At 41.7% G+C, this 142379-nt stretch overlaps 7 protein-coding genes across 9 annotated transcripts in view; 4 read left to right on the forward strand and 3 right to left on the reverse strand.

Annotated features, from left to right (window-relative positions):
• Positions 1 to 459: 459 nt before the first annotated feature.
• GLE1 (GLE1 RNA export mediator) lies at positions 460 to 10430 on the forward strand (the record flags this gene model as incomplete). The annotated part of the gene is made up of 16 exons (XM_082008839.1): positions 460 to 555; positions 1103 to 1327; positions 2396 to 2521; positions 2707 to 2855; positions 3183 to 3243; positions 3526 to 3780; positions 4550 to 4778; positions 5378 to 5493; positions 5682 to 5751; positions 6109 to 6251; positions 7130 to 7320; positions 7797 to 7926; positions 8267 to 8371; positions 9346 to 9428; positions 9601 to 9664; positions 10362 to 10430. The coding sequence occupies 16 exons, from the start codon at positions 460 to 462 to the stop codon at positions 10428 to 10430; spliced, it is 2112 nt and encodes a 703-aa protein (XP_081864965.1).
• Positions 10431 to 16898: 6468 nt separating this feature from the next.
• On the forward strand, positions 16899 to 66222 carry SPTAN1 (spectrin alpha, non-erythrocytic 1; the record flags this gene model as incomplete). Its single annotated transcript, XM_082008797.1, is given in 59 exon segments — positions 16899 to 16931; positions 22340 to 22579; positions 23207 to 23332; positions 25820 to 25960; positions 27097 to 27243; positions 27871 to 28004; positions 28703 to 28847; positions 28942 to 29096; positions 30328 to 30463; positions 31020 to 31121; positions 31880 to 32017; positions 32466 to 32576; positions 32986 to 33063; positions 33236 to 33391; positions 33741 to 33945; positions 34074 to 34255; positions 35054 to 35297; positions 35612 to 35734; positions 36530 to 36747; positions 37438 to 37530; positions 37904 to 38038; positions 38552 to 38700; positions 39991 to 40050; positions 42314 to 42512; positions 43741 to 43845; positions 44632 to 44655; positions 45002 to 45037; positions 46868 to 46915; positions 47568 to 47659; positions 48044 to 48188; positions 48304 to 48485; positions 48667 to 48766; positions 48904 to 49101; positions 49254 to 49400; positions 49929 to 50032; positions 50170 to 50276; positions 50279 to 50331; positions 50813 to 50827; positions 52598 to 52729; positions 53073 to 53210; positions 53550 to 53654; positions 53874 to 54082; positions 54891 to 55011; positions 55170 to 55291; positions 55850 to 55982; positions 56445 to 56543; positions 56822 to 56981; positions 57210 to 57286; positions 57446 to 57655; positions 57939 to 58235; positions 58717 to 58829; positions 59696 to 59713; positions 61559 to 61621; positions 62907 to 62961; positions 63462 to 63658; positions 64044 to 64097; positions 64565 to 64711; positions 65055 to 65202; positions 65909 to 66222. Coding segments are annotated over 59 exon segments (7530 nt in total). The 3' UTR covers positions 66035 to 66222.
• Positions 66223 to 66393: 171 nt separating this feature from the next.
• DYNC2I2 (dynein 2 intermediate chain 2) lies at positions 66394 to 74255 on the reverse strand (the record flags this gene model as incomplete). The annotated part of the gene is made up of 9 exons (XM_082008992.1): positions 66394 to 66649; positions 67219 to 67380; positions 68200 to 68441; positions 68892 to 69059; positions 69810 to 69919; positions 70356 to 70513; positions 72296 to 72405; positions 73174 to 73428; positions 74178 to 74255. 9 exons carry the CDS (start codon positions 74253 to 74255, stop codon positions 66394 to 66396), a joined length of 1539 nt encoding a protein of 512 aa, XP_081865118.1.
• Positions 74256 to 90570: 16315 nt separating this feature from the next.
• SET (SET nuclear proto-oncogene) lies at positions 90571 to 98684 on the forward strand (the record flags this gene model as incomplete). Its single annotated transcript, XM_082008922.1, has 8 exons — positions 90571 to 90643; positions 92085 to 92142; positions 93173 to 93315; positions 94018 to 94121; positions 94299 to 94412; positions 95969 to 96139; positions 96240 to 96386; positions 97362 to 98684. The coding sequence occupies 8 exons, from the start codon at positions 90571 to 90573 to the stop codon at positions 97383 to 97385; spliced, it is 834 nt and encodes a 277-aa protein (XP_081865048.1). The 3' UTR covers positions 97386 to 98684.
• Positions 98685 to 103810: 5126 nt separating this feature from the next.
• On the forward strand, positions 103811 to 124362 carry PKN3 (protein kinase N3). The gene is made up of 22 exons (XM_082009102.1): positions 103811 to 103846; positions 107259 to 107541; positions 108095 to 108243; positions 109769 to 109898; positions 110012 to 110163; positions 110544 to 110739; positions 111039 to 111230; positions 111491 to 111600; positions 112091 to 112234; positions 113188 to 113263; positions 114223 to 114409; positions 115487 to 115598; positions 116917 to 116990; positions 118446 to 118512; positions 119109 to 119200; positions 119565 to 119741; positions 119830 to 119892; positions 120441 to 120517; positions 121101 to 121243; positions 121487 to 121594; positions 122114 to 122194; positions 123089 to 124362. The coding sequence occupies exons 1-22, from the start codon at positions 103826 to 103828 to the stop codon at positions 123299 to 123301; spliced, it is 2847 nt and encodes a 948-aa protein (XP_081865228.1). The 5' UTR covers positions 103811 to 103825; the 3' UTR covers positions 123302 to 124362.
• Positions 124363 to 126707: 2345 nt separating this feature from the next.
• Positions 126708 to 130830, reverse strand: ZDHHC12 (zDHHC palmitoyltransferase 12; the record flags this gene model as incomplete). Its single annotated transcript, XM_082009187.1, has 5 exons — positions 126708 to 127017; positions 127651 to 127817; positions 129127 to 129213; positions 130221 to 130357; positions 130749 to 130830. 5 exons carry the CDS (start codon positions 130828 to 130830, stop codon positions 126708 to 126710), a joined length of 783 nt encoding a protein of 260 aa, XP_081865313.1.
• A 7453-nt stretch (positions 130831 to 138283) lies between these two features.
• ZER1 (zyg-11 related cell cycle regulator) overlaps positions 138284 to 142379 on the reverse strand; it is a gene marked incomplete at both ends in the record, with an annotated part of 11760 nt that continues 7664 nt past the window's right edge. For 2 of the 3 annotated variants that reach the window (XM_082008977.1, XM_082008976.1), the window contains 7 exons: positions 138284 to 138341; positions 139447 to 139549; positions 139934 to 140031; positions 140987 to 141175; positions 141307 to 141422; positions 141872 to 141991; positions 142340 to 142379. The exon at positions 142340 to 142379 is cut by the window's right edge and continues 2 nt beyond it. In XM_082008977.1, the coding sequence (XP_081865103.1) occupies positions 138284 to 138341; positions 139447 to 139549; positions 139934 to 140031; positions 140987 to 141175; positions 141307 to 141422; positions 141872 to 141991; positions 142340 to 142379 (724 nt within the window). The remainder of the gene's footprint in view (positions 138342 to 139446; positions 139550 to 139933; positions 140032 to 140986; positions 141176 to 141306; positions 141423 to 141871; positions 141992 to 142339) is intronic. The other variant, XM_082008978.1, reaches the window with a different exon arrangement.

The following is a 142379-nucleotide window of genomic DNA, read 5'->3' on the forward strand; positions in this document are numbered from 1 at the left end:
TTTCCTCTTCCGTGTGCTGTCTCTAGGCTCTTCTGTCCCTTATTTTGGAAAAACAAACCCCTCCCAGGGCTGTTTGTGCAGGCAGCCTATGCTCTAGCCCCTTCCCATGTTCTAAGGCGAGGGCCTCTCCCTGCCCTGCAGACCGGGATAAGTGCTGCAGTGCAGGCTGGCCTTCAGTGCATCCTCCCGGAGCTCCGCCGCCAGAATACATAGAATAGGGAAAATGGGCGAAGCTGCCGCTGTTGCACGGCCCTGCCCCTTTCCGCGCCGCGGCACCTCCCGCGGGACTCGAAGCCGCGGCCCTAGGTCTCGGCGCGGAGAGGCAGGGCCCCGCCTGCCCGCTAGGGGGCAGCATCCGCCCTTAGCGCCCGCTCCACACCGCGCAGGAAGAGGCCGGCGGCGCCCCGGAAGCGGAAAGGCGGGGTCAGCCCGTTGCCGGGCGCCCAGGAGCGGGTCGCCATGCAGCCGCGGCAGCTCCGCTGGGAGACTCTGGCGGCTCTGCGCACCTCCAGCAAGGGCCAGCTGAGCTACTGCCGCCACTGGCTCCAGGATGAGGTGAGAGCTCGCTTCCGGCGGGCGGCTGAGAGCCCCCGGGCCGCCGCGGCTCCTGCTTTGCTCACAAGGGTCTGTATGTGCTATGGGCGGCTGAGGGGGAGATCCGTGACTCGTCCCTCCGAGCGCTGCCCCGGCGGTGGTGCATTGACTCCTTGTCTCGTTGACAGTCCCTGGGGGCTTGAAATGTATAAATCGCTCTTGTGGTACCTCTGCTGCCCGCTCCTCCTCGCCAGTCAGCGGCTGGGCCCCTCTGCACCCCTGCCAGCGGGTCGGGGCCTGGCGCCTTCGTACTGGCTAAATCGTGCAGGGTTTGAGGAGGAGGAGGAGGTGTTACAGAAGAAGATTCAAGTGTGGCAGTCCTGCTGTCCTGTAAAAGTAAGAGAACCTGGAAAAAGTGTTGAAAATAAAAGCAGAAGAAATGAGTAAATGGGGTACTGAGCCACGACTATAAAGCACCTGCTGACCTGTGCAAATATTTTCAACGTGCGTTAATGTTTCATTGTTTTCTTGATAGGTTTTGCATTCACAGAAAATGTTTTCTCTCTAGGATGTCTTGGAAGGATGCATGTCTCCTCTTGTGCTGTCTCCTTATTCTGGCTGGGTCCTAGACAGAGTGATTGGGCAATCAGCCCAAGAAATCACACCCTCCAGAAGTTCAACGCCTAAAGAATCCACTCCCCTCACAAACCGGTCATCTTCTCTGGAGAAGGTCACGTCTGCTAGCCGCCCAGGCTCTTCACCACTTTCATCTATAGAGCCAAGTGAAACAAAGGTAGGTCTCTGATGATAATCAATATGTGAGCAGCTGTGAGAAAAAAATGTGCTAACTTGCTGCCATAAATTGTCTGATGAAGGTTGGTTTGTGCTCTCTTAATTTATGGGGAAAAGTGTGCTTAGTTTCAACTTTTTGTAGGATAAACAGGTCATGGTAAAATTGATATTAACAAGATTTTAATAGAATAAAACGTTTTATAGTAGGCCAAAAGCAAACTCCATTTTTCACCATAACTAAGGAAAATTTAGTTGGAGCTGTGTGGTTTTGTGGATTAATAGTATGGGATTCATCCATATGGAGGGAAGGTCACAGAAAAGGATCAGGCCTGTTGTAAGAGTCTGTGAGTACCCCCTTGGGTTCCTTGGAGCCTTTGAATGACTGAGATGTGTTGTGGCTCCTTTTTGCAAGGCGAAAGGGTAGGAAGCTGAGCAGTGAGCAGCTGACTTGTGGAGGTAATGAACTTGATGAGGCACCTGGAAAAAAAAACAAATGTCTGTTGCTATGCATTAAATGATGACTTCACCACATAACGATGATACTGAGCAGCAAAGTTTTGCATCATCTTGTCCCCATGGAGGCTTAAGAAATATACTGTGAGGAAGACATCTTGGTGAAGCAGCAAGATCTGATAAAAGTTACAAGAGGGAGTCTGAAGACTCCTCCTGAAGAATGATTCAAAGTATAAACATGTCTTGACTTCTTCCGGTGTAACACCTTCACTGAATGTTAAGAGAACATGGGGAGTCTGTTTAGCCTTTCTAGGTGACAGTTAGCCTTCGTGAATGTCCTATAGGCTCTTGATATCTCTGCTCCCAATTTTAGTGATTGGCAAAAGTAATTATCCCAACCTCATATGCTGAGGTTGCTGGATATCGTTGATGGTGCTAGAGGATACTCAAAATGGTAAGGCTACGCTACTCAGGTATATGGCTACTCTAAAAAGTTGTGCGTTGTTTGACTCCCTTGTCTGTTTCTCTACAAATAATGTGCAGTTTAAGACGCTTCCTCCGTGAGTTACTGATACTGTATTCAGTCACTGATTTTGCTTATATGCTGACCACGCAGGGAAATTATGACCTCAATCTGCTGGAAATGGATCAAGGAGTCTTTCCAGCAGCTCTGCCATCTAAAGTTACAGAAGTTGAAGGCTGCATTCGGATGTATGAAGAGATGCACAGGTTGAAAGGAAAGGTAAAAAAAAAAAAAAGTTGAGGGTGTATGTGAATCACAGGAGAACTACATAACCAGATATAACAATGTTCTGGTAAAAGTAGCAGGACAGTAAATTATCCTAAATGTTGGTCCACTTCGGGCAATTTAATTTATATTTTCTTTTGTCCAAATTCTGGTGCTTCTGACACCTCTGCAATCTGCAGGAGGGGCTAAGGCAACGGCAGGAGCAGCAAGAGCAGATGGTGAGGGCAGTTTATGACCTGGCAAGTGAACAACTGAAGCGCTTTGATGAACTGAAGGAGCTAAAGCAGCATCAGGAATTCCAAGATTTGCAAGAAGTAATGGAGAAGAGGTGAGATTAGCTCTGATATCCTTAAAATGTTATAGCTTTTAATCAAAGTGAGGATTAATTCTTGTGTCTATGATAATTCTACGCTAGTCATTTGTGCTTGAAAACCTTACCTGCTACTTTTCTTACATTAACTATCCTGTTATTGTTTGTCTTTCAGAGTAGATCTCTGCTACTGTTGAGGTTTCAATGATTAGAAAAAGACTATATTTGTGACAGTTTAAGTTCCTTTAGCTTGGCTTATTTTAAAAGCAACCTGCTGTGTGTTTGTTTGTATTTTGACTTGTGCACGTCTTGAATACAGTTTTTCTGTCTTTATGTGTATTGTAGCTCAAAGGAGGCTCAGGGACAGCAAGAGAAGTTGAAGGAAGAACACCGACACAGAGCAAAGGTCTGAGACTTGTAAGAGTTGTCTTTCATAACAGACTGTGACTACTCAATGGGAACTGGAAAGACCAATTGATTTATTTGTATTTACATGGCACCTGTGGAGTGAGAATATATTTTCTGGTGCTGTCCTAGACACCTGCTGCACTGCTGTGGAAAGGCAGTAGAGGCACACGTGTTGTAGGAGCAGGAAGGACCTGTAAAGCTAGAGTCATCGGACTAGGAAGGACCTGTAAAACTGGAGTTACTTAAGTATTTTGTGTCTTTTGTGTCTTTTTATCCCCAGGTGTTAAACCTAAAACTGCGTGAGGCAGAGCAGCAGAGGCAGCGTCAGGAAGAGCTGGAGCGTTTGCGTAAGGAAGAGGGCCAAGAAAGATTGCGTCGCCTTTATTCCATCCAGGAGGAAGTGCTGCAGCTTAACCAGCAGATTGATCCCAATTACAGACACAAAGACTTGCCAAGAATCGATCTTTCTGCATACAGTAATCGTGGCAACCAGATCTGTGGGCTGGTGTCAGGACTCATCCGCACCACAAGTGAGGTAGAGGCTCTAGAGTTGTTCTTAACTTTGGTTCTCATTCCTTCATAAGGCTTCCTGTAGCTGCCTATAAAGGCAGCTTGTTACGAGGCTGTTGATTAAGATGTCGCAGAAATGTTTTTAGATAGTTGTCTTATAAAGCATCTAATTTAAAAGCAGAATTCTTTTCTGTGTCACTTTAGCTGTTCTCTTGAAAATGGCTTATAAAAATTCATAAGGATTTCTACCAGAGAAAGATTCAATATTAAAGTACTTTAAACTCTTGATGCTGTAAAGTTCCTTTTTAAGACAACCATGAAAGTGGAATGGTTTGTAAATTGTTAAATACTGAGCACGTTACGATTCTCCTATACTCATAAGCCTTTTTGCAGGTTTCCTTGAAAAATTTTTTTCTTTAAGTAAAGGTGGGATACAAACCTTGAAAAATAAAACACTATAATAAGGCTAATTCTCTGTTCCAGCTTGTCACAGCTGGCTTTCTGCAGAGGAAGCTGTCAAGGCTTTGCATTGGTGTTCCCTTATACCTGTAAAAGTGTGTTATTGATTTTTGTTGTCCAAGTTCGTCATGGACTAACATGATTTACAAATGTCATGACCAATATTATGTACAAATAAAGGAGAAGAAGATACTTTCACCAAAGAGGATAAAATGTGTAGTTGGCTCCCAGATTATCTGAAGGCTAATGCTTCAAAGGCTCTTTGCTCTTGCCATTGGTCTACAGATAGTAGAACAAAAGATTGATGTTATTTTACCTCCTTTGTTTCTTGACAGAGAGGTTTCCCTACTCAAGTAGATGTGGCCAATACTGAACGAGCGCTGCAGGAGATGCGAGGGTTGATATCCAGCATGCAGCAAGAAATTGCTGCGGCTGTGGAAGAAAAAAGGAGGAGAGATGAAGAGGAAGAGAGACAAAAGCAGAAAGAGTTACTGAAAAAAGAGCAGATGAAGGCTCAGACTCCTGCCCCTGCACAGCAGTCAGGGGGAAAGCAGCAGAAGGAAGGTTGGTTAGGCTTTTTTTTTTTCTTTCTTTTCATATCTTCCCTGCCCCGCCCCGCCTTTACACACTCTTTTACTGTTAGGCTAAATACTACTTTGGAATCTTATTGCTGTGATGACATACCTTCTCGTAAGCTTTACTTGTAGCACAACTAGCAAAATGGGTATAGGACTGCTGGCAGCAAACTTTCAAAATGAAACTGATGCAGCATGAATTGACTGTATTAACTGGAGCAAAAGCTGCTCTTTCTAGACAGTATGTCATATATTGGAAAATTAGAGAGTAACATTGTGCCTTCCTGTGAGTGTAGATGGGTAATGCATGATAGGACAAAACATGCAAGGACAGACCACTGAAATGGCGTTCTTGAGCGTAAGTTAAGTGCAGATATCCTGCATATATCCTACTGAGCTGAAGAAGGAGGGCTCCAGTATAGCTTGCAAAGTCATTGTTCATTTATGAACGCAACTTTCTAAACTAAATTCTGGGAAAAAAGCACTCATGCAGCTGTTAGTTCCTTGCAATTTTTTAAAAAGTTTTCTTAAGGTTTTCTAGAGTTTTGGGTCTTTCTTAGTCTTATGCTGTTTGTTTTGAAATACCAGGTCTTCACGTTAAGGCAGAAGAAAGTACCATGCAGTGGTACCAGCAGCTTCAAGATGCTGCTGAGCAGTGCATTGCTTCTTTCAGTGGAATCAGCAACTGCAAAGACAACAATGAGGTATGAAGAAATGATTGATACTGCTGAAGCGTGATGACCTTAATTTCTAGGGAAAGTAGGACAGCTTTCATTAAAAAAAAAAAAAATTCAAGTTAGCAGCCTCTGTTAACAATCTGCTCATCGGAACTATCATAGTAGTTTACTTGTCTGTAAAGGTTTTTGAAGTTGTTGGTCTGTTTGTTCTGCAGGTTAAGAAGATAAAAACAGACTTGCAGAAAGCAGCTACGATCCCTGTGAGCCAGATCTCCAGAATAGCAGGTCAGGAAAATGCCAAGAACCCAGTCCAACCGAAATGCCTTTTGCTGTAAAGATTTTAGTAGGGCACAACATATCCAATGTTGCTATAATTATCCCTCCAGCAGAAAGCTGGTATGCATACAGTCCAAGTCGTTGCAGCACAGTGTTTGCTTATGTTTTGAAGGTCTGTCGCTTCCCTCGGAGGCATCTTGCTTCATCACGATTAAGTTTCTTTAATCAGATGTAGCAAACAAGCAGTTTGAGATGCCTTGCCCTTCAGGATGTAGGTCTAGTTTTTGTGAAGTTAATGTGGTCTGGTTAAGGCTTGTCTACTGTTTCCTAATCTTCTGTTTCCATACATTCCTTACACATTTGCAGGCTCTCAACTGAGAGAGATATTTGACAAGATCAATAACCTGCTCTCTGGAAAGCCTGTTCAGAGTGGAGGGCGAACTGTATCAGTGACTCAGCATCCACAGGGTCTGGATTTTGTTTATTACAAACTTGCGGAGAAATTTGTGGTGAGGAAATGTTCTCTTTATTGGGATGGCAAAGGTAGATAGTGCTTTAAGAAGTTCTTTTGGACACTGTCCTCTATATTGAACTGCTAAGAACAAAATTACTAGGTGTTTAGCTTGCATGTATTAATGTTCATATTAATTAGAGAAAGTGCTTTTTGGATTACAAAAAAAAAAGTGAAAGAACGTAGTTTTTCTTTCCTTCCCATCCCCTATTTTATCTCTTCCAGGAGGAAGGACTACTTTAAATTTCAGGCTTACATGTTACATATTCTCAACTAGTTAGGTACAGTGTTAGTAGAGAATAAGTTGATAGTTAATTTATGGTCTATCACAAAACTTTATCTATATGCTCAAAACCTTACATCTTGGCAGAACTGGGGAGGGGGAAGCTAAGGCCCAAGAGGCAAACTTCTGTCCCTGCTGTGTGGTTAGCACCTCCCAAGAAATGAAGTGTCATTGTTTAGGTTGCTTTTTGAAGTTGGCAGTATTTTTCTCTATTTGCTAAATTTTGGGGGTTTGAAACTTTTTTCTGTCCCTGCAGTGACAAATATATGCAAAAACTAGCCTATGGAGTAAACCTGTGACTGATTTGTAAACATTTGAAAATGATTGTTTGGAGTGAAAATGTCTGTGCAGCCTTGCACTTTGTGCCTGTATTTTCTAACCCCTTTTTTATGTCCTGAGCCAACATTTATTGTCATCCTCTGTGGGAGCTGAGGGTATAGGGCTTCGTCAGCTTTTCTGTGGTTGGCTACATAGCCATGGAGACATTAGAATCCTTTAGTAGAGGTTAATTACAGAAAAAAGAGGATTTTTTTTTTTCTGTCTGAGAAATGGCTTGAAGGGGTGGGGACTGACTTCCATTCCCCTCCATCCAGAATCAAGGAGAAGAAGAAGTGGCTTCTCACCGTGATGCAGCTTTCCCAATTGCTGTGGTGGCTTCAGGAATCTGGGAAATACACCCTCGAGTTGGTGACCTCTTTCTAGCTCATCTGCACAAAAAGTGCCCCTATTCTGTGCCATTTTACCCTGCATTGAAAGAGGGGACTTCTATGGAAGATTATCAGAGGTAAATTTATTACTGGACTTCTTCAGCATGAACCGTGCAAGGGTGAAGACTGTATTCTTCTGAGTGAACTCCACTTTTCCCCATCTCTGATTACATAGGCACTGTGACAGGCTGGTGTAGCCTCTGGAGGTTCACTCACAAGTGTGCAGCTCCCCTGACCCTGTTTCCCTGGAGGATGCTGTGTTCTTCAGCTTTGGAAGTGTTCTTTTGCTTTTTTTTTTCCTTGTCCTTTGCAAAGAACAGTTGATAGCCGTGGCTTGATTCAGGTTGAAATATCCAGTACAGATCCTAAATATTCTCCATGTTATAAAATAGGGGAACATACGATCCAGAGGGTAATGATTAGGCTTTGCAATAATTCTTGTATGGTTTTAGTGTATCCCTGTTCTCAGTACAGTTGACTTAAAGTAAGCTGAGAACTGCAGGGACTCAATGTGTTTTGCTGTACTAATACTGGAATGTCTTCTGATACTTAGGATGCTTGGTTATCAAGTTAAGGATTCTAAGATCGAAGAGCAAGACCATTTTCTCAAACGAATGTCAGGAATGATTCGTCTTTATGCTGCTATCATTCAACTCCGGTGGCCTTATGGAAACAAACAAGGGGTATGTGTGTATGGCATTGTAATTAGAACCTTGGTACTATCCCAAGAGTCTACTAAATGTATTGTAAACTTGATTTGTAGTTAAGGTGTGCTGAATTTAAACCAGCTCACAATATATTTGAAGGGACATGGGCATAACCATAAACAACAAAGCAACGCAAAGTAATTTGTAGTGTAGACCCTTCCTTCCTTTATATTTTCATAATGATCAAGTTTTATGTTAAGCTATTGTAAAATAACTTTTATAAAGCAGAAAGTAAATCAGAAAACTGCCTGTTTTAATAATAGCATTTTGCAAGTTGTAAAACAAGTGGTGGGTAGCTTTTTTTGTTGCTTTGTAGACACATCCTCATGGGCTGAATTATGGATGGCGCTGGCTTGCTCAGATGTTGAATATGGAGCCTCTGGCAGATGTGACAGCTACACTTCTTTTTGATTTTCTGGAGGTAAATAATGTAGATTACTGTTAGTTAAAGGGATCTAAACTGGTAACAGTTTCTGAAGGGATTGCTGAGGTGATGTTCGTTGTGATTTTAACAGCAGGTTTTTTTAACTTGTCCTTATTCCTTCAGAAAGGCATGTGAATATTTCCATGTTCTTGCAAACATAGCTTTGGAGCTGAATGATTTAAAAACTGCAGTTTTTACACATGCAACTTCTGTTGTTGTATTTGGTTCCATTTAAGGTTCCTGGTATTTTAAAAATAGTTGCATGGTCCTCTAAGAATAAAGTCTGCTAAGCACTTGGCATCAGTTTGTACAATGCAATGAGGTCCTGTGACATTTCCAGCTGAATTAACTCATAAAACAGGACAGGCCTTTCAGGTTGAAAAGGACAGAGCCTGATCCTATATCCTAGGGTATTGGGCTATGCTAAGTAAGAGCCAAAGTTAAAGGCTGAGGTCAGGGGAGATAAATACTGTTGAACACAAGTGGCTTCTGCACATATCAAATGCCTTCTAAAGAACTTTAAAAGTAGAAATGAGAAAGTAAAGTGCAAAGTGAAATACACCATGGTGATTCTGTTAGCAGGGGTGAAGTCTGAGGAACATTCATATTGCAAACTGACTGTATGAAGAAAGCTGAGGAATCCACACTGCAGTAACTGAGATGGGGAAATGACCACAATATGCCCTAGCAAATAGTATTAGGGAAGGCTTTTATTTTTGGAGGGAGACTGGAGCGAGAGGAAGGATAACAAAAGATTGGTATCAGAGGCCACCACACAGTCAACAAGAAAAAAAGGTGATTGTGTTAGCAGTAATGGCATTTAAAGGATTTGCTTGTTCTGTTGTAGGTATGTTTCTTTAAACGTCTGGATAAAATATTAAGTGGCTGATATTGGACAGGTTCACTGAAGTTGTCATGTTAGTCTGAAACCCTGTTGTGGAACATGGTCTTTGTGGATTTCTGTACCATAGGTGTGTGGCAACGCTCTCATGAAACAGTATCAGGTTCAGTTCTGGAAAATGATGTTGCTTATCCGAGAAGATTATTTCCCAAGGTATGATATCTGTGGTTAGGAATGTGAAATAATCCTTGTTTTTTACTTTGTGAGCGTTTGCTCTTAAATGACTCGTCCCATCTTTTCCAATCTCTGCCATTCACCCCCCACCCACTTGTAAATCAAACCCAACATTCTAAGCAGATGTTGAAACATGCTGTTATTTTTGCAGAATTGAAGCAATTACCAGCTCTGGACAGATGGGCTCTTTAATGCGTTTCAAGCAATTCTTGGAGGTAAAGCAGGGGGGTTTCAGTTTTCAAGTGTTTTGGGTTTGTTTTTTTTTCCCTTCTTTTGATATATGCATCATTCTGATAATGAGGCTGGTGCTGCTTGCAGCACACCTGACAGTCCAGACCCGTCACTATGATGTAACCCGTCTTTTGTAACTTTTCAGTTACTGAATTACCTTAATGATAGTTATGATGTCAAGCATCTCGCTTCTTTCTTACCTCACATCTAATTTTTCTCAGTGAAAATATATTTTGATTATAAGTGAAGTTCAGTGAGACTAGCTGCAGTGAGAGAGGATGTGCAGGTTGAGGAGGATTCTGCTGAGTCATTTCTCTAACAGCTATTTTTTTTTTAATCAGTGGTTTGCTTGTTTTTATCTGTTGTCCTGATTAGATACATGAGGAAGTAGACACTTTGAACCGCTCTCTGTAGTGTTTGTTTAGCCTTGTATTCTGCTTTTTTTTGGGGAAAGCTTGCAAAACTGTAAAATACCTGATCATTTAAATTGTTTTGTGAATGCTGACTTAGATTATGATCTTAAAATATGATAGCTTCAGAGTTTGTAGTTTCATTTCAAAATTAATTTAGGTACATTTTATTAGCAATGCTTTGAATGTGTGCAGTAAGAGCCATCAAAATTTGGCAAATTAAGATAAACATTTCTTTTTCTCTTGTCCTTTGTCTTTCTCTCCCCACTAGGAATGCCTACAGCAGAAGGAAATTCCATTACCAAAGGGCGCTCTGCAGTCTTCCTTTTGGAGATCATAAATCAGTTTACATTTCTTTCCCCCTGGGTGTCAGTGCTTTAAGACCTGGCTTACTGTTTACATGTAAAGGCAAAATAAATACATTTTGTATAAAGGGGAATGAGGAGAAAATATTCCATCAGTCTGTTAATGTTTAATTCCTCAAGATTTCTGTTGGGCAGAACAAACTTGTGATTAATTTGTTGGAGATAATTGGAAATCATTTTTTGCTTTGGATTTTTATAAGTTCTTGTATAGTAAATTATGGAAAATTGAAGACTTTTCCTTCATATGTTTGAACATACGGAAGATGTTTTAAATGTAGTATCCTGATGACCTTCAGAGATTCTCTTGGATTGAAAATTTGCACAGTGCTGTTCTGTTCACAGAAGTGAAAATACCTCACAGCTTTATGAAGTCTTAACAAAGTAATCGATCTCAAAAACTTAGCACTAGAACTTTATTTTTGTATTTATTACATCTTTTAATTATACTGATGTACTTGCATCCTATTTGTCTCAACATTTTAAAACTACAGTGAGATTAGTAAAGGCATTTGGCCTAGCGGTGTTGACACTTACCTCTGTCGAATGCAACTTTGCTCCAAGAGGCAGTACTCTTGATTTAAGGGAGGTAGACTCACTGTTTTAAAAGGTTTGCATGGATAATAGTAACTTCATGGGGGAAGAGCAGAGTTCCTGAAACTACGGAATTTCTGTGTCCATTATCCATCTGATGGATGGAAGCTAATAATCAATTTTCTTATTAAAAAAAAAAAAGGGGCAAAATGATGCATTAATTTGAGCACTTTTGCTGATGCTCTGCCATCATTTGAGGGGGAAATGCTATGCTTGGGTTACCTAAGGTACATTTTATAAAGGCCCTTTTTATGTAAATGGATTTCTTCCTTATCAGTGTCACAGTATTTTATGTATCAAGTACTGTAATACTTTTGTACCAATGGTGGGTTATTCTGAGAGTAGTTAATTCTAGAAATCTGTTTAAATTAATATTAAAGTTTGATTTTTTGCTTTTTAATCTGAAGCTGATGCGGTTTGTTTTTTCTATATATTCTGTAGAGGAATGGTCAAGAAGATCTACAGCTCCTTGATGAATACAGGAGAGAGATCGTATGGGAGATCAGAGTGTTGGGACATTTGTCTGATTTATGGTGCACTGTCCTTGAACTATTTCGGTGGCCTCTAAGATGAGAAAATTTGCTGCTGAGTTTTAGAAGGTAGTGCGTTATTTTTGCAATATACTGTTGCAAGTTAAAATTACTATTATTTTTACCGGACCGGTTTTTGTTATTCCTAGAGGCATCATAATTTGAAGCGGTAGAAAGCAGAGTTGAGGACATATGAGAATTTGAATTTGATTTTTATACGGTTCTCTTGAGATTTTTTAGAAAAGGTTGTAACATGTACTTTAGAATTCAGGCCTTTAAAACCTTTAACCTTGACTTTTTAAAATTGACTGGTAAATAAATTAAATTTGTATTTGATGTATATATTTTGTAAACCAACTCTGGAATTCTTTAGACTGGTGTTACTGGTGATTGTTCTGGGATGCTGGAAATCTCCTTCCAGTATCCTTTTACCTTAACACTGAAGCAATATACAGCTTTCATTAGTATACTTGAAAATGTTTGGGGTTTTTTATACTGAGTGGAAATGTTTTAATTACATCTTGCATATCTACCATTATACTGGAAACTCACTTTGCCAGGACAGTAATTGGTACTGTCTGTTAGAAACGATTGTCTGCCAGTGCCAAAACACAAGGAGGGATTTGATGGTATGTACAAGCTACAATAGTGTTGTTCTTTTTTGCTGACAGGTACTAGGTTTTTTCTAACATTTACGAGGGGGGGCAGGGAATGTAAGTATATTTTTATAAATAACAAACATGGTATCCTTTTCTGCCTCAGTAAGGACTTCTAGATATTTATATGCTATTTCAAAAACGTTATTAAACATTTCTAAGTAAGTAATGAGTGGACTTCAGAAGAATCATTAAAAATGAATATTTATTTTTAGGTGAAGCTTAAGATTGTATCTACTGATTGAACTGATTGTTGACTTGTACTATGCAATTCTGTTTTTTGTCATTTTAGCAGTTTTGAATGTTAGCCATTTGGTGTTATGAAGATGCAGTGCAAATAAGGTCCTTATGCATGTATTCATGGTATTTTCATACGCATATTCATATCAAATATGACAAAGGAGAGCATCTCAGATGTGAAAATGCTGGGCATTCAGGACGAGAGGCGTTAAAATTGCCGTGAGTCAGACTCTTCCTTGGAGACAGTAGTTCCAGGCAGTCCCACGGGTTGCGATGCAATGTCACTGCAAGTGTGCTTTTTACATTCAAGTACTTTTTTATAAAAGGGAATATTATTAACACAAAAATCACTCAAACCTACTCATTACTTTGATCCCATAAAGTTCTTGCTGCCTTACCAGGCCTCTTAATCTCTCTCTAATTTTTTTTTTTTTTTTAATTTCTTTGCCATGTCTATTTTAAACATCGAGAGTGTATTAAGGTCTCATTTTCTTTTGAATTTATGCATTGACTTTTCAAAAATAGATTTCTCTTGACAGGCGTATGCAGCCTTTTGATGCTCTGTCCTTGCCAAGCTGCTTTGTGATTGTGACACCGCACACTGCTTCAAAAAAACAGCTTTACCCACACTATTTTTAATCATGTAAAACTAATGAGGCTGCTGCTTTGAGTCTGGCCTGTTGATTTAAATGGTAAGGCCTATCACCCATCCTCAGCTCTAGCCTTCAGGAGCCCAAGCTGGCCCTGGCTGAGGAGAACGGGCAGAAAACCCAGCTGCCTCCATGCTGCACAGACATTTTAACAGATTCCTAAAGTAATCTTGTATTTTTTTCCGGGGCCGAGGCTGGCCGGTGAAGGGCGGTGAGGCAATGGCCAAAGGCCCAACGCCCGCCACTGCTGAGCGGGGACACACGCCCCGCGCCCCCCTCGGCGTCATCCTCGGGTGCCCTGCCCCGCCTCTCGGCTCTTTCCGGCACCCCTCGGCTCGCTCCGGTTCTGCCCGCATGCGCCGCTCCCGCAGTTCGCCTGCTGAGCTCGGGTGGGTGGGGCCCTTCCTTCCCACCCCTCCCGGCTCCCGATTCTTTCCGAAGCCCTTCGGCCCTTTCCGCCAGCCGGGAGACCGTTCTGCGGCGCTGACGTCATCTCCGGGCCGCCTTATAAAAAGGCGGGCGCAGGCAGCGCGCGGCGTCCGTGGCGGAGGGCGCGGAGCCGGCGGGGGAGATTTGCGCACCGACCCGGTGAGGCGGCGGGCGGGGTGGGCGCCGCGCTCTGCTGCGGGGGCCGCGCTCGCCTTCCTCCGGCCCCACTCGGGTAGATAGAGGCCCCCCCACCCTCCCCCCCCAACACACACACACCCGCTTCGCCTTCCGCCGCTGCGGAGACAGGTGTACGGGTGCGCGCTCCCCTCAGCCGCGGGGAAGGCTGAGGCCGCCGCCTCGCTGAGGCCGGCCCTGCCTCCGGGGGCTCCTCCCGGCGCCTCGGCTACCGCTCGCTCTCGCCCTCCCTGGCGGCCGCGGCTGCTGCCGTGGGGTTTTTAATTGCGGGCGGCCGCAGAGCCGGGCCGCGGCCGCAGAGCCGGGGTCTCTCCGCGGCCCTCGGGGGAGGGGAGGGAAGGGAAGGGCGGGGGCGCAGCGCGGATAAAGGGTAGGCGGGCGAGGAGCGGCGGGATCCGCCCTGGGCAGCTTCGACCCGCGGCAGGAATTTCATTCAGTGCCCTGGGGAGGGGATAAGCGGGCGAGTAAATAACAGTGACAGCGGATCTCCATCCCTGCGGGCAGAGCGAGAGGCCCCCGCCTTGCCCGCCCTTCCCTTCGCTCCGGTAAGGTTTGCGGTAAAACCCTGCCTCCCCGCACCGAGGAGAAATCCCGGGTGGGAGACGGAGAACCTGGCGCTCTGCGGTAAACGGGGCGGAGGGGATTCATGGCACAGCAATGGCTTCCCTCGGCTCTCGCCAGCCCAGCCCTGTCCAAGGTCAGGAGATGCAGAAGGGAGTGTGCGTGAGGGGAGAGAAGAAAAGAGCGATGGAGGGGCTGGGTGTTTCGGTGATGGCTGGAGAACCTTTTCGCCAGGAGACAGATAGCTGCGTGAAACGATGAACACCTAAATAGCTTGCACAACAGAGTTGCCCGGCCAAGCAGGAAGACATTTAAAAGAAAGCCTCCCAACCTGTGTGCCTTCCATATACGTTTCATTTCGGTATATAGGTCAAGCACTACGGTTTCCTTCTTAAAAGAATGGGGATTTGTACCTCCCCTGATTAACTCTCTTATTTTATTTTACTTAATTTAACATAAATCAAAGTAATGACAGAGAATTTTTTTCTCAATTTGTTGCCCACATACCCCTTATCTGATTACAGTGATGTAAATCTACATTGCTAGATCATAAATACACACCAATAGGGTAATCATTTGCCCCGATAGTTAAGTGAAAGCATAAGCGATTATAACTGTCTGTTTTTTCAGCAGATCTGTGTTGACTCTTCAGGATTTTTACTAGCTATTTTATCATAAAACAGCTATGTGCGCCAGTCTGAAATGTACGTGACTATTGAGCAGTCTTTCATACATATTTAAATAGGTTCTGAAGAGCAGTTGTCTGGAGATGGTGAATGAACACATTAGGGAGAAAAAAAAAAAGAAAAAATCACCAACTCAGCCTGAAATGGTTCTGTATATTTCTGTGAAAAAAAAAAAATCTGTTTTCTTTTGGCATTTTGTTTTTAGCAAAGTGCCAGAAGATTCCAATGACTGTGTTCACCAAAAGGCTGTGGTCAGGGATTCAGATTTGTTCGAATATTAAAACACACTGTGTCATTTTTATGCATTTGAATGCAACTAGCAATGAGTTCTTACATTAAATCTTCATTTATCATTATTTATAAATTGTGCAGAGAAAATAATAAACAAAAGATTGAGAACGGGATGCTTTCTGCTGCATTGTGTGCAAGATATGTGACTGTAGTAATGGAATTGTTAAGCTGTGGAAAATATTTGAACCAAGATAGCAGGTTACATTGTTCACAAGAAGCAATTGATTTCTATTCCTGTTGGAAAAATACCCAACACACCCATATTGGTCAGGTTGAAATAGAAATCTTATTTTAAAATCAGATTTAGATGTTGTGCTTTGAGATCCATAGTTGATGAAGTTAGCAAATGTATTTGTGGTTGGGATTTTTTTAATAACCAAAAAAAGGTAGCAACAATAACAAAAATGTTGAATGTCAAAGACTGAGTTTTAAGCATTTTTTACACATTCTTCTCCTGCATGGCAGAAACGTAGGAGAAGCCTTGAATCTCTTGAGACAGGGTGGTACCTCTTGGTGCGAAATTCCTATTTCTGAACTATTACATTTATAACTAACCTTAATAATTTAATGCAAATAACTTAGTATCTTTGCTGCGTTATTTTTGTCTACTTCATGTATTTATGGGTTTTTAATTGTTTCATTCATAAATATATTGCTTTTTGAGGGCAATTAATTCCCTCCCCTGTATTGGAGGAAATTATATGAATTCCTAATTTTTCTCCACTGCATGCTAGTATAACGTGGGAGTTTGTTTTTCCCATTTGTCCCTGGAGTGTAGGCAGCAGAAAAATGGGGTGGAGCAGATTGCAGGGCTGTTGATGGAGATTGCCAAGCGTAGTTCAGAATTGTGCTCCCATAACTGACCATGGATCAAATGGAGTGGCAAGCTGCCTTCTCGCTGCTGCAACTGATACGCACAAAACTATGCAAATGCGACGAGAGAGATGCGCTAGCTTCAGCAGGCACAAAGGCACATAACTGCAGTTGTCCGTGAACTGCTTCAGGGACTGCAGCGTACTCAGTGGGGAAAACGTAGGGTTAAGCGAGGCAAGGAAATTTTCAGTTAAAAATTCAGTGAGTTTATTTTGCACACTTAACAGCTGCATAATTCTGTCGCAACTGCTACTTGTCTGTTTTTTTACTGTGGTAATTGAAAGTAAAAATCTTTGTAGATATTTATATACAAAACCTTCTTACTGAGTTTGTGTCTTTAAATTAAGCCACGCCACCTGATTATGCTGTAGCAAGAAGTGTCATTTGCCAAGTCCAGATAACTTTCTTTACTCTCTGTTTTGACCTTCAGATTATGGTAGTGGTTTGTTTTTTTTTTTTTTAAACTAACTGGGAAGGTTAATACACACCAAATGAATTAAGTTTTCCTGTTGATATTTGTAACCTTTTTTGCATGGGGAAGTCTTTTGCTTGCAATAGCTTGTGTTAATGATAATGCCAAATTGTTGTATGTGGCAAGGAACCAAAAGGAATGTATGAAACGTGTACTGTGACAGAATATGCACTTAGAAGAAAAAAGAATTAAACCATGTCCTTATGCTAGTCATTAGTTGAATGTTATCTTGATTTCCCCCTCCCTTTTAGACTCTACATTCCTCCATCATGTTGTCATCGTTTCGTAAAGTCAAAGTCCAGGTATTTTTACGTAATGCATGAAAGTGTCATCGCCATACTTGCCTGCCTGTATTGCAATGACCTATTTGTAACAGAAAGCCATTTATTTCAGAGTTTGTTCTATATAGAAAGTGTTTTATTTGTACTTCAGTGTTGAGTCTGATCTGCCTTTCCTTTAATACTTTGAATTTCCTAATTTCTGTCTGTGATGCATGATGTGTGAACATTTTATAGTTGTTATAGCTCAGTATGATTGTGTTTTGAGGTGGATTAATTTTCTAAGAGATTTTTGTTTTAAAAAGTACTTGAGTAGTATCTTTTTACATAGAGCATCTGAAAATCAACCATGGTAAGACTTACATTGTAGAACATTATGCATTTGAAATGGGCTTTGGTTTGTGTTCCATCCACTTGCACAAATTCATAACCCTTGTATTGTTGTGCTGTAACTGTTCATACAGCTGTGGTGTTTTCCATTCAGTGATGGCAAAATAAGTAGGATGTATGGACCAAACTTCAGCTGGGTAACACAAGCAACTAGCTTTTATTTGGAAATGATAGTAATGTAAATGTTTGTACTGCAATTAAAATTACGATGAAAAGATAACAAATGGGAATGAAAAATGCTGGGGTTAATTACATAATATCATATTACCTGTAAACTCTGCATTTCTGCAATGCAGTCAAGGTAATTTGCTTTCTCAGGAGTCTCGGCAGAGTGCAGTCCTTGCCAGCACTGCATAGTTTTTATTAAAAGTCTGCAATGATATTAAAAACAAAACAGAGCCAAAAAAACCTTGTACATAAAGGCACCAAATTCAGATAGGCAATTCAGCTGCTCTTATTTGAATAGTGGAATTGAAATTTTAAGACTAAATGCATAAAAGTAAACAGGTCTTTAATTGTCTTCCATATTTTGAAAGTGCATAGTAAAGGCTGTGCACAAACCCTCTAATCAGCCTGAATCACTAGCTTTGCTGCCTGCCTTAGTTCAAACAATATACCTTTCTTTTTTCTCTAATGCTGCAGTTTTTTTGTCACCGTAATACCTACATAAATTTTGTTGCTTGTTTGAATTTTACCTGTGCTGCGGTTAGTCTGTATGAGACTACAGCATTAAGGAGCGACTTCAACACATCTTGTGTTTTTGTACTGCAGCGCTTGATTTATTTTTCTGGCTTGGAATTTGTAGAGGTTTGAGGCTGTAGGTGACCTTCCTTAACACTAACCAGGAGTATTTGGACACAGGGGTTCTGCTGCATGTAGTCCACCCTTAAAATGTCTTTATTTTGTAGATTTGAATTCATAACAAACCAAATAACTGGGCATTAATTTTGTGTCAGTAGTGTTTTACCTCTCTAGTACAGGGTATATGATATGACATCCTTCGGTTACCTCTTCGTAACACAATATGCTCACGCAGTTCCCTTCACAGGAGCAGGAGCCAGTGCTGCGCGTACTTTTCAGAAGGATTCTCTTTTATTTACCTGCTGTACTAGTACATACTGACTTAGCACTAAGCTGGGCAGTTACGGTGTTTTTGTGCTTGCGACATACGTAGTGGCTTACTCCTTCCCTAGCGTTTTGAGGAAGCTGTGAATGGACGAAATGAAAGTTGGAAAAAGTGTTTGTTATTTTTTTCCCCCTCTGTCCTTTCCTTTTGAAGGTTATTTTCACATCTGCTATTAGAATTAATTTTTTTTTTTGCTTAAAGAAAAAAAGAGCAGCAATCCATTCCCGTTCCCTAGGAGGGAGTAGCCAATATTGGTTAAATGCTCTTTTGACAAGACTTAAGATGCATAATATCGATGAACACCAAAAAATGCATCAAGCTGCTCATGTGTGCATACTTGAGAAGCAGGGAGTGTTTTAACAGGGAAAGTACTCATGTTACAGGCTATTACTAGGGGTACATATGCTGAATATATGTAACACACATCAGGACTTGTCTTAAGAGAAAGTCATTATTTTACTACATCTTAAGATAGTGATCTTTATATACTGATATCTGATTGCTTTTCAGGCAAAGGACTTTAATTCTTTAAGCTTCATGTAAATTGTTTTTACAAATATGCTAAAATCATCTGTATAGCGCTGAATGTGTTTTACATTCAAGTTTTTAAATCCCCGAAAACATGTTTTGGTAAAGGAAATGCTGACAGCTCTTGTGTGTGTCTGCCCTGGTGGCACCGCTGTAATTCCTGTTTAACCCACCTCGGTACCGCTGTTTCCCGAACTTGAATGATGTTGCTGACATCATCGTTGTTGCACTGCGCTCTCTATAGATATCTGCAGTTGGATATTCCTGTGCAAATTCTAGTGTACCCTTTGTATTATTTGTATCATCTGGGGAAGCCTAATCTTTTAGATTGAAGGATGAGAGTAGTAACTTTGTTTTGTTGGTGTGGTTTTTTTGTCTTAAATTTACTACTTCTTTTTGTTGGCTTTTTTTTTAATACCACCCCAATGGTACAGTGCAAAGAAGCATTTCTGATTATTTTTTTTTTAGTTAGACATAAGCTGATGAGTGGCTTCCTAAACTTAGTCTTACAGCATAAAAGTACAGTGGTAAGTGCCTTCAGGATAGTTAAGAGCCACTGGTTTGGGGATGTCTTTGCAATGACGTCTGCCTTGGCTGTCTGGAGGGCTGGGGCTCCGAGCAGGAGCCGACCGGTGCCGTTCCTCCTGCCCGCACCGTCTGGAAGGTTCTCTCTGCCTGACCTTATCAGCCGGCGCAGGCAGCGCTGGGAGGGGCCGCAGGCAGCCGTGATGTGGGGAGTGTTGTCTCTGCGCACGGCGCCGGGGACGAGGCCGGTTATCCGGGGTCGGGCTGGCCATTCGTCTACATCCCAATATAAGCTATGTTTTTCATGTTAAAAACGTAAAGCGCAGCTTCTTGTCGGAGGTTGTCTTGCTCGGGGTGCGGAGGTGTATCCTGGATGCCTTCAGGTGATGTAGTTGAACCAAGAAGGTTTAAAAGCGTCTTGGAGAACTGCTTTGTATTCGGGAGTACTGCGGTTTGAGCGTGACCACGCCGGAGGTAAGCTGCATCATTCTGCAGCATCGATGACTTTTGAGTTCAGAGCTCCCTAGTGACTGCTGATTGCGCCCTGGCAGAGCGCAGACTTGCTGACGTCAGCTGATCTGCTGCAGGAAAGAACAGTCTATTATTGCTAGACCAAAGCACTTCTTTTACAATTGACTGGCTCGACTTACTGTAGCTATAAAAGGAGCCTTTCTTTTAACAAATTCCAGCAAAAAGATGAGCCGGATTGCATGACTTGTGTGGTGAGAGGCAAACCAGCTACTAGGCTAAATTACAGGAGGTCTCCTAGTTGTTTTTTTTAAAATGTAAAATAATTTAAATAATAATTTAAATAATTTAATCATTTGGATAATTTAATACTTTAAATAATAGAGTTATTTAAAATCACGTGGCCTGTGGAGGTTATTTCTAATGCTGAAATAGAAGTTGACAGCAAAAGACTCTCCAGTGTTCCAAAGACTAGGATTTCATTTTCTCCTGGTAATGCTGAGCACCAGGACGAGCAGAGAGACAGAGTACAGTCATGCAGCACCTTTAGAGTAACCACCACTTTATTCCTTAACCCAGTTCAGCTTAAAAGAAGGTGGTGTCGGAATTCAAACACAGTGTGACAGCGCAGGAAAGGAAGTTTTTAGCAATAACTTGCTCTCCCGGAGGGAGAAGGCTGTTTGAAAGTGTGCTTGAAAAAACAGCTGCTTTGTCAGGGAAACAGATCTGTAGTTGAGCTCAAGTTATGTTTAGGGTTTTGATCTTCTAATACTCAGCTACACTAAACAAGTGGAGCCGTTGGTACCACTGCCAGATGAAACCTGGACCTAATTTATATACTACAGTCTGCACAGACTGCGTTGGGTTTTTTTCTTCCCTTGCCCTCTTTTGACAATAATGAAGAGAACGCATGGAAGAGAAAGCAAAGCTGAATTTTCTTTCCTTACTTAAAGTGCCGCAATGCAGTTGGGGCTCAGAGTTCAGAGAGTAACAACTGCTGAAATGGCTGTCCTCTTGCAGGGTGGGACTGTTGGAAGAGAGCTCAGGAATGTGTGAATTCGCCCCCATATGTTCCTTTCTATCAGATGTTCCCTTTACAAGCGCTTGGAAACCAAACAGAAAACATGGCCTTATAGATTGCTTTGCAACCTGTGGAGTTTTTCATACAATTATGCAAGATACGTGTCTAATTAAAGCATGCGGCTAACTAATGACTAAATAACAATTTAATATTTAACAGCATATTTTAAGAGATTGCTTGTGTCTTTTAGTATGCAGTTGTAGACTGGGTTTCTTCCCTGTCTTTGACAGGATTGATAAGAAGTACATTTAGCTTGATGCATGCAGAATTTATAATAAAGGCATTGTGAGCTGTAGATGTAAACGCTTGTACATCAAGACATTAATTGCATAATTGTTCAAGCACAAGGTGTTTGTTGCAACAGCTTCTGTAGATGCAGAGTGAGTTGTCAGATAAGTGGGTAAATATCCAAACTCCGATGACAATAATGATACTACTTTTTAAATTTATATTACAGCTCTGGTCTAACTCACAGCTCTCTTCTTGAAAATCAAATTGCTTTTTGACAGTTTAGGAACTGAAAATTAAAGTTTATCCCAATTTTAACAGAAAGGAGATAAAGCAGAGCAATAGTCAGTTCTTTGCTGTCTGGTAACGGTAACAGGTTTTAGTATGTAAAGCAATGTACGAGGATTTTCAGTCGAAGCGGTCAGAGCAAGATCTCTAGTTACATGAAATGCTCCTTGACTTATTTGTCTAAGGTCAGATCCGTGGAGCAGTGTAAGCCTCTGTATTGGCTTTTGAAAGGTTATGTAGGGAGCGTCAGAGCGGGTTTATAACTGTTTTTTAATTGAGAGAACAGGGAGGAGATGTGTCACAGGCAGAAGTATGTATATGTATAGATGTGCACGTATATATGTGTTTACATGGACCAGTTAGCTGCTGTTTAAAGAACAGTAATATTCTTGCTTTAGTTTATCTATATTGAGTATTTTAAATAAAATGTTTCCAGAATTTATATGTTGTACAAGAAACATTTTATGTCTATATGTCTGCTTATATATATGTGCACAGAAACACGTATTTAACATTTGTATTAGACACTTGCATGCTACAGTTTGAGATGACACGGCCTTTAGATGAATGCAGCCATATTTTTCCAAAACAAGTAGATATTTGTAAATATTCCTTTCCTGTTATTTTCTGCTAGAAGTGTGCTTTTTTTGTTTATAATATTTATATACATACCTGCACACGCAGACTGTAAGCAAGCCACACGTGAGTTTAAAAAAGCAGGCTTTTCTTTCATGGATCTCTTCCTGCCCTACCATTGTTTTGTAATACAAACAAAATGGGGTTTTTTTTGGCTTTCAGAAAATGGATCCGAGTGGTGTGAAAGTGTTGGAAACAGCAGAAGACATCCAAGAAAGGCGTCAGCAAGTTTTGGACCGTTACCACAGGTTCAAGGAACTATCTTCTCTAAGGCGCCAAAAACTTGAAGATTCGTATCGATTCCAGTTTTTCCAGCGTGATGCAGATGAGCTTGAAAAATGGATCCAAGAGAAACTGCAGATAGCATCTGATGAAAATTACAAAGACCCAAGCAATTTGCAGGCAAGTCCTACTGCCATTTTATGTTCCTGTGCTATTAATATTAGGGCATACCAGGTCAATTGGGATAGACAGCATAAACCCATAAATGTAACTTAATCTGAGAGTGGTGAAGAAAGATGGATGCAAATACCCATGGCCTTGCAAAGTGTTCTTCAAAAGCCTGGTTTCTTTGCTCATATAGTTGGAATATTTCTAATGATGGATTAGATGCTAAATCAGCATAGAAAAAGTTACTCTGTATAATGTAGTGTAAAACCAGCTTTGATTAATCCTAGAATTTTTTGGATGCTTGGGGTCTGCAAATAAATGTGTATTAACTCTTATTGTTTCCACAGAAAAAGATATTTGTAGAAAATAAACTTGTGTGGGTGGAACTAGCTGATGGGTTCTCAGATGTTTGAACACTCCAATGTACAAGAGCAAACACAATAACGAAATAACTAAAACTGGGATGTTTGAGTCCACCCGTGAAACATATGGTGCTGCTATGACTTCAACTGTGCTGTTTTAGTGTTTGTTTGTCGGTACTGAATATGCATAAAATACACTAAAAATCTTGGTGGTGGGAAATGTGGAGGAGGACTGTGCACCAAATCTCAGTCACATTCTTTGATGTTTTACTTGTAGGGGAAGCTGCAGAAGCACCAAGCCTTTGAAGCTGAGGTGCAGGCCAATTCAGGGGCTATCGTTAAACTGGATGAGACTGGAAATCAGATGATTAATGAAGGCCATTTTGCATCTGAAACCATAAGAGTGAGTTATAAAACTTTCCTCCCCCTCTCCACCCCCCTTACCAGCTTTTCCTTTAACCACTTTGTGGATATTGCACGGATAACTCTATATTCTAAAACACTTTTTAAAATTCTGCAGGTATTTGATTAGTGAAATCACAAGAGAATTTGTGTTTGTAAAGCTTACCGATAGTTTTCTCTTTCATGAGCACTCGGCTCATATCTTTTCTTGGATCCAGTTCTGAGGTGAACTGTCTGCCAGTGGAGTCCAGGAACTTGGACTGGAAAATCATCAGTAATTCAAAGATGTGTTGAAAGTCACAAGGCAAATGATTAAATATACTTGTGGTTCTTCCCAAAATGGCACAATATCAAGAAGCAGCAAATTGACAAGGCCTGGTGTCAGGGATGTTGTCCTCTCATTTTTTGCTTATATATAGCATTTTAATTTTCTGCAGTAATAATGACAAGTAACACAAGCAACCATACCAGTAAACTTCAGACATCTAATTTATATGTGCTCTGGCTCAGATCAGGTCTCTAGTGATCTTTACTTTTCTGGTTAAGTTGTACTGGCTTTACGTTTGAATCTCTCTGAATTTGCATTCCATGGCTTTTTCTGTGAGCTCCAAGGGCAATGCTCTGCTCTGTTTATCCGGCAGTGAACATCTCTGAGGACAGCTGCTTCCTCAATAACAAGCAGGAAGCTTTCTTCAGATCCTTTTCTGAGATCTACTGTTGTTTTTTTCTTTCTCTCTAAATCTCCCAACCTGTGTAATGCAATGACAAATGTGTTTTTAAAATCTTTGCTGCTGCACTAGATAGATTTACATTTTACAGTATTTGAATGATTATCGATGTTTTTGAAAGTCCGAGCGAACTAAATTTTACGTAGTTATTTGATAGTTATCTCTTTCTCCTATGTATTCTCATTTTTCTGTGGTGATGTTAGTGCTTTCTGTCTCATTCCCACACACATGTGCACACACACACATGTACATACCCCACCAGTAAACACTTGTTTTTGTTCTGCATACCAGCTTCTTCTCTAGGACTCATTTTGCTAAATCTGCTGTTTCTGGGCCTCACTTGTTTCAGCGTCAGTTATGGCTGCATTTTTCTTTAATGCAAATAAGTTCTTTAAAGCTTTTTCCTTTATAAGATCTGGATGTGAGCTGTTCTAACTTTTCAAAAGGATAACTCTTGTGATGTTTTTGTAGTGATTATCAAACTTAACTGATACCTTCATAATTTCATTGTGATTAAGAAAAGCAGAATGTTTTTAATACATTATATAATTAAAAAAATGCTAAGGTAATAGTTACTTTAGAAATCTCATTGTGATCATATAATCTTTACCACAAATAGAAAAAAAAAATGCTTTGCAGTTGGGTGATCTTAAATAACGCTGTCTCTTAGCTGCTCAGTATAAGTTGTTATTTGTGTTCCGTTTGGAGTGGTAATTTGCCTTTTAATGGTTCAGTCTTTCACGCCATACCGGACTGCACAGCGCCCGATAGTAACGGCTACCCAAGTTGGGTTCCACATACGAGTAGGTGAAACTTTTGGTTGTGCAGTGCGACTTCTTTTTGCAATGTCGTCTTTCTTCCTTGGTTGAGAATTTGCACTATCCTTTTGGGCAGTGCTAGGAAGTAGTGTGGGCTCCTTCCTCCCTTTAAACCTACCTAATTGAACTTGCTAAATGGATTAAATGGGTATCCACCCATGCTGGGTGTTCAAAAGCTTCTCTAGCATGACTTTCAAGTTTCAGATCTCGATGAGCAAAGCGTTATAGATGATGGGTGGAGCAGATACTTTCCTGTTTTGCAAGTTGTGTGCCTGTGTGGGAGTGTGGTTTTTCTTTTAATTGTCTATGAAATTTATGGTTGCTCCCGACAGTTTTGAAAGGCACAGTGCAGCCAGAGAGAGACTCAATATTGAAACTAGTAATTGCTCCTAGTATTTCAGTGTTACGTTACTTAACAACGTTGGATAAGTATATTAACTGATTAATGCTAAGAGAAGTTGTTAAAATACTGTAAAGTGGCACAAGTTTGACTTGAAATAAAATGGGTTGCCTTAAATAAAAATGAAGACAAGATTAACTTATTAGGAGTTGACTTGCATGTAAAAGACTGAATATTTGAAGGTACAGCAGAAAATTTTTGGTCTGGCTTCACATTAGCATAGAATTTAAATCAAATTTTATCTCAAAATGTTTACCTCATAGTTATGTAAACATAACTATTCGATAGCTTCATTAATAACAACAAGTGTATAAATATTCAGTTCAGTAATTTCTAATTTTGTGTTGTTACATCAGTTTACATTACTGGGAAACTAATGACTGGAGATGAAACTGTTATGAGGTTTGTCCACCCTTTGTCTGAAGTAAGCTTTAAGATGTACAACTTTGGGGGGAAAAAAAAAATCTTCTGTTAAGGTCAGGAAGGGAATAAATCTAATTTTCTCTGATACAGGATTTAATAACAACACCCTATTGTTCTAGACTCGGCTGCAGGAGCTGCACCGACTATGGGAATTACTGTTGGAAAAGATGAGAGAGAAGGGAGTCAAACTGTTGCAAGCACAGAAGCTGGTGCAGTACTTACGGGAATGTGAAGATGTCTTGGACTGGATCAATGACAAGGTATATTATTACCTGCCTTTACTGTGTTCTTGATGGGGAATTTGATGTGTTCGTGCAGAAATTCCCTATCAACATATAGTTGCTGGAGGTCAGGTAGTCACAGAGAGCTTTTAAAGGCATCTGTACATTTTATTTAGTTTATTCATATTGCATAAGCAGTAGGTGTGCAAACTACTATTCCTCCTCTTGCAGCCACAAAAAAAAGGTACTAGACAAAGAGGAAGCCTGCATGTTGGAGAGCGTAGTTAAACGTAACTGATTCTTTGCTTTGAGGAGACCTTTGTATTTCTCATAGTAATTGAATTCAAGTTTCCTGTAAGGGAAATGTACAACACGTAAAAGCAAGTATTTTTTATAAATGATCTGTTACAGAAAGTAGCCAGCGTAACCAGCAAGCAGTGTGTACTTAATTACTTTAAGATTGGAATATCTTAGATAGACATTGTAAGGACATTACCTGCAGGAGAACTGTTGGCTCTTGATTCTTTGAACTCTGAGGAAACAGACCACAAACCACATTATCAAGAAAAAAAAGCCACAAAATGATCATACAGGTTTACTTAATGATGGTTTGCTATTTTCCGTCACTGTGGGTTCAGACTGTAAACGCTGCATAACTGTTACTGAATATGACGGTACACTTTTCATAAAGAAACCTTGCATCAGAAGCCTACAGCAAACGGCCATAAACCATCTAAAAATGTAAACAAATTCTAGTCACTGTGTGTATTCTGAAATAGCATGGGCAATTATTTTGTAGTTTTAAAAGTATGTTTTTTCTGTGCATATTTTCTTTCAGTAATTTAGGTTGTTATAATAGTGATCATTGTGCACAGAACAGAAAACATGATAGTGAATTGGTTATATTCCATAACTTGAAAAATTAATAAGAGCAAGCAAGATGAAAAAATAATACCTGTAGTGATATTGCATGTTTTCTGCAATAATGGAAAGATTTGGGGGGAGGGAGTAGAGTTTAAAGAAGGAAATGTTGCAGTTTTAAATCAGACTTTAAAAACACAGTGACTGTAACTATCTTTGACCTATTCAAAATTAGGATAGTTTACTTCCTGATTTCTAGTAGTGATTTCCCATAGGTTATACTGAAATTGAGTTTTTTCCCCTCAATGTGCTAGGAAGCAATAGTGACCTCAGAAGAGCTTGGACAGGACTTAGAGCATGTTGAAGTTTTGCAAAAGAAGTTTGAAGAGTTCCAGACAGATCTTGCAGCTCATGAAGAAAGAGTAAATGAAGTGAACCAGTTTGCTGGCAAACTTATCCAGGTAAACATTCATGTGTGTCGAAAATCTCTCTTGGCAAGTCTGTTACAACACAGCAAGCTTTTGTCTGCAACTTCCTCTTTTTACCTCTGGTTTGGTAGCAGATCTTTAAGCTTTACTCTACATGGGCCTGGAGCCTTGGCTATCATAATCTTAAATGGTCATCATTTGATTCACTTCTTCTTTTGCTGAACAGCTTGAGTAACTGCCCCAGCTGAGAATGTTCCTGAAAATGTGGAGAGTAGCAATTAGCAGGAGAAACTCCCATACTTGGGGTTCAATATATTTCACTCGGACAACCAGGATTAATATATCTTCTCTGCTGGTATATCATCTGGGGCTTGATCAAGGATGGAGACAGGGCAGGGAGTATTGCATTCCAGGAAGAACAAGATTCTGTTTACAGCCCTCTTCCTGTTGACTAATTATTGCATAGGGAAACTTAAACTACTGCAAGAATATTGAATGTTTATACAGTGAGGGTTTCAGGAAAACGATCAAATTGAGTGATCATCTGGAAAGTACAGTTATTATAAATTGATTCCTTGAAAAACATTGGTGTTTCAAGGTTTTGTCAATGGATGTAAAACCACAGAACATATGAAAATAGCATTTTCCTTTGCTCACTAGGAACAACACCCTGAAGAGGAATTGATAAAGTCCAAACAGGATGAAGTAAATGCAAGCTGGCAGCGTCTTAAGGGGCTTGCCCTTCAGAGGCAAGGAAAACTCTTTGGGGCAGCTGAAGTTCAGCGCTTCAACAGGTATGATCTTGGCAGGATCTGCTGAAGTGATGTAATATTTGTGTGGACGTTTAATGATGCATTCAGCTGCATACAGTATTATGAGAAGAGCTACTGTTGTCTGTTATGTTTTTACTTTACTCTTCCTCATGACTTGTTGAAAGAGGACCTTGTAGAATTGCCTTAGAATAGTCATTCTGATTTAACTTTTCAACACTTGGCAGTTTTGCTTCCCTTTCCTCTGAGGGCTTTTTCCCGCAATTCTGTCCTACATGAGTCTTAAAAGGGGTGTTTGTTTATTGTCGGATGAATGTCAGTCCAATTGTTCGGGGTGTCTTTGAGCAGTGGACCTACTAGGTGATGGTGCTGGGTGGTGCTGCAATTCCGTATCCACATCTCATAAAACCATTTGAAGAATGGCCTGCCAGTATGCTTTGAGCCTTTTTAAAAAAAGGCTAATTTAAAAAATTTTTAAAAATTAAAAAAACCCAAACAAACAACCAAACTTTTTTTTTTCCAGGTTTGGGGTTTTTTGGGGAGTGGGGGTCTTTTGGGGGCTTTTTTCATTTGTTTTTTTTTAAAGGATGATTGTAGTTGGCTGCAGTGTTTATATATGGGTTTGTATGCCAGTACATCTGGCATACATAAAGGAAAATATCCTGTTTTCTTCCTTTTTCCATACAAGATAGATTTCTTTCAATTTGTACTTTGTTTTGAAGGGATGTGGATGAAACAATCAGCTGGATTAAGGAGAAAGGGCAGTTGATGGCCTCAGATGACTTTGGCAGAGACTTAGCCAGTGTGCAGGCTTTATTGCGTAAGCATGAAGGCCTGGAAAGAGATCTTGCAGCTCTGGAAGATAAGGTACCCATATGAGATGCATTTTACCTACAATTTCAATGACAAAACCTGCTTGTAAAAGGCTAGAAGCTTACTCACTGTTTGTGACTGGGTTTAGGTTAAGGCCCTTTGTGCAGAAGCTGACCGTTTGCAGCAGTCTCACCCAATAAATGCTTCTCAAATTCAAGTGAAACGGGAGGAGCTGATTGCCAACTGGGAACAGATCCGAACTCTGGCAGCAGAGAGGCATGCTCGCCTCAATGACTCCTACAGGTAGGGATAAGATCATGCTGAAATGACCTCTCTTCCTTATTCAAATTTGACAGAGGGCTCTTGGGAGGAGAAAAAAGGGATGCTGTTTCCAAAATTTTTGGATGATGCTGGTGTTTTCAGAAGCAGTCTTGTTCACCAAATTGTATTTTATAACAACTTCGTGTAGTAAAAGAAGTATTTATATGATAAATAAATACTTACAGCTTTTGGTCTTTCTCTGGATGTGGATCAATTATGAAAATAGACACCCTGATGTTTTAGGACGTTTGCTTTTTTCCCATCTCAGTTTATATCTACATTTTGAAATACGTTATCTGGCTATATTTAATTTTGGTGGTTCTGTTCACTGTGGAGTCCTTATGATTCTCTGTGAAGACTGAAGTATGGTATATTGTTTGATGTATTGTCCTAGCTAAATGAAGTACCTGTTCCTGTGATAGTTGCTTTGTTGCTGTGTGATTTTTCTTCATCTAATCTTGTCTCTATACTGGTTGTCTGTGAAACATAATCTGTTAGATCACTATTGAGAATCCATTCTAAGAAGAAACTTATCCTAATACGGTGTTTAGTGTACATCTTTTCTGGTTTTGTTTTTTCTGCTGTTTGTTCCCTCCCATCATGCAAGATTTATCGTGGTGGAGACCTACACAAGTAATCATTCTTCCTTTCCCTTCCTTGTCATAATCTTTTTAGATCAATTAACAGCAAATTTAAAAGGGAAACAGAAACCGATCACATTTGCTGCTAAGTGTTAAGCACATGCCAAAGGCAGTAACTGTAAAGGCACGCTGAAAGGAATCTGAGAATTTGTTTGCATATTTTAAGGCTGAGGCATGTGCAGTTGAAACTTTCTGTCAGTTCCACCCCACTCACACTGTGTTACGGTTGTGATGGAAGCAGTCCCGTGGGCTATCTTGAAACACTCTGCCTGAGAACGATCTTTTGATTTCTATTGTCTTCAACATACAGGATTGTAGTTAGGAATATTCCTTTTACTTTCAATATAAGTTATATGCAAAACATGTCTTTGAGAAATTGATTTTGCATTTTCCTCACTTTAAAAGGCTTCTTTTTCTGATTGAGAGCATATTTAGCTATTTAAGCTGATTGCCTTTTGTTTTTTTTCTATCTGAGGAGCAGCTTTTATGTTTGTAAACCTTTATTTGGGGTACGGGTGGTGAAACTATGCAGACAAATTATTTCCAACCATTTTTTCTTTTGCTTTCCTAAGGCTGCAGCGCTTTCTTGCGGACTTCCGAGACCTCACCAGCTGGGTGACTGAGATGAAGGCTCTGATAAATGCTGATGAACTTGCCAATGACGTGGCTGGAGCAGAAGCCCTTCTAGATAGACATCAGGAACATAAGGTATAATGGTTATACAGCCAAATCCAGTCAGCCATCCTGAACAACGGATTTGTATGTCTAACACAGTCTATGAGTCAGAACTGCTGATGTTGTATCACTAGAATCCTTTGATTGTGCAACTAACACAGTACTAAATTGCTGTCCTGATTTAATATTTTTACGTTGTTTCTTGATAGTATATATACACTAATAAAAAAGTATTTAACAATGCCTATGATAATATTTTATAAAAATAATTAGACCAGATAGCAGTCAGTTGGACTGTTTTGGTTCTTCATCATGATGAATTGCTATGAGGAAGCAGAAAGAGTGCAGCTTAAAATCAACCTTTAGTTTCATTTTAACATACGGATTTATACTTGCCTTATATGCATCGTAAGGTAATACATTTCATTCTAGTTTTCATGTTAAGTGTAATGTATTCAAAGATAGTTGAATTTTTATTATTCAGGTGTCCAGACTGTTGTCTGTATTATTTTCAGTAGCAGTTTTCATATTCTGGCACTCTAATATAAGGTAAATTTTGGTAACAGTTTATTCACGTTCCCTTTCATAGGGAGAAATTGATGCCCATGAAGATAGCTTCAAATCTGCTGATGAGTCTGGCCAGGCTTTGCTTGCTGCTGGGCACTATGCTTCTGATGAAGTTAAAGAAAAGGTAAGTTGACAGCAGGAGCTCCTAGAAGAATTTTGTCTCTTTCTTCTGTGTCCCTTAATTTAAGAGTTAATTTCTTGTTAAGATCGTAAGCTGCAAAGTATCATCCCTCTACATTACAGGGCTTTTTTCATGTGTTTAAGTAATGTGTGCTTTTCATTCTCGGATCGACAGCTTCTGTCTATCTATTAGTAGGAATTACTAGGACTACTAGTACTATCTAGTAGGAACTATTAGTATATCTTCCCCCCAAAAGAAAAATGGGTTATCTGTTTAAGTTTAGGTTTGCTATCAGAAGTGTCAGTAAATATTTAATATTTCTGAATGTTGGTTTTCAAACTAATGGAGCCTCTTGTGAAGTCTGCATATTGAAACATTGGTCAATCAGACAGTTCAAATGCAGTGAGAGTTGGCCCAAGAGGTTTCACAGGCAGAGAGAGCAGGATGGTTTGCTGAAGAGCTTCTCTTACAAATAGGTCTGCAGTCAAAAAGAGTGGTTGTCCATTAAACATCTCTGTGTAGGTTTAATCTGGAAAAGGAGAGGTTTCTGACTGAAGTCAGAAGGTTGTAGCCCCTACTCAAGCTTGATAAGCTGAGAAAACACTTGCCCTATGTGAGGATGATGATGTTAGTAACAGGAGAATGATTCTTTATACAGGAGGTCATTTTCAGCCCAGTGTTAACCCCTTTTTTAGAGTCACAACAGATGGAAATGAAAAGACAAATAAAGTTATTACATATTCCTCTTCCCAACCCATTAGCTGACCATCCTCTCAGATGAAAGATCTGCCTTGCTAGAACTGTGGGAGCTTCGCAGACAACAGTATGAACAGTGCATGGACCTGCAGCTTTTCTATAGAGATACGGAACAAGTTGACAACTGGATGAGCAAACAAGAAGTGAGTGCATATCTTTGAACTCTCCAGATGTGGTTGATTTTCATTTCTGGCTAGTCTTCTGTAGACTTAAACAATTGGTATTTACCAGTGGCAGTGACTGCCGCTAAACATGCACTAGTGAGCAGGGTGCTGTGCGCAGTTACTTACGTGATTGCCCAAGCTGCTACAATAACTGTTTCCATCTAATGCTGAAATTATTAGTTGTGACAAGTTGGCTTGAGATTGTTTTTGTATGTGTTAACTCTTGTAAAATGTTGTTTGAGTAAGAAGCTAAAAAGAACTATTCAGAACCTCTGGCTGTTAGAGGCGTACAGGGTACACCATCCCAGTATATCATCCTTTACTTTTCAGTAATATCCTGTGGTAGGAAACATCACTGGCCATGCTTGAGTTGACTTCGATTAGCTGAGCATGGAAACATAAAAATGCGTTTGTTTCCTTACTTAAGGCGTTTCTTCTAAATGAAGACCTTGGTGATTCTCTGGATAGTGTGGAAGCTCTTCTAAAGAAGCATGAAGACTTTGAGAAATCCCTAAGTGCCCAAGAGGAGAAAATCACAGTAAGACATTTACATTAGGTGATCACTAAATGGGAAGAAATAAACAAGTGAATTTGACTGAGGAGGGGACACTGCTGGGGTATGATAGAGAAGAATGGGGTTTGCTCTGCAGAATGATCCACTGTTATATGGGATGTATTATGTGTATCACCTCTAAAATGGAAAATACTGGAAAAGATAGGATAGGGCTCGATTGCTGCCTCAGAGACCTGTGTAACCCAGTGCTTGCATATTTGACAAAATCTGCACTCTTCTGCATGTAAGATGATGGTACAGATAAAAAAGGTAACAATAGCTATCTTAATTGCTTTGTTAGTTTTACTATGATAAACTTTTGAGAATTAGTTAAGTAAACTTGCAGAAATAATTTCTGTTACAGCACGTAAATGGAAACCTGTTTTCTCTTTAGGCATTAGATGAGTTTGCTACTAAATTGATTCAGAACAACCATTATGCCATGGATGATGTTGCTACACGCAGAGATGCTGTAAGTGTCTAAAATAGTTTTGGGCTGTAGACTTTAAATCATGTTCTGCTTTATAATTAAATGGCATGACTGCAATATAGAATAAGTCAGCAGAGCTCTCCCAAAAGTATGGATACAGTGGTGGTTCTTACAAGCTGGAAGAATTTTAAAGCCCTTACTATTTTTGTTTCAGCTGCTGAGCCGCCGAAATGCCCTTCATGAAAGAGCTATGTACCGCCGCGCTCAGCTGGCAGATTCTTTCCATCTGCAGCAGTTTTTCCGAGACTCTGATGAGCTAAAGAGTTGGGTTAATGAAAAAATGAAAACTGCAACAGATGAGGCATACAAGGTAAAACACAAAGACAAATGTTAGAATAATTTTAAGGCAATACCAGGCTTAATGTAATCAGTCTAGTGATATTGAAGCAGTGTCAGCCAAAATGTTGCTGAAAGTAGGTAGTATTAATGGCAGTGGAGGACTTGTAATTTCTCCCTGACCCCAAGGGGGATTTTCCCATCATACTGTAATCATGCTTATTCAATAGCTTAAGTGTTCTGGGTTAAGGCATATTTTTGGCACCAAATCCTTTGGTGACATCTTGGCATGTATATGAATGTAGGCTAATTTTTAAAATTCTTCAGAGACCTATAGATACTAATTTTGGATTGAAAGGTTCTTTTTCTTTCTTCATCTGTAGGATCCATCAAACTTGCAGGGTAAAGTTCAGAAACATCAGGCTTTTGAAGCAGAGCTTTCTGCTAATCAGAGTCGTATTGATGCACTGGAGAAAGCTGGCCAGAAGTTGATTGATGTCAATCACTATGCATCTGATGAAGTGGCAGCTCGCATGAATGAAGTTATCAGCTTGTGGAAAAAACTTCTGGAGGCCACTGAGCTCAAAGGTACAAGTTGCTCAGAAGAATATGGGCAATTCTTTTTTCTAGAGAGTTTAGCTGGGAGAAGACAGGAAGTGAGTTAAATGAAGTGGAAATCTTAAGTCCCGTTTTCTTCTTGCCACTGTCTTGGTCAGGTATAAAACTGCGTGAAGCCAATCAACAGCAGCAGTTTAATCGCAATGTGGAAGACATTGAGCTGTGGCTGTATGAAGTAGAGGGACATTTGGCTTCTGATGATTATGGAAAAGATCTTACTAATGTTCAGAATCTTCAGAAGAAACATGCCCTGCTAGAGGCGGATGTTGCTGCCCATCAGGTAAGGGACATAATTTTTCTTCCTGCCCTTTCAGATCTGCTTACTCAAAAGTATTCACTCCAGAGACCTTAGCAGGTCTGTATTTTCGTAATTTTTGTAGCTTTGGGTTTTATAGTTTATTTATCAGAAACAATTTTGAACTGATGCGGAATGTCCTTAAGAACAATATGTTCATGACTTTGACAAAAAATAAGCTTTTTGAAAGAGTAAAGTAATTCCATACTGTGACCTGCAGACAATACAGTGTTGTTTTGTGCCGTGAATGCCAACTTAAAAAGATGTGCTATGGTTTTTGTAGGAAATAATTCCCTCTTAGAACAGCCTATTCTTGTTCAGTTTGTTTTCAGGTAGCTCTAAGAAATGGGAGGGGAAGGAGAACAAAAAATTTTTTAAATATGGAACTTCACAGAAAGTGGTTCCTTCGTTCGCAAATGATCTTTAGGGGCATTAAATCCACAGCAAGAAAATCAACAACATCTGGGCTCCCACAACTGGAATTATTGTTAACAATTGAAAAATGGTTCGTCTAGAGTAGAATATCTGTAAAGTTAATGTAATTTTTTTAAATCTTCTGTTTATTTTCTGAAATTGACAGATTAAAACCAATTACATTTACATAATGTGTTGAATATTATCCAGGAAATCATTATTACCAAAATTACTGCATTGGCAGTGTGCAGCTGAGGTTTTCTTCTTCTGTCGCAATATAACCTATTAGCTAAAACCTGAAAATGTTTTCAGTCACTGCAGCCGTCTTGCAGAGATTCTGGCATAATGCTATCGCTGCATTAATTTTAGGATCGTATAGATGGCATTACCATCCAGGCACGCCAGTTCCAAGATGCTGGGCACTTTGATGCAGACAATATCAAGAAGAAACAAGAAGCTTTAGTAGCTCGTTATGAAGCTCTGAAGGATCCCATGGTAGCTCGCAAGCAGAAACTTGCAGATTCTCTTCGCCTGCAGCAGCTTTTCCGTGACATTGAGGATGAAGAGACCTGGATTAGGGAAAAAGAACCTATTGCAGCCTCAACAAACAGAGGTTTGTCCATCCCAATATCTCCAGGATTTAGATGTCAGAATTGCTTGTCTCTTTATGGAACATTCCCTGGAAATTTCTGAAATGTTTACTGTAATTAACATTTCCTGGAGTTACATAATTGCCATCACCCATGGTTCCGTAACTGTTACATTGCTTCTACAATTCCAATGGGTAACTTTGTTTTCATAGTGCTCTGTCTTGACTGTGATAGTACTTACTCTTCAAGTTTGTCTAGCACTGGTTTCAGCTTCCTTGAAATTTTTGTTTAGTCTAATGACTCTGAATTAACTGATTAACTATTTTATGTTTTTCAGGCAAGGACTTAATTGGTGTCCAGAATCTGCTAAAGAAGCACCAGGCTTTGCAGGCAGAAATTGCAGGCCATGAGCCCCGCATTAAAGCAGTCACACAAAAAGGAAATGCTATGGTGGAAGAGGGTATGTTTCAACGTTTTTTAACTCTTCCTCTTTCAGAAATCCAAAAGACTTTGTGCTGGAATTTGTTTTCTGCCCCTGTATGATTAAGAATTACTGCCTGTTTTTATCCAAGCAATAGATGAGTACCTCCTAGCAGGATGAACTTCTGGTCATTCTTTCACCTGCATATAAAAATAGATGCCTTGATGGGAACCTGTCATGATTTTTACAGATCTCCACCTGCTCTTGACAAACGCATGAGAGCCCTGTATTCAGCAGCTTTATGCCTATGGTATTTAGTCTTAATTTTTAAATCTATTGAAGGCTTGTATCGGAGGTACATAATCATGATGTGAAAGAGAATCCTCCCCAAGGACAGTAAGAGTCATTCCTGCTTTTAAATAACTATGTATTGTTATTTTTGACTGGGTGTTCTCAACACTAGAATACTAAAAAATATTCTCTGATTTAAGGATTCGGAATGCATGTCTGAAATAACATTTGTCTGTTGTCAAAAACTCTGCCACTGGAAAGAGATGGCCTTTCCTGTTTCATCATTGAGAAGAAATGTTATGATGTGGCTTGTTCTGTTCTTCATGATTCAAATATTCCTAGTACAGTTCGATTGACAGGTACAGAATTTTCCAGTCTGAGGCAAAAGGACAAGCTGAGTTGTGCTTTCATTATTCTAGTCAGAATAGGCTATACAGGTTTAAACAGATCTAATTTCTGTGACTTTCGAGAATTACAAGTAATCTTTTAGTGTATATTTATGTTTTCTTAAATCCTTCAGTTCCCTCTCTTTCTGTTACTTAGGACATTTCGCAGCTGAGGATGTGAAAATCAAATTGAATGAGCTAAACCAAAAATGGGACTCTCTGAAAGCTAAAGCATCTCAGCGTCGACAAGACCTAGAGGATTCCCTGCAAGCTCAGCAGTACTTTGCTGATGCTAATGAGGCAGAATCCTGGATGAGGGAAAAGGAGCCCATTGTAGGCAGCACAGACTATGGAAAAGATGAAGACTCTGCTGAGGTATTTGAGGTTGTTGTTAGAATTGATTTTGCATAAACACAGTGAGGATTTGTCCAGTGGTAAAAAAAAAAATAAGGAGCTCTGCTAATTTCAGAATTCTTTAGAAAAGAGGCAGAAGATTCTTGCATCAAGATGAATTTTGCCTCAGGCTCAACACATGACAGTTTTTTCTGTGTCTTAGTTATTGCACGTGAAATTTTGCTCTTCAGTATGTTAAACCCATTATGAGGAAACTTTTTACATCTGTAGTCACTTTTTGATAGGGTTTTTGTAAAGTATAATGAGACTAATATCAGCAAATTCCTCACTCAGTGTTGCATTTCAAGTGCGAGTCTGATTTTCAGCAGTTCATTGGTGTGGAAGTAGTGACACTGCTGACTGACATTTCATCAAAATGAAGTGCTGTTTAAAGGCATACTTTCAAACTTAATTCTATTTCCAGAGTGATACGTGGTATTTCTGGTTACAACAAAATAATGTTTCTGAGATAAGGTAGAGGAAAAGCACCAGAAGCATTTGCACTACTATCTAGCCTGTGAATAAATAGAAGCAGTTATTCTCATGAGAGTCACAAGACTGGCAGCTCTGAAAAACCCACATTCCCTGTGTGGAGGCAAAGTATGTATTTTAAGCAGAATAGTATTTGTAAAATGGCTAGGTGTACATGTTTTTTTTATCATTTGCTTTCAGGCTCTTCTGAAGAAACACGAAGCTTTGATGTCTGATCTTTCTGCTTACGGCAGTAGCATACAATCGTTAAGGGAACAGGCCCAGTCATGCCGGGTAAGGAAAGATGCTAATCACGTTGCTAAAATCCTTCGGTCAGCAGAAGGTAAAGACAAAGCTTAATAACAGTTGTTCTTTTTGAGAACTTATTGCAGACTGTACTTGATTTTTCTCAAAAAACTTAGTGGTTTGTTTTTATAATTATAACAGGCAGCTATGTTGCGTTGGAAGAACAGGATAACGTGGTGGTTTTCAAGGTTTAAGCCCAGACAGCACCTAAAATAAGTCTCTCTGCATTACGTTTATTTCAACAAGAATCATTTAAGGTGCTACAGCAGCCTTAACTAAGGCTGAAGTATTTTTTAGGACAACTACATTTATTGTAATAGACATGGAACAACTCATTTTTCTTGTGCTGCTTCTTTGTTAGCAACAAGTTGCTCCCACAGATGATGAAACTGGAAAAGAGCTTGTTCTGGCACTCTATGATTACCAAGAGAAGAGTCCCCGGGAGGTGACTATGAAAAAGGGAGATATCCTCACCTTACTCAACAGCACCAACAAGGTATGCTCTTGCCTTCCAGTTTGCTGAGCTGCTTGACTCACTTGGTGTTGTGTGGTCTGAGGAGTGTTTTTGGTTTTGTTTTTTTGAATAACAGCAGTCAAAAAAGTTAAAGGATTTGAACATCTAGTCCGTGTTCCCATCCAGCATTTTAACATACCTCTTCAGCTCATTCTCATAGCTCCTCTATAGCTGCTAGCTTTTCTAAGTTAGGTAAACAACATACACTATAGGGCATGTGTCTGTGAGAGAACTTCTTTCCCTACTATTAAGGAATTTTTGACCAAACACAAGAGGAGACATGGAAGTAAGACCTACACGTCTTCAAGAGATGGCTTGTTTGAAACTATCTCCATAAAACGAGCAAAGTGTTGTGAGCCGCAGTAGTTTTCTCGAGTTAATAAAAGCCTCCAATTTGTATCTTTCAGTTGTTCAGTGTACTGTATGTTTGGTGCTTGCCTCACAGTGGATGCCTTTTTTTTTTTTTTTTTTAACCCCCCTCCCCTCCCTTTCCAGGACTGGTGGAAAGTTGAAGTTAATGACCGTCAGGGCTTTGTACCAGCTGCCTATGTGAAAAAACTAGATCCTGCCCAGTCTGCATCTCGAGAGAATCTCCTGGAAGAGCAAGGCAGCATAGCATTGCGACAGGAGCAAATTGACAACCAGTAAGATCTAACTGATGAGATACGACACCCATCCAGTATTTGCTGGCTTGGCTTCTGCCTCGCATATGCCAGAAGTTTAGGTTGATGCATCTTATACTAGGAAGTAATTAATTGGAGCAAAACAAGGTGCTCCTTTACCAGGGACACCATATTGAGTTGTTTTATTCTTATTCTAGATTTTCTTGTTGCTTTTCCCATTTTTTAACTGTAAAACTCATGACACTAGAGCTCAACTTGCTGTCTGACTTCAGTACTTTATGTGTTCCTTTTGTTGTTGTACCTAACAACTTTAAACTTGTTTGTGAGTTACATCTGTCCTAAGCAGCTCTTGTATTTGTAGTTGTCACTTCTTAATGTGTGATCTGTTTTGAAAAGCTTTCTTAAATTTGGTTACATAAAGTACAGTAACCTCCCTATACAGGGCTGCCTCTGGAGGTGACCTCCTTAGGAGCTGTGACTACTTTGGTGCTAGCTCGTTACTTTTTTTCCTGAAATGTGGTGCCATTATTTGTTGCCATTACATGAGCTAAAACGTGCCCCTCCCTTCTCGCCCTGCCTTTTAAAAGAGGAATATGCCACTGCAAAGGTAGAAAACTGCATGACTGCTTGCTAATGGCCTCCTAAAGCACATGGTAGTTGTAGATTAGTTGAAGCGAGGGCTGTGTGTGATAGCTGTGAGCTACTGGCTCATCTTATCAAGCCACTTGGAAGCCAAAGCTGAAAGTTTTATGCATACTCCCATCTGTTTGCACAGCTATGCTGTCATTCTACGTGAGAATTTCTTCCCACTCAGTTGCTTGAGTCACCAGTTATTACAGTGACATACAATAATTATTAGCTTTAGCTCTAGAATTAAAAAAGCAAAGCAAAAAAAAAAAAAAAAAAAGCTTGTACCAGTGAGAAGAAAAGATGCTGGAAAATTGTGACGCATTGTTCAGGATTTTAATAATGTGTAACTTTATGGGTTTGCATGCTGCTCTTAAGAACTAGAACAGGGGTGCCAAGGAGAGGGAACCGCCCTTTAGTTTTCAATCAAATGGCTCAATGATCAGGAAACGAGGAGACCTTATAGAGAGAGTTCAGCTGTACTGCTCAGGTTTCTTTATGTGAATTGTACTCCTGGTCTGATTTGCTTTGCTTCTGAACGACACCTGATTTTCTCCATTTAAATGTGTACTCTTAACCATCTCCTACCACAGACAACCCATGGATGGAGCTGCTGCTTTCATTATTTTTGTTAATCTGACTAATTTTTTGCATGCATTTGCTGTGCTCCCTCTGTCTGTGCAGGACTCTCATAACTAAGGAAGTCGGCAGTGTATCTCTGCGTATGAAACAGGTCGAAGAACTGTGAGTAGGACTAGCCCTTTCTAAACCATGCTCTCCATACTGTCACTGTTCATTCTCCCTTTGTTTCTTTCTTTGGGAAAGCTGCTCCAAAGAGACATGGAGGAAGCAATTTCTGCAATGTGAATTATTTTAGTTTAGTTGAGCGTTGTGCTATGTGTTTCATGTGTTCTTTATAACCAACCATCCAGCCAGCTGCTTATCTTGTTGGTCACCTCCGTGCTGCTGAATTGGTTGGTGATGTTATTTTCCATTACGCTGATTTTGCTTACCAAACGAGACTTTAGTGATATCTAGACTGTTTTCTTTAAAAAGCATCTGTTGCGTTTTCTGAGGTGCAGATATAAATATGAATTTGTTTATATAAATACATAAAAGATCTATATACTGAGTATTATGGCACATATGAATGCCTTAGAGTTTGGGAAGGGTGGTGTTACAGTTTATCATATAAAGTAAAATTCCTGATGAGTAGTCAAAAGGCATTAGTTTGTTTATAAAGGATGATTGTTTTATTATAATATTAGCTTAATTTTCAAACTTGTGTTCATGTCTCCTGGAAAAATACCAAGTTTGCGTTATGGTCTTGAAAGTTGCTGGGAGATGCAAAGCAATACTGTTGATTGGCTGTGCCTGACTGTCCTTTTGTAGAGAATGTATTTCTTGAGAATCAAAAGTGAAAGTATTGTGTTCATCTGTGAAGTGCTGCAAAGCAACTTTGAGGGACAGTCTGCTTCTAAAGGAACTTTGCCCCAGATCCTCTATGAGCCTCGCAAGTATTTAATACATAAAATTGTGTGCTGAGGCAAATATCTGCAGTCGGATCAGGCTTTAAAACAGTGTTTTCCTGCATGCACTAGCTCATTCAAATCAGGGTAGTACATTTCCCTTCAAGCCTCATGCAAAAGATTCTTGGTTCCTTTCTATCCAGTCTTAAACCGGGATAGACAGGAAAGCACAAAGTCTCTGCTTCCATGGAAAGACTGAGAGTTGATTATCAGTTTGATGGATAGACATTACAACCCAGGGTATCAAGGATTTTCTTCAACAGACTTTGTAATCTCTGAATTATTGATTAGGAAAATGCTACATCATAGACCTCTTCAAGTTGGGAGGTATAATTGCTCAGTATTTACCTGTGTGCTTCAAGGTGGGAAATGAAAACCAAGGCTGCCCTTTCTCCATTTGAGGTCCCTGCAGATATCTCAGCAGTATCTTATTTGATTTAATAACATCTAAATGGGTATCTTCATGGCTTCATAATGAGAATCAGTTGCTGCTGTTGATCACTGTAGTAGACCAGTGTGCAATCTGATTCAGGATGTTAAAAAAACATCCAGAAGCAGCTAGAATATCTCCTCTTCCAGAAGACTTAAAATAGGGTAACAGTAAGAATGGGTGTTAAGGCTGTGGCTTTTCTGAATGCAGGTTCTTTAGAAACAGGCATTATGCATTGCAAAGAGATCTGTAATTCAGCATCAATGGCTGTAAAAATTCCTATGGCTTTCATTCATCAGTAGATTGTGAAAGGTCTTGCAGAATCGTCTGTGTCTAGTTGGTTACCAGGAATCAAATAGGAGACATCAGGTTTTTTGTAGTTTTAAATAAACGGCTCGCCTTTTGAGGTTTTATTTGCATGTTCAAACCAATTTAAACATTTTAGAGGTTTTACTTGGCATTTATTCTAATGTAAATGAGCAGTAATTTCACTGATGTAGTTGGGAATTCCACAAGTATAAGAACAGTGTATGTGAAATGAGTTTCATGGATTTCCCAGTTGAATATAGTTGTGTTACCAAAGAAATAACGCCGTTTTTCAAACATTCAGCACATTTTGCACTGAATAGTGTCTAGATAAGAAATTTATGTTCAATAGCTGGGAGGCTAGTGGATTTTAATAATCTTATGGCAAACTTGATGTACTATAGGAAAAAACTTCTCAAGGTAAGACCCTAGGGAGTCATTCTTGCATTGCAGTGCTGTTGTAGCTTAAGAGCCTACCCTGACCTAAGCTGCGATTTGGGTTTGCTTTTGCCTAGTGAAGTGTTGCATGTGTGAGATCACATTTTGGTGTGCATATCCATGTAGAAGAGAAACATGCACATGATAAGGTAAATGTAAACTGTACAAGTAGATAATTCTGTAGAAGAACAGTGTGTAGACTGTAGGGATTTCCCACATCTTTGGTGATATCAGTACTTGGTAAATTACTGTGACTGCTCACTTCAATCTTACTGCTCCCTTCTTTCCTTTCTGCTTGTTCCAGGTATCACTCGCTTCTTGAGCTGGGAGAAAAACGTAAAGGCATGCTAGAAAAAAGCTGCAAAAAATTTATGCTTTTCCGTGAAGCTAACGAGCTTCAACAGTGGATCAATGAGAAGGAAGCTGCACTCACAAATGAGGAAGTAGGTGCTGATCTGGAGCAGGTGGAGGTGCTACAGAAGAAATTTGATGATTTTCAGAAGGTATGTTGTAATACTGCATAATGTGTGTGTTGGTTTTGGTCTCTTCCCTCAGGCTTTCTGATCATGTGTCTGTGCTAATTTTTCATAGCTGAGCATAATTGAGAAGGGAACATAGCTTTGACTGGAAATAAAAAGGTATATATGCATTTTTTTTTAATTTTGTGTTGTGAGGATAGAAAGAATACCACATTCAAAAGTCTTTAGTTTGATTACAGCCTCCAGGTTGGTACCTGCTTCCCAGCCCCCAGAGAACTGAAAATCTCTCTCAACACGTTCAGATATAGAACCTGCCAAGCTTTGGAGGAATTTCATTTTGTGTAAAGCATAACCTTCAGTTAAGCTATTGCTCTCCCTTTTTGTTGAAAGAAAAGATGCATTTTAGTTTCTATCTGTAGAGTTTTTCCCAAGATGTGAAAAAATAATTCTCTGCTTCAAAATGCTGGTAGGTTTTCAGTTTTATTTTTTCCTCCCAATATTTGCAATATTAGTTAATTATTATTTCTTTCTTTGAATGAGGTGTGAATGAATTGCTTGGGCATATGTATTCATTCTGTCCGCTTTGGTAAGATAGTGAGCACTGAAGTGCAAAGATGCTTCACCCTGTACATTGGAAAAGAGAGTTCTGTGGACTTTATCATGTTTACAGCTTGAAAGTTGGCTAACAAACAATTTGAGCCAACCTAATATTGTAGGTGAAAAGATGATAGCAGTTAGTGGATCTGGGTTCTTTTAAAATAAGCTAATTGTTGAAAATAAAATGTCACCTACTAAAATTTAAATGCAAGTTCTCCACTACTTTTTTTAACCAGGTTCCCTTTCTCCTTTATAGAAAGCTCTCCATCAATCTGTTTGGCTGGGAGGTACATAAGTGACTTAGTAAAATTACTTTATAAGCTGGCCTTTGAGCTTACTCATGCAGTAATGTAGGTGATAGCTTTTGATCTTCATGTTGGTAATGTTGTATACTTGACAGTTGAAAAGTGTGTTCCATTCCTGATTGTTAATTAACTTTGTCTATAGTGTGTTCCTTTAATCCAGTGATACTCGGTGTTGGCAGCTGGGGTTTCCTGGCAGAGACTGTCATACATTGTATATTCACTGGTAACTGTAAAGGTCAAGTGTGCTGAATTCCCGCTGTTTACAAACGGTGTAACGCCCCTGGTGTGCCAACTTGTTCCACGTGTTTTGCTTATGTGAATGTTAATGCTGTGATATTTTACTGTTTCAGGATTTAAAAGCTAACGAGTCACGTCTGAAGGACATAAACAAGGTTGCGAATGACCTGGAGTCTGAAGGCTTGATGGCAGATGAAGTGCAAGCAGTACAGCAACAGGTCCACTTTTTTTTCCTGACTTAGTCTAATCCTCTTGAGAAGCAAAAGACTTTCTTCCTTTCTTTTGTCTGTTGTCTTCTGTCTCTGTGTCACTGCAAGATTTTACCTGTTCATTTTTGCTCTCTATTCTGGTAATAGTGGCATTCTAACCAGAGATTCTCGATGCCTGTTCTGTAGCATGGCCATCACAAGGGTACCCTTTGAGTTGTTTCTTTTTGAAATAGTGCTATAGCAAATTGCACCATCTAGAGCTTTTTTCTTTTCTTTTTCTAGGAATGGGACGTCTTTAAAATAATATTAAAAGTCATGGAGAATGCATGTGTTAGCTTTGCTTCATATAAATTTGAAATTTCAGCCTTCATTTCTTTGCAGGAAAAGTGGTGAGGAATGCTAGGGGAAAAGAGACATAAAACAGAACTCAACTTCCAGTGGAGGGTTTTTACGGGTTTTCTGTTTTGGTTTTTTTTAGTAACATATCTATTTTTTTCCCAGCTTTTCACATACTTGTGCTATTTCTGTAAATAATTCTATCTGGTGCCAACAGAGTATTGAAGCAGCTTGTTTATTTTCTGAGCTCTAAGATGATGTGTTTTAGTAGATAGTTGAGTAGTCAGACTCCCATTTCTGCTACACGTTTAGGTTGTGTGAGCATTACTTGACTTAATGACATGCTGGTAACCAATTTGTAGAAAAAACGTTGTCAAAAACATGGTCTCAAAAACAGTAAAAACTTCCTTTCTGTTAGAAAATAACAAGTTGTTTCTGTTTGTCCTCTTTCCTTTGCAGGAAGTCTATGGTATGATGCCCAGGGTAAGTGTTGATTTCTGAGATAAAGGGGCAATTATAACAGGTTTGGGATGTACAAGTAGAAGTTCAAGTCATTAATTGTAGTCCATTTCCATGAAGGAACTCAATGACTTTGAATGGACATAAAAAGATTATCTTATCTTTGATTCCTTTATTTCCTGAGTATCTTACCCCACATCACAAATCAATGCAGAGCAGGATAACCCAAGACGACTGAAATACTTCCTTGTAAAAATTGATTTACTCTGTTAAGCATTGAACATGAAGAACTTTCAAAGATTTTTAGTATATTCTGATAGTTTTAGGTTTTGCTTCCTATTTAAAGCCGTTTCTTCACGTTTTCAAACAGGATGAAACTGATTCAAAGACGGCCTCTCCTTGGAAGGTAGGTGTCATTACTTAGTAGCATGCAACAAGAAAGTAAAACAAAAACTACAGCACATCATCTTTTTTAGACCATGCACCTTCTCATACACCCTTTTTAAATTTTTTATTCCCTTTTTTTTAATAGACTGTTGACAAAGTTATTTTAATGGTGTCCTAGTCTCAGCAAGTGTTTAAATTGGTATTTATTTAGGGTTAGTGACTTTCATTTTACTTTCTTTGTTTACTTCGACAAGTGTGTTACAAAAATTTGTTGAACATTCAGCAGGAATTTGCCTTCATATACTTGCATACAGCTTCTGTCAATACGTAAAGGTGTCATACTGGTACTATTCCTTGTTTTAAAAATAAAAGCCATCTAGGCAAAGTCAAGTAACTATGTCAGCTCTCTATTTGCAGGTATAATTATTAGAATAACTGAGATAGGTTTCCAACAGAATTACTCTAGCCAAAGTTGCCGACAGTCCATTTTTTACCCTTCTGCTGCAAAACTCCATTTTGTTTTGAGCTTGTACTATTAAGACTGAATCCAGTTTTTATACCAGTGTTTTTAGGTATTACATGGCCACTATATGTGCACTACTCTCTGTTCACTTAGCATGAGTTCTTTTTTATGGTAGCGAGCAGAAAGAAATGTTTTTATTCCTGAAGGTCAAAGCCATTTGTATCAATATTCCCTTAGTAAGGAATATGTTGTATGTGTATAGCAGTATCTTTGTCTTCCATTGCTCATCTCTAGCTCATTTTCTACACTAGTTAGAAGGAGCCTTTCTCCATTCATTACTGGCTTACAATGGAATAGCTGTCACCTGCTGATGCACAGAAATATCTTGAATATTTTTGACATTATCCCACATTGTGTTTTTCTCTACAATATTTCATTCCCATGTGTCATGTCTTACGTACACCCTCTTAGACTTAAAGCTGCTTGTACATCTGTGTGAATGTGGGAAAAACAGAAGTGTGTGCAGTATATTGACTGCATTGTAGAAAATGCAGCCATGTCCACAAGAATTGGTGCTTTTAAAAATTTTTTTTTGCACAGATGGTACACATGTACAGCGAATGCTAACAGTCTCATAGTAACTTAGCAAACTATAAGTTCTTCTCCGTGCATATGTGCAAAGGGATTAATTTTGCAAGTAATCCATCATTGTCAGAAAAGTAGATTGCATATTGGAGGGAATTGGTCATTATTTTTCTAGTTAACCTTCGCCAATTTTGATGATCTAGAAATATCTGAATTAAATGTTAAGCTGATTTTGCAAAAATGAGAGAGGAGTTAAACCATTTGGGTGATTTTTTTTTTTTTTTTTTTTTTTTTTTGGTCCCTATCACTAAGCGTTTGGGAGTTTTTAATTCACTTATTGAATGTGGCCTTTAAAACTTCTCTTTTCTGTCCTTAAGACTGTTTGTTTGTTTCAATTTACACTTATGTGGTAGTACTCACTTGTACATTTCTAACTATTCTTACTCTGAGCTGTAATGCCTTAGGTATTGCAACTCATTATTCTTAGTTGCTTTTGTAATTTACTTGCATTGATTTTCTTAGTTTGCTTCTCTCTTTCATCTTAAACAACAGTGTGTTCAAAACACTGTTCTAAAGTAGCATATAAAATTGGAAGAATTCAACAGTTTTCACTGAAAGTTGTAAAACTTAGGGTGTTTCTTTATTCCTGCATTTTGTAGAGTTGTATTTTACAAAGTCTTGAGTTTTCAACCAAGGTCAAGTTATTATGGATTTTTAAGGAGTTTTCTTTCAGTCTGATTTTGGTTGTGATTGGTTAGAGTTAACTTTAATGCTACATTTTTTTTCTGCCTTTTCATACAGTCTGCACGTTTGATGGTACACACAGTGGCAACCTTTAACTCAATCAAGGTAATAATACAACTTTTTCTGAGCTGATTTAAAAGCTGAGAATGTTTTTTTTACACCGCCCCCCGCCAAGTTTTTGTCTTTCATTACTCTATAAATCCTTTTGCATGAACTTACTGAAAGAAGTATTGACATACACAGCATTTGCTTTTCAGGTTATGTCAACATCTTATTATATACCTAAAATCATTTGTTTTTATACCTAAGGGGAAACCCTTAAAATGGTTTTATTTAACTAGGATGCTTGAATTTGTGCATTCTTCTGGAATTAAGCAGAATATAGTAACCTTCACCTGTAGTGAAAGGCTAGTCTTGACTTTTCATTTATCTTATTGATGCCTAATGAAGTTTATATACTATAAAAGAAAAAAGCATAGCTATTGTAGGAAATCTTCCAGTATTGCTGGTAGTATTCTCAGGAGACCCCTGAAATAAAGCCTATAAGAATGGACATGCGGAAGGGGTTGTTGGCGTGTTTGCAAATGTCAGCAAAATGAAGACGGTGTGGATAAGCATAGTGAACAAGATGTTTCTGGTTACTAACATTTTCTGTTTAACATCATAAAGCTTCAGTTAGTCCAGCAGGGAGTTTCTTGGTTAATGCAGTAAAACTGTGGTCTGCAATATCAGTGGGGTGTTTTTGTTGCTTTTGTAGGAACTGAATGAACGCTGGAGATCTCTGCAGCAGTTAGCAGAGGAGCGAAGCCAGCTGTTGGGCAGTGCCCATGAGGTCCAGAGATTCCACAGGTGAGGTGTTTGTATCATATCTGGTCTTAATTCAATAAAATGCTTTGTCTATTAAGAGTTCTAAAAGATAGTGGGACCTATTTTTATCATATTTCAACCGCCAGCTTGTTCAGTGGAAGTAAGACCACTGGTGGTCCAGAAAGAATTCTTTATATTCTTCCTAGAAACAGAAAGACTTGTTAACATAAAAGCATGGAATTGCTGCAGGCTTGGGAGGTCTGGGCTACTGTTTTGCCAAAGTTCGTTTGTGTCATCTTGGGAAATAATTTAATAGATGTATCAACTCTGTGAGCTGCTCTGGAAATCGGTGACCTGCTACGTAATGCAGATCCTAGTATGATCTCCATTTTAATTCTCTTTTTGCCTTCCCTTCACTCAAATCAGAGATGCTGATGAAACGAAAGAATGGATAGAGGAGAAGAATCAAGCATTAAATACAGACAACTATGGACATGATTTGGCCAGTGTGCAGGCTCTGCAGCGCAAACACGAAGGCTTTGAGAGAGACTTGGCAGCTCTTGGAGACAAGGTGAGGTTAAGGAGGACAAAACCAAAAGCTTTCTTTTTATCTAGTAGAAATTATTGAACTATAGAAAAGATTCTTTTTTTCTTCATTGTTTTTGTTTCCCTTTCTTTGATTCTAGGTGAATTCTCTTGGTGAAACTGCCCAGCGTCTGATCCAGTCACATCCAGAATCTGCTGAAGATCTCCAAGAAAAATGTACTGAGTTGAATCAGGCTTGGAACAGTCTGGGAAAACGTGCTGACCAGCGCAAAGAGAAGCTTGGAGATTCTCATGACCTGCAGCGTTTTCTCAGTGACTTCAGGTAAAGATGCTGTCCCGCTCCGCCCCAATTCATCTGTCTGATACATCATTAGTGAAGTATATATGGTGTGTGTTGTTCCGTGGGGGTATTTCTGGGGAGGGTTCAAAAAAGGACTGTTTTTCCTATTCTAGCTTATTTCAATGGAGGGAGGGGAAAATCCTCTAATAATTTGTGTTCACAGGGACCTTATGTCTTGGATCAATGGAATCCGGGGCCTGGTCTCCTCAGATGAACTTGCAAAGGATGTGACTGGAGCTGAAGCTTTATTGGAAAGGCACCAGGTATGTGGAAGATAAGGGTGTATCATAAACATGAACAAATGTTTCTTTTTCTGACACTTTCTATTTAGAGTTCCAAAAGTAGATCAGTTCCAGCTCTGCTGTCTATTTATTTAAAAACTCATCTCTGTACCTTGCAGGAACACCGCACTGAAATAGATGCAAGGGCTGGCACTTTCCAGGCATTTGAACAGTTTGGACAACAGCTTCTGGCTCATGGACACTATGCCAGCCCAGAGATCAAGGAGAAACTGGATATCCTAGATCAAGAACGGACAGACCTAGAGAAGGCCTGGGTCCAGCGCAGAATGATGCTAGACCAGTGCCTAGAACTACAGGTTCTATAGTTTAAAAATTTTAAAATTAAAAAATGCTGCATTTTTAAAAAGAAAAATAATTCTTCCTTTCATAAGAAACTTTATTTTTTCACAGTGATGAGCAGTGCTTTTGGTCTGTCTTTCTCATGCTTTGGAGTATTTCTTCTCCCTAGCTGTTTCATCGGGACTGTGAACAAGCTGAAAACTGGATGGCTGCCCGAGAGGCTTTCCTAAATACAGAAGATAAAGGAGATTCCTTAGACAGTGTGGAGGCACTCATCAAAAAACATGAAGATTTTGATAAGGCAATCAATGTTCAGGTGAGGAGTGTAGCTGAAGTAAGGGGAAAATAGTTTAGTTTTTCTTTTGCAGATTATTAGCAAAAGAAGTTACTACCATGTATGGCTTCTGAAGTTCAGTTCTAAATATTCAGCCATTTGGGATCTGCAGCAGAAGTTTAGAAGTGGCTAATGCAGATAGGGATGTATTTCACCGCCTACAAACAGTGTAGGAATAGTGGCATGTATTTGTGTAAATCTCTTGCTGATTTGAAAAGGATTTTTTTTTTCTTACAACAGAACAAAGCTGCCTCCTTTTCTTGAGAGATTGTACTGCTATAGCTTAAAGTCCAAAAGATACTTTTTTCCTAAGTGGCACAGGTGAAAGATGTTCTGAAGTTGAACTCTCCAGTCCTGTAGAAGACAGACTTTCTTCATAGTCTGGGGAGGGTGAAGTTTACAATAATGTATATTTAAAGAAGGCAAAAAAGTCTTGTTCCATTCCAGACCCTGCTCATCACTTGACTTTAAGGAACCACAGTTCTAATTTATGACTTCTGTTTTTAATAGGAGGAGAAAATTGCTGTCTTACAGTCTTTTGCCGACCAGCTGATCAATGCCGATCATTATGCAAAAGGAGTCATTGCTAACAGGCGCAATGAGGTTCTGGACAGGTCAGTATGGCCCTGTTAGATGGGATGAAGATACCGACTGAAAGAGAATGCTATTTGGCAACATCTTGTAGCTGTTAAATGGGATGCTGTGTGCAGTCCTAGTTTTTCGTTCAACATGTGTATTTAATTGCATACAGGTGGCTTCGTCTGAAAGCTCAAATGATTGAAAAGAGATCGAAGCTAGGAGAATCTCAGACGCTCCAGCAGTTCAGTCGTGATGTGGATGAAATAGAAGCTTGGATCAGTGAAAGCTCCAAACTGCAAGTGATGAGTCATATAAGGATCCCACAAATATCCAGGTAAATATGATTCTCAGCTCAAAAAAACGAAATACAATTTTTAACTTTTCAAAGCAGCACACTCTGGTTTGAAAAAATATGCTCAGGAATTCTTGTTCAGCGATAACAGAATAATACACCATGTTGGACATGGTTTCCCTTAAGGAGAAAATGGAAGTTACATTATGCATGAAAGGAGACCCAAAATAGAACTTACTTGGTAATTATTGATGCATGTAATTAATAAGATACGAAGTATCTGCAGCAGCAAGTTTCCTGAAGTAACGCTTAAGTAGCTATTCTGTCTTTCTCACAGCATCTAGGTAATAAAATATGGAAATTGAGTTCTTGGATCTCATTTCTGTCTTATGTTCTAAAATGTGAAGTCTCATTTATTTTTCAGTATTAAGGAATAATTAATTAAAGTTACCTCTTATGTTTTAATACGAGTTTATGAAGTAGTATGAATGCACTGAACTACTTCTCTCAATCTGTTTTATAGCTTTCCAAACTGCTGGTAAGTAGTTTGGACTAGCCCTGGTATGTGAATTTGTTTTCTTTGTATAGCTTATGTTTGAGCACAAGGTCTGGTTGCAGTCTGTTGCTCCATCCATCAGTTCATGCAATCTCTTTGTTTTCTATTAGTTCTTGACCTACATCCAGGTGCAGCTATTGGTCTTCATGTTATGGTTGTGGCTTTTTTGTTAATGCCTATTCAGCATCATTTATTTATGTGTTTGTTTTGCAGGTCTTCTGCATGATCTGTTTAATTTGTGGTGCATTAGTGATGTAGTTTGGTGGGGTTTTCTGGGAGTTAGGCCCTAGAAAAATGGGTTTCTATCCTCCTTTTTCAGAAATTTGGCTATTGGGCCTGTCATCCTCCTGACTGGATCTAGAGTGGTGATGATTTCACGCATGACACACAATGCCAACTCTGTTAGCTTGCACTTGTAGAATCAAGTGCTTAAGATGGAGTAGTCAATAAAATAGACCTAGATGGCTTAGTTCTTGCAGCAGTAGCATAGGAGGGAATAAAATAGAAGGAACACTACTACTATATTATTAACTAAGATATGTACCAGATGGAAAGCTGACAGGACTTGCAAGAATCCAAGGAGTAAAATGAGGATATATGGAAGGAGAAGACAGAACAAAGAAAGGGGAAGCTAACTAGAGTAAGAAAGGAAAGAATCATTGTTTGTCACTTTAGGCTCTGGTACATTAAATTTTTATATTTTTAGTTGAAAAAAAATTAGAATTTTATCTTAAACCGAAAAGGCTTGTCTGGGATTTGTTGTCATGGTAATTATATGCAATTGGTACCTTTTTTAATTGAATTTTTACATATTGTTAAATCTAACTTTGAAGGATATGTGTTTATATAATCTCAGTATTCAGGATTAACAGTTCTCAAAATAAAGCAGTTCATGCAGAATTTCTCATGCCAGCGCTATAGTATTTTCCATCTTTTATTTTTAATCTAACATTTCCCCCTGCATTCCATTCTCTCAGGGCATTGTATACCTACGTCCAATGTTACTAGCATTTCCAGTTAATACTTGTAAATTCTGTCTTGTCATTTTTGCGCTATTGTTAACTTCCTGGTGGGTGGATGGATCATGTATATATGAGAACTGCATACTTCCTCCCACACCAAGGCTCCTGTTGTTCTCATGGTGCTCTCAACTCAGCAGAGGAATTTTTTTAAACAAATAATTCAGTTATTTTTATAGAGTTTTTGGTTGTTAATTAATGATTTTAGTATATAATGGGGCCGTGTATGACTTTGACTAATATCAAAACTGTGCAGAAAGCAGATGGGCTGCAGCAGTGATTTCTCTTAATCCTCTATAGATTAGGAAGGGAAATAGAACTTTGTGAAATTACTGTAGAAGTAGAAATGATGAGGTACTGTGCTTTTGCTTACGGTGTGTATAATTTCTGCTTTTCAAAGGTGATGGCATTGAAAATGAGAAGGCATTACTTGAGCTAAGCTTAATGCGAGGAATGTTGCATCTATAAAATGCAGATGATGTTGCCCGAGTTGTATATATCAGCTCACGGCAAGTTTTGTTAGGTCAAAGCTTGATGGCTACTCAGATTAATGAAAGTTACTATTTGAGTGAGCAGTAAGTACTCTTACTGAGAGAGAGAACATCTTCAGATCAGCCTATACACAAACCTCTTCATGTATGTAGACAGCTCTTGTGCTCTCCTCTCAGCCCATGAGAACAATTTAGGAGCCCTTTGTCCAGACTTTTAACAGTTTTTGTTTTGTCATATTCAGAGCAAACACCAGAAACACCAAGCCTTTGAAGCTGAGCTCCATGCCAATGCAGATCGGATCCGCGGAGTCATTGATATGGGGAACTCGCTGATTGAAAGAGGAGCATGTGCTGGCAGTGAGGATGCTGTGAAGGTAGATGCAACAAGTTGTAGAAGATTTGCTTAGTTTTTGCCTTGAGAACTGTTTGGATAACTGAGGGAGGAGAGTGTTCCTTGAAAACCAATCTTGTTTCGTAGAAGCTTTTCTATTTCAACTATGCAGTAGAAATCGGGTTAATCATTCTGCTTCGTTCTCAAGGGTGAGAAGTTTTCTGATCCTATGAGTGGGATCTAAAAGTTGAACTGAACTAGAGCTAGGCAGCGTGAAATAGTGACTGTCTGGAATCAACAGCCAAACTTGCACCATATTCTGGTTTTACATTTATCAGAATGTATGTTTTTAGTTTGTAGCATTTCTCTTTTCCCTTTTATAACAGGCACGCCTAGCTGCCCTGGCTGACCAATGGCAATTCCTGGTACAGAAATCAGCAGAGAAGAGCCAGAAACTGAAAGAAGCTAATAAGCAACAGAATTTCAATACTGGAATCAAGGACTTTGATTTCTGGCTTTCAGAGGTAACTGAGATTGGGATTACTTACTTGCAAGACTTGTTTTTTTAATTTTTTTATTGCCTTTGCTGATGTTAGATTTTGTGGAGGACAGTCCACCTTTGAGCAAGTCTAGATTTATTACGACTAAAAATCTTGTGGATGTTTTAATGTTATTATTTATAAACAATAAGGTTTATTTGCATAGAATCTGTTAGGAATTAAACAGGTGATGAGGTGAAGGTTTATCCACACTGTAGAAAATTGAGAAGAGAATTAATTTGCACAGTTTAAAGACATTATTATTTCAAGGGTTTTGTGAAAACACAATGTGTTCTCCATCCCCTTTTACTTCCCTACCTCCAGGTGGAGGCTTTGTTGGCATCTGAAGACTATGGGAAGGACTTGGCATCAGTTAACAACCTCCTGAAGAAACACCAATTACTGGAAGCTGATATATCTGCTCATGAGGTATTGCTTTCTCTTTCAGTTTTGGAAGATAAATCATAGTAATCAGCAAATTCTACAGATACCGCTTCAGTACATGCTGCAGTCATATACTTGTTGAAACACGTTTTCTTAATAAAAACTGTGACTCTGCACAGCAGTCAGATTATGATTTTTATACTGACATTAACAAACACAGAAATGAGATCCAAGCAATTCACACACTTTCACCCACGTTTACAGGATCGTCTGAAGGACCTGAACAGTCAGGCTGACAGTTTGATGACCAGCAGCGCTTTCGATACATCCCAAGTAAAGGATAAACGTGAGACCATTAATGGACGATTTCAGAGGATTAAGAGCATGGCAGCTGCCCGCCGTGCAAAGCTGAACGAGTCCCACCGTTTGCATCAGTTTTTCCGTGATATGGATGATGAGGAGTCTTGGATCAAGTGTGTATTTTGGAAACTGAAGGCTCTGGCATGGGGGAACGTGCTTACAACCAGCTTTCTAACAACATTCATAGTCTGTAGTATGATTTTATAACTTGCCTTTTCCACAAGTATGTGCCTGTACAAGAAATCACCTTTGTCCCCCATTCAAGGGAAACTATATTCAAAATGGCTTCAGCACTAGTTTGGGTGTGGCTTCTCATCTACGGTTTTCTTTGGTCAAACCCCAAGAAGGAAAGCTCTGCACTGGAAAAAGCAATGCTCTTTAGACCTGGACTAAATAACAGAAACTTGACTCTAGTCTTTTGGGGAAAACTCCTAGCAAAAATCCAAACCTTACTTTTTATTCTAGCCATTTGTAGTAATCAATCAAATGCTCTTTCCCTATTGTCATTAGTATCTTGGGAGGAAGGAAGGAAGTGAGCCTGACAGAAATAATTCAGATTAGAGCACTTTTTTTTTTAATGCTTGTAAAATAAAAAACCAAAATTGGACAAAAGCAAGATAAACTTTACAAAAGGTATCTATCTTTTTAGAAAGAAAACGGTACAGAGAAACTCTGTCCTTCAGAAAGAAATGATAGGCCCTCTCTCGCCTTCTTTCCTTCCTCCCACACGTTATGCCTGAATGTGCTGCCAGGTGCCAGCTGCTGTTTGCTGATAACTCATGTACACAATTTTTTACATCCAAGATTTTTGTGCTATGCAGAGCATTTCCTTATCTGCAGCCATTTTTTTTTTCTTTGTCAGGTTTGACCTATAGAAATAATTTTCAAATTTTATTTTTCTCTTTTCCCTCTTGAATTCAGAGAGAAGAAACTGTTGGTTAGCTCAGAGGACTACGGCAGAGACCTAACTGGTGTGCAGAACCTTAGAAAAAAGCACAAGCGCTTAGAAGCAGAATTAGCTGCCCATGAACCTGCTATTCAGGTGAATGTCCCTCTCCTTGACAAATTTCTCTAGAAGTAACATCTTGCGTGTTTGTGGCAAATACGAAAGCCAGTAATAGGTTTGTTGGAATCCAAATAAGAGTGCATAACAAGAGAGCAAGTGATGTTCCGTTAACTGTGTGTTTCTCTGCTTTGCAGGGTGTTCTAGACACTGGTAAGAAGCTTTCAGATGATAACACAATTGGAAAGGAGGAGATACAGCAGAGACTGGCTCAGTTTGTGGATCACTGGAAAGAGTTAAAGCAGTTGGCAGCTGCTAGGTGTGTAAGACATGTTTTTCTAAAATTCAGTATTAATTAAAACAGTTACGTGGACTCGTAATGACCAGATTTACTCAGTTTCAGGGTTTTAGGATGTGGGTCGTAAGTCCATAATATGATGTGATAGCACGTATTACTGATGACAAACTCTAAGAGACTGTTGAAAAGAGTTTTAGTGATAGTGTTCCTCAGTAGAAACATGCGTGGGTTTTTTTGAGGTATGCTGTCTTTAGCCTTTTCTTGTACCAATTGGAAGCCATAGGCTTGAAATTAACTGGCTTTAATCTGCTACCAGGATGTTTTTCTCAATAGAAGCTGTTGGGAGAAAATGATTCATTTTAGTCCTTCAGTAGGTGCAGGCTTTGTGGCCTAATGAGTTTATAGAGCTGTAGACATTGCGGTCTGCTGCTGGAGAAGTGAAGTGTGAATGATTGTGTGTTTAGGGTTCAGTCTCTGCACATTCTTAGCTTTTCTGCTGCTATAACTTGTTTTTACATCTTACATCTAAAAGCCATAAAGCAACATTGTGACTAATTTTACCTTTCTTTTCCCATACAGGGGGCAGCGCCTAGAGGAGTCTCTGGAATACCAGCAGTTCGTAGCAAATGTGGAAGAAGAAGAAGCCTGGATCAATGAGAAAATGACATTGGTAGCCAGCGAGGATTATGGGGACACACTTGCTGCTATCCAGGTATGGAGAAAGTTGTCAACTCTTGTTGTTCTTGTTGCATTATTGTTGGTTAGAGCTTTAACGAACTTTTTCTTTAACTGTCTTTCCAATTTAGAGGTTATCATGTGTTCCTTTGGAAGGCCTACATTGTAACAAAAACGTGAATTCATTTTATAAAAGCACCCCAAGTATGTTATTTCCCGTAGAAATGACTTGCAATTTGGTGTAGCTTTGCATCTCTTGACCTCCGATGGGCAGTCCTGGTTAAATCAAATGTCTGAAGTTGTACTGGAAGTCAGTATCAGTCTCCCTGTGTCCACAGAAAAACAGCAAGATGTGCTAATCAGCTAAGATTAATAGTTGCTGTTAGAAAAAGCTTATGCTAGCTGATTTATAACAATAAATTCTTTCTGTTTTTTTTTATTTTATTTTAATAAGTGGTGAGAAATTATTTTAAAAAGTGACTGTGTCTTGGATTTGCAGGGCTTGTTGAAAAAGCACGAAGCATTTGAGACTGATTTCACTGTTCACAAAGACAGAGTGAATGATGTTTGTGCTAACGGAGAAGATCTCATTAAAAAGGTGAGCATGAACTGGTAATGAAAAACCTTCAAAAGCTACCCAGGCCATTTTCATGTCCAAGTAGGCTTACTCTTCTCTGAGGACTGATTGGTCATCTCTGAAAAGAGCTCTTACTCATTTTTTGTGGCTGAATAAGATGTGGGTGTTAACTGCTTCCAAAGCTATTTTTTGGACAAAATCTTTCAGCTGAAGTCCTTGGTCTCTCACCGACATACTGGATACCTTGGACAACCTTAACATCACATGGCGTGCTTTTTTTTTTTCCTCCTGTCATGTAGAACAATCACCACGAGGAGAACATTACTGCCAAGATGAAGGGCCTCAGAGGCAAGGTGTCAGATCTGGAGAAAGCAGCAGCTCAGAGGAAAGCCAAACTGGATGAGAACTCTGCCTTCCTCCAGTTCAACTGGAAAGCAGATGTAGTGGAGTCATGGATAGGTATGTTCTACAGTGGGGCACGGTACCCTGTCACAAAGAAACTGAAATGCTCCATCGTTTCAAAATATCTCACATAGCTTGTCATTTGTTGTTGTAATGAACAGACCTAAACCCAAAGCAATCAGCAGTACTATACCCGATTTATGCTTTTGGGGTAGCCTAATTTGGAACAGAGGGAACAATTGAGATAGAGGTTGGTATTTTTACTGAATTTGTTTCATTTTCCAGGTGAGAAGGAAAACAGTCTGAAGACAGATGATTATGGACGCGATCTCTCTTCTGTGCAAACGCTACTCACCAAACAGGTTAGTACTAATCCTGCCCCATAAGTGATGGAGAGAACAAGTGAACTCTTCTGCAGTACACAAGGATGTGGTATTTATGTTTGAAATATATGCAGGGTATCAGAATGGTTAAATAAAAACACAATCTAAAATATTTTGTTCTTTTTTTTAATGCTTCAGGAAACCTTTGATGCTGGACTTCAGGCTTTCCAGCAGGAGGGAATTGCGAACATCACTGCTCTGAAAGACCAGCTACTAGCAGCCAAACATATCCAATCAAAGGCCATTGAGGCTCGGCATGCTTCCTTGATGAAACGCTGGAATCAGCTACTCGCTAATTCTGCTGCCAGGAAAAAGAAACTCTTGGAGGCTCAGGAGCATTTCAGAAAGGTGAGTGGCCAAACTATGGGGCTACAAAAATCTAATTGTTCTTCCTGAAAACAAAGCAAAAAAAACCTACAATGCTTGCAACTTCTGCAGCTTTTTTATTTGCAGCTAATGATTATGGAGATCCTGGAGACTTGTCTTAAGAATTTGAGATATTTGCAAGAAATAAAAATGAGAAAGGCAGGCAAACCATCACTGATGCAAGTTAATTCCAGATTAACTCATACGGAATATTTGCATTACTGCCTAACTGAACTAAGCAACTGGATTGTTTTCTCTTTTCAAGGTTGAGGATCTGTTCCTGACTTTTGCAAAGAAAGCGTCTGCCTTCAACAGTTGGTTTGAGAATGCTGAAGAGGACCTGACAGATCCTGTGCGCTGTAACTCACTGGAAGAAATCAAAGCACTGCGAGAAGCTCATGATGCCTTCCGTTCTTCACTTAGTTCTGCCCAAGCTGACTTCAATCAGCTGGCAGAGCTTGATCGCCAGATCAAGAGCTTCCGTGTAGCCTCCAACCCATATACTTGGTTTACTATGGAGGCTCTTGAAGAAACCTGGAGGAATCTGCAGAAAATTATCAAGGCAAGTCAGGGAGAGAGACTCTTTTCAGGGTTTACGACCTTTGGAGTCTTCCCTGAAAGTTGTCCTCCAAGATAATCAGTACAGGAGTTTGTCACTGTACTGCAGATGGAAATATCTCAAAATTTGTAAGGAAAACAAAAAATTCCATTGACTGCAAACTTGTTTTCATGGTCTTCCATTGGCAGTCTTTCAAAAGACAAAGCACATGTCCCTCGCTTCCTAACTGTAAAATGTTTACTGTCTGTGTTATGCAGTAAAGTAACTGCTGGTTCAATTCCAGTTCTCAAGACTTCTGTAGGAATGTTCTGACTTGTCATCTGAGATGATTTTGTCTAGATATGCAGGACACTCTTTGAGCCCTCAGTCTTGTTTTGAGCATCAGAACTGTGCTGGCATGCAGCTCTTCGTTTTTGCTTTTTATTACAGGATAAGGGCAATCACATTATTTCTCTGTTTTAAATTATTTTTGTTCATTTCTCAGGAACGTGAATTGGAGCTGCAGAAGGAACAGCGAAGGCAGGAAGAAAATGACAAATTGCGCCAGGAATTTGCTCAGCATGCTAATGCTTTCCATCAGTGGATTCAGGAGACCAGGTATAGTTTGTCTTCCCAAGGAGCTGCCCTTAGAGAATTTCTCAGCTAATATTTGTATCCATCCTACACCTCTTTGGTCTAAGTTGTAAATATCTCCTGCTGAAAAACAGCTATTCGGGACTTGTTCATTTTCTGCAGTAGGGATTTGAGGGAGGCCCCATTAGCCACAGGGAAGAGGAAAGCCCTGAAACATCAGACTTCAAAAATGTTTCTGCTTCTGAATTCATTTGCCTGCAGTAATTCCAGTTATCCAGGGCTTCACTCTTCTGCAGTCATTCCTGAACTAGTCTGCAGTACAGCTGCAGGGTGGGGAACAAATAGCTCGAAGCAGACTGTGTGAAGTGCCAGTGGTGTGTCTGTTAATGCTCCTTTTGTATTGATTGTATTTCTAATGTACTATATATTAGAAATCTCACTAGAATTTCAATAGAGAAAGAAGCTGTTAAAAAAGCTTAAGACTACTTTGTAAATTACTTACCCGGGGTGCTGTCTAATAATATCCTGGCCTAGGGAGAGGGAGTAAAGATTTAACAATTGCATTAGAAATAAAAAATCTCAAGGTCGAGAATTGCAGTCAACTGAAGAGCATGTTTCTAGAAAACAGAGATAACAGTGCTCAGACAGTGCTATTAGCCAATTCTGACACACTCTGGCTGTGGTTCAGAGGAGGTAAGTTCTGTTTTCATGTAATCCTGTGATTCTCTGTCTCTGTGTTTACAAATAGTTCTGTATGTCTTCATGAAATACTGAAATACAAGTACAATTTTTAACTTTTTTGATGTTTGCTTCCCACCCAAACCTCTGTCCCTCTTTTACTGTCTTGTCTCTGTCCTGCTGCCTGATGTTTGGATCTTCACATTCTACAGGACTTACCTGCTAGATGGGTTAGTATTGAATTTTATATCTTTAAAAATTTGGTGATGTGTTCTGCTTTGTCTGTGTGTTTTCTTCTGTCATTACATTGCTTGTGAAAGCTGTGCTGAAACCCCTTTTATTTGAAAAGAGCAATCTGTGGCCGAGGTGCACATACACAGGAAACAGGATTTTGGAGTAGATTAAGTATAAACTAGTAGAAACATAACAATTTCCTAATCAAAGCAGAAGAAATTATTAATGGGTAGCCACTGGCATACCGTGGACATCCTAACTTTTGTTCTTGCTTTCTCTGAGGACTTGCACAAGAAAAGGCTCTTAATCTGATGAGAGATGAGAGAATGTAGGATAGTCTGCCTCTGGAAAACAGCTGACACTCCCAGATTTCCAGCATTCAGACACTTGATTAGTGAAATAACTTTTCTGTTATAACTGTTCTCAGAACAATTAAGGCTCCAAAGTACTGACTGTTTTCAGTAAGGAGGAAGGAAGATTCCTGTGAAGAAGCTTTACTGAAATTACGTGTCTTAAAAAGCTGTAGTATGCAAATATGAACTGCCCATTTTTTAATCTGCTGCATAACCATGCCCCACAAAGATTATATTCTCGATAGCAGAAAATAAAACCTTCCAGCATGAACCCACAAACTTGCCTGGGTTTGCAGGCAGTTTTAAGTCCATGGGACTTAACAGTTTTTAAAACTGTCCATGGGAATAGCTCCTGATAAGGAGGCAAGCTGGTCATTTGTCAAGAAGCAGAAAGGAAATAATAAGATCTTTAAATGTCTTCAGACTGCCAAACCCTCTGAGAATGTGTCTGTCCATTTAAATTTCCTTCAGTATTAAAAACCTGCAGCACAATGGAAGCTTTATAATTAGATATAATGTAAAATCCTAACAAATAGTGTATGGGCCTGGTGCAGAGGCCTGTGTGTCAGCCCTGTGTAAAGTGCTGGAGAGGAGGCAGGGGCCTTTCTCAGAGAGAGAGGAGGCTTTTCATAATAAAAGGGTGGAATCTTCGCAGATAACTGTGCTTCTTATTTGCTCTGCAATGATCACAATGTCTTGTGTTCTGCTGTTTCTGCCAGATAAAAAGAATTTGCCCCATTTTTGTTGTACAGTTTAATGGAACTGAGCAGATTTTCCTGGAACGGATGCTGAATTCTCTGCTCCTTTGCAAAGTAGTGTTGTAGATTAGTTCTGGTATCCAAGAGTAAGCGAACAGAAAGGAGCCGTTTACTAAAAGATGTAGGGTCAGAGTTCAAGATCACCATGCCAAGCTCTTTTGTTGAACAGATTACCAGAAGACTGCTGATATGCCAGGCAGAACTTGTCCTTAATGCTGCGTGGATAGATGAAAAATGCAGATTTAGCTCAGAGGGGCATTGGCTGTGCTGAGCCTTCCTTGGCAAGAGGGAAGGCAGAGCTTCAGCGAAGTTTCGAGATCGGAGTTGCCATGCGTACACCTTGCTTCAAAGCGTGCTGTAGCCGCTTGTGTGCGCCCTGTGCTGCCTGGAGGAGGTTTTCTTTGGGGAAGGGAGAAAGAAGAATTTGGAGTTTAGGAAGAAGAATTTCTTTAAAGAATCTGTAGATGACTTAACTGCAAGACTTCAATTTGTCTCTTAGTGAGACTCAATTTTTTGAGACTTACACGAAAATAATAACATTATTTTTGTGTATGTGCAACCACCATTTGAATAATTTTCTTAATCATTAAATATTTGCTTGTGTTTGCTGCAAGGTGGTGCTGGCTTGGAGTGTGGCTCCACTGCAGTGGCCGTGTTTCAGTGTGTTCTTTCCTCTGTTCTTTTTCTTTCTTCCTTTTTGGAATTTACTTGGTTTCTTTTCTTTGACTAGCATAGCATATCGTCGTGTCATTCGTGTCTATCAGTATGAAGTTGGGGATGATCTATCTGGAAGGTTTTTTCCTCTTATTTTCCTACCTCACTTTGGTTTTCAAGTGCACTCTTTAATTCCAAGGCTCGCTTTCCTCCCAACTAACTTTCACGGCTTAGAGATGCTTGGAGGTTTGTTTCCCTGTTGACTCTTTCCTTTCCATGGTTGGTTCCCAGCTTCCTGCTCAGGGTTCTGGGCGTGCGCTTCATCTCTTTAGGCGTGCGTTGAATCTGAGCCTTAACCTTGCGGTGACAAACGCCCAGATGTTTGGTGCATTTTCATTGCTACAGAGTGATTCAGCACTTGAAATTCCCTTCTCAAGAAGCTCAAAAGCATGCAGGAGGATAGATTTCAGTGGGGATGAGAACCTAGCTTTAGTGACTTAAATACCAGCAACTTAAGTTTTAGGAACTTAAAATACCACAGAGTCAGAGGAGAGGACAGCCCACCTGCACAGCACCCAGACTTGCTGTCCATGCACAGGTCGTGCAGTATGAGCTCTCATCATATGTGTTGGAAGGACAGAGATTCTTAAATCTGTTGCTCTGTTGCTCAGGATTTTTTGGGGGCAAAAAAAGCAGCAGTCCATAGCTAGTCCATATCAAGTAGATCTTGGAGACCATCGCCACAGTGGTGGTGTGGGGGCTGCAGTGTGCCAAGCAGCTCGGTGCGGAAATCCGACTGTGGGGAATGGCTGTGCCTCAGTTTCTCTGGGCACAGGATGGGAGAGGTGGGGCAGGAGAGGCAACTGTCCACCGCCTGCTGCTGTGTAGGAGAGGTCTATTGTTTTCTGCGGAGATTATGCCGTATTAAGATTACTTTTAAACCAAACCAGTAGTTTTCAAGGCCTTTTTACCCCATTTTATCCCCACATAACACACCTCTGTAGAGCTCCTGTACCTTAATGGCAAATAGAGCCCATCTCCAGTGAATCACCTGTAGTTTGTGTGTGCGTGTGTGTGCTGGGCACGGTGGAGCGGGGTGGGACTGCACTAAGTTTCTAACTCCATTAGGCCCAGTAAAGTGGGCGCTTTGGATCTGGCATGAAGTGTGGCTGCTGATCACGCTGCCTTTCAAATGGGGCTAGAAATTAACTATATAAAGAAATAAGAATCAAACAAGATGTACATGTGTCAGTCTGAAATAGGATGAGTCAGTATACACAAAACACAAAAACAGTGTTTAAATATCCACAGGAGAATTACACTGCTGTAAGGACTTTTAATTTCAAGGAAGGACTGTTAATTTCAAGCCCCACCTGCCATTTTTACGGGATAAGTGCCTTCTCTCACTGTGATTCTGCGTTTAGGTCTTGCATGGTGGAGGAATCGGGAACACTGGAATCACAGTTGGAAGCTACTAAAGTAAGCAATGCTCACCTACTGCTACAGCACCTTTCCCAGCTGATGACTTGGGAACATAGGGTGGGAATGGAAATGCATGTAATTATATGGCAAAATCTTAATTGATTTTACACGTTTTGAGTACTGAAGAGATCTTTGGGATTATCTATTTATGTATCCGATGTCTACTTGCATCACAAGCCATTACACAACACTCGGATGTAGTTTCTAAAGCGAGCAGGGTAGGGCAGAGACAATACAGTATTTTCAGCACGTTTCCTAATAAGGGGGGGGGGGATGGTGTCTCGAGAACTGGTGTGCAAGCCCTGTTGGTTTCCAGTAGTGTGCATGAAGAGGAATATTGTTTTGAATATTATTTTACAAATCTCAGTATAGGTATATATAATCTCAGCGGAAAAAGAAGAGTATAACTCTTCCTCCCCTGCCAGCCTGTGTTCTAACTTTTTAAGGGTTTTTTTTGCACTGCTTGACTTTTCTCCTCTTTCACTGCCTCCTAACAGCGCAAGCACCAGGAGATCCGAGCTATGAGGAGCCAGCTGAAGAAGATTGAGGACCTTGGAGCAGCCATGGAAGAGGCACTTATTTTGGACAACAAATACACAGAACACAGCACCGTGGGACTGGCACAGCAGTGGGACCAGCTTGACCAGCTGGGGATGAGAATGCAGCACAATCTGGAACAGCAGATTCAAGCTCGGTATTGCATACCCCACGTGTCTAACCTGGGTGGGGGGTAAAAGATAGGAGACACCTGCCTGTGTCTAAAAACAAACCTTGCACAGTCCGTGCCAATGAGTCTCTCCTGTGCTCTGACGAATGGGTGTAGTGAGCTTGTAAATCCCCCCACCTCCTGGCTCTCTTCCGAGGGATGAAGTTAGCAGTTTTGGAAATGGCTTCTGTTGGCCATTAGCAATGACAAGATCTTAGAGCAATTGATTTATTCTGCTGGACTGTGGTGACGTAATGTGTTGTTTGCTCATTTGTCCTCACCTTCTGATGCAGGTTCTGGCTTGGGGCAGATGGACTCCAGCAGCGTTCTGCAGTTTAGGAACTGTTCACGAGCTTTGCTGCTTCCTTTTCAGGAACACAACTGGAGTCACCGAGGAGGCCCTGAAGGAGTTCAGCATGATGTTCAAGTGAGTCGCAGGAAAAGCATGCCGGAGGAATGCTTGCGAGAGATTTCTGGCACGTGCATGGCTCCTGTTCACAGGATTCTCTGACCGACCTGTTGTCTGCCCAATTTTGTGCTGAGCTGCTTTGATCTCTGCCAGACGACAAGAGCCTCCAGAGAGCTGCTGGCTGGGCGCAGGCGCAGCTGTGCGGGAGGCTCTCCCAGGCACACACACTCGTGGGAGCAGTGGTGTAGGAACTGGGAGTGCCAGTGAATTCCAGCTGGGAATAGAGCCAGTTTGGATGCTTTTTAAGCAAAGTAAAGAATTTGTGCTTACTTTTTATGTATGTTAGACAGATCTATTTATTGATTCAAGGTCATTTGTCCAGAATAGTGGGCTAGTTATAACCTGTTCTGGTTTTCAGCCCACTTTATAGCTTTCAGTACTCTACATTTGATACTTAAAAATGTGGGGTTTGTTTTTGTTTTTAGGCACTTTGACAAGGACAAATCTGGACGACTTAATCACCAGGAATTTAAGTCTTGCTTGCGCTCTCTCGGCTATGACCTGCCTATGGTTGAGGAAGGAGAGCCAGACCCGGAGTTTGAGTCTATTCTTGACACCGTAGATCCTAATAGGTACGTGGGTTGAACCTTTTGTTTTTATATTGCAAAATATTGTATCAGTCTCCTTTGGGGAGTTGGCTGGAGGGTCTCTCGCAGGCCAAGAGCTGTGCTTACTTGTATTGTGGAGTGGATATGGTTGTTTTCACAACAATTCATGTAAAAGAGTATGATGGTACGACTGACATCCATGAAAAAGAAACTCACTTCAGAAAATGATGTGATGTTGGCAGTGTCTCCTGCCTTAACACTTTCATTCCTCCCAGAAAACTTAATGCCCCTCTCGGGAGGGCATGGAAGCACCGTGCTCAGGCATTGAGGGACCACGGTGTTCACACACTGTTCGTTTCACTGGCAGGGATGGACACGTCTCGCTGCAGGAGTATATGGCCTTTATGATCAGCAGGGAAACAGAGAATGTGAAATCCAGCGAGGAGATCGAGAGCGCTTTCCGTGCCCTCAGCTCAGAGGGGAAGCCCTATGTGACCAAGGAGGAGCTCTACCAAGTGAGTACTGGTTTGTGGCTCACCAGGGAGGAACAGGCGGAGGCTTTTTCTTTATAGACCATTAACAAAGACCAGCACTAGTTGCTTGGAGGTTCCCATCACAGTAGTTACCCTCTGCAGCAAACAGAGATGATGGTAACAGCCCTACCCAGTTGCTTTCTTGGCTTTATAGAGGAGGAGGAAAAGCTTTAGCTGCCAAAGAACTACTCAGGTTGAGTAAAACAAGAGCTACTCAAAGGCCTGGGAAGGGGGTGCTTTCACCGTGTCTGTCTTCAGAAACTCGTGCTTTCCTTTAATCATTTGTGAGACTAGAGGGAGGTGTTTCTCTCAGACAGCAGTTCAAAGGAGAAACTTGAGTATCTGGGCTTAGACAGTACGAACGTCTCCTCCCTCTCGCTGCCCTGCCAAGACAGCAAGTTTTTCCTGTCTGAATCCCACCAGCTGGCAGAGAAATAAAGAGGTTGCACTGCTTCCTCTTATCAGTTACCTGTTCTGTCTTCTCTTTGGTGGGAAGACTCGGGTCAGACCTTCCAACCCTTAACTAAATAGTGTGAACAGCCAGTGCATTTCCACGCCGGGCACAGTTCCGCTGCTCTGGCTTCTGCTCTGAGCTGTGTGCCCCTGGGAGTGGGAGGGCTGCTTGTAAATGCCCCATCCGCAGCCTCAGAGTGCCCCTCTTCACCTCCGCGCCGTTTTTGTCTTTCAGAACCTGACCCGGGAACAAGCCGATTACTGCATTTCCCACATGAAGCCCTACATGGACGGCAAGGGCAGAGAACTTCCTTCTGCCTACGACTACATAGAATTTACACGTTCACTCTTTGTGAATTGATCTAAAACACTAGTACTGAAAGATGCAAAGAACATGCTCACGTTTGCTGACTGTAGCTCTGCATGTGTCTCTCTGTGCTCTACAATAATCAGTGTTACTTTATGATGTAACCTTAAACTGCTTAGCTTAAAACTCTTAGGGAAAAACAAACATATTGCAGTGTGCTTCAATAAAAGTTACTGGTCGGACCACATCATCTTGTGTTTAATGGCTGAATGCAAATGTAACTGTTATGTGGATGAACTCCAGCTGTCACGGTACATGTGTTTTACAAGCCAAAACTGTGGAAGAAGTGAGTGGGCAAGTTTTCCTGGAGTCAGAGTAGTAACAAGCTTCATGCTGCTGGTTGCGTTGCTGCCTTAGTCCATGATCTCGCTTGCCAGCTGCTCCAGATGATTCATTTCCCTGGGTCCCTGCTCAGTGAAGTCAGAACTCAGCTGCCAGACTTTGACTGTACCGGTAGCATCCCCTGCTGCCAAGAGCCGAGTTTGTTTGATGTTAAATTCTAAACAGTACACGGGGCATTCGCCCGCGGCCTGCTTTATGGAAAGGGCAGGCTTCTGCGAGCTCTTCTCAAAGTCGAACAGGTGCACGTCCCCTAAAAAACAGAAACACCTACTACAGCTTTACAGCAACGGACTTCGTATTTAACGGCAGATTAGTATCTGCTTATTCTGGAACGTAAGAGTTGTTCTTTTTAAGGTGTTTCCCCTTCCCTCTGATGGTGTCTAGGCTGTGACAGATAGCCAACATCACTGCAGGACAGCACACATTTATTCTGCTGTCAGCAACCTGAAACCAGCTTGTAAAACTGTGAAATCTCTATTCTTTAACTCAGAAATGTTTGGGCAATTTTCTAGGGAAAAATTTCTTGTTTTAAACCCAGCTCTAGAAGTAAATGTCAAAAAACAAGGAAGCTGGAAATAAGTTTTAGCCACAGTAACCTTGCCATGTTATATCCCTGTGAATGGTTGTGGCAACAGAAGTAAAGGTATCATCAAAAGTGACAAATAAGTGTGACTGAAGTTGTCTTGCTACTAATGACTCCGTTATACTAATTGCACAGTACAAACAATGGTCATTGCTCTGTGCTTGTGGGAAACGTTAATCATGCAATTGACTTGTACTAATTAATACCCAGTACAATCTTGATTTTATGTCTGAGAATAGGAACGTGCAGTTACTTGCCTTCACCAGATGCAGCTGCAAAGACCAGTGGTCGAACTGGAGACCAGCGTACACAGAAGAGGTATTTCTTTGATAACTGAAGAGAAATGAGGGGTTGGGTCTGCAACATGGAGTGCAAGTGAACTTGTCCATCAGTCCCACAGCTCAGAAAGAGGTTCCTTGGGGAGGGAGGAAGCAAGAAACAACTTTTTTGGCTTTATTGCTAAAGATACAGAACAAAACTCACTAAAGGAGCATAATCTTGGACAATATTACTGCCTTGCAAAGGTCTGAATGTGTTTCCTAAAGCAGAGATTTCCAAGCTGTACCCTGGGATGTGATCTGTAGAGCCACAGCTTTGTTACTGCCCTCAATTAAGTTTAATGAGGGCTCGTGTTGTCCACTGAGTATTGGTGGTGGGTTGTGGGCCGGAGATGCCTGAGAACTGCTGATCTGGAGACAGGCATTGTTAGAGTTGTGTTTGCCTCATGCAAATTAAATGCAAACCTGGGCTGTCAGCATGTTTCATACAAACATGGCTTGGGGCCTTTTCCGTGGATGGTGGGTAAATGCAGGCAGAGATGTGAGCTTCTCATTTAAATTCAAGCAGCTACTAGTAAGATTTCTGATGGGCAGATCACTTAAGCACTAAAAAAGAACTTTTTCAGCTCCACCCCTTGTCTTTAAATTGCTCTTTAATATTAACATCTAGGATGATCTAGGGAAGGTGCTAATGTTCTCTGCTGGCCTGAGTACAAACACTATTTTGCGTTGGTCGTGTTGTGCCCACAGGCAGCATAGTCGAGTGGGCAGTGTCACCAGAGCCAACGGACATGGTTTCTCCTACGATGGGAAGTTACTTGATCAAGTTCCCAACGCCAGGCGACCCTTTTTTTGGAACTTGTACACACACACACCCCCCTGGGGGCTATTTGAAAATGCACATGTAGGGCTGGGCAGTAATTTGTGTCCAACATGCAGCACCAGTGTCAATTCACGGCACTTGCCTGTGGAAGGGTGAGCAGCTCACGGAGTACACCGGCCCACCGTGTGGGGAGAAGGCGAGCTCTGCTGGTGCTCTGAGGGGAACAGAACTGCCTGTCTGGTGGAGAGCCAGCGTCTCTGCTGCAGTGGAGCACTTCAGGGAATAGCCGCCTTCCACGCCAACAACGAACACACGGGGATCGAAGTGTGAAAAAGAAATCGAGGTCACACCCACGGCTGCCTCTCCCCAGGTGAACTGGGAGGAAAAGAGACAAAGCTGTTGCGAGAGCTGGAGGCCCCAGTGAAACGCACATGCTATTACAACAGCATGAACCAGCCTGCCAGGGACCCAACGAGCTGTTCACTGCACAACTTGTACCAGCTACCATGTTTGTAGCACTGCTCAGCCTTTAAGCTCTGCAGTATCCTCCTACCAGGGGATTCATGTGAATGAATGTTATTAAAAGCAAGTTCTCAACTCCATCCCAGCAGCTTCTCTTTAGAGCACGGAAAAAGCTCAGCTTTTGCCAGTCTTCCAAGGAGAGTGATTACAGTATGGGAAAGGAGATGGGGATCAAGGGTTAGTGCATATGTTCAAAAGGGGCTTTTCCTGGTCCTTCTCAGGTGGTGGGTAAGCTCTGTCACATGGGCTCCAAAGTTAAGAGTGTCTTTGTCAAATCAGCCCTCTTGGAACTGCTGAACTCACCTTCTTCAGCTGAGTGCTGCGAGGGATCTGCTGAGCCACCATGGCGAACCCTTCGGCCAAGGCCAGCTGACCATCTCGCTCCTCTCTCCACACCAGGATCTTTCCGTCTGTCGATACGCTCAACAGCCGGGCGTGGTTTCTGTGCTTGGCGTCAGGTAACCAGTTAACCTGTTCCAAATGCCATAAGCTCATGACGAGGGGGACTGTCACGACTGCCAGGCCCACGCTTGGCAGCCTGCGGTGCCCTGACCCGCCAAGGCAACACGGGAGCAGAGCCAGGCAGCAGCCCGTGATCTTGGTGCCAAAGCAGCTCTAGTGGGAGCTGGCACACAGACATAGATGCTAGGAAAGAAACACGTTTAGGTGTTTAGGGCTGAATTCTGTATTACGGTTTTCTATGGTTCAGCTGCCATCACTTCCAAGATGTGGCATTTACAGCACTCTCACCCAGCTATAACCAGCAGCATTTTCCTGACTTTCAGATGAGAAAATACACAGATTGCCCAGAGTCACAGTACCCCAGGACAAAAACCACTAGGAAGCCAGACTGCATGACAGGTTGTGATCCTTCATATAGCTTTAAGCTTCCAACTAAGGATCAACGATGCTTTGCTGTTTACATTTTGAAACCACTACAAGTATTGTTGGCTTCATCAGTTACAGCATGGGAATGGGCTTACTCTTCATTTATCCTGAACAGTGAGAAGTTATTTCTACTCACAAGTGTCTAGTTCAGCAAATGCCTGTTCAGTAGCCAGGGAAAATGGCCAACCACAAGAGAAAATAACTGCTGAAACAGTGGCCTGAGAGCTTCAGGTAAAGCACAGGTTAGGGTGAATAAGAACTAAGAGCATGAAATAGAGCAATGGCAGCGCTCACCTCCCCCTGGCCATGTCTGCTGTAGATGTTCTCTGTTACCTGATAGACTGGATCAGTGTGAGTGTCATCTGTCATCCCCGTCCTCCAGATCACGGGGTCTTCTGTTCTGCTGGTATCCCATACTACCAGCTCCCCACTGAACAGGCCACCTCAAAGGACAAAGATAAAACATCTAAGGTCTAATAGGTCATAACAAATGCACAAATGAAGCTATGGTGGAAACAGGCCCACCAGCTTGAAAGGACTGGCAGCTACATATAGGGCACAGTCAGCTCTGGTGTAAGAGAATATAGCTCTACCAAATTAAGCACGCTCTTCCCACTTATACCCAGGGCTGAATTTCCTTCTATTATCTCTCTCTCGCTGAGGAGGTGATATAAAGGCAGATATCACTGAAAAACAGCAAGTCCCAGACAAGAAGCAACAGTGCACTTGATGTTGGTGAGAATTAGTTCCTCAGGTTGAGGAGCTGCAGCACCATTACTTCTGTGAGAAATCTTAGGCTGAGCTGAGAGAGAAAAAATGATCCAAGCTGAAGGAAATATGGGTACATTTCAGATAGGATCTAAGGTAAGAGCAACCTACCAGCCATCAGTGAAGGCTGGGAGGGGTGGAAAGCCAGGCACATGACAGAACTGGGAACATCCACCACTAGGTCAGGGCGCTGTGGATTCAACCCTCTTCTGTCCAGATTCCAGGTACAGACGTAGGATTTTTCTGTGCTCCAGTGCCCATCGTCCAACCTGAAGAGGAGAAAGCTATGTCTTGCCTTGTCTGTTCCACAGAGGATCCAACTCTAGCAGAGCTCTGGTATGCCCCACCGGTCACTTAAACGTGCTGCTTTGTGGCTTCAAGGAAAACTGAGGTGAAAGGATCATGAGGTGATGAAACTTCTCTGCAGGCTAGTATATATACAGTATGTGTCTGTGCTTACAGAACAAAGTGCAAGTAAATCTCTGATATGATTCACTGTTCTGTGACCTACTAACAATTCAACTAATGAGAACAATTTAAAGGGTGCATACAGGAACTTACTATGAGTATTTAGGAATGAAAATCCAAAGAGACCAAATTGCTGCTGATTTGCAAACTGGCCGACTTGCAAGCCAAGCTTCCTCTAAACAAGCACTCAAAGATCCAGGGTCTGAGAATACACAGCAGAGGAAATACCTTACCTGGAGGACTGACAGGGGATGAAATGACTTACTGACTCTTGCTTGGCCTGAGCTAAGCAGCATGATTTGAAGTTCAGGTGCCTCCACAGGAACAGAAAACATTCTTCACCATTTGGTGTTGATGACCCTGTGTGAATCATGCCACGCAGCCCAGCTCTAGAGATTTCAATCCAGCCCATCATACCTATTTGCCACAAGCGGCTCATGAATTATTTCTCTAGGATGCTAAAACACACCTGCCAGTCTTTCTTCGTTCTTTTTATCTGTTTCTTTCATTGCATGCTTACCAAAATGTTACATGTATTCTGTCACCAGCACCACGCTGACCAAGGTCCTGTCTTGCTACAAGGAGATGATGTGGAGGACGGAGATCTACAGAACAATCGGTGGCCAGGACAGGAAGCAATGATTTTGAGCGCTCAGTACTTTTACTGCCTTTATCAGATGCTCTTAATTCTTTTGTTGGAAGAGATATGATCAAATAAAAGCAGAAATTTTCATCCACTGTGTAGTTGAGCTGTGAAATTCCTTATTTTAGGATGTTGTAGATATTATTAAAAGATGTTACTAAAAGTTTATATAGATTCAGAGAAACTGCATGAGTTCATGGAAGGGAATTCTACCAAGGGCAACCACAGACATAGAAACCACACTCTAATCTGAAAACAGATGTAGACTGGGAGAGCAGAAGGGGGAAGTAACATACAGGTTTGCCCTGTTTTGCTCTTCCCGATGCATTCACTCATGGATCCCCTTTTTGCTGGGGCTTTTAATCAAAGGAAACAAGTAGTGGAGGGAAAAAGGAATAAGGGCAGCAGTAGGACACAGAAAGGAGAGGCTGCTATAGACATTCATTGGATTACATGAAAGTTTTGTCCAGCCCTCAATTCAGAAACTCTTAGATGTTTGTTAGCACATGTCCGTGGCATCAGGCGCATGCATGCAGGGGTGCCAGGTTCATCTGGGGTGCCAAGAGACCACATTAAAACAACACAATCGTCAATGAAGATAAGCACGTACTTCCAAACCTCACCCACATATATTGCAAGTGCATCTGCTCTTTACATTTTCTCTCCAAATAAAATATATCTAGAAACAAATCAGTAAGAGTATATGTATCCATTTTCAGTGCAGGGGAGAAGGCAGAAGAAATAAAAGCCATAATTTAAGACTGCCCTGAGATTTTGTTTCTCTGAATATGAATTATTTAACTTGCATAAAATGTGTATATATAAATATATATATATGTCTAGTTTATTACTGCAGAGAAAGTGAACATATCTAAAACTCAGGTCAGCCTGAGACATCACATCACCCTCAGCTGCACTCTCAATGCATTCGGATACTCACCGGCCATACGAACATGCAACAACAGATCCGGTTGCATTCCATGAGACACTGGTAACCTGTAGGTTTTGATCCTGAGCCTCTGGGTACGACAGTGTATGCAAACACAACACCTGGAAGAAATCAAATTCAAGCACTGAAGCAATAATCTCTGAACACAGAGAAATAGATCTGTGCATGCCCCTGCATATGATCCTATGGTTACAGCGTAGGCTTCCCCTCTGTCCAAGCAGCAGATAGATGTAAGTGAAAAAGTTGTTGAATTTCTATAGGGGGGAAAAAAAAAACCAAACCCCACAACACATGACCCTACCAAACCAACTGTCACCTCATAATTACCTGTCACAGACTGAACACTGCAGGGGCTGCACAACAACTCTGGAAGGCTGTGCCATCAGGATTTATGACAGCCCCCCCGTATGAGTCTAGCACTCGCTAAGCTTTGCAAGCAATGGTTTGAAAACGACTGTACCAACATGTACTGACGGATACAAATCGCTTCCACTCTTGAATGCTGTACACTAATCAAATATAATCTAAATAGTAAGAGCTGCCAAATCACTGACTGCAGCTGTTCCTAGGTAACTGCTAGTCTGGCATGTTCTTAAAGGGGCTACTGGAAGGTGAAGATAAGTCTACACCAACTGCAGGCTTCCTTCTCACAAAGCTGCTCCAACGGTCACCAGCAGGAAGAACAGTGTTACCAAGTAAGGCCAGGCCACAAGCAAGGGAGAAAGCTGGAGAAAAAAACAACTAGTAATTTCCAATTATTAGAATCTGGCAAGAATAACCACAGCAGTAAGAAACAGAGCTAACAAGTCAGAGCCACTGCAAACAACTCCACTTGGGTAATGACAAGGATCTGAATTCTGTTAACGTACTGTTTCATTCTGATTGGTCCAGTTCACTTCAAAGCCATCAAAGGCATGGCTTTTCCAGTTCTTATTCAGCTCGTTGATAACAACATCCTCCACTCTCTGAAGGAATGATAGAAGGCTAGCATAATCTACTTGGACTTCTTGCTGGAAATCTTGGACAGCATCTTTACTTTGATCCGTCTGCACACCGGCATCTCGGCTAGCATGAGATTGTACTGCAGTTTCTGCTGTTGAAATTTTCACAGTCTGGCAGCTTCTCTAGTAAAAGAAGACAGACACTCTATAATCCAAACAGAAAAAAAAGAGAGTGCTGCACAAAACATTCAAAGCATCTTCTCCTTTTTGGCATTTTATAGAGACATTCAAGCACATTTGCACACCTCTGGTTCACAGTTGAAATCAGGGTGCCTCCATAACTGTGCGGGTGTCGGTGATGTATTTGTGACCTTCAGACAATCTGATATGACATAGAGATGCCCGAATGTCAGTCGAATTCAGGCCACGTGCTCTACAGGATGGAATGGGGAGGACCAGAGAACGCAAAAAGACAGAGAGCTCCAGAGGAAACAGCAAACACCAAACACGACGACAAGCACAGCATTAGTAGCTCTCAAACTACTAGCTTTGTGGCAGCTGTACATGTGCTTCTTTGCCAATCCGTATAAAGGACCTAAAATGGTAAAATGCTGCAAAGGGGCAGAGCCCGCAGGCAGATACCGGCACGTCGGGCCCCACCCGCCGCCAGCTCTACCCTGGGCATCAGCAGGGATGCAAACTCCCTGAAGGGAAGGGCTCCGTCCCGGACCGCGCTGGAGCAGCGGGACCTACGGGGGGTGGGGAGTGGCTCACCGACGGACACAGCGGGGCCAATTCGGGGCACGGCCGCTCCTTCAGTGGGCCCAGAGGGGAGGAAAGGCACAGGCCGCCGCAGCTGCCACAGCCGCCCCCGGCCCCGCCGGCCCCTCCCGGCGGTATAAGCGGGCAGAGCGAGGCCGAGGGTCTCTCACCGCCTCGCAGCGCGCGCTCCGGGCGCTCCTCCACAGCGACTCCGCGTCAGCGCCGGGCGCCGTCCCGTCCGCGAACATGGTGGCGAGCGGGGGTCGCGGGCCAAGGATCTTCCCCCACCGGCTGCTCCACGGGTTCCCATGGAAACGCGCGAGGCGCTGCGGGATGACGTCTCCCCGAGCGACGGGGCCGCCGGCCTGCGGGCGGTAAACTGACCCGGGCGGGTGCCATGTTGGGGAAGGGCATGCGAGGGTCTGTGCTAGGCGGGCGGCGGCTCCATGTAGGAGGGGGGTATGGGCTGGCCCCGGCACCGGTGGGTGCCTCGGCCGGCACCGTTGTTCATGCCGTAGATCCGACGGAGGTTTCTCCTTCCCCTTCAGCCGCCCCGACCGTACCCGCGCTGGGCCCCTGCGAGACCCGCCGCGCCACAAGTGGCGGCACAGGCAGGCGGGTGCAGGGGCTGCCAGGACTTAAGATGGCGGCGGGGAGGGCGAGGGAGGAGGCGACAAAGCCAAGCGCGGTGGGAGCCTGCGGCGAGGGCCGCATTGTGAGAAAGAGTTGTTTGAGGAGAAATCCGGTATTCGGCGACTGGCGGCGCAAAAAATCCCGCAGTGCTCAGCGGTACGAGTGGCGTCCCCTGTGGCTGCTCCGGAGCCGCCGGCGTCAGTCGTGCCCGCTGACAGATGCCTTGGTGCAGCTCGGAAACAGGCCTGGGGCTCTGCTCCGGAGCCCTCCACCCTCCGGAGGAGGAATTATTCGTAATGATAGAAACGAAGTTTTGAGTACGCCGCTTTGGTTAGCGTACGTGGTGTACGCTTGCCCAGGAAATGGGCTAGGGGAGTCCACTTCAAACCTGTGTGTGTAAAGCCTGGTGTGTATTTTGACTTCCTTGGTTTTTATGTTCGTTGGTTTTGATGAGGGAATTACGGTAATTTGTTCTGTGGGTGAATTACTATTTAACCTAACTCCAAGCTCTGCATGCCAGCTGGGTTGCTGGCGTTGGGCAGCTCTCCTCCTGGGAGCTGGGAGCACTGGAGAGCTCTAATTAACCTGATGCAACATCTGCCTGTCGGTGTGGGTACAGCCGGATAACGGTTGTGCTGTGTGTGTCTGCAGGAACATTTACTGGTGTCACAGCCTCCTTAAGTAATTACTCCTAACAGGTATGACTGTGCTTATAGGTTTGTTTTTTTCTAATTGTAACTCCATTGGAACAACTTAATGACGAACGCATAGGCTAAATTTAGCGCTGGCATATGCAGGCACAGATGCACTAACTTCAGCGGAGTTATTCCTGCTGTTGCTGGGAAGGAGTTTGGCCTGTACGTAAAAATCAAGATGACAGCATACAGAGCAGGCGCTCGTGAGAACGGACATAGTGCTGCTTTAGCATATGTGAGTCCATTTATGTCAGAGCCGAGTGCAACCGTTCTTCTGAAGAATTTAAGGTACTTCACAAATAATAGTGAAATAAGATTCCCTAAAACTCATGATAGAGAACTATTACAGCCATTTTGCAGCTAGTGAAACTGAAGCAAAAAAAGGTTAAGTGGTACCTTCTTCAAAAGCAAGGAAAAAAGACCCAATGGAACGGAAGCCTCCAGATTTCAAATCCTGTACTGTGCACCTGCTGTGATTCTTTCCCTGGTTTGTGTGGACCTTCGCAATACTACAGCTAAGAACATAAATGTGTTCTTGGGTTGGACTGATGGTGCTTTTAGCCCTGTAGTATCTCACTGATTAGCACAGGAGTTAGTCTGAATTTCCAGAGTTCAAGTGTGGCATCTCCTGCAGCGGGACGTCGCTGGTACCCACAGAAGCTCTTAACAGTGGCAGAAGCAGACTGCATTTTAGTGATGGGATGCGAGTCCACTTCTCTTGTAGGCAGGCCCCTGGCACCTCGCTTTTGGTCACTGCCATATGGCAGTGAATAATGGACTAGATGAACCATTGGCTTGACCAAGAACGGTATTTATGTCCTTTTTTGTGGTATGGCCTATTTTTTTATCAGGTCAAATGTCAGGACGTGAATTACAATACTTAATGACAAAGTACACTCTGCTGTCCTTTTCTACTAATTTTAACACAAGTGAAACATCTCAAAAGCCACAGCTCTAGAACTCTTATTTAGAGAGTCTGTAGCTGTGGGTTTGAGACTACTTTACCATCTTTATTTCTCATTCACCTTTCTGTTTCCACCTTGTTTTAAACATCCATTTACAAAGCAGCTTTAAAAGATTTAAGAGTATTGGAAACAATGTATTGGTTTTTTCACAGGAGGATTCCAGTCCCTTCTCTGGAGGAAATACTTTGTGTTCTGCCTGAGTGTATTCATTCAAGAACTAGACCGCTGTATCATAAAGCGGTGCTCTGCTGCTATTATTGGTGAAATCCTAGTACAGCACTTACTGAGAAATGCTTATTATTTAAGAGATCAGCTTGAAGATTCAAAACAGTGACAAGATAATCTGTCCCTTAATGAGTAATGTAATAGGGCTGTTGAATTCGAATAGAAAATATATTTACAAGTATGTAAAGTGAGCATTGTTGGATGAGTTTTTCTGCTGTAACTAGTTAAATGCAGAAAGCAGGGGGATTTTTTAAATCTCAGTTTACTTTATGTTGAATAACTGATACTAAATATTGGAACCCAATAACAGTGTTTTTTAAGAGATTCTTAATGTTTAAGGTTTATCATCTATAAATAGATCTTCTTAAGTCATCACTAAATTACCTTTAATTGGTATGATTAGACCTGCCAAAAAATATTACTGTTTGGTAGTAGAGTAAATATTACAAGTGTGAATTTATATACAGTCATAATAAAAATGCTAAGTGCAGACTGCAATTTAAAAACTTTAAATAACTTGTCAGAGAGAATTTAAGGAGAAAAGTTTGTGTTTCTTGAGATGGCAAAGTGAGATAAGAAAACTGGAATTGGAATACATGAAACAGGGCAAAAATAAATCAACAATTTTTTTCAGCAAGTAATATGCAGAGTTACTGCAAATGTAATACACGTTCCCTGTAACATGGTGCATATCTGGACTTTTTCTTCTCTGAGGATGAGAAAGGAGCAAACAGCTCCAGAAGATGACTGTTCTAAGTAATTGCAGTTCAATCCTTCTTTATTCTAACATCTCTGATTTACTAGGGTTTCAATATATCAATAGTATTTGAATAAATCATACCTTGCTTTTTCTTTCTGGCATGGCAGTATTTGGTATATAGATATTTTTGTTCTGACATAGTAAGACTACACTGGAAATAAGGTAAAATCAGGGATAACTGGGGGAGGGTTGTTACTAGCCTGAGGCTATTAAGACTCTGAAGTGACTATTACTACAGTGCTGATCTGTGCTTTCTCTTCTTTGTGTTTCATGAGACAAAGTATTAATAGGTTTTCACTTTCACATAATGGAACAAATCAGCATCAGGAAACAAACAAGAACAAGAGAAGACTGAGGTAAAGAGAAAGCAGTGTGGGAAGAAGCACTGGGGGAGAAGGTATCGGAAAAAAGAATGAGATATAACAATAAGCGTGCACACTAGGGGTATGATTTCTATGACCTGAAGCAAAACTAATATTCTAAGCTACATCTCAGTAAAAATTCACCCACTAGTGGGTGCAGTAGCTGCTCTCTATTTGTGATAAATGAAGCAGTTGAGTTCTGTTGAGGCTCCAGACAGCCAAAACAGAGACACCTAACTGAGCCTTCCCTTTTTACACCTTCCCCCTATTCCCTCCACCCCAAACAGATGCAAGTAAGGATGAAGAAAACAACATGCAGAGTTCAAACAAGAATGGAGTGTCTGGCCATGAGAAAGAGTTCTTGGGGCTTAGAATGCCAGTGAGGGGCTTGAAATGGGATCAAAGGCATTGCCTTTTACTGACTGAGTTCTGTTCAGAGGAACAGAGCTTTTTACATATTCTCATTTATTAAAAAATAAACAAAAAACAGTAACACAGCCAAACAACAAAACTCTTCAAACAATAAAAGGGGTTTGTATCAAAGAACTGTCACTCCAGCACCTACTTGTGTCCCTGACTAGTAAAACCAGCAAGACCTAATTCTGTTTCCCTAATTGTTCATTTCAAACCTGTGCACTCCTGTATTGCTTAGCATGACAGATTTGGTTTGGATGAGGTCTGGGTACTTAACTTGTACTTGGCCTTTGAATTAACCCAAGTATGCAATACAGAGTTTGAACTGGCTTTATGCTGGCATTTTTGTGCTTGTTATTTGGGTACAGACAATACCTATTCAGTTACTCCTATACTGCTTAGCTTTGAACTACATCTTGAGTGTTATTTGCTTTAGAGTGAGGCTGCTTGCTCTGTTGATCTAGAAATTAGTCTCACTGAGGCTCAGAGGTTTGTGTTAAATGGAAATATCCCTAGAGGAAAATAATTGAGATACTACCCAAAAGGAAAATTACTGGAAAGGCCCTTACATCTGCAGCGTTATTTAAAACGACACCTATTCAGTTTCAACAGTAGTCTGGTGTAGCCTGTTCCTGAAAGTTTTTAGCGACAGCAGCACCCTATCGCACTACTGTAGGTGGTGATTTTGGGGTTCAAATGCAAGACCAAGAAGTAGTGAGTTGACTGAAGTCTGTTTATCTGCAGTGTTACCTGTTATGCGCCTCATCTCATACTTGGAATATACCACAAGCATTTATTTTACCCTTGCCAAAGCTCTGCAAGGCAGAGAACTGCTGGTGCCATTTTTTGACAGGGAAAATTTCAGGTGTAAAGGTTAGATGACTTGCCAAATCGTGATGGGAATTTGTGGCAGAAGAGATAACGGGACGCAAGTTCCTAAATTGCAAAGTGGTGTTTCAGCCATATCTGATACATATTTCATGGATGCATTGCTAATGTACACATCTTATCTCTTTTTGTTAGAGATTTGTGATTTTAAAACATCAGGTATTCACATATTCACTACACCTGAAGGAAAGAAAGGTCACCACAACTGTTCAGTCTTGCGAACACAGCGTCCATGTAGCCAACCAGATGCTCAGTAGCTTAATGAGGGTTCAGGTCCTTGTGTGGACTCAGTGTGTTACCTCAAGTTGTGTGAATCCTCCAGCTATTGCTTCTCCAGTGCCATTTGTAGAGGGCTCACGCATTTTCTCTAATTTCTGACCTCCTTTGCCCTGTCCCTCCTCCCAAATGTCCCTGAAAATGCTGTGCCCTTTTTGCTTTGAAAGCCATATTTTCAATGTGGGCAGAAAACACATTGCCTCATTTCTGAAGTTCTGTTACACCTAGAGATATGACACATTATAAAAATAATCCATCTCCATTAAAATCATAGATCTATTATGCTTTGTAGAATTAAGAGTTGGGGGGAACTTATTAAATATTATGGGTATGATTTCTTGCACTGTATAGGCATTGCCTATCCTGTATTCATTCCTACATTGATAATACGACAAAGATTTTAGTCAATTGTAACCAAAATGGGAAGGAGCACAGGGAAGACTGGCTTTGTTGCAGGCGTCGGCAAGCTACCACCACAGGGGCAAAAGACACCATGCCGGCAGGTCTTGAATGGCAAGTAAGAGCTGGCACAGGGCCAAGAGCTGTGGCATATCGAAAGAGGCATCTGTGAAAGGCTCAGGATCCCAATTCCTGGCTGTCGGGGTGCTCCGAACTCGGTGGCAGCTGGGAGCCTCTGCCTTGGACAGAGGCTTGATGCTGTCAACAAGGTGATTGGCAGTGTCTCTCTCCTTTTAGAGTGAGCAGCCTCTAGTTCCTGCTGAGTTTGTACCGGCATGCCCACCATCTAACCTCAGAAATAAGAGTACAATCTGGCATGCCACTTTTAAAAGGTAGCTGACCCTTTGCAGTGCTGACAACATGGAAGAAAATGTTGAGATCCCTTAAATGAATCCCATATTCAGTAACCATGCATGTCTAAAAATTATTTATCTGTTCTGTACATCACTCTATCAACTCATACTATGTCTGTAGTATCTCAAACAGTTGTTGGAATTTTAATTTATATGTATAAAGCAGCTGGCTATCTCAAAAAAGCATTGAGGACAGGTATTACTCATCTGAATAGAATTGGCTATTCTTTGCAGAAGTGTTGTTTCAAAAAATGACATTCAGAAAAAAGTAGTTACATTCCACTCAGGATCATCAGATTTGTACTTATGTCACGCAAGCAAGCAGAATTTGCATGATAGTTCTTAATTGCTCTTCAGAAATCCATATATTTATTTAATTTCAAGCATGCTACTTTCATTTCTTATACATTATTTCTATGAACACTGAATGATCACTAAATACATCATAGCTTTACTGGGGTATGGATATGTAATTTAAGAGCGGAGAATAAAATAATGTTCCTACCATGAGGTTAACTAATACAGTAGGAGAGGCAGATTTGCAGGGACTCCTTTTATTGATATAAATTTCAGCTCCATTTATAGAGCTTCATATTGTCAGTTTAGCCAGACCAGCAAAATCATCTTATACTTATTGTGAAAGCCACTTCTGAAAAGCCAAATAAAAATATCTCACTTTGATTGGTCTGTTGTCCCAAGTATAACAAGGATCCCAAAGGATCCTGGAGCATATTATACCAACACACACAGAGATAACTTTACAAAATTATGCACTGCAGAAAGATTATCATCTTCTCAAAAGCACATAGAAGATTAATGGAAGCAGAATATCTTGTATAGACAAATTGCATATGTCAGTGTGTTTTGACTGCTGCAGAAAATGCCAAGTTATTTGTAATGATCACTTTCTTTTTGTCATGTCTTTAAGATGGCATCTTTACCTTTTAGGAGAATGACAGGATAGTAGTCTGGTACTCAAAAATAACAGAATGAACCACCAATATAGCCAGTTGAGGTAACTTTTTGCTTTAGTTTGTATGTATGGTTCCCAACACAAGTACCAATGCCAGTCTAACTTTAAAAAAAAAAAAAAAAAGACTGAAAACATGACAAAACAGAGCTTAAGAAGGCATGAATGTGGTTCTCTGTGGCGAAGTGTAAAAGACAATTGCACCAATTACATGCTGGTTTTGGAACTCCATGTAGCCTAAGTCTATTGAAATATATATTTGTAAGCGGGAGTGGTGGGGAGGGAGGATGCACTGGAATGAGGCCTGGAGCTGAAATGCTGTCGTAAAGGCAGTAGGAGGAGGGAAAGCTATAAACTGGCTGTGATCCTCAAATTTAAAAAAAGGAGTGGAAACATTTTAATGCCAAATTATGTAACACCTTTCATTCCTGTTCTTCTTTTGTCCTTAGTTTTCCATTTAATTGATTAAAACTTTTCCTATTTATGCTACCAATTGTGGAAGCTGGGTTGACTAAAGACATTTTTATTTTGCTCTATTCTAGCCCGACAAACTCCTGCTTATGCAACAGCTTATACCTTTAATAACACCAGTATAACTGCATCAGTACTAAAAAAACCCTCGGATTTCTTAGCATCAACAAGGCCTGAGAGAACTTGCTGCAGCACTGGGATGTGATGGGAGGCAATTTATACGGAATTAACTCTGACAGTCACTTTATACAGATGATTTTCAAAGATCTAGGCACTAAAGATGTGTTAATGAGGGTACTGAGGCTTCATAATTAATTATATTAGCATCTCTTTGTTACTCACTACAACAGTAGTGCCTGGGTGACATTTCAATAGGAGTCTGGTAGTATTCTTTGTTATTATTACCCAGGAGTAGAGTTATACCTTAGCTCCAGAGGGCAACGTTGCATGTAAATGCCTCTGTGAATTGCAAGGGCCTTTGGATCTCAGTAAAAGCCCTTGAAGGAGACCCTGCTGGATACTGAATGGATGTCAGTAAAATTTCTCTAGGCTGGAGTCTCTCTTCAGATATGGACTCTCCTCCCCTTTCATTTCGCCCTTCCCTCCCTCCCCCCTTCCTTTCCACTGTGCTGGTCCTTCTCACAAGGCTTAAGAACAGCAATATCCAGCACTCACTGAATGTTTAGTTCCAAACCTCTAAAGGAAGGAATACTGACCTGAATGAAACAGTGAACAGAGTAAGCTGAAAATAGGCAATGTTCTCACATGCTTGAATTTTCAGTGCAATAAAACCAGTGCTGCCAGAAGGAATCCCAGAAGTGGTGAGTCAGATAATAGATGTACGACTGTGGTGGGAGGGAAATGGTCTCTACTTTGTTTTACATCCCCCCCTTTGTAAAGGCAGATTAAATTATTTTCCAGTCATACTACTGCAAAAACAAACATGGAGTTTAAAGGTTATTTCCTTTGTGTGTTTCTGAGAGACGTTATTTTTGAATCTGAAAGGGGAAGGATGACTTTTTGTCAATGATCTCAAATTCTACTCTGAAAACTTTTACAGTTATCACCTGAGATGGCAGATCTGCTATTTTGTTTATTGATATATTGCACTTGCTTGTGTTAATTTCAACAAAACTTAACCAAAAAATAATTGCTGTTTATTCACACCAGTGACAACGGCAACTTTGTCATGGTCAGGCTAAGTTAAGAGCATAGTTTAACAAACACTTCTAAGTAAGCAAGACTTAGGCAATGTGTTCCTTACCCCTTCCTTGTTCATTCCTGCCTTCATGGGACCCTCTTTCTTGTAACATTGTTCATGCATCTGCACCAGGGAACCAGATCAGAGTACTAGTCTGAGTTACAAAGAAATGTTTTTTGGGGGACTATTCCTAATTGAAATCAGTTTCCTGATTCAATTTAACATGCGGCTACACAACAAAAACCTGCACTGGTACAATTCAGGGACAGTGTGAAGGGGAAGAGGGGAGGAATGTGTGGTGGGGAATGCCTAAGCAGGAACTTCTACCAAAAAATAGTTTGTCAAACTATGTCCTGAAAGACTTTACGTTCTTTCCAAGCCAGAACTATCTCTTTGCTTTGTGTTCACATAGCACCTTGCATGAAGGAATCGGTCACAGAACTCTCAGGACTCTCAAACCTATTGTAATACCAAAAAATAATAAGCATTCCTACAGACCGACACAATTAACCAAATTCCACTTGCAGATCTTCATTGTTGGCAACTCGTGCAGCATTTTATGTAGCTGAAGTTGGAGACTAGTTCTATTCCTGAGTTTTGTCTCCAGCTCTAATGAGGAATAACTCTGAATAACTCTTGGCATTCAGTTAACCTACCAATAAAAGAATTACTTTCCTCACAGAGCTTTTATATTTAACTAGATTTTTTTAATGAGCTTTGACATTCTCAGATGAAAAGAATACTGTGTACAATGTATTATTATAGCAAAAACTGTATATGACAGATCCTTACATATTTTCCTCTTTTTTATTTCACCTTTTCTGTCACTATACTCCTACACAAGACTCGAGACACACTGCAAATGTTTGAATAATGCCAACCTGAAACTACAGAATTGTAAATAATGTACTCGCTCTTCCCTGAGCAATGTTGCATGTGTTTATTTGAATCTGAGAGGTTACTCCCCCTGAGAGTTCAAATATCGATAGTGCTTTACATAACAAGGGAAGTTTTTAATGATTCCCACAAAAACAGCTGCCACTTGGTAACAAGACAATGGATGGAATACACATAGTGTAAAATTTTAGTCTCTACTGCTATTCCCGAGGGACCAAATCTTGAAGTGTTACTCAACTTTGTTTAGGATTCAGCAAGAGCTTTCCTGCTGTAGGACTGAGGAGATGATAAATAAGAGTTTCACGAATTGGCCAGAGTTAAAATCCTGGAAAGCAAACATTTACAAATTCTCTTGGCAGAAAAGCTGGCTCCCTCCTAATTTTTCCATGAGTGGAGAAGAGGGAGAAGATCATCTGAAAGTCTCCTTGCAGGAGCACCCACAGAAGAACAAAGTCCTAGTCCTCAACAGTGCTCTACCCTACTGTTTAGTTATCCTAAAACTTCAGTTCGGCATTCATATAAATGTATAATACTGTAACTTCAATGAATTTTTATCCATATCTATTGTGTCTCATTAGAAAGACTATCTACCACTAGAGCTTCTGCCCTAGCTGTGAGGAAATTATAGCCTTTCTTCAGACAGAGCACCACTGACGGAAATCAAGGACTACTGGCTACTTCCCCTGTGAATTATTTCAAGGCCTTCTATGTACAAATTTGATTGACAAAGCTATTCCAGAATAACTCCCAGTATAAATACTGCAGCATAACAGTTTGAAAGTGTCTTTATTTGTGATTCTACCTATTCTACCTAGGACTACCTCTTTTAAGTGATCAGTTTTTCCAGCAGCTTCTGTTTAGAGCTTTCAGTACACAGGAGTGTATGTAGTAAAATACAGCCTCAAATGTAAATGCAAAGCCAACCACAACATAAATCATTTAATCACCAGATGATTCCGAATAAACATCTTGTTTTGCAGACATTTTCTGTGAAACCGTAGCTGCATTAAGCTTGGTTGAAGTCTTCCATTGCCTCAGTGCAGGATGGATTTGCTCTAATACTGTCCTGCAGAACTAATAATTGTGTATCCCTGCTTAGCTTTTGAACATCCACTGGTGTGAATGCATCAGTGAAATCTAAATATCTGCCCTTGTAACACCCTGCAGGTGTTTCAGATAGTGAAGAGAAACATTTGCATATACCAATACATGTTTTCAAACAAAACTTTTAAACATTTCAGATCCCATTTTGGATTGTGAACTCCTCTGGCAAGAGGAGATGGATATTCACATCTTGAAGTGGTAGTAGCACAACTAGACAAGTTGATTTTTAAACATTTTTGGTTTTAGAAACTGCAATTCAGTACTGCTGGATTTATAACAGCATCTATATATGTGTCTGTTGGCACAATCAATTGGTAGTTAACAGCCACTTCCATCTAAGCCAAAGAACAGGACAACATCAATGTCTGAGATATAAAATCTGAATGAAAGTCAAGAAGGGCAGGCAACTCCCCCAGTCAAATGCCTCTTTCAGCAGGGACTCTTAATTTCACAATGCAGAATGTATCTTCAAGAGAATTCTCCAATAAACAACTTCCCCTAATATTCTGGAAGGCAGAGATCAGTTCAGTTCCCTACAAAATTCACAACTGTACACCTTACCTGAAAAATATGAACAAAACATTCTTAGGCACCCACATATCTGAAAAGCTTATGTTTCATGTTCAGAACTGTCTTGGGTTTCATTAACTTTGAATTTCACTTAAGATTTTTCGGAATACTTTGACTGCCTCTTTGTCTCTAGTCTCTGGGAATGAGCACAAGTGTTACATGACCACCCAGCTCTTCAGAGATTACAAGCAAGTGCTCTGGTAGGTTAAAAATGTTGGTGTAGGAAAAAATAAAAATCAGGCTTAGCAATTATGTCTAATGGGAACTCTTACCCTCCTCCCCACCCCCCAAAAAATCCAAAGAGAATCACTGGATTTATTCAACTACATACTATTAGTCACTCTCTGTCTGTGTTACTGAACCACCATCCTGCTTCAAAAGCAGTTATCAGTCCAGAAATATTTTCATCTGAGGGTTTAAACTGCAACAACTGTTGAGGACACGTGGAAGATTCTTTCATCATTATCTAACCATTCATTTCTAATGTGAGTGCTCGACTGGGAAGGTCTGTGACTAGTGGAGATGGATAAACAGTTGGAGGGGAGGTATTTGACTGTTTAATATATGTGCCAAACTGTCTTTCTAGGGTCATGGAGACTCGGCAATTCCTGAGGGCTGTCAAATATTACATGCAGCAAACCAGACGGGGTGTCTCTGCCTGCTGCTTAGAGTAAGCACTGATATGCCAGTCAGACTTTACTATCAAGTACAAACTTATATGTGCTTGAGTTGTTGTGCAGCCTTCAACTCCCTGGTGTACTCAGTAATATAAAAGCTTTCATACATGCTAAAAAATTTTGTCTTGCACTCCAAGGGAGAATCTTTGTTCCTAATACAGAGCCCAAGTCTGCAAGTTCTTTGTGGAAGACCAGGCTCCCAGCATAGACATACAATTGTTAAGCAAGTTGGTTGCATTTCAGCAGTGGTAAAATGATCCTTGTTTTATATTTCTCTGCAATAATTTCTGTAAAGGCTATGAGATTCTTTGGGATAGAAGGCTATAAAAATGTAAGTTGCTATTATTTATATTGACTGGCATGATTTTATGTATGCCCATTTTGCACTGCAGAAATACTTAGAAGGAAATGTACTCTTCTTTCTTTTTCACACATCATTACATTGTATTTGAGAGGATTTAGCACATTTTCTGATTTCACTTGCCAGATTGGGGGTTTGTCTTTAAAATTTATAGCTGACTTGACATTCCAGAAACGAAGAGTGATTACCAATTATGTCTCTGTCTTGTAATAACATACCTAACTAAGGAAAGAAATATCAGGAGATCTGAACTTTTACATCAAGGAGCAAATATGAGATTATCTTTATAAAGAAGCTCTGTTTATTCAATTCTTGAGAAAACTGTGCAGTTACTGCTACACTCTATGTAAACTGTTAATCATTATTAGCTTCTGCCAAACTGCCTATATCCAAATATACATAAAGGAAAACTAACACAAATTTTCTTCATTCATCTGACAAAGTCATTGCCATCCGGAAGGCTGCAAAGATCTAACTCCCGTATTTGTCAACACCAGAGTACTCATGCACTGAGTTTGAAAGATGTCACATACAGTATAATTTTGCAACTTGAACCATGCAACCTGAAGTTCAAACAAAAGCAGGAATACTAACTCTGTAACACTGAAGGAAAAGAGCTGCTTGTGATATAGGCAGCATAGCTACTTGGACAGTGTATTTTAGGAAAAAATGTTACCGTTCTATTATATTTGATGTAATCAGAGCTGAGGAAGCTCTTACAAAAAGATGAGGGGAGGAGGACACCATCTTCTCTGAATGCAATCACCCCACCAATATCATAGGATTATAACTGTACATTTTAACCCCTCAACAGTTATCCAAGGACTAAAACTGCCTTAGAGGTTAGTTATAGATAATGAAAAACATTAGCAAGAACTCACAGGAGGTAACTGAATATTTATCAATTAAGCCTCTAAGCATTTATTATTTTTTGTTATAGTATCAGAGATATTAAACACAGTTGCTTTTTGGGTCTAAGCATCACATGTAATTTCTGAAAATCTTGTGTAACAGCAGGTAACTTGTAACAACAAGGCTTTATACCACCCAGATGCCATTTTTCTTCCTTTGTAATGGAACTATGTAGAGTTTGGGGCACCTACACAGAGGAACAGTTTCAGACTGAGTTGAGTGTTGTGCCGTTACTTGCTTCTTCACAAATGTTTGAGTCATGTTCCTCCTGAGCGTACATGTTAACACTGCAGCAAGAACAAGCAGTAAATCAATTCAGCTGCAAAAGCCGCTGGAGGTGCTCTGCTTTCATCCTTCCTAGGGCTCAACAACTATGCTAACTCAGTGGCTTAGTTTTACTGCTTCATTTCTCTATAAAGCAAGGAGGAGAGTGCAGAGAGGGGATCATTCTGTGGATTGTTGTCAAATTCTTTGAGAGAAGCCCCACAAGCATGTAAGCAGCTGTTGTTTTGAGACCTTCTATGAAAGTACACAGAAGTTAGACCACAGTCGAACTGTGTAAGTGAGGCGCTCTCTTGAAAAGCAGAAAATACAGGCTGTTAAAGCACTTGTACCTGGTCAGTTGGAGTGAAAGGATGATTAATTGGAGAAGAAGTATTGATGTTAACATAACTTTTCTAACAGGAAGAGAACTGAGGAAGAGTTAAGACAAAAGGTTTATTAGGAAGCTGGGAACAGCACATCACCAGCACTAAATTGAAGAAAGCAAGCAAAAAAATAAAGTAACTATGTGAAAGAACACCACTTCCTCCAAAAAAAATTGAACTCTCCTTTCTCTTTTGCATGAAAACGTAGGTTTGTATTTTGTGTCTCAAAATTAAATATATTTTAAAACTGATTATTTTAATATTAATCCATATATTATTAATATATACTCTATTTTTTTCTGTAATAGCTCATTTTAGGGTAGGATAAACAGAGCGTGGAAATGTTTTTAACAGTATAGCAGTCAAAATTCACTATTACATAACTTTAGATACATTCGCGGACACCTTAATCATATATTTCAGGAATACCTACTAATTTATAGACTAAACAAGGGATTCTAGTAGGGAGCAAGCAGATGCCGCTTGGATCATGATGTTCCTGCTTGGAACCAGCTTTCAAACACATGGCCCATATTTTCAAACTGGGGACCTTCAAATGCTAATCCAGAGAAAGACAGTATTATAGTAAATCACAGGAGAGAAAAAGAGGAAAAAAAAATCAAGCAGATACATGCATAGTAAAGAGACTCAAGGGAAACAAAGGAAGAAAACCAAGCCACACACATGAGCTTACCTTGTCTGAATATGAAGACAGGCATATTAACTGATCTTGGGAGATGCAGACAGGGTATGAGAGAAGCTATCTTACTGTGATGGACTTCAGGAAGGCCTTGAGACATCCCTCTTGGGAAGGATCTGATAATCTTGCATTTATAAAGTTGCAATGCTTTGCTTACCTTTTGTGCCCAGCAGCTAAGGGAGCTCATTGCTGCACATGAAGGAAAGGACTAATGGATGGCAGCTCCTCTTGCCTCCTTGTTTGCATGGGGAAGCACAATTCAAATTGGGGACATGCCGCAGGAGTTGTGGGTGGTGATGGAGGCAAGGACATAGCTGGTGGGAAGTGACAGCTGGGAATACAAAAGAAAAAGCAATTGGGATTTGGAAGCAACAGGTGGGAGCAGAAATCGGAAAACTATAGTAAAACCTCTGAGGAGGAAGGAACTAATTCAGGCATTATTGTTGATTAAGTTGATTGTTGATACCTTGTTGATTAAGCCCATTTGAAGGGCAACTTAAAGAGGAGACAAAAAGGAAAGAAGCAGGGAGAATATAGTAATATTGTGTTACTGGGAAGCAAACACAAAAGGCATGTTCCTACTTCATTAAAGCTGTACTTGCTTCTTAGCCTGATCTATCATAGCATTCATCTGTGATTGATATGCTGCATATTTTCATAGAAAAGAGTGGCTTGGCTGTTACTTTAAGAGCAAAACAGAATGACTGTAGCTGTGAATCTGCAGTGAGCTCTTCCATGACAGGTGGACAGGAAAGGGACAGAAAGGGTTATTTAAAGTCTGCTTGCTCTTGGTGCAGTGGCAGGTGTGCTGGCAGACAGCCGGGCTCAATGACCTTCTAGAGTTGTACTCCCACATTAACTGAGTGGGCTGGGTGTGACTGACAGGGCCTCTGTGCCCTTAAAATATTAACATCTGAAGTTGTTGCTTTGGTTCATGTTCCAGCTAAGGGAGGCAGTGCAGTGAGATGGGGGTTGCCATGTCCCCTGAGCAAGACAAGGTAGCAATGCAACCTCACCTCATGCAGCCTCTCCAGGCACAGGAGGTGCCGGAGCTAGTCCAGACGGGCCACCTCAGGCAGTGGGACTACTCGGGACAACAGCCGTTTTGGGACCATTTGGGGATCAGAGATCCCCGATGCCACCCTTCCCACCCATTTCCCCTAGGGTACTCTGCCCCCCCCACCCCGCCACGCCAGGACAGGAACCGCTGCCACTGACCGCGTCTCCACACAGGGTGAGGGCGGGGGCGGCCGTGAGGGGACGCGCGAGCCTCGAGCGTGGCGCCCACAGTAAGGGCGCGCGGCCACGTGCGCCAGGCAGCGGCCGCGGCGCGCGCAGGCGTGCGCGCCCCCCCACGCGCACACCTGCGCGCGTCACCGCCCTGCTCTCTCCCCCCCTCCCCCGCCCTTCTCCCGCCTCTCACGCCGTCCTCTGTGTCCCGCGCCGAGGCCCGCCCCCCGCTCCCTCCGAGGGCGCAAGGCGCGGCCAATAGGCGCCCAGCGTGGGGCGGCCGGCGGGGGCGGGGCTGGCAAGCGGCTTCTGTGCGGCTGCGCACGGGCCGCCCGCGGCGAGGAGGCGGTGTCAGAGCCTGCGCAGAGCGGCCCTCTCATTCTGTCTCGAGGAGGGGAGCAAAGCGCGCCTGCGTGTTCTGCCGCCCGCTGCCCAGAGCCCGGGAGGGGGGCTTGGTACGCCTGCGCGCTGCGGCCGCCGTCCCCCCCGGTGCCCCGGGGGGGGGGTGCTGCGCATGCGCGCAGCGCTGCCCGCCCCTCGCCAGCAGCAGCAGGAGGAGGCGGCGGTGGTGATTCTGGCTGTGGAGAGCGTGAGGCAGTGCGAGCGCCGCTGCCGCCCCCTGTTATCCGGGAGCTCCAGGTCCGGGTGGAGGAGGCGGGAGCGCCCCGGCGGCGGAGGGAGCCAGAGCAGCGGTGGCAGCAGCAGCAGCAGGAGGAGTCTGTGCCCGGCCCCCCCCTCCGCTCAGTCCCGTTACAGCCCCCCTCCCTCCGCGCTCCGCTCCGCAGCCACCAACATGTCGGCGCCGGCGGCCAAAGTCAGTAAGAAGGAGCTGAACTCCAACCACGATGGGGCCGACGAGACCTCAGGTGAGGCCGCGCCGGGGGCGGGAAGGGAATGGCGGCAGTAGCCGCGGCCTCCGCCTCGCACCGCGCCGCACCGACCGCCATTTTCCCCAGCCACACGGGCCGCGGCCGGGCCGGAGGCGGGAAGAGCGCGGGGTCGGCCGGGCGGATGTGCAGGCCCCAGCAGCAGCAGGAGGAGGCCATGTTAGCGCCCTTTTGTCTCCGCTCCCCGGCCCGGCCTCCTTCCCCACGGGCGCAGGCGGGGCCGGGCGGGGGGCGCTGCGGCCTTGGCGGAGCAGCGGGACCCCCCCCGCCCCCCCTCCCGGAGCAGCATCCGCGGAGCCTCATTGTGCTCCGCCGCCGCCATGATGCTTCGCCGCCTCCTGGTCTCGGCGCCGCCGCGGCCGCGTGGTGCTGCCCCGCCGCGCGGGGATGGAGCGGCGCCGGCTGCGCCGCCGCTGCCGGGGCCTGCCAGCCTGGGGAGCCACGCGGTGCTCGGGCGGCGCGGCGATGGAGCCTCCTGCGCCGTCCCCACGTGCGATAGCGGCAGCTCCGGGATTTTTAAAGGTCGCCGCGCCGTGGGTTTCCTCCCGGCGGCCGCCGCCGCGGGAAGGGCGCAGTGCTCTCCTTCCATCAAGTCCGCCGTCGCGCCCCGCGGTGCTGCGCCTGCTGCGAGCTCCGGTCACACACGTGCTTTCCGTAGCCGGCCGCCCCTCCGTCGTGGGGAGGGGCAGCGCATCCACCCGCGCAACTGGGGAGCGCGGAGAGCTGTCCCCTAACGCGGGCTGAGCCGTGTGGGAAACTTACCGGGGGAGGAGTGAGCGTGCTGCACTGCTCCAGCGACTTCCCGCTGCCGTTCATTCATCTCCCAGCGCGATAGGTAAACAGTCCTCCCGTAACCGAGAGCTTTGCCAGACTTGGTCGAGGGGAAAGTTCCGATTAGAAAATACCTACCAAACGGCGACTTTGAAGTCTTTTTTTTTTTTTTTTTTTTTGGCTTGTAACCGTCCTTTCGAATGTTATTTTCGGTTTTTAGAAGGTGGCGTGTTCCCAGTTAGGCTATTTCTATTGGTATTTCTGTACTCTCTAATTTATTTAACGTTTCTTTAAATGCGTTGGTCTTGGCAAATATGGCTTACCACTTTTTAATTAAAAATTGTTATTAATGTGGCATGATTGACTTATCGTTTAAGTTGACTTGTAAAACTGTGTAGGGGAATGTGAGCTGTGATTTCTAGGGGTAAACTGGCTTTGAGTGACGTTTTGTCAAACTTTTCTGCACTTCAGCCATAATACACCCTGGAAATAGCTGAAGCTTTAAGAGCTAGTAACACTTATGACATTTAGTAGAAATATCTGTGTACTTCTAAAGTAGGTGACTAGAAAAGGTCTTAAGCGAAAACCCCAGGTGATTTGTCAGACTCAAGAACAAAGGGATTTTGATGCATTTTCGTTTCTTTTTCAGAAAAAGAGCAACAGGAAGCAATTGAACACATTGATGAAGTACAGAATGAAATAGACAGGTAAACAAATTTTAAAATATTTGAGCAGAAATTGAAACGTAACTTTCAAAAATAAAAATTTACTAAAGTAAGTGCTCAGTAGTAGTTCTCACTCTTTTAAACTCGTCCAAGATATACTTATGTTCTGACTTGATTAGATGTAAGAAGTACTAGTCTATGATAAAGAATTTGAACTAGTATCCTGGTATCTTGTTTAATTGTGTGTAATTAAAAAGGTAGAACTTGAGTTTAAAATTTTAAATTAATTGTGGTAGTTGTGGTAATAGAAATCTATTTTGTATCATTTTTTCAAGTTAATGTGTATGCTGTTTTGCAAAAGTATTTTCATGTTTGTAATCAGAACCAAAGTCCTGGTTGAAAAGTTAGCTTTTATGATACTTTTTTACAAATTATATATTCACAAACTTATAGAAAAAGAGGTAGAAAGTGTCACTGAAACATGAGTTTCATATGCCAAAACTCTTCATGGGCTCTGTGTTGGTATTTGTCTGGATCTTATCTCTGTGCACACTGTCTTACTAAGACTGCAAGTGACTATTCAGGCTCTGGCCATGTGAAGCTGTTGCAGTATCAGGGCTCTGGCTTTTTACAAAACCAATTAAATGTTATGTTTTCAGATTTTACTTGTGTAGGGTGCAAAATTGCTTTGCTGTAGCTTGCTTGCCTGCCCAAAAGTTACAAAGAACAAGTGATAGTGTTACGTGTTATCCATCTTCAGGTTTTTGGCAAACAAGATGTTTAAGAGGTAAAATATTACTTTGCTTTGCATAAATAGGAGTCCGTCTCATGTAATACTGCAAAACATATAATGTGTTAAGAACATTTCATTAAGATCAGTGAGATTTGCTTCTGGTAGTGTGTTTCTTAACAGTGGTTACAGGTTTGAGCCTCAGTTTGTTTGAGATACCTCATTAGTTGAATATGGCAGACTAGTCTAATCAGACCCATTCGGTTTTTGGCTAACTACTGGTGATGCATCTTTAAATTTCAGTTCTCTGTCCTGTGGTTAATGTGGCTCTTTCCATTACAGACTGAATGAACAAGCCAGTGAGGAAATTTTGAAAGTAGAACAGAAATACAACAAACTCCGCCAACCATTCTTCCAGAAGAGGTCAGAATTGATCGCCAAAATCCCGAATTTCTGGGTAACAACATTTGTCAACCACCCACAAGGTATATTCTTAATAGCCCTCTTTTTGTTGTTGTTGTAAATTCAGTGTTTGCTTAATATGTGAGTGTCTTGCAGCTCCGAGGGTTTTCTAGAATTGTTGCTGGGCATACATTTAAACAGCCCTGCTTCATATGCATATACTCCTTTCTGTCCTAGAGTGCATTTTATAAGCTTTTTATTTCTTGCATTTGTTGACCAAAGGAACATCTTGTTCACTAAAATCCCATGGTGGTTTTCTTTCTGTATTTTAAATGACAAGTTTCCCTCTTTTTTCCCGGTTAATTGGGCCCTTTAAAGAAAGGAAAAAAAGGATTCTGGTTGTTTGGGGTTTTTTTATTGGAGGTGAACTCCTTAGGATTCTTGACAATAAACTGTTTCTGCAAAACAAGTTTGTATTCTGCTTAGATTGGGCACACTAAATGCATGAAAATCTGTTTCAGAGAAAAGGGTAGATGTATGCGGATACCTTTTACTGATTTTTAACGTTGAACTACAACAAGCAAACATAATGTTTTCACCTCAGCAAATGCAAATCACACAAATGCTAATAGTCTGTTGGCTGGTAACTTGAAAAAAATGAGCTGCAAGAAGTTGGCTTGGACAGATGTGTTGCTTTTCAAGTCTTACTATCAATTTCCTGTATTTTGCCTGCACAATACACATTTTATAGCTTTGTTAATGTGGGATTCCTAATTCTGTCTTAGTATCTGCACTGCTGGGAGAAGAAGATGAGGAAGCACTGCATTATTTGACCAGAGTTGAGGTGACAGAATTTGAAGACATCAAATCAGGTTACAGAATAGATTTTGTAAGTACTTTTAAGTAATTCCTTCACTTGTGATTTTCCAGGGTTTTTCTTAGTGTAATGGCACACTGGGTTGTAGTTTGTAACTTAATCTCTTCAGTTATCCAATTAGTACCAGGTTTGACTTTGCACATGTGTTTATATTATATGGGTTCTAACTCTTTGCTTTCAACTCTGCAGTATTTTGATGAGAATCCATACTTTGAAAATAAAGTTCTCTCCAAAGAGTTTCATCTCAATGAAAGTGGAGACCCATCTTCAAAATCAACTGAGATCAAATGGAAATCTGGGAAGGTATGTAACTGCATCTGGGAGAGATGATTCCTGCTCTGTGTGATACCATCACTTTAATTATGTTCATTTTACTTTCTTCCTTTTGTGTTGAAGATGCCTTGTCCTCCCTTTTCTTCCCCTCTCAACCTCCTTGCCACTCTACATACATAGTTCACGCCTATCTTGCAGGGTTTGGAACACTCCATTTAGGTGGGGATCTGTAGAGAATTTTCTTGCTCAGTTGAGCACCACCATGAAAACAGTGAAAGTACAAGTACGACCAGATGGAGAGATTAACAAGTGCATTAGCTTGTCTCTCTTTGGCATGGATCTAGACTCTGTATTTTGTTGTTTTCTTAGGATAACTCTTAAATAAGGAACTCTGAGGACAGCAGGATTTTGGCGGGATCTGTTAGGGGTGTGTCTTTTTTTTTAACTCCTCTACCCTCTGCCCCTTTTATTTTTTCAACTTAATTTCCAGACACTCCATCTCTGTAGAAGTTGCAGCCACACAATAATGTGGGCATATCTTTCATCCAGATAGTATTTAAACATAACTAATTTGCTGTAGTTAGTTTCTTAAAAAGTTGGGAGCACTTTCATGTTACCCTGAAGATTTTGAAATGAGTGAAAGTAGAATGAGGGTTGCTAATTTTGTCACCCTCAGGCTGAGAAGAAAACTTAAATCTTTTTTTCATTGAGGACTAGAACTTCTTTTGTACAAGAAGTTACAGTCCAGTACAAACTAGTTGAATATGATCTTTACACCACCACAAAATCAGTGTGAATACAGTGTGAATCAGTGTACTTTAAGCAGTCTAAACCTATAAATGTTGTGATTCTATCAAGAAAGCAAATACTAGAAGTTTGGAATCAGAGAAAGAATGGATTTAAATAGCAAATAGTAATTTTCTGTTCAGGCTTAGCAAACAGATTGTTACAAACTTACTAAACTACTGGGGTAAGGTGGTAGGTACAGGACTCATGTATGTTCCTGTGACCATACGTTTTAGATGTTTGTGTAGGTTTTTTTTCACTTAATACAAAGAATGTCCTGAAGACTTCAAAGTGGCAAATCTTAGGATAAGAAGGCTAGGCAGTTCTCTATCTCAAGTTAAAGACAGAGCTTAGAGGTGTGGAGACTGAGTGTTTCTTAAATTGTGTGTACGTAGTAGTCGTAGCATTTAACTACAATTACAGCTACTCAGAGTAGCATTTAGCCATTGTGAGAGCTTTCAAGTTCAGTATGTAATTAACATGTGTCATACTTGTGCTTCCCTGTGATAGGGAAGCATAAATCAAATGCAAGATCCTGTGACTTTTCAGTATTTCAGTGAGGTCATTAAAAAGAAACAGGTGGTTTTACTGTTTTCTCATGTTCATGAGAAATACAAGTAGCTGAGTGGTATCTTTTTCTGCGAGTCATTTGGGTTCCAAATGCTTCAAAGACTTTCCCTGAAATAAGGAGTAGTAGGTGACTTGTGGTTGTTTAGACAAGTCTGTTTCTAAATGGTGCTTTTTTTTTAAAAAAAAAAAAAAAAAGACCACTTCTTTAGGGGACTTAACTTTCTTTTCAGGATCTGACAAAACGTTCAAGCCAGACACAGAACAAAGCCAGTAGGAAGAGGCAGCATGAAGAGCCAGAAAGTTTCTTTACCTGGTTCACTGACCACTCTGATGCAGGGGCTGATGAACTAGGAGAAGTCATCAAGGATGACATCTGGCCAAATCCACTACAGTACTACTTGGTACGTATAGCACCGAGTCATTGATCCATACCTGTAACAGCACTGTGCAAGTGAAAGTGAATTTGATCACTGTAGTTAATGTTGCGTATGTGTCTTCAAGGTTCCTGATATGGATGATGAAGAAGGGGAGGGAGAGGAGGATGATGATGACGACGAAGAGGAAGAAGGATTGGAGGATATTGATGAAGAAGGAGATGAAGATGAGGGGGAGGAAGATGAAGATGATGATGAGGGAGAGGAAGGAGAGGTGAGTAACCTTACGTCTTCCATCTCTGGTGTATGAGAATCAAAATAAATTTATAAGAGGGATCTTGTAAGAATACTGAGCCATTGTTTCAAAGGTAAAATGGTTCTTTTCTGTACTATCACTGACGAGGCATTTGGAGGGGAGAAGCAGATGTTACTATCTTGTGCAGTTGTTTCAGTGTAGCAATAAGTATGTTTGTGTATATAAGACAGTGCAAATGAGTAGTTTTAGGCAAGTTCGTAAGGGAAGTGCTCTGGGAGAACTAAGATATTAGTGTAACAAAATTTTTATTTGGTGAACATTCTAGGAAGGCTTTAGTTGTAAATAGCTTTTGTTGATGCATCTAGTTCTGTCATCCTCCCACCTGTTGTTTGTTTGTGCTTAGCTAAGACTCTCTGTTGGGTTCAGGAATTAGAAATTTCCTTTAGTAGCAAGCGGGACTCCAGGGACAGCATTTAGGGTGTTGGTAACTTAAAGTTTAGAATGTCTTTGTTTCTCTTAATTGGGTGTGGTATCTCTGAGTTTCAGCAGCAAAAAATTACTTGTATTGGGGCAGGAGGGCTGTTGTGGGCACCAGAGTACTGGGCTCTCCTATGTAACCTAGAATTTAGTATCTGAAAGCTGAAGCATTTTGCTCTTCAGAGTTTAAAATGAGGGGAAAAAATAACCTCTTCACTTTCTAAATGTTAAAGTTATATCAATGTTTGTAGTGATAGTCACAGTAGCTTTTTAAACTTGATGCTTTTTCATTGGCATCCAGTTACTAAGTGATTTCTATGTAGGTAGGTACTCATGGCAAGTGTACTACTCCTTAGTGAAGAGGGACAGAGGTCATCATACAGCATGCTATGAGTAATGCTGTAGGGCTGTATTCTGTAGGGTAGTAAAACATTCTCATTACTGCATTTGAAAGCTCGTGCTATCTGAAGTTTAGTGATTAGATTTTTTTTTTAATTGTTGCTTATCTTTCAACAGGAGGATGAAGGAGAAGATGACTAATTGAACACTGATGGATTCCAAACCCCCTTTTTACCTTTTTAATTTTTCTCCAGTCCCTGGGAGCAAGTTGCTGTCTTTTTTTTCTTGTGCTCAGTCGCCTTGTTCTCTTGAGGTCTCTTTTTCTCTCCTCTACACCATGGTTCACAATTTATTTTGGGGGAAATACCTTGAGCAGAATACAGTGGAAAAGAATCTACCAGTTTCTGTTTCAAGTTCATTTTTATCCCTTTCTGTCTCAAAACAAACTGTTTATGGAATCAACACACCATGTTCTGTGGGAAAAAAGAAAACCTTCTGCTCCCTTCACTCTGCTGGAAGCTGAAGAGTGCTAGGCCCCTGTGTAGTAGTGCATAGAATCTAGCTTTTTTCCTTCTTTCTCTGTATATTGGGCTCAGAGATTACACTGTGTCTCTATGTGAATATGGACAGTTAGCATTTACCAACATGTACCTGTCTACTTTCTCTTGTTTAAAAAAAAAAAAGAAAAAACTAAAAAAAAATAAAAATAAAAATAAAAATGGGGTTATAGAAGGTCAGCCGGGGTGGGTTTCAGATGTTTGGGTGGGTTAAGTGGGCATTTTGACAACATGGCTTCTTCTCCTTTGGCATGTTTAATTGTGATGTTTAACAAACATCCTTGCAGTTTAAGATGACACTTTTAAAATAAAATCTTCTCCTAATGATGACTTTGAGCCCTGCCACTTGATGGAGAATCAGCAGAACCTGTAGGATCTTATTTGGAATTGACATTCTCTATTGTAATTTTGTTCTTGTTTATTTTTAAATTCTTTTTTTTTTTTTTTTGTTTCACTGGAAAGGAAAGAAAGATGCTCAGTTTTAAACGTTAAAGTGTACAAGTTGCTTTGTTACAATAAAACTAAATGTGTACACAAAGGGACTGGTTGGTCTTCACTGAAAGAAACAGTTTTAATATCCTGTTTTGAATGTGCTTGTAGCTTCTTGGCATTTTTGGGGGCATTTGGTCAGTATTTGTGTAGTGCAATGCAACCTTGTGGTTGTGTGGACTGATAATTAATTTAGTTTCCACTATTTCAGTACTTGTAAAATGTTTCATTTGATAATTACTACTGCACACTGTTTCTTGAATTACCTAACTCTGTAAGACAGGGATGTAGGTGCATATGCCTTGTGTGAAGACATGTTTTGCAAAAAGAAAAGTCACTCGATTCTTATTTTTTTTAAAGTAGTAACTTGCAGTACTGTATCTCCAGTAAATGAGTTTGCATGAAAATACCATGCAAGCTCAGAATAAAAAGACCAAGGGGTCTTACAAAAACACACAAATCTTACTGTAAGTCTCTTCAGTTGAAAATAAATCTTAAGTGCAAGCTAATTTTTGGGCTACTTCAAAGAGCAAGATTCTTAGTGAAGCTCGTGTATAAAAAGTTGCTACTTCACTGCTTTCTTTCCTTGGTAGCAGCATGTATATATGCTTTAGATATACTGTATTTTTTCATTTTAAAGGACTGCATTTGAGTAGCTTGTAACAATTTCACATAGAGGTTGTTGGTATTTCACAAAGTGTAATGAAAGTTGTTTTAACATGCTGTGCTTTTGAAATATTTAAAAATGTTGTATCAGCTAATCTAAAATTCAAACAGCTAGTTCTCTTTGGATGTGTAGAAAAGACTGTCTTCTGGGAAGACTTGCTGTTATATTCTCTGATTCCTTTTCCTCACTGAATTTGCTATAGTCAAATTCAGCTTTTTTTTTGATGCTTAAGAATACACTTAGCAGAACAAAATTAATCTCTATTCGAGACATGCCCAAATAACATGGGGGGGGGCAGGGGGAGGAAAACATTCTGTAAGTGGTCCAGCTTGGATTAAATCCAGTTATCAGAGACAATACAACGTCCTGTCTGCATGTGATCAATTCAAAAATAAGGCAACCATTTACTTTATTCCATCTCAACAAAAGCTTCTGCCCTGATCCTGCTTGCAGAGCAAATTAAAATGTTAATTAGTAATGGTTTCTTACCATCTAGAGAGAGAAGGAACAAAACCTATGAAGTCTATAAATTGTGGATTATTTTTCATTTGATTCCTTTTTGTTGTAAGATTGAAAACCACTTCCTGTTGTGGTAGGGGGTTGATGTGCTATTACTTGCCATGATGCCTCGTTACTTAATTTTTATGTAGTCCTAATTGATTGTAGTTCTTCAAGGAAAAGAATCTTTCTCTAGTCTTTAATGCTTTAGGAAAAATACCGTGCCATTGTTGTTACAACCCTGTTGGTTACTAGCAGAAAACCTATAAAATCTGTCTTGAAAGTAATCAAAGCTTCAGGTTCTGTAAAGTCAAATACCATGAACAAGAAATGAGAAGTCTGGATAATGAAATGCTACTTCAGAGATTTTTCTTGCACATTCTTTAGGATTTTACAGGGTGCCAAAACACTCCTGCCACTGTACTGATAATACTGAATTTCCTGTGAAACTTTAAGGGTTTACTCCTGGCAACACCTGAAGAGTAAACTAACATGCTAAAAGAATAAACTATATTTGTTAAGTGTAATCTTTTTTTTTCCTAGCAATGGAAATGAGTAGGGATTAACACATTTCTCTGCAACACTGAAGAAATACTACAGATGGCCATCATGTGCTCTGACTGCTCACTTAATGTCTGAATTTGCTGAATATATGTAATGGGTGTCCATTTTTACTTGATTTAATTTGTATATGCATATAAAGAGCATTTAAAGGTAGATGTCCACCTTGGATAAGAATGGGAGATTCATTCTTAGTAAACATGTCTGTATCTCATTAATTCCCCATGGCTGCTTAAGCTCCTCTTATCCAGTTAAATCCTGCTGAGTGAAATTTGTCACAGGTGGAAGCTGAATTCAGGCTTTGTGGCCTGAATTTCCAGGGTTGGAATACAGAGTTGGTGGCAATTTAATAAAGGTGAAGTTACTGTGCTGGGGCTGTATGACTGAAATGATTCAAAGGTTATTTTTATTTTAATTGCTATAATATGAAATCTTTTGTCTGTAATTTCTAGTGCCACAGGAAAGCAACTACATCCGTGTGTGTAAATACAGTTAGAAAGGTTTGGGTTTTTTAAACAGACTATCTCTGTGCTTATTCATACTTGTCAACACAGTTTTTGTCCCTGTAAACAAGCATTATCTGAATCGATTTCTCAGTCATTTGTGCCATTCGTTTGAATCTGTAAGCTTCTCTTTGTACCACACTCTAAAACAGGTGCATAACGATAGTACTTTGTCTATTGGATACTGTTCCTGAATTTTGAAGCCATGCCTTTTTTTTTAAGAGACTGAAATCAATGAAATAATTTCTCTGATGTACCGTCAAGATATCCTTCTGTTTGAAGGAATTAAAGTACATTTAACTGTTACTTGATGTTACCATTTCTAAGACTGTTTTTCAAAAGAATCAGTTAGTTCCAAACTCGGCATTGTCTTTCATGGGTGAGGTTGATAGTGCTTGCTTCTCTTTTATGGATATCAGGTGACCAGTGTGGTAAGAGTGACAAGGGACCCAGGAACAAGATGCTTGCTTCCTCTGCAGAATAGATCTATGGTTAATCTCTTGCCCTCCCTCTCCTGGATTAAAAATGGAAACTTCTAAGACTTTTTCTCTTCATCATCACCTTCTCTGTACTCTAGCACAGGGATTCTTGTAGGATGTAACTCCTCGTGCTTGCTAAGTAGCCTTAGCTGTGCACAGCAGAACCAGAGGGACTCCTATGTCGCGCAGGCACAGCTATGCTCGCTGGGGTCGGCTCCCTGAGGCACTGTGTCACCCGGGAGCTGCGGCAGCCCTGCTGCTACTGGGAGGATTCCTGTAGCACCAGACAGGGGCTGTAGCAGCATGCTGGGCTGGGAGGGCTGTTGCCTGGCTGGGAAGAAGCATAAAACAGGGTAGTTGGCCAAGGTGAAAGGTGGAGGGCTCCAGGAAGTGAGGGTGTCCTTCCCCTGTGCTTATAGCGCTCGCATAACCACAGGCAAAAGGGTGAGGCCACAGGGCCAGAGGCTTTCCTGGAGCCATAATCCATCTACGAGGCAGTGCCGCACGTGTCCCTTCTCCGTGAGTTTAGCGGAGGATAGGGGCTGCTGGTTCAACGGCAGGGCATGCTTTTAACCCCCAGCACCCCCTTTGGGAGGAGTCCAGAAGAGACCACACAGCTCGATCCTGGGACTGCCCTGACCTGCGCTTCGGAAAACCACATCCCGCCCGCCCCCCCAGGCTGCTCACATGCTCCCTCTTCCTGGCGATGATACCACCTTGGCAGGAGCTGCACCTGGAGGGCTGGCCAGGGCCGGGAGTGTCTCTGGCACCTGCAGGAGTCGTGCCCTGCGGGATTCTGGAAGGGCTGGGCAGGTATGTCATGCTCCCAGCTGTGACACTCATCTTCCCCTGGCACAGAGGTTGCCGAGTGGGCTGGAACTGCTGATCCCACACACTAGACTCCTCTATCCACAGGATTTGCAGAGGACAGCTGAACCATGCCTGTGGGATGGGCTGAGCCCCAGCTGGGATGCTGGGTAGCCAGGAACATCTCTGACCAGGGGGAAGGCAGAAGGCTGTAAAGGCAGAGGGCTACAAAGCCAGAGCACGCATCCTCCTCACACCCCGCATCACACATGCTCTGAGGGGCAGCCATTGACCAGCCGCATCCCTCCAGGCTGGGGAGCTCAATCAGCCTGATGGTCCTCAGCCAACTGCTCCAGCTCTCCAGGCTCCCTGAACTGCCCCTTCAACCCTTCTCCTGCCTTGCCTGGAGGATATGAGACCTGAAGGAAAGAGGGGGAAACCCCTGTGTGAACCCCACGAGCAGCAGTGGGCAAACTGACCTCTGCAGCCACCACCCCACCAAGAGCTCCCACCAAACCTCTGACTGAGCTGAACACAGCCCTGGTTCCTGTCTGCTGGGAGAGGCTTTGTCTGCTGAAGTTATGGCAGTGTCCCTGCTCCTCTGAAACTCAGTCCATATGTACAAGTTTGACTTTCCCCTTTCTAGTATTTCCACTGAACAGTCTAATTAAAATCATTCCTTAAACGCTAAACAGAGCCTGGACCATGTTACAAATAGCAACAGGTCTCAGAAGGGTTTGTGTTAATCTAATGCACTTGCTTTATTAACAGGAGCATGTTCAAAGGTTTTATAGAAGTTTAAGGCTTTATTAATTCAACTCAGTTAAGCTAGATTTAATTTTTACATTTTCTGGTGAATTCCTTTTACTAATTATACAGTTGCATGTTGTTTACAAAATGCTTATGCTAGAAAAACTGTTCTAATTAAATAAAAGGAAAATGTTTCTGTTTATTAGTATATTTCTAATTTGTATGGGGGAATACGATCACCCCCAGATGCCTTCTGACTGAAAGTTGTGCATTGCTCCACGACTGAAAAAGCGTATCAGTGCAATAATAATATTATGCAATACTGCTGAGGAGGGATCTTACAAGTGGTGGTCTTTGCCACCTGAAAGCAATAAGTATCTTTTTCACTTGTTTTAAACACTGAGCGCATGCCATGCTGTGTATCAGTTCTGCATGACATGATGGCAGCACAGCAGCATGGTGGTTTTTCACTCATGGTAGCAGGGGGATTACTGCCAGCTTTGCCAATGCATCTGGGTTATTTTTTCACTCAAATATTCATCTGAAACCCCAGATCCTAGATGCAGAGGGGCAGTTCTGCAGAGAAAAAGTTATTTAAAAACCAGCACTTGGAGACAGGCATCGCCCCCTCTCCAGGGAAGCCTCCTACCTAAAGGAGAGTTGCAGTTTGCTTGTTCCCCTACAAACAAACGCCAGTACGAGTCAATCTGGAGAGCTAACATTGGAAACCACCTGATGGAGCCAGTACAGCAAACTGGGCCCAGGCTGGGGCCAGCCGCAGGGATTTTTCCTCGCAGCTCCCAGAGGTGTCAGGAACTGAGTGGGGCCCAAGTTAAGATCTGTCACTGGGTATGTCTCCGTACCGTCCCTTCATCACAAACCCACATTTTTTGTGCCTACAGAGGACAGTGACCCCCTAAAGCCTCTCCTTCCCCAGCAGCCCGACGCGGAGGGCGATGTCCACGCTGGGAAGCGGGAGGTACCTCAGTCTCCTCAGCATCCGGCCTGTCGCGCCTCTCTCCTTCCCGCCGCCAGCCCGGGCGCGCTGCGGGACCTCGCCGCCGGGTCTCGGCTGCGCATTTCCCCTCAGGGCGGGCGAAGGCAGCGGGACGACCTTCTGACAGGGGCGGGAGCCGCGGCTGGCCGAGGACCCCGCGGGGCAGGGCCGGGCGGTGTGTGGGGAAGGGGAGGCTCCTCGCTCCCTCAGGGCCGCCCGCCGGCAGCTCTCCTGGCCCCGCACCCCGCGAGAGGGCGCTGGCGGCGGCACGCCGCTTCCCGGGAAGGCTGAAGTTTGAAAAAGTGCCGGTTGCGGACGGTGCCGTAAGGAGCAATGGCGGCGGGGACCCCGCAGGTGAGCGCCGCGCTGAGGGCTCGGAGGTGCGCCAGCATGGCGGGCGGGGCGAGCCTCGCCTGAGGCGAGGGGGCTCCCCCCTCCTGGGCGGTCCTCTCCGCCCTCCTGGGGGCCCCCAAAGGGTGGAGCGCCCCCCCGCCATGCTCCCGCCAGGAAAGCAGAGCTCCCTGCTCCTTCGGAAGCCTCCGGCCCCGGGGACGGGGCGACGGTGGGGCGAGCGGGGCTTCCCGCTGTCTCCTCCGCCTCTCGCGGGGGCCGCGACCCGGGGAGGTGGGAGAGGCCGTGCGAAGCAGGTGGGATCCCCTAAAAATGTCCTTCCTCGCCCCAGGGAAATGGGGTTCGGGCCAAGTTGGTGCTCGCTGAGGAAATCTCCTCTCGGCATCGACGGGGTGTGGGAGGTGAGGCAGCTGCTGGGGCTGGCACAGGGGAGCCGGGGGAGGGCAGCCAGCCTCCGTGTTGGGGAAAACATTCATTTCTGGAACAAGCTCTCCGGAGTGGGGGAGATGCCCTGCCCTCTTTCTTTGAGGCGTTTCAAGCCTAATCTGGGAAAGAAGGGATGGAGAGACTGGCACAAAGAGTGCTGGCTGCCAGCGCTGTAGCCCGACCAAGTTCTCCCCGTCTCGGTGCCTCCTGGGCTCGCTGCTCTCCACCCTGACCAGCCCTTACACAGCTTGGGGTCGGAAAGGGGACTTGGCTCCAGACAGGATTGCAATTGCCTTTTTCCAAACCTTGCAGTGACTTTTTCTCGTAAAGACTGAATGTGGCTGACATGAGTCTGTCCGACGCAGGCCTCATCGCTACAGCATAAAGTTGCCATGAAAGATGGGATTTCAAATGTTCTGGTGAATACGTGTAGTCTGCAGCGGGGACAGCCTCCTCATCACTAGCTCGTTAAATTGAATTGTAAATTAATTTCTGTGTCAGTGGTGAAACCGTAAGAGCCAGGTCTGCTCTGGGCTTTGTGCAGGTGAAGCTTGTTGCCAGGCTGGGCATAACAGCTGAGGGGATGGGATCTCCCTGGGCCGCAATCCAAAGGACTAAACGCAGCTTTGATACTGCTGAAATTTTTGCTAGTTAGGAAGCAGTCTAGACACCTTGGTACGTCGTGAGTCTAGCGGAAGCCCTGGATGAGTTCTGGCAGCCCCACTACAAGTACCAAAAGCAAGCTAATTTAAGCTAGCTTGGGTATTTCTCTGCAAGCTTTAAACACGTTTTGGGATTGCATTGGAGACATACCTTGAAGGACTGACCTTCCCAGGGAACCCAAGAACAGCTGCAGCACGGGCTGTGGCAGTATCCTGACACCCCACCGAAATTCCTGAGTCAGAATGCAAAATGGATCAATGCAAAAGCAAATTCAGCTTTCCCAGCCTCCTCAATAATAGAATATTTTACCTTCCTGGTGCAAATAATGTCAATGTTAAGGCACACCCTCATCCATAGAGGGGAAGAAGGATCCAGTAAAACATACCATGCTTACATTCTAAATATATTTAGAAAATTAGCATGGTGCATTAACTGGTGTTCAGAGTAGCTTTCGGCAGAGAGTGATGTGGAGGAAAACTGACCTGAGAACTGTCCAGGCTATACCTGTTCTCTGAATCAATAACCAGGTCTCCGTATTCAGCACCCTTTATTGGCATTGCTCTCATACCACTACTCATTCCATTGCTCTGGGTGGATCCAGGGAGTGGATTGCTTGCAGCCATTTGCATAGTTTGGATAGAAAATAAATCATTTTTTTATTTAAATGAGAATTGCAACCAGCAAACTCCTTTTAGTCACTTGCTACACACTGGATAAAGAGCTTTCTGATTTTCCAACTTACAACTGGTGAAGTTGCCTGTGACTCAGGAACTCCATGATTCAATTTCTTCCTCACAAAACTTTGGATGTTTTTCAAAGCTCTGGCTTAGTTCCTGGCTTTACTAATTGGGCGAGAACTTCCTGGAATCAGGATGTTAATCTGAACCTTTTTGTTTTGTTACCAATCTGAACAACTCCTATTTTGGCTATTGTGTATCTGTTGCAGACCCTACTTGGTTTTAGGCCAACTTAAAATTAGATTTTTTTTTTTCCTCCTTCTTTAGTTATTTTGCTGTTAGACTGAAATTGTAGCAAAAACGGATTGAGGATGTTTGGTTGGGTCTTTGAGGTGCATAACAAAATATACTAGTATGATTAAATAATTCTTTCTGTGTGAGTGGCATAGGCTTTGCATGCACAGCGCACTCTTAAAGTGCAGTAATGTACACAAGTAACACAAACCCAGTGTGGTTTATTGTTGGAAATGTGGTCAACTGATGAAAAAGTGTGAAAGCAAGTTGGGATTCCAGAGTTCTGTCTTTAGTCACTGACGTGCTGTGTGACATTAAGTCGGTTAGTGTAGTGGAGCTTGACTGTGCAACCATTTCTTTTGCATTTAAGCAGGGAGTATGAGTGATTAATGTTAGGTTATTAATATATTAATTGCTTTGAATGCCTTAAAGACACTCTTCCTGTTGAAGAGAAAAGCATAACCTTTTGCTTGGATCTGTTTCTTATGGTGTTAAGTAGAATCCTCATGAATAAAGCTTTCACGGCTCCTGTCCGAGTTCAGTGCTTACTTGGCCAGTGAGATATACCTGTGCTGGTACTACCTATACTGTGTATGTCCGGAGTCTGTAAATGGAGCATCTCTGCCCAAAGCTGTTGATGAGGCGTATATCACTAGAACAAGTAGTATTGAAAATGTTGTAAAACAAAGCCCAGAACAAGCTTGAATGCTACTAATGCAACTCAGTGTTTCAAAGCAGCCTTACTGCCTGTAAATCACAAGCAGAACAGACATTGAGACAACAGTCTGCTTACCTTTTCTGATACAGAAGAAAATTAAGCTTACTCTTTTGCTTATTCATTTGTAGAAACAGCTATAGGTTTTAATTTTTCCTTCAGGGGTAATGGCTGAGAGTTAATGCACGCCTGTGACATTCCTAAAAAACTCCATCAGGTTGGTTGAGATGTGTCTGAACAGTTGGCATCAAGACATATTCAGATAAGAATCTGTATCTACTACATCATACTAGTAAAAGTTAATGTTGATCAGAACAAGGGCAAATATTGGCAGGGCTTTGATACTTGGAGAACAAAGATGTGTGTTGACATTAAATAATGAGACAAGTAACATGAAGGTTTTTTTCCATTATGGTTTAAAACCAAATTAAGGCATGTTAAGATCGAAGATGTGTTCTGTCCTCTGGAATTCAAATGTAGGTCTAGTCTTGAAAATTTGGTGAAAAGGTTGGCTTCAGGATTTGTGTAAACCAATTTCTGAATGAAATGGAATGGAATCTTATGAGGTATTGCTATAGCATAAAAATGGTTGAACTGTGTCATCTCTGAAATCCTCTTGCCCAATGCTGTTTGATTGCAGGGCAGCTGTTTCTTGCAGCTGGGCAATGGTGTGAATTTAATGGATCCAAGCTTCCAGCAAAAACTGGAGGGTGAGAAGGAACTACTTCGCCGTGCTATACAGAAAGAACTGAAGATTAAAGAGGGAGCAGAAAACCTGCGCAAAGCGACAACAGACAGAAAGAATCTTGTTCATATAGAGCATGTGCTAAAATCTTCCAACCGAAAACTGGAGCAGCTGCATTGGGAACTTCAGGAGCTTAATGCAAGGATTGTGATAACAGACAAAGAGGAGCGTAAGACAGGTAGGTCTTGCGTCATGATTGACAGGAAAATTGTGTTATGGTGCTTCAATATTTATATATATTGAATTGATATATTTTTCCGTTGAGGGCTCACAAGTAGTGAGAGTTTCTCCTGTTGGTATTTAGCTGATGAAGTGATCTGTGCAGTAAAAAGTTGACCTGGGGCAATAAAGATGAAAGGAGGCAACATGAGAGATCAGTATGGAGAGAAGACCAGCTGAGAGTGCTGGGCAAGGACAATATTCAGGAGCAGGAATAGGTGGAAGTGATTTGAATAGTTTCTGGGCAGTTGAACATCCAAGTAATTTTACAGGATGAATTAATATAAAATTGGCAGAGTGCTTGTTAGGATAGGTTTACTGACAAACTAAGAAATATATATGGATATGAGCTTGAGCTTTATTTGAAAGTGTTTTGCAGTCAGTTTTGTAGACAAGACATTTTTGTACCTTACTTTATAGCGTAATCTTCTTTTATAGAGTCACCCATCTATAACCCAGTGCAATCACACAAGAAAAGATGACTAATGGTATTGATTGTACTGTTTGTACAGATGGATCTGTATCTCCAGATCCTTGTCTCTGGGAAAGAAACCCGGACCCCATGGCAAGGAAGGTTGAAGCTCTGAAAAAGCAGCTGCATGTTGAAATGAAAGTGAAACAAGGAGCTGAGAACATGATCCAAATGTATGCAACATCCAAGGTAAGCAGGAGTAAGCAGCCATTTGGGAACATGGATTCCTGGATCAAAATGTGTATTTTAAAGTCCGTACACAAAAACTCTCTCTGGTAGTTGGTGTGTGAAAGAACTTGATTTGCAAAGTTTGCTTGACTGAATCCTAGCTCTGCATTTTGGTGCTCAGCATAGTGCCAACATGTCATGTTACTGCAGAGGACAACCAATACTGTGATTGTGCATTAGACTTACTGCAACATGTTACGGATTTCAGGAATTTAGCAAGAATTAAAGAAGAGTTGGATGGCACATGTTTCATTTGCCAAAAACTTAAGCCAATCTATAATTACTGGATGTTAGGAAAAGGCTTTTCTGAAAGTGTAGTTTATTCCACTTTGGCCCATGATGTGGTTGCCTGTGCCTTTTTCTGAAGCATCTGGTGGCGATCACTGTTAGAGGGGAATTATTAGACTGCACAGACAGGCATAGTCTGGCAGTTTTGATCCTTTTGGCAATTCTTAGGCAGCAGATGCTGATTGTTCTGCTCTTGAATGTTGCTTAGTGGTATTAATGATAGAGTTGGAAATCATGTTTTTTTAACTTAGCCATGTAAATCCTTCTGCAGTCTCAGTGGAAAGTGCTAGATGCCTAGAGAGTAGCTTGTGTTGTCACTCTCGAACAGATGAACGGCCCTTTGGAAAGACCTACTTGTACCAGCTACAGACTCTACATTGCTTCTTCAGTCTAGGCAGGCGCTTAGCTGGCGGAATGACAACATCGAGGTGTTAATGGATCTAACTTCAATGCTCATAGTGACTCTAGATTAGAGGCAGATTTGAGCCAGAGAGAAGTATCTCATAGGAAGTGGCGTGGTAGAAGTTCTATCTCTAGAAAGAGATAGCACTCTTTCCAAGCCAGGGAAGATAGTAAGGGTGGTATAAGAGGTACATTCAGTCACTAACTTGAGCAAAGAAAGTTAAAAAAGCATTGGTATTGTACGCTGAGTTGGTGTGATGTTTTGATATCACTAGGTTGTTTAGGATAGAACACAGAATGTAGTATCTCTTTATGTGAGGAAAATATTTCAGAGGTTTACTGGTTTCATCTTTATCCCACTTTTTGAGTTTGGCATAATAGCATTTAAAAGTCAAAGGATAATGAAAAAAAAAAAATCCAAGCTTATTATGAAGCTTAATTCAGTAAGACCAGCAGTGTAGAGGGTTGTGATATTTTTAGTTGTTCAAAACCTCTGCTCACGAAACACTGTAAGCACAGTTAACCAGTGAACCACAAGTCTCAGTGACTGCAAGGTTAGGTATTAACTGGATATGTCCTTGACCTGTCCTTTCCCTCTACAAATGGAGATAGTGATCTTAAAGTCCTTGATCCTTAGCAGTGTCTCCTTTACATAACTGCTTATGTATGCCATTTCAGAATCATTCATTTATGACTCTTCTTGCAGATACTACCTCATCCTCATATGTGAACACATCATTGTAATCCATTTTTAATGAGCATGGTTCTCTCTCTGCGTATGCTTGCTTTTTGGCAGGAGCGGAAGCTCCTGGCTACAGCTCAGCAGATGCTTCAGGACAGCAAGACAAAGATTGAAATAATCCGCATGCACATTGTGAAAGTATCTCAGTCAGCCAGAGGGATGGAAGATGCAGTGGATCCAGCAGGTAAGGTGTTTTAAGTAACTCATACAGCCCAGAACAGATGTGGCCAAAGCCCTAAGATCCACAATACTCAGTCAGTTTTCATTCTTACCATATTTTATCTCCCAAATGGCCAGTGAGGTTGGGGACTACCATCAGTCCTTTGGAGCTGCGTATTGAGGAGCTGAGGCATCACCTGCGCATTGAAGCCGCTGTAGCTGAGGGGGCAAAAAATGTGCTGAAGATCCTAGGAGGGAGTCGAGTACAGGACCGCAAGTTTTTGGCTGAGGTAAGCACATATTCAGGACTTCCTGAGAGGGTGGTTTCATTCCTCAACATTAGTGATTTAGCATGAATGACTAGAGTTAACCAAGAGTTATTAATTTGGGAAGTTCCTATGTCTCTGTGAGGACAGACTGATTGGGATCACTTTCCCTTCTAGGGCAACATTCCTTGCTTCAGTGAAATTTCTCAGGAATTTCAGAAGTGACACTGATGGGGTGGTTAGGATCTGTGGGACAATATTTCATCTTGTTCTTTTATTAGGAAGATGTTATCTGGCCTTTTTTTTAAGCTTACTGTAGCAGTTCATAAAGGATTAATAGTACCTGGACTGAGGTTGTACACTGAAAATTTCTGCCTGCTTTCTGTTCTACTTCATATTGCTAGGCTCAGGGTCGTTTGCAAGAGTCCTCTCAGAAGATTGACCTGCTGCGCTTGTCCTTGGAACATCAGCTTAATGAGCTTTCTCCTGATCACCCAAAAAGAGCACTCATCAAGCAGGAACTAGTAAATACTTCCTCCCTGGGAGCTCAGCATGGCAGCATCCAACCCACTTCAGTCATCAAACCTACAGCCCTTACAGGTACATACATGCATGGCATGTCGTTGTGAGGAGGACAGAGAGAAAAATTAGTTGCATTTCTTTTCATTGCTGTAATGCCCCTTGTCATATGGACATTTGATTTTTCTAGGAACTGGACTTATGTCTTCTAGGCCAGACAGAGCTTTCTGGTCATATGGATTTGCAGTCTATTAATCTGGAGTAGATTTGAGCTATTAACCATGAGTCTGAGAAATTCTTGGACTCCTGTGAGGACAGGCTGACAAGAATCACTTTATCTTTTACACAATAATATTCTTTACTCTCCCAAAATTCCTCAGGAACATTGGAAGTGAGACTGATGGGGTGTCAGGATCTGTTAGAAAATGTTCCAGGACGTTCCCGAATGACTAGTTCTTCTCCCGTCTGTGGCAGCCCAAGTGATTTGAGGTCCATTTCCCGAACACGAGTTGGCCTGGGTATCCATGGCCGTAGTGTTGCAGGAAAGTACCTGCGGAATGAAGAGCCATGTAGTGAGTATGGGGTTCCCTGCTGAATTGTGAATGGCATATGGGAGTGTGGGGCTTCTTGTCTGGGTACCAGGTTAGCCTGGTATGAGTGCAATTATAAGAAACCTGGCTTCTGCAAAACTAAGAGAGAGAATGAATTGCGTTATACCTGGTCCTCCTAATATTCTCCTGGAAATTACATTTGATTGGGATATTCACCTTCAGCATGAGAGTGGTTTTTTCTGTGGTAAAAGATTATAATCCATGTTTTCTCCTTTGCCCAGATGAGGTCCTTGCCGTGCTAAAAGTGGACAATAAAGTGGTTGGCCAAACAAACTGGGGACCAGTTAATAACCAGGCATGGGACCAGAGCTTTGTCACTGAGCTGGACCGGGTAAGTCTGCCCTGGATTCCATGTGTTGTATTTGTTTTTCCTTTTCACCTTACCCAATTTGCTTGTTTAGCTGCCATTCCATTTGATTCAACTCTGTATTACTGCTGTCCCCATGTCCTTTTATGTGCCAGTTATCTTAGTCTTCCCCTGAAGGCAGTGCAGCTCTGGCAGAGATTCAGCCTGAACAGCATCTGTTGTCCTTCTCTCTTTATCTGAGCAGTTTTATTTCATCTTACCAGCAAAGTGGCGCTCTCAGGGATTTCTGAAATGAGGAGCCAAGACAGCCATCTTCAAGAGGGTCTGTAGCTAAGAAGAACTGAAAACATCAGAGGAAGCAGGGAACAGAAGGATTAAAGAAATTTCTTATGCATACTGTTTAGTTTACTGATTTTTTACAACAGGGTGTGTGTGCCATTTCCAGAGCGTGGGGCAGTATGTAACTCTTCTGCTTTTTTTTTTTTTCTTCCCCACCACTCACCCATCCCACCAGTCTCGTGAGCTAGAAATTGCAATTTATTGGAGAGACTGGAGAGAACTCTGTGCAGTGAAGTTTTTACGTTTGGATGATTTCCTTGATAACGAACGTCATGGGATGTGCCTCTCACTTGAACCCCAAGGAATGCTTTTTGCAGAGGTATAAATGCCAGCTTTGTTTCTTTTTCAGAGAACTCTGTCTGTTTAGGGTGCCTGCCCTGAAAGCAATTGTTCAACCCAGGATAGAAGGAATGGAAGGAGCAATAATCTAGAAGGGTAGAATGACACCTGAAATCCTTTTGCATCAATATCACATATAGGAATAAGGAACAACATGATATAATAGATGTATACATGCCATAGCCTGGAGTGAGTCTTCAGCGGCTCCACTGTAATTATATGTGTGTGTGCTGTGAAATCCATTGGTTTTTATTTGCTTTCATTATGAGTCATTGCTGACACTTTTAATTAAACATATGGCTTAATGGTCAGAATTGAATCACAGAGGCTGTAGAATCAGAGATCCAAATTCCCTCTGGGTATGCTTATTTTATCATCTTTCTGAGACTAATAATATTTTGAAGTACCATCAATGAAGAGATCATCCAGATAATCCCTTAAAAGCTGCAGTACTTTCTTCCTTGTTTTGTGATGAAAATTCCTGTGGTTATCTTTCCAAAAGCAGGATTTTGACCTCAGGTACCAAAATTTGCCTCCTCTCCCCCCCTTCTTGTTTTTTTGTGGTTTTGTTTTGTGGGGGTTGTTTTTGGTTCTTTGGTTTTTACTTCTGTGCCGCAGACTACTACTTTTTTATTCTACAAATGGCCGTGTTCTTTGTGCATGGCTTTACAAATTAGATTAATTTTGAGATATGAATTGGTCTTCTGCATTTCCGGTAGCAGAAAATTCCAGTGTCTAAAACCACAATTGAAGTAACAAATATTTAGAGGGTGTAGCTAGAATAATATAGTTTGGAGTCTATGGGGGTGAGTGACTCCTAACTTAGCAAACAGATATGAATGGAGAATTTTATGAGAGAGCAGGCATATGCAAAAGTTTGTGTTCACAATGTAAATGAAGAATCCTGACAAATCCCCTTTGCTTCTCTGACAGGTGATGTTCTGTAATCCTGTCATTGAGAGAAAGCCAAAACTGCAGCGACAGAAACGCATTTTCCCCAAACAGAAAGGTAAGCTGCTGGAGAACGGACTGCCTACTATCTAGGGAGTGTAGGTGAGGTCAGGGGTTTGCACAAGCAGGTTGGCATGCACTCCTATCCCATTAAATTTGTGAGACATTAAAATGCTTGCTAATTACTGTGTGTAAATAGGTGGGCTTTATTAGAACATGAAAGTGTGTTCAGTCACAAAAAATGCAGGCAGCATGGTGTGTAATGTCATATTGTTGTAGTTTTTCTATTCACAATTAACATTGTTAGGAAGATACAAATACAGATTATTTAACAGACTTCTTAGGAAGATCCAGGACTCAAGCTGTACTAATTTAACCAGCAATGCTGTGCTGATGAACAGATAGTTGAAACATTTTCTGGAAAACTCAATTACAGAAGACTGTAGCATAAACAGACTACTTACTGTCTGTCAAGTCTTTAGAGCTGGCACCTCGTATTATTAGTCTAGGGACTGGAATAGCCTGCATACTTTACTTTTTGTCTGCAAATTCTTTCTTGTGAAGCTGAATAAGGTAAGACTTTACACACTGAGAACTTCTGGTAGCGGGGATAAATGAGATTTTATATTCTTCAGGAAGTAGTAAAAATAATGAAAACATCCCAAATATTTTACTCTTTTTAAGACATTTTCAGAAACTTTCTGTTAACAGAATGCATGATTAAAATGCAGTGTTGAAATAGAAGAAAATCTGACTTAAAATAAATTTTTAATATTTTATGCAATTTCTACTTGAGGATTGTTATGATATTATATGGAGCTGAACTTAGGTGAAATAGTAGATCTGTTTCATCATCATCAAACTTTCTTCCCTGGAAAAAAAAGACCATTCTCCCTAGGGTGGGCTACCTTTTTGAGTAACCCACAGATGTCTGGGTGAAAACAATAATTTAACAGTACGTGAGATTGTAATTTGTGCATTGTAATCTCACTGGTGTTTTGACTCTGACTCCTCCAGGGAAGGAATTTCTCCGAGCTCCTCAAATGAACATAAATGTTGCTGCTTGGGGTCGCCTGATGATGAGTTTCCTCCCTCCGTGTAGTTCCATGAGCACTCTGAGTCCCCCACTTCATGATCCCATTCACACAGACTTCTCTCCAGCTCCCTCACAAAGTCATGTTGATTCAATGTCCAAACTGAGTAGGTAAGTCATGTTCTGAGTGTTGCTGGATGACACTCTCGAATGGGTGCAGGATAGATCTTAAAATTCTGTTGCACCTTACTAAGGTGGAGGAAGACACTGATGTGAAAATTGTTTCTGTGGTACTTAATTCAGGATTTTAAGAAAACCCAGTGATGCCTGAAACGATGTGGTTTTAGTGGGGTGTTCAATATGCTGTGGCTAGCTCTGATTTATTGTTAGCAGTTGGACCAATTTCCAGAATTGCTGTCCTACCAAGCAGTGTGTTCCAGAGTCAGGGGAACTTCAGCAGCTTGCTTTTCCTCTGCAGTAAGAACTGTGGGCATAAAAGTGATGATAAGTAAACACTGTGATACAAAAAAAAACCAAACCAAAAGCAGATTTTCAAAAGTTAGATTATATACACACAAAAGATGTACTGGTTCTGCATTGCAAAGGAAAGAAAATTTCACTTGTTAAATGTCTACGCCAGTATAGTAACTGAACTCTATGCAAGGTTACATTGGGATTGTTGTGGTAGAAGTGCACTCTTCTTTCATGAGGTTACATGTACCCCAACCACTAGCATAATGTAGCACTCAGAAGGTATGTAACTAAGCTTTTAAATATGCTGTAGAAGAAAATTCTCTAACTAATAATTTTTTTAAATTGTTGGAATAAATTTTTAGAGAATTAGTCATTCTCTGAGACTCTTCCCACTTATTCACAAGATCTAGAAAAGAAAGAAGAAAAAATTGTGAACTACTGTGTTGCTATTAAAATCAAGACTTCCTTTAAATTCTTGATCATAATGACCTATTTCTACACCACCTATGTTTCATTAATTTTATAACATCAGAGAGCTAATGTTGAAACGTGACTCTAACCATCAACAACTTAATAGCTCATTTTCTTTTCATTCATTTAGGAGACCATATGTCTTGTTGATACTTCACAGTCTTGTGTGTGAATCAGGGAGTCCTGTTGTCCAGTGTATTGGACTGAACTAAACTTTGTTTGTATAGCAAAGGTGATGCAAGGTGTCTGTGTACAATGTTGTGCCCTAAGGCAATCTCCTTCAATTTTGTCTTACAAATGCAGTGACTTTCCTGTGGCTAAGCTTACATTTGCTGATGAAGCACCACCCAAGCCTCCACGCCTTTTTATGATGGCCAACTCCAAAGAATCAACACAGTCTCCTGCAGATTCTCCGGTAATCATCTGGGCTAATAGGGAAATTTTTCTTTGTTGGTTGGTGTTCTTTCAAGGCACAGTTCTTCTTAATTGTTTATTACTGGAGAAATTAACTTTAGGCAGGCAGCTCCTCATTAGCTGGCTGATCTCCAGGGATTCAGAATCCAGTGAGCTATTTTGGCATGGAGTCTTCACAAAAGTATTGCAACTTTCTTTCCTTCCTTTCCCTCTTCCTTTCCCTCTTCCTTTCCCTCTTCCTTTCCCTCTTCCTTTCCCTCTTCCTTTCCCTCTTCCTTTCCCTCTTCCTTTCCCTCTTCCTTTCCCTCTTCCTTTCCCTCTTCCTTTCCCTCTTCCTTTCCCTCTTCCTTTCCCTCTTCCTTTCCCTCTTCCTTTCCCTCTTCCTTTCCCTCTTCCTTTCCCTCTTCCTTTCCCTCTTCCTTTCCCTCTTCCTTTCCCTCTTCCTTTCCCTCTTCCTTTCCCTCTTCCTTTCCCTCTTCCTTTCCCTCTTCCTTTCCCTCTTCCTTTCCCTCTTCCTTTCCCTCTTCCTTTCCCTCTTCCTTTCCCTCTTCCTTTCCCTCTTCCTTTCCCTCTTCCTTTCCCTCTTCCTTTCCCTCTTCCTTTCCCTCTTCCTTTCCCTCTTCCTTTCCCTCTTCCTTTCCCTCTTCCTTTCCCTCTTCCTTTCCCTCTTCCTTTCCCTCTTCCTTTCCCTCTTCCTTTCTCTCTCTTTTTTTTTTTTTTTTTTTTTTAAATTATAAGTTGCTTTTCTTGGAGAAGCAAAATGAGAGGTAGGTCAGCTTTGAGAGGTCAGGGCAAGATGACTGCACAGAGAAGGCGGAGAAGGAAGGTGGACAGGCTTTGCTATCTGTCCTTAAAGAAACTGGGCAAACCCAAGAAGAGCCCTACTTTTCTAACAGGAAGGAGCAGGAAAATTGTTTTCAGTAGTATAATGGTTAATGACTTGTGTTCTACTGCATCTTACCCTTTCTCATTTGGCTTTGGTGATAGAGGGAACTGCATTCTTTGATCATTGTGACTCTTTCTGGGACATGAGATGCCTTTTTTCTAGAAAGGAAATGTTTTATCTTAGACTTTTAAAATAAATGTTTGTAAAGGTTTTGGCCCTATCAAAAAAATATTGTACATGGGAATTAGTTTTGTGTGATAATAGACAATCTCTTTTCATGCTGTTTCCCTTGAAGCAGAGGCAATGACCAACTGCAAGAACTTGGCTTTGGTTATGCTGGATCATGACAGAGGAGAAAATTTGGATGTGGGTGTTCAGGTCTGACTTGGTGATTCCAGAGGATGACACACTGTAATTTTCTTTCTGTTCCTAGTGTCTGAAGAGGCTGCATGTTGAGAAGACTTGTGGCTCTGCTCTAACAGAATTTCCAATCCCAGCATCTCCAAGGTAACTATGGACAGCATGGGTTGTCTTGGGTTATAGATTAAAGACGCACTGGGATGATATTTTTGAGCATGCAGTCTAAAATTCTTCTCAAGGTATGCTTTTGTTTCTCAGCAGCAGACTCTTAGTGCTGAGTGTAGACAATACCATGAGAAGTCTGCTCTGAACTTTATTTGTCCAAATGTCTGCTGCACCTTATCTGCTTATTAACCCCAATACTTAGCCTATTGACAGACTGTACACTACAATGTAATAGATGACTTGAGTGGAAGGTAGTCACTTAACTGTCTTCAAGTGCTTCCTTGTGTTTGAAGTTTTATGGTGTAGCATATTTAGACATGTCTGCATTCTAAGTAACACATTTCAGAAACACTTTTGACATCCCTCACAGTCTTCTGGTTTCTATTGATATACAAGATACATTGTCTTTCACTATGTAGGGAGGCATAAAACAGTAAAGTTGTTTGTAGTCTCTGGCAGTTATATACACACAATTTGTATGTAGCAAGGATACACAGTAGTAAATAACCAAAAACAGGACAAGTAACAAAAATTAATATTGTTTAATAAATACTGACAAAAAAAGCACAAATAGCAAAATCTATCTAGCTGATTTTGCAGTTCAGATCATAGAATTATGTTCATAACTTCATCATGACTTTTGAGGGGTCCCATCTTCAAAACCATGTAGTCAGGATGCAGTCAGGCACCTGCTCTACTTTCTCTCTGAGAAGGCAGATGGAACATTTGCTGTTTTTTAAAGATTATCCTGGACTAAAGCTTTTAGGGTGTGGGTTGTTTTTTGTGTTTTTGTTTTGTTTTTTGTTTTTTTTTTAATTGTTTCCAAGTAACTCTGCAGCCTGAGTTTCCTTGGTAACACCTTGTGGCTGACATAACGTTCCATGGCACATCTTTATTCAGCTACTTTTTTTCCAGCAACATCTTATGTCTTCTGTCTCACCATGTTTCACTTCCAATTCCTGTTTAGGAAGTTCTTTTCTCCATATGCCCTTGTCCTACTAGCACTTGATACACATGTTCGTGTCTGATTGACACAATTGCTGTTGAGCCTGCTGAAAGGAATGTAGGCAAAATTTAATTTTACCCCAAGGATGGGGGTCAGAGGGAACTAATCCTGTTATGGGAAGTAACAGAGAGAGCAAGCCTTGGACAGTCAGAATTGTTGCTCCTGTTGCCAGTACAGATGGAAGCAGACTGCTGCCACTGGGAGTGGTTTCCTCACCTTATGGTTACCTGCTCCTTTCTACAGTGGCAGAACAGCAGCAGCAAGCCTAACTTTTCAGGATTTCAGCCTAGGAGAGGAGTGATTGACACAGCTGTTTGCTTTCCCTTTTGCTCTACAGAGCTTCTTCCCCTAGCATAAATACACACTCCTTTATTATCTGTTTATGCATCTTTTGGGTATTGTCTCAGCAATTCTTCTTTCTTTGTCTGCAGGAAAAAGACAGTTCAGCTTGAGGATTTTCACTGCATTGCCATGCTGGGCCGTGGCCACTTTGGGAAGGTAGTGTACAAGTGTGCACTTTGTGGAGGAGGACAGTAGGGCTGTAGTTGTGAAGATGGCCCTCTGCCTTGGAGTCAGAATAGAAACCTTGCAGTACAGAAGAGATTTGTTGCAATGCAGATGTACAAAACAAACCCAACCACACAAGCAGTTGACAACTCCTGTTAACAGTCAAAAGTCCGGAAGATTTGTGGCTTCAAAGCCTGGAGGAAGACATCCAGGGAGTGCTAAGTCATTTCATAAAGCACATCATTACTGTTCCTTTCATTATCATTGTGATCACTAATGGAATAGCTGCATTCCCAAAAACTGTGCGTATAGTCGCTTGCTGTGAGAGCTCTGAGGTGCTCATAAAGCACTCGGCCAGCTGCGATACTACTGTTTGTGAAAAGAATATAGCTTACACTGACATCCTTCTGGACTGCTGCAGTGCAAGGAGCAGAAAAAAAGTACTCCCATTACTGGTGTTACTTGAGCTTGGTTTTGAGAATGACTGTCTGGAGTGGATGGAAATAGTTTGTGTCAACAAGAGTCAAAGTAATCCAATAAGGAAATAATAGATTTGTTTGAAGTACAGCTTTTCTGTTGTCTTTCAGGTACTGCTGGCCCAATACAAGGCAACTGGGAAGCTGTATGCTATCAAAGCCTTGAAGAAAAAGGATATTATTAGGAGAGATGAAATTGATAGGTGAGCTTTCTTTAGAGATGGTACTATTGCCAGAGGCTACATTAACACACCTGTAATCAAATGCTAGTAAATATGATGTGTACTGGTCATGGTACTATTAAGGTTAAATGCGACTTTAAGGCTTGGGTAACTAAAATCAGGAATAAGGAAACTTATAACAGCACTGCTTCTGGTGGAATAACACCTGAAGAACACTCTAAAACTCAAGGTTTGGAAACATGTGAGATAAATATTGTATTAGCTCTCACTTTTTATTTCTTTAACTTAAGATGTAAAGATTTTTCTTCTTACATCCTGTCTTTCTCAAGACAGGCTTTTCTGCCAAGTTTTAACATTGATGTTTTTGTTCTTTGAATCCTGGCAGCTTGAACTGTGAGAAGCGAATATTTGAAGTGGTCAATTCTTCTGATCATCCATTCCTTGTAAACATGTTTGCATGTTTCCAAACACCTCATCATGCTTGTTTTGTGATGGAATATACTCCAGGTGGTGATCTTATGATGCGCATACATGAAGATGTCTTTCCAGAGCATATGGCACAGTGAGTTAGAATTAGTCTAGTTTCCAGGCACTATACATTTTAACTTGATTCTCATATATATTTCCTGATAACTATTTCTCTCTTTTAGGTTTTATACAGCCTGCGTAGTCTTGGGGCTCCAGTTCTTGCATGAGAAGAAAATTGTTTATAGGTAATGCAGCAAAGAATCAAGTTCAGCAACTTGAAAGTTTATTTTTCCTGTAGCTGTATGTCTGGAGCTCACTATCTTGCTGGGGTTTCTAATCCTTCTGTCTGTTTTTATTTTCCCCATTGTCTGTTGCTATCAGCATGTTCTTCATGCTTACAGTAAAGAAAGTCACCTAGAAGCTATTCATCTGACATGTCACAGGCAATTAATCACCTGCAACATGTCAATACATGCTGGGGGGCACCTGTAAGACACTGCTTTCTTTTTTTACTGTGATAGTCAAATAATTTGTCATGCTGTTGTGGGATGCTCTTTTCCAGATGAATAAGCCCCACCCAGCTCTAAGCTGCTTTGTGAGCCTTTCATGAAGAGGAAAATATAAATAAATTAAGGGGAATCTTCCAAATAATACATTATTTAAACCAAATGTAGACTTTATTCAATTTAGATTTTCTTTATTAACATCTAGTTTCTGCCTCTTGCAAAAAAAGATGTTGAATGGCAATTCTCAGACTTCATCCACCATTTTCTTTCCTCTCCTTTGCCTGCAGGGACCTGAAATTGGATAATTTGCTTTTAGATGCTGAAGGATTTGTGAAGATCGCAGATTTTGGTTTGTGTAAGGAAGGTGAGTGACTTTGAGGAAGTCACTTACCAAAACTGAACGATCAGAACCAGTTCAGGATTTGGGTTTTAGTAATGAGTTCACAAATACAGTTACTGAAGTGGCTGTGTGTAACTTGTATTCAGCGCCATCTTAAAAATAAAACCCACCAAAAACAAAACCAAAAAACTGCAACAAACCAAACAAAAACCCCTCACCTGTCTGGCCGTGATGAACTTGGAAATAGTACTTTGTCCTTTAATCTTCAGGAAACTTATGAAGGAGTTTACAATGTGCTTGTTTGCTCAAAGGAGCCAGAATATAGGGTACTACAAAATGCATACTTGAGTAAATATGAAATGGAATTTGCAGGAAGTTTCTTTGGCTTTGCTGTTTATTTAAACATTGTCTATACATTTCTTGTTTGGAGGTTTTAGGGGCCTCAGGTTTCATACTTCCTTATTGGCATTTACAAGCATTTATGAGAGCCCTTGCCCAGTTAACGTTAGATGATCACACAATAATCTATGGCTTTTAGAAGGTGAGACTGCATGTGATCCATTTAGTAGTGTGTGCTGGATTTTACAGAAGTGTTCTTTTCCTACAGGAATAGGTTTTGGAGACCGCACAAACACCTTCTGTGGCACCCCTGAATTTCTGGCTCCAGAAGTCCTGACGGACATCTCATACACTCGGGCAGTGGACTGGTGGGGATTGGGTGTACTCATTTATGAGATGCTTGTTGGTGAGGTGAGGCCACATTTCTCTAAGAAGATCTCGCTAAGCAGTCTCGGGGACAGTAGTACCCAACCACCTGAGATAAAATTTTGGTGAATGCAGCCAACTATTTATTAGTACTTATATTACATTCTTCTCATTCATAGTGCTTGCCAAACACTAATTAATCCATACAACTCCCTGCTATTCTCATCCCTATTTAATAGGGAGAAATGGGTGCTATGTGGATTAAATAATAAAATGTCGCAATTGCAGTCACCATTCCCTGGAGATGATGAGGAAGAAGTCTTTGACAGTATTGTCAACGATGAAGTCCGGTATCCACGATTCCTTTCATCTGAGGCACTTTCTATAATCCGTAAGGTAATGGGCTTGATGGGTCTCTGGGAGCCTGAGGAATTTGCATTTACTGTGTAAGTGGATCCAGAGACACTCTATTAGGACTGGATAGCATTTGTGTGTGTAATCTAGAACTGCCTACACAGACTAAGGAAACATTTAAAATTTACACGTATTACTTCCTTTCTTCACATAAATGCTATGACTTCTTACTGAGGTCTGTTGCTGCTAACTCTGAAACAGAGAAGTGTTGATTCAAGGGTAGAAATGTCATTCAGTGGAGATGGCTTGATTTTTCAATGTGACCCAGTAGTCACAGGTGCATGATTAAGATGAGATGTTTCATGCAGTTTATAGTGGGTATCTTATTGATGTTGTTTACAATAGTAATACAATAGTAAAGTACAACTATTACTAGCAGATTATGACCTTGCTGCAAAGTGAGAATGAGAAGATACTGAGGGGTCAGTCCATCTCCTTTCTTTTGTTTTCTCTGTCCATCCTTGTTCCAGTTGTTTAATTTTGAACTGATATTTCCTGTAGCTTCTTCGGAAGTGTCCAGAGCGTAGACTGGGAGCAGGGGAAAGAGATGCAGAAGAGATTAAAATCCAGGCCTTTTTCAAGGTAGGAGCTCACTTTAGCCCTCATCCTCATCTCTTGTGTTTGAGCTGAGAGTGATTTGCTTTCTGTTGATATTGAGGCATACTTCCATCAGTTATCAGTGAGATCTTAGTGGTAGCTTCTGTTGCACCTCATTGCTGTATTCAGGACGATGTGTTTCAATTAATGTTTGAAATTACATCCCTCGGGTATGTTTTCTGGTATTTGTAAGCTTCCAGAGACAATCTGTTATTTCTGATTGTGCTGCTTTGGTGTACAAATCTATCTACCTTTTGATCCATCAACCAATACCCCTTTTAGCATCTTTGACTACTGCAGTTTGATTTTATCTAGTGATGACAGTGACTTCCAGTCAGTCTATTTGATGGCACCTGCATTTGCAGGATATACCTGAATCCGAAGAGAAATTGAGGTTACAGACACATTTCTTTGGGTTAAGGGTATATGTCTGTTCCAGGCAAAGGTGTTACCATTCCCCCTTGTCATTACCAGTCTGCCAGAAGTTATTAGCCTTATAGCCCCTGGTTGGCTTTGCACTGGAGTAAGAAAAGAATTTGGAGAAATTGCTGGGAAGTCCACAGATCCACCTGGTTACAGCTGCGCTTTAGTTTTGTCCGTCCTAAATATAGTTTGAGCTGTAGCTTTGTTTCTCGGTGTTCTGAAGAACAGCCTTAGACTGTATGGAATCTCTGTACTGCTCGGCCTGCACCGACTATGCTGTTTGTTTTGGGCCTTTTTTCAATTCTCTGTCTCTCTCCTCTTTTTTTTTTTTTTTTTTAACTAGTAGAAATAAGACATGTTGCAAATGATCTGTGAGGCTGCAATCCTCCTGCTTACTCTCACATTTAATAAATAATCTTAATGTCAGTCTGGCCTTTTCGCTTCCTTCTCCTACAGGATATTGACTGGGACGCCTTGTTTGCCAGGACTCTGAAGCCCCCTTTCGTGCCCACTTTAAGAGATCCGACCGACATTAGCAACTTTGATGAAGAGTTTACATCACAAAAGCCAATCCTTACTCCTCCAGAGGAGGTTGCTCTCCTAACTCGTAAGGAGCAGACTGCCTTCAAGGACTTTGACTTTGTCTCCAGACACCTTTTAGATGTTTGATTCCTCTGCTATAAGAAACATGAAAAAATTGTTACCACCTAGAGAGAGTGTAGAGAGGACTTGGCATGGGCAATGGAAAAGTCAACAGAATCTGTAGAACTGGTAGTGCCGATGACCCCCGGAAGAGAGTGCCCTGCAAGCTGAGTTAACCTACTGTGTTTTTTTCAGCCTTGTTTCTCAGAGGGACACTGGATGTCAATTATCTTTAAGGAGTAATTAGCGTTTGACTGGATGTATCTTCCACTGCCATTGAATATAGGCAGAAATTTGGAATTTAAGCTGGACTAATTTAATGAAATAAAATAATCTCTGCAACCCAGGCTACTCTGCAAAAAGCCTAAGTAAGTAGCAGGGCTTTTTAAGTTGCATAGTAGCAGAGGGAATGGCCACTTCTCACCTATTTTCTAGAAAAGATATGCAGCATTCCCGCTTTATAACGATTTTATGCCCATTCCTACTCATAATTATGTATGCCAGAGAAGGATGGATTTTAATACAACCAAGATAATGATGTTTTGGTTTAATAATGATCCATGTGATATATCTTAAGGAAAAGGACTCTCTTTCTACTTCTTTGAGAGTGCTAAATCTTAGCTATTGTTTTTATTGATATACACAAGACACAGCTTTGCACATGCTTTTTTTTTTTTTTTTAAAATAAAGATACCTTTTCTTATAATGAAATTTCAGCTTTTCATCTCCTTGGTGTTAGCTGAATGTTTCAGATCAGGGCTAACCATATTCTGCTCAACAGGCAGGATTTTATTTTTCTCTTTAAATGTCAATAGGAATATTTTCTTCCTTCCTTCTCACTCAACTTTTCTGTGCACACATTGCATGATGTCGTCAGCTGTCACATAAAAATGATTACAGTCAAGTTGTCTCTCTGCAGATCAATGTGTATATCCTGTATCTTCTTGGGGATAGCTAAATAATGACAGTGTTAATGTTGGCAAATCAGGAAATTAAAGGTGATTTCATTTGCCTGGTAACATATCTTGTAATTATACTTTATAAGATAAATTTTCTTCTCTTAAATTCATAAAGTTAGCTTGTTGGAAGATAAATTTTCTTCTCTTAAATTCATAAAGTTAGCTTGTTGGCCAAAGAAAGGGAAGGTCTCTAGAAATGAAGCATCACACTGACGACAAATAGGGGCACACAGCTATTACTCTTTCAGTTTGTCTTCAACAGAGGTAGAAGTTGAACTAAGGCAATCATGCTATATCTGGAGATTACGTTTGGGTGCAGCTAGTGAGTCGTCATTATTAAATCCACGCTGGTCTGTGTGCTTCAGAGTTCAGAGAGGTAAGAGCTATGTTTGTGCAAAACAGAAGTAATTCACACTAATCCTAAATTTCCTATTTTCAGAGCCAAGTATAACTGCTTCTGAAAATTCTTGTGTACAAATATCCTTTCAATCTCCTGCTCTGCCTTGCAGTGTAATGGCCCATTTAAAACAGGATACACATTTTCCTTCACCCTTGTTTGAACAGTAATGGTTGTCTTGCTGTTGGCTCCTACAGTGCGTTTTGTGACTTTTCTTAAGGTCAGGGCCTCTGTAAAGTGGTAAGTAGCACAGTGGAGTGTTAGCGCAGGTGAACCTAGAACTTGGGCTCAAAGAGTGAGGCATAAAGGAACAAAAAAGGCATATTTAATCTTTTAATTTATAGTTTATAGTAAAATAAAAGGACTGTAAACTATCCTCCTAGTGCATTTAAAAAAGAATTACCAAACAGAGCAAAACTGTGTGTTTTGAGCTGTAGTACCTGCTGACAAATTTTTGACTGATAGCTGAAGAATCAGAAACTGCTACGTGGCAGATAAGCAGGCACCACACTGACACAAACAAACTGCAGAATCCTTTCTGGCTGGTATACCATTATTATGAAAACAATTCTTAGCTTTCTGATATCCCTCTGATAGGAGTTTCTACTCTGAACAAACCAGACTGGACACAGATTACAAACTCTGGAGTTGGTCAAAAAAGGGATCCTTCTGCTGGTTTTAAGCTGCTTTTGGACTATCATGCTGCATTAGTGATTACACTGTCCTTTCATGACTGCTCATCAACTTTAAACCCTGAGTGCATCCTACCATCTTGCCAGATGTGCTTTTGGGCTGGTGTTAATTCCTGAGCCAAGGCAATTAAGGCACAAAATAATTTTAACTAAGGTTTTGTCGTGGTGCTGTTTTGTTTTTTTAAACAGAAAAGGGTCAGCACTAAAATTCTTATCACAGCCTTTTCTGGTTTTAAGGCTAAAATTGGTCACCCCAAACTTCCTTTTAGTTCCTCATGGAAACTTGAAGTATGACCTTTTATTACAATGGAAAACAAGCTTGCTGCTACCCTAGAAAGCTATCAGCACCCTCTAATCTCAATGAAATAAACAGGACCTAGAATCTTTCCTCTTGCATTGAACTTTGTATTCTTTTAGTAAAACAGCATTGAAACTTTGTATTCTTTTAGTAAAATTTTACTAGTATCTTGAGGTAGTAGTATTACCAACAGTGTTACTTAAGCTAGGCAAGAAGTACTGGTTCTCTCCCCACAAGCTACAGGAAAGGCCTGAGCAGGAAGTCACCTGCAGAAATCATTCTGTAGGCAAGTATTACTTTTATGTCCAAAGAAAAGTGGATGGTATCATTCTTTGCTGACTTCATTCAAAATAGTCTATGAATTGTTAAAACAGTGCCATCAACTTAAAGAAAAAACTGTTGGGAAGCTGTTTGGGGCATCACAAAGTACAGGCTAATTATCTCGTAAGCTGAATTTGGTGCCCTACAGCTGTTTCTCATGCACATTAACACTATTAAGACTCAAATCTTTGTGAAAAGCATGAAGTTTAGGCATGTGCTCAAAATGAAATTTGCTTTTGACTGTCCAAATATTTGCTCAAATATTTCTATTACGTGCCCAACACTACTGACAAAAGGCACTGCGGTTCTCACAGTGAGAACTATGTTGAGGGCAGGCCACAGGAATCATATTGATGGTGGCTGGTTTTGTCTGTAATAGTTGCAGTTCCCTAGCAGCAAAAGGAGAGGCATACTTTGGGGAAGAGAAGTAAACATGGATGCTCACAGTGTTCTTGCATCTCTTCTGAAGAGATGTAGATGCAGTTAACAAAAGGAGGTAAATTTACAGAGATACCTTTGCCTAGTCCAGAAGCCAGCCCTGCTGGCCTTCCCAGAACCAGTGTCTCCCCTTGAACAGTGTATTCATATATAAAACCCCTGACTATTCTTGAAATGTAACTTGCAGGATAAACAGGTTGTGGAACATGTTGCACAGTTCATGATGTACTAAAGCTCCACGCAAGGAAACAGCAGCAATTGCATTAGTAAAGCTTTATCCAGCAAGCTGCAGCTGTGTTGGCACCCTACCAAGTAGGTACTACTGTGACTAGACAGGCTCATTGTTCCTGTGAAAGTAGATTTTCTCCCATGTGGTGAGGTGGCATGAACAGAAGAATCTCCACAGGTTGAGGACTACCCCTTGGTCAAAAGGATTCTCCAATTCGGAGTGTCGCAGGTAGGGGATGCGATGATGTGACATGAATTCCCAGGTGGTGGTGTTGCATGAGATCAGATAGAGGTGTGAAATAAGCAGCAGCAGGGCAACCATGGTGAATATGACTATCAGGAAGAAGGACATGAGGAGGAAAATGTTGTGCTGCAGCCAATCCCAGGACTGTTCAAAGTAGAGGCCTGACCTTTCAGTTAAGAGAGAAGTAAATTAACAGTTAAAGATGTAGAACTAGTTACATAAGCCAAGCAAACTGGATGGCACATTTAAGTTTGATTCATAATTAGTGACCTTCTGATAATTACGAACTAAAGAGAGTCAATATACCACCAACTCTTAAGAGACTGCACCATTAGTAACTTAGATTCTAAGAAGTTTAAAAGATGCTGGTTCACCTGACAGCTGCGAAAGACAAACCTCTTCCGTTAACTCCTCTCCCAAACAGGTGTACAGCTGAAAACCCTCTTGGGAGTTTCCAGTACTCAGATTTGTGAACAAAAATTGTATTACAGTAACTGAAGAATAAATAGTTAGCTTTTGTACTGTTATTAATTCTGTTAATTTAAGCTTAAAACAAAGCTGAACAATGAAACCCGAACTATCAGATTCTGCTCAGCTATTCATCATCTACATTGTTCCTCAGCAGATTAGGGGGCTCCCAAGAGCTGATCTCCGGGACACAAAAGAGGGTGAAGATAACAAAGCCAGTCCAAAGCCGACACAGTCACTGCTATGTTCCACATCAACCCTTCAGTGGAGCTCTAGGAGCACCAGAACTTTTTGCAGTCTCAGAGGTCGAAGTGTCACCTCCAGGCCTTACCAAGCGATGTGGCCTCCCCACAGCAGAACTACAAGCTGCACACTCAAGTAGACTATGAAGAGGGGGTGATTCTTCTCTCCTACGCAGTTCTCAATCCAAGGACAGTGATGGTCGTAGCGCCGTACACAGTGTTGGCACAGCTGGCAGTGCTTGGCTCGCATTGGTTGCTGCCAAACAGAATCAAACAAAAAAGAAAAAGACACTAGCAATAGTCCACTGCTGTCCAACTCCCTGTTTGGTAGAAGGAGTCCACCATCATGAAAAACTGTTCCCCTCCACAGCAGTACTGTCCCAAAAGCACTCCATTTTGAGATAATGGCACAACATAGAACATTGCCAAGACAACTAAAGGGGATCATGATTCCCCTGGTACAGATCCAAATGAGTGAGATTCAAATCAAATGACTCTCCCACACTACTTCTTTCTATACTTTTTCTTTGTTATCTACCTATTTATAGGAAGCTCAGTGTGCAAAGTGGGGAGATGGAGCCAATCAGTCTATTCAGGAAAGCATGAGCAGAGTATTGAGGTGAAAAACTAGGACCACTGCTACTGAAATAAAGTGGGCAGGGATAGGATGCTTTTATGGAACTGCATAGAGAAGGGAATTGTCTCTAATTCTGTGTGAATCCAAGACTCTTGCACAGGAAAGCAGCTCAAGCACCAGGAATAGAGAAGATGAAAGACCTGGCTGAGAAAAGTAGTGCTTCCTAGGATTTGCTCCTTGAAGTATATAGATGTTTTGCCAGCTATTCCTCTTGCAATAAGCTCACTTCTCCTGGTAGATATTCTTCAGGAATTTATGGAAGCTGGGATAATGCTTGTTTTTATTAAACTGATAAGGATCACTCTAAAAACAGCCTTTCTAGGCTTTAGGCAAACTGTTTTAAGAGCTAATTTAATTGCTCTGATTTTTCCTTCATGCTATCTTTTACAATTCAGTCTAGTGTTCTGTTTTTAGGTCTCCAAACAAGCTCACAATTACCAACAGTTCTTATGTCATGCTCAACTGCCTTTCCCACTCTCCATCAAGGTATCTTCAAAATAACCTTTTTGACAATGCTGCAAGGTCTGGCTGACATGGCAATAAGAACGTAGAATACAATTTTCCCATGGCAAAAGAAGATTCTTGTTTCTATAAGCCAGCAGGGACTTGTTTCAGCCTTCAAAAACTAGCATACCTGCTTATGTCCATCACTACTACATATTTAGCTACACAATTTGTTTGGATCACTTTTCAATTCAGGAGTGTATTGCAATTCAATTTGCTAGTTGTATTTACTTTTTCTGTGAGTTTTTCAGCAGAAGGGTGACCCCTTAACAGAATTAATCAGATGTGCCATGCCTCCAAACCAGCAAGCAGCAATGATAGAGCAGAAAAATACTGGCAACAGCAGCTGAACAAAGATGCTGCCAAAAAATGTAAGCTTGCAAATCACTCATCTCGTCCTTTTCTGCGCGTTATGAATGCCTACCTTCACCATGCAGTAACCACAACGCCGCATCTTAATAATACTTGGAACTTGGGGTATCACCATGCTTTGTTCTTCACTCTTGCCTGCCTACAGAAAAAGAGAAAGAGAGTGACTAAGCAGGTTTTGTGTGCTGCTGTCTGAAGTACAGCAGCTATTATCGCACTTGGCGTGACTGAGCTGTCTGGATCCTTTTACTTGACAGTTACACAGTGCTGGCTACCTCTATCATTAGGGAAGTTAAATTAATTCCTTAGAAGTCCTACAGAAGCTGCTGTAAATACCATGTAAGGAAATTCCACTGCAGACACTTAAGGTACATCAAGAGAGAACGGGCTACTGTAACCACCAAAACAACCTTTGCACAGAGGCAGAAGTAATTGTGGACAAGATACCACACGGATCCCAACACTATGCTTTGGGACAAAAAGAAACACAGTTAGACTTCACTTCCAAAGACAACAATGATGTCTTTTCAGTATAAGCAGTGCTACTTACTCATAACACAGCCAGCATTTACATTAATGATGGATGATTAAAACTGGTAAGGCTTTTGTCCTACATAACCTGTAAGGCGGTTGAACCTGCAGTAAACTACCTCTCAGTTAATGGAACTTTGCATCTCTGTTTACTTCACTGTAACTTGTTTGTGTACATGTCCTCTGAGAGGGCAACAAATCTATAAACAGTTCGATACACAGAGCTGCAGAGAGCGCTTTCTTCCAAGCTTGCCATTCAATTCAGGTTTTTTGCGCTCGTACCACTTAGCGGTGGTTATCATAACAAAGGTCATGTATATATTCCATAGGGTACTGCAGCCTCTGATGCAAGAGAGGACTTAGGCTCAAATGGCACAGCGTGCTTACAACAGGAGTGTGGTGTAAAAGACACGCTTAAAATCTGTGAACTCCGCTGCAGTTACAGAACGCGAACCGGAGACTCTTAGGCCTGGTCTCCAATGGTCTGTGTACGCCTCCTTTACGCCAAGTGCAACAGAAGCTGTTTTAGATTGTTCTTACCTAGCAGAGTGGGAAAAAGAAAATAAGCCTATACATTTTATAGCCCCAGCACTTTCTTCCATTCACGAAGTGATATACCTTCACTTCCTCTTCAGACTTAACAAAACCCGGATCCATGAGAGACACCTTAAAGTACAGCAGGACAGAGCACAAAACCAGTAAGACGAAGATGAGTGGCTGCAGCAGCTCTCCGTTCTCCACTTGCTTCTGCAGATCTGAAAGGCACCCCAAAAAAAGAAAGCAGTAGTTCCTTGAGAAGCGTTTAGAATTTTTCTCTGGCCTTAACAAAGGGGTTCCGCACCGACGGGGGAGAAAACGGGGCGAAATCAGGCGGCGAGAGGGCGTGAGGAGGGAACGGGAGAAGCAGTAACGGGAGGGGCTCCGAGCGCGCCGCAGCCCCCCCCTGCCCTCAGGGCACCCCAGGGGGGCCCAGAGGCCGAGGCAGGCCCGAGAATGCCCGTGTTTTCCCCCCGCAGGGGCCGGCACAGCCCGCACCCAGGCCATTGCCGCCCCTCCATAGGGCCCGGCCCCCGGCCGCCCCCTCCCCGGGGCGGGCAGCCCCCCACGGCCGGGCGCCGGGCGCCGGGCGCGGCGGCCCCGCCTCACCTGTGCGGTGCAGGAAGAGCCCCAGCGTCAAGGCAGCGCTGAGCGCCGTGTGCGCCGCCCTCACCCACAGCCCGGCCCGCATGGCGCCCGCCGGCCCGGAAGGGCGGGCAGCGCCCGAGGGCGGGGCCGGGCCGCCTCGGCCCGGTGGGAGCGGCGTGTGCTGGGGAGCGGGGCTCGTTCCCCGCCTCAAGGCCGCCCCGAGCTGTCCCCTGAGGCGGCCCGGGCCGCCGAGGGAGGCTGAGAGCGCACAGCATAGCAGGGCCGCGTCTGGCCGGGCCGGGTGCTGACACCTCAGGCTCGGCTCCTCCCGAGTGGGAACCGGGGTCTCTTTCCTCCCCGCCCGGCATTTGTAGGGGAAAGGCTGGCCGCAGCCCGCAGGCCTCCTTTCTTCCCCTCACACTGCCTGCCTGTGTTGTGCCCTACGTGCTGGCTCCCCGCCTCGGGGCCTTGCCCTGGAGGAAGGCGCTTTCCTACAGCCCCCGCTACCCGCTTGTCCTCCCAGCTGGACGCCCGGGCTCTGAGGGGCAGCCAAGCCGGGTGTCAGCTGGGCGAGTGCTGTGGGGAGCGCAGGGCTGGGGCCCTTGAGGGCAGCCTCGCTGGTAAAACCCCTCTACCGGCGAGGCAAATACTGCTAAATGCAGGCGTGAGCAGTGGAAGGGGTCTCGCAGAGGTGTGCTGTTGGAAGGCGAGGGCTCGGAGTGCTGCCGGGCAGCGGTGCGTTAGCTCTGGTCTTGCCAATTTGGTTATTTCATCTGTTGATTTCCATCCCCTCGGGAGAAATGCAGAGGTTGTGCCTGGCTGAGCGCATTTAGACAGCCCTATTAATGCAAACGGAGCTTGTAAAATGTCTGACATAACTGGTAGGAGGCCGCCGGGGTGGGATTTGATCTAACTTCAGCTGTCTGCAGTGAAATTCGTATCTGAGCGAAGTTGTGAGACTCTCCCGGCAGCAGCATCTAAAAGTAGCTGAATTGCACCCTAGATGTGTTTTTATCTCTTGCCAACAATAAAAAAAGCCAAGAAGACTAGCTTAGATGTACACATTTAGAGTGTCTGTCTATTTAGGGGAGATGAATCTCACCACAGGCCTGTAAAAGTTCTGAAATCAGTGGTTTTTTCTTTAAACTCTTTTCAGTTTTAAGTAGATGTATCTTGCTGTTTGTGCTGCCTTCTCTCCCAGTAAAAATGCAGAAAGAATCACATTCTTTGCAAATCTATCCTCCAGCACCTGAAAAAGTAGCTGATTCCTTGGTATTGTTTGACCACAAATGGGGTGGTTTTGATTATTTTGGTCTCTTTTAAGTGAGTCAGTGGACACCTGATTCCCGGAAAGCACCTGGCTGTACAGGTCACTGAAATGGTTTACGTGAGACAGCTGTGTTGAAATGTTAATAATAACTGTAGCCTAAATTTCCAACAATCATTTCAAATCCTTTTGTGGGTTTTTTTTATTCTTTTATTCTTTTTTTTATTTTTATTTTTTTTATTTCAAAACCTACAGAAATCCTCCCTCAGACACCTCACAGACCGCATCAGTGCTTGTCAAGCCTCATGTACAGAGTTTGTATGCAAGCTGGCCCTGCTACACTCTGCCTGCTTTAAATATCCTGAAAATCTTTCTGTTCCCCGAGCTGCAAAGGAAGCCTTTCAGAACAGTAGGAAGTGCCGAACAGTAACATCAGGCTCTGTCTCCAAACAGAAAAAAAAAAAGGTGGGTAGTGTCTTTCTGTTCTTTGCAGAGTAGTGTAAATTTTAAAGCTTAATAAAGGCAATTTGAGTAGTAATAATATTACCCACTTGAAAGTAGAAACATTTTGATATTCTAGAATAATCTGTCCTAAGGAATGTATTCTCGCTCTCTTTGTGATTAGAATAATTCAGTGCATGTTACGGTTTTTATCTTTTCTTACAGCTTTGAAACCTGTCTTGCAGAGATCAGAGCTTCTCTCAGTCTCAAGGGTTTCAACATAAACAACTGGCTGAAATTTGTCTTATTTCCATAAGGTCTCTACCACCAAGTTTCTGAGTGGAGAATCTGGATTCTTACAGCATTCCAGTTAGGAATTTCATGCTGCCAGAAGCCTAAGATATCTCTCTGTACTCTTACAATGTGGTACATTTTCAGCTTCTTAGAGGCAGCTCAGTTTCACATGATTCCTCCTCCTACTTCAGCCACCCAGAGTCTGATCCTTTACAGAGTTTACAATGACCATTGAATTAACTAGGCGTTGAACGCTTGCAGGACCAGGGTCTTAAGAATAAAGTCATGCTGGCCTTAAAGCAGCTTGACTGTTTTAAGCTAGACTCTTTTCTTAAGTACTCAGCTTCTGCCCCCTTACAAAGCTTAGGCTGTGGAATGCAAGCTGCAGATCCGTTACAGAGTTGAGAGGCAAGCTGTACAGTCAAATATTGTTCTGATTTTATTTTTTCTTCTCTCACATAATTTCGTAACAATACTTTCTTCCTCCACGCCTCTTTTCTATTGACAAACAGTATTGTGTCCCTTGGAGTGATGAAAGGAAAAGCCACTGAACTGCATCATCAGCACATGGCAGTTCCTTTCATTTTTAATGAAATATATGACAGCAAATGGACCAGTAATGTACCTAAATAAACCACATTCATAGACCAAAGGAAGAAGACATTGTTAAGCACTAGGTTTAATACACAGCGGGTATCCAATGGATACAACAGAAAAGTTAATTCATTCAGAATTGTAAGGAAGCAACAGTTGTGCATTATTATTTTTTGCTTGGTTTCACCATGTACAAACATTTGAACCAGGCCTCTCAACATTAGGCAGGTCAATGGACAGAGTAAAAGCAGATGCTTGCTCATTATAACTGAGGTTATTTTCTTTAAGCAAAACAAGGAAATACATATTTGGTTAGCTTAAAAAAACTCTTTTTAAACAACAAAAGGAATTACAGAGAGAATCTGTGACAATTATATGAAATCAAAATACAGTCTGCTAAAGCGGAAGTGTTTCAGTTCAGCAGGAAATCTCCCTCATTCCTTTTTCTAAGTGCCGTCTTCTCGTCCAGCCCCCACGTTGCTTTTCATCCATTCCTGATAACCATTACCCTCTGTGCTTCATACGCATGGTTGTCGTGGAGACCAGTTGCTTCCCTACTTTTAATTGTCTTTTTCCAGCACAAGCTACCCTCTAACACCTGAGCTGTGTTGGCTCCTCCCTGAACAGTCTCAAGAAAACATCTTTTTTGTAGAGTAGTGCCTGAATGCAGTGCCCCTGTAGCTCTTGTCCTACTGGTAATTAATTACTGCCTTCAAGTGATGAGAGGGGAATAGGCTCACAGCTCCAAGACTGTTCTTCCCACTCATCTTTTGCAGAGACCAGAGTGACTGCAGCAGAAGCCCAGCCAAGGTGACAAGCTGGGTAGGATTCAGTGCTGAACAGGTATCACTTCAGCCAGTAGGTAGCAGCTGTGATGCAGATGGGGTAGATGAATTATCTGTCCATGTTACTAATTGCCACAAATATCAGTGCTAAACTTTCTTGGCTTGATCTAGATGAGAAAGTCTGGTGCTTCTGGGTGTTGAGCATCATACAAGTAGATGCCAATCTGTACAAGCAATTCCTCCCATGGATCTCATAAAATGGAAGCACTTGTGGAGAGTTGCCCAACAACTTGTTCTCTTATCTATTCCAGAGAAAATGGCAGACACCGGACACCCTGCATGCTGTGAACTGCTGTATCATTGACTTGGGCCACTGAATGATGAGGTGTCCTCCAGCCAGGAAGGAAATTACATACAGACAAGGTAAAGGGTTCCTTTGGTGGCACAGTCTCTGCAGAGGACTACCGAGTTGTGTTCGTGCTCTGCTTGCTAAGCTTTTGAATGTAGTAGTGAAAACATGAATAAGAAGCTGAATGGGACAACAGCTATAGAGCACAAGGTGTGCCTCTGCCCTATCTGCCCTTACACACTATGAATTTCTCTCTAGCTGTTTTAATTTGACAGATAGGACCACGTTCTAGTTTTCCATGCAGGGTTGGTTGTTGGCTGTATAATTCTGTGTGGAGTTGAAGTCTCCTGGTTAAATCCTTTGATCTGGCAAAGCTGGAAGGCCTAAGAGGCTTCTTATAGAGTCAAGCATTTCAGAGTATCCAACTTCTGCTTTTATATCAGACTTTCAGAAAAAATCAGCCACTTTGCCCTCCTCTCCTTTGCAGAGTATTGGTATGATGGCTGCAGACAACTATCCTGTTCTGTCCTGAATGTTGGATCTATGGCAGCAATTCATTGACCCCTCTTTTCCTCCAAAAAGTGCTTTCAGGTCACAGTACATGCCTTTGCCTAGGGTGTAACAACTCCTGTTGTACAAGTTGGGGAAACCAAGGTACAAACTAATTTCAAACTTGCAATTACAGGAATTGCTGGATTACGCTCAGGTGTTTGGAAGTTACCTTTCTCTCTTTTGCTGCTTACTGAAAGGGAAAAGTTATTTTCAGCTCACAAAGTTTGTTGGCTTGAAGACACTGAAGCTTGTAGCCAAAGCTCATGTTACTCTAGCAGGGATGCCATTTCTTTCAAAATGCTCTCTTGGGAATTTACCTTGCTGGTGGCCTGACTCAAAAACTGATGTGTAGCCAGCTGTAACAGACCAGTTATAGTTCCCCCTTCCCCCTGGGATCAGTGACAGATTTCAGCTAAGCTTTTCTGGCAGGCTGGCCTGACTCCATTAATCTCCATGTTGCTGGGAATTTGAAATCTTTATTGTGGTTCAGGCTCAGGTATAGCTTGATGAGGATATGTGAGCAGTGGGGCTAGAGCTCATTTTTGCAGTGTGAAACGAAGGTTTGATGCAGCTTGGATCTTGTTGGTTTGGGGTACCATAGGCCAGCTTGCAGCAGGTGAGACCTCAGTAACACCTGAACTTATAGGGGCACTTGTTTGAAAAACCCAAACGTCTGGGGTCCTGAGGCAGATGGAACCAAGCCATCGGTTGTCCATGAACCTTGACGTAGTTGTGCCAAAGTTTCAGTGTAAAGCCTGATTGTTTGGCTGTGATTACAATGCAAGGCTGAGGTCTGCTCTGGCCGAGATGGGAGTTCCCGAGCTCCAGGTGTCTCCCCAACATGGCAGCTGCATTCTGGGGACATGGGTTTCTGATACCTCTCGCATCTGTGATGTGTTCCCTTCTGCTCCACTCCCATATTGCCAACATAGTCAGAATCTTGAGTGCTCTTTGTCACATTAGTCAATATTTTAGTGGTAGGAGCTTTCACTATATGGGCATTAGAAAGGCAGAAAGCCTGGTGGGTGGCACTCTGATGTGAAATAACTTCAAAAGGACACAGCACTAAATGGTGAATTAAATGAGCTAAGCCTGACTCCACTAATGCACCGAGGCTGGCTGGCAGTATTTGCAGCCTCTCTTAGTTTTGCATCTAGAAGGAAGATTACCAAATGTTATACAGAAAACAGATCTTGAAATAAGCTTCCTTGTCTCAAAGCTCACAGGGACACAAATTCTTGGGGAACAGGAGTAAGAGAGAGAAAAATACATTTCAATCAAACAACTGCAAAAAAGTATAATTTGTCAAGTTTTGCAAACCATATGAAAACAATTCAAAAGTGACACAAAAATATATATAAGTTCGAAAAATACTTAAAGAAAAAAAGTACAGATCTCACAATATCAAAACAAATGACGTATGGTTAAAAAGCAAAAAAAAAAGACATTGAGTAACACCATATTGGCAGAAAAAGTAAACCTCTCCAGGGCAGCTGTGTTCTGTCATTTAAAGTGTCAGTTTGTGTATCTAGGATCTGTCTATAATATGCTCAGCAATGACAACATTAACACTGAGCATTAGAAGAACCTCATAGCAGCGAGTCAAATCCGAGAGCAATGTATACAAGGGAAGAGAGCAGCGAGGCTGTGCTCAGAGGCCTGAAATGTCTTAACTCATGGCCATGCTCTCCTCTTACCAGATATACCAGACATAAAATCTTTTCTGAATACCTTCCAAGGGAAGATTTGTGAATTGTGGGAGAACTGTGGCAAGCAGAACGCTCTAGGCATGGACCGCACACTGTGCTGTTGAGTGCCTGGCTGCGAGGCAAACCTTGGCCTTTGGCTTCTCGAGCCATTCTAGGTCTAGAATCTTACAGGTGAAGACCACCTTAGTGGGACTCTTCTCTCAACAACATCACATAAATTCGAGTAATGCTGCTGTTGCGAGCGGGACTGCACTGGTAAGTGCTAGTAGGAGTCTAGGCCCTAAGAATAGGGTCTTCTGCCTCCCAGAAGAGAGGGAAGATGTTGGGGTGGAACAAGAGCGTGCTATTTCATGGGATTGCCCTCCAGAGGGTACCTGGAGACTCCTCAGTCTCAGAAGAGGACTTTAATACCTCCAATTACAGCATGTGTACTGCAGTGAGCTTCGTATAAAGGGAGACTGCTTTGCCACTGAGCATGGCTTGCACTGATGCAGACTGAAAAAGAGCAGAACAGCTCCAGTCCGTTACTGGGACTTGCACAAGTGGTACAAGCCGCTCTGGACTGGAGCTTAATAGAGCTTATTATGCAGAGGGGAAATACGCTCTCTGGCACTTTAGCCCTTCCCCATAAAATAGAACACAACTAAAAAGGTGGTGAAGGACTGGAACGAAGATGTGTAGCCCTTTGTGAACAAACCTTCTTTCTTGTTGCACAGGCTCCTTTAGAGAGAAAAGCTCTGTGTTGCCAAGGATGTGTAATGCGTTTTTCTGGTCATCCCTGACCTTAGGAGGCGGGGTGGGCTGGCAGATCCTACTGTACTGCCAAGGGGGACAAAATAGACCTCTTGACTTTAATAGGAATGTCTTACTTCCAAATGACCCACATACAGTTAGCAATGCTTCTATTAATTTGAGTCTACTATAAAAAACGCTTAAGGGAGTGAATTGATTTGGAAGATCTTTCTTCCCCACTTCCTCCATTTACAAATATCACTAAAAAGGTCAGTCCTTTTGGTCTAACTCTCTGGTACTGTGTCTCCCAACCTCTCTAACCAAATAAATAACTCATCATTGCCTGTAACCCCATTGAGCAGCCAATACCGATTCAGGAACTGGTGTTCTTGCAGACATTACAGGACCTCATGCAATACAGCAAAAGGGAATTTTCTAAGAAGTGGGAAATAAAAATGTCACACTAGCGATCACACAACTAGGTCTTCAAGCTCATGATCATTTGAGGCTCTCTCTCTGTGTGGTCTAAAATAAAAAGGTTAAAAGATACATAATGTAGTTGTTCTTGTTTTCTTTTTATACAGAAATCATACACACAGAACTTCAACCTGAAACTTCATAACAAAAAAAAAGTCCACTAATTTAAGGAAAGCATTTTGTTGTGCAAAAAGTCCCTCCCCCCTCCCCTGTTCACCTTCATCTACTGAGGGTCTCACACACACACATAAAGTTTCCTTCCAACAGATGAGTTGGTAAGAAAGAGTCCTCCCTATATACAGTGAATTAGAGAGAAGCTGGATACAGTGCTGGCAAGAGGCATTAGATGATTGCCTCTATCTGGAAGTGTCCATGTTCTCCTCCTTAAAGTTACTGCAGTGCTCTATAACTTTCCTATGGATAAAACAAGGATAAGGAGAGAGGGTTTAGTTTAAAGCTTATTGCATGACAGTTGTGGGACAGTAACATAAGAACTGCCCAACAGCTTGATATCTATGTAAATGTATGCTATTTGCAGCAGGCAGTCTCTTCTGAGCTATGCATCAACTGATATTTGTGTCAAAACCAGTATACCCCACAAAAGCAGCTTAGAGCTCACAGTTCATCCTCTTGGAATTTCAAGTCATGTTAGTATACACCCAGATCCATATGTGACTGTTCATTCATCATCCCCATATCCAGATTGTCAGATGACTTTGCATCACATCAGAAACACATGCGTACAGATGTTCGTCATTCACTCTGCTGTCATCTGTCCCTGCTTTTCCTGTTCTTTTAATTTACCGTTCTTGCAGTGTCCCATCACCATACACAACCTGCCTAACTGCGAGAGCCTTCTGCAGGCTTTGGTCACCTCCAGCATCTAGCAACCCTTCAGCTATGGGGAATGCCTCCTGCCCACCCACAAGGTATGTATTCCCAGCTGATCTCCACCTCTCTTTTATATTCATCCTGCAGGCAGGAAATTACAGCTCCCAGTTTGACAATGATGAGAAACTGCATCTGGCTTTTAAAACTCTGAAAGAATGACTCCAAAGGAAAGTCACATAACAAAGTAAGTTGGGGAAGCCCACAAAGGTGATGGACCCTCTCCACCTTTTGAAAAATCCTCTCATTTTAACTGTGCAGTCAGCAATTTTACTGACAGGCCAGTATGATTCTGGAGTCTGGGAGCTCACCCAAGTATGGAGAATAGTGATGAATGGAGACTATCGGCATAAGAGATGCAATTAGCCATGTGGCTCCCCTGGCCAACAAGCCACTTCTATAACCAATTTGCCCAGCATCCATCAACCCTGAATGATCCCTATGTATCGCCCACCTATAAACACCTCTCTAGTCTTCTGTTCTCATCCTCTTTTTTCCTGCTCTTCTGTGTTCGCTTCTTACCCCTCGTACACATCAGTACAGGCCTTTCTTTGGTAGCTTTACTTGATGTAGAAAACCCCCAAAACTAAAGCTAAATTGAATGTTTGATAATAGTGCATTGGTCTCCTACCGGGCCATTTCCTTGGTCTCTTGCCGTGCTGACGCCATTTTAATCATGTCCTTCAGAAGGGGAATCCCACCTTCTTTGATCAGCAGTGGGCAGTACTTGTCAGCTGCAGAGAAAAGAGTAAAACAGGTCCTCGTGAACCTTCACAAGAGTGGTATAAAGGATGGCAGGAGGGGAAGGAGAAGCCACAAAACGTTTCTTTTTTATGGAGCCAGCCTGCTAGGGGTGCCGTGGCTGTGAAAACAACAGACACAAAATGGCTGAGAACGTAAGAGCATGGTCAGAAGGGTCAAAACATTGAAGGAATTTCCTGCACACTAAGTCTCATTGGTTTTTGTTTGGCTGTGCTGCCTGGACATTCCTGCATCATTCAAAGAAGGTTCTTTCTACCTACATAGCTGAGTTGGGAAGACTTTTTCAGCTAACAAGCTCAGATCCACACCCTCAACTTTCACAGTGCAGTGGATGTGATTTCAAAAAGGGAACTTACGGTAGACAGAGACCAGGTTATACAGTGCCCAGGTAGCCCAGTGCTGGCTGACGGGGGAGATCCCTTGTGGAAGAAGTCGAAGGATTGGTTCAAATGACCTGCAGAGTAACATTGCAGAAATTGTTAAAAATCCAAGAGCTGCTTCTTTCAACACCTTTGCCACTCAAAGCAATACAAACTCTGTGCTCATAGATGCCATAGCAGTAAATCCATTGGCATGTCTAAGATTCTAGCATCAAGAACTAAGTCTGTGTCACACGGCAATACTGGCAGGCTCTACCACTTTAGCATAAACATCCCGCCCAGATAAATAGCTGCAGCGAATGCAACTGAGTCCAAGAACTGATTTCCATCCTCTGTCAGTCATTTCCTCATGACAGCTGAAACTCAGCAGACACTGATCTTTCTGTAGAGAGGCCAAAGCAAAATTATACCCAGCCAAAGCTGGCTGCTCACGTGCAATGGTTGCTGTTTCTTCTGACAACAATAATGTGTCTATACTGTAGCTCAGGCACTGGAATGCCATTCATTCTGGATCTCTGCCAAGCACTATGGGAATATAGACTACCCGCTACCCTCTTACAGGAAAAGCTTTGGAGGATTCCACCAGTTGTATTAACCCTTGATGGGATTTCTGGGAACTGTGTTTAAATATTCCTGAGAGAAGAGTAAGAGCTACAGCAACCCATGCGAATTTCAAAAGCAAACAGACTTAGGGAGGTGCAGAGGACAGCAGTCTCAGAGGAAAAGGCTTAGGCAGTCCCAGATGGTTTCCTGAACTATGCAATTTCACCAGAAACATGCAGGAGAAATTCTGCTGGGCTCCCACACTTCTCCCATAGGAATTGCCAGGCAAGGTGCCTAGTTTCAGCATGTGTAACATGTTTCAAAGCAAGATGTAAAACCCTCACTAAAGAGTAGTCCCTGAGGATGTTTCTCCTTTACTCTATAAACAGAGCCTCCATGCTGGGCTATACCTCTTCTCTGTTAGTGCTTGCTTCCTGTGACAATCCTGGCTCCTAGGTGAGGGGGCCAAACTTCTCCATTCCTCACCTGTAATTGATATTTCTCCTGGAGTTGATATCCCAGCTTTGGATGGCTGCCCACATTCTCTTTACAACTTCTTCCCGGTGGGGCTCACATATACCCCAAGCCTCTGGACCATCAAACATGATATGGGAGAGCACACCACAGGCATTATAGGATACCTCGATCCCATCTGCTTTGCTCTCCAGCAGGTTGCTGCCAAGTGAGAAGAGATCATTTAGAGGTGCTGATGCACCAAGGGTTTAAAAGTCTCCAGGTGATTCAGAAGGAGAGGGTCAGAGCATTCACCCTGCCCCAGCCCAGCTGTTCGTTAGCCAGGCACCCACCTGAACACACTGATGAACTGGGAGGTCATGAGCTGTGGGCGGAGCTCCTTCACCTCTGCTACATTGCCCAAGAGGCCTAGCATGTTGCGATGCAGCTCCTGCTTCTCTGGGAACTCCTAAGCAAGCAAAGAACAGCATTATGCAAAAGTAGGGCTACAGTGAAGCTGAGATCAAGCTAACCCTGGTGAAAGATTGTACAGCACATCTAGAAAGGCTTAGTGTTTTTGGGTAGTCAGCAACGGCTCTGTAGCAGATGCCAAATGGGATCTTTAGTGTTAAAGACACATGTGAAATGAGAGAACCCACTATTCACTACTGCTCTACTTAAGGGGGACTGTGTACAAGATGAGGAAAGAGGAAGATGTGTTGAGTGTAAGTTTCTCTGTTCTTCTACTGGTTGGGTGGATAGATGTGAGAAAGAAGAAAATATACAAGCTTTTTCTTTTCTGTTTGTGCAATGTAGGAAAAAGGGCTTATAGATTAGCGTAGCCAGGGATCCTGCCCAGGCAGCTGCATCTCCACTGCCAATGTTGGTGTTTGTCTAGAGGAAACCAGATGAACTTACTTTCAAGCACTCCAAGAACAGCTTCATGCCGCTGTAGTTAAGGAACATCTCACAGTTATCGGGGGTCTCATCAGTGATGTTCCAGAGGGCACTCCAGGAGAACTCCATCACCTGATCACACTGCAGAGCCGAAGAGAAAGGGACAGAAACAGAGCTTTGCTGATGTGGGAGCCCAGTGCAAACCAACCACTTGTGTTTTCTCTCTCTTATCACCCTAGATGGCTCCAGAGGTAAGAAAACTTTGTTACTCACTTTCAACTTGTCAGCAAGTGGGTTTTTTTGTCTAATATTTTTGCCTCCCTATCACCCACCCCCGCCCCCACCCTGGGACAGGAAATCTGCAGCACCAGCTGAGATGTCTTGTCTGGTGTTTGGTAGAGAAGTTGAGCTGGCACTCTAGACTGATCTCCATGCCTAAGTCAGACTTAAGAGAAAATATTCTATACATTTTTTGGGGAAAACACTCACCGTTTTATCAGCCAACTTCTTCTGAATCAACTTTAGCATT

The sequence above is a fragment of the Phaethon aethereus genome (genome assembly GCF_964289735.1).
Source record: "Phaethon aethereus genome assembly, chromosome: 20".
In the NCBI taxonomy this organism is placed as follows: Eukaryota; Metazoa; Chordata; class Aves; order Phaethontiformes; family Phaethontidae; genus Phaethon; species Phaethon aethereus.

Bases quoted from the DNA above. Each gene is read 5' to 3' on its own strand.
- PKN3 (XM_082009102.1), top strand. From the start codon at position 103,826: ATGGCGGCGGGGACCCCGCAG. The intron at 110,164-110,543 runs GTAAGCACATAT...TCATATTGCTAG, and splicing joins ACCGCAAGTTTTTGGCTGAG to GCTCAGGGTCGTTTGCAAGA. The intron at 110,740-111,038 runs GTACATACATGC...AAAATTCCTCAG, and splicing joins CAAACCTACAGCCCTTACAG to GAACATTGGAAGTGAGACTG.